This window comes from Pseudopodoces humilis, chromosome 17 (genome assembly GCF_049639895.1).
Source record: "Pseudopodoces humilis isolate 2021_Gansu_Grassland_sample_001 chromosome 17, ASM4963989v1, whole genome shotgun sequence".
NCBI lineage: Eukaryota > Metazoa > Chordata > Aves > Passeriformes > Paridae > Pseudopodoces > Pseudopodoces humilis.
In genome coordinates, this window is record NC_142216.1 from 17,777,638 (window position 1) to 17,917,940 (window position 140,303).

General features: G+C 57.7%; 1 protein-coding gene across 7 annotated transcripts; it reads right to left on the reverse strand.

The window, feature by feature from the left end:
• Positions 1-20,823: 20,823 nt before the first annotated feature.
• PCDH1 (protocadherin 1) lies at positions 20,824-75,219 on the reverse strand. 7 transcript variants are annotated; one of them, XM_088063654.1, is made up of 6 exons: positions 69,602-70,051; positions 68,245-69,059; positions 64,524-66,716; positions 48,539-48,758; positions 25,410-25,452; positions 23,545-23,673 (listed from the first exon to the last, which is right to left on the reverse strand). In XM_088063654.1, exons 1-5 carry the CDS (start codon positions 69,816-69,818, stop codon positions 25,427-25,429), a joined length of 3,471 nt encoding a protein of 1,156 aa, XP_087919780.1. In that variant the 5' UTR covers positions 69,819-70,051; the 3' UTR covers positions 23,545-23,673; positions 25,410-25,426. The 7 variants fall into 7 exon arrangements, with proteins under 7 accessions (XP_005532718.1, XP_087919778.1, XP_087919777.1 ...); XM_005532661.3 differs by lacking the exons at positions 25,410-25,452; positions 69,602-70,051 and adding an exon at positions 74,880-75,219 and having other exon boundaries at positions 20,824-23,673; XM_088063652.1 differs by lacking the exons at positions 25,410-25,452; positions 69,602-70,051 and adding an exon at positions 74,077-74,168 and having other exon boundaries at positions 20,824-23,673.
• Positions 75,220-140,303: the final 65,084 nt, after the last annotated feature.

Here is a 140,303-nt window from a genome sequence, read left to right on the forward strand (position 1 = left end):
GAAAGAGGGTCAGGGAAAAGCGTCCCTGCTTTGGTCACATTCCCATCGGAAGCATCTGCTGCTAAACATATGGTGCGGAATAAAACCCATCCCAGAAACACAAACACAGCCTTTTCCTTGGTTTCTGCCTCTCAGAAAATTCAGGAAGGGGTTCTGGGAAGAGGGGAGATGGCCTGTGGGATGTTGGTGGCACAGCAAGCTCAGAGTGGAGCTGCTGAGAGTGGGATCAGTGGAACTCTCCATGGATCCATCAGCTGAAGGTCAGGAGGGAGCTCTGAGCTATCCCAGCTGTGCCAGCTTCCCAGGAAAACAGAGCATGAGGAGATGGAAATGCTGGAATGAAGTTCCTTTGTACCTTTTGGGCAGGGGGTTGTGGTTGCCGCTCAGACTTTGGTGTCCTTATCCATCACTAAGAGGTGGGAACATGTTTTCCATGGAAGCCTGGCCTGGAGTGTCCAGGGAAACTACTCTGCAGCCTCAGTGGCTCTGGCCTTATGCTGCAGGTCCCTGGATTGGGAGCAGAGCCAGAGCTGCCCTCTCCTCCCTGTCCTTGGCCAGACACTGCCATGCTGCGAGAGCCTGGACTGACAAAGGGAATGCCACACCTGGAACATCATATCCAGGGTATAAACTGCGGGAGTTCCTGGGAAAGGGCTGATCTGGGGTCTGGAAGGGGGGCCTGGCATCAGTCAGGGCATGGTGAGCTATTGTTTTGTGCATCACTGGGTTTTTGACAACATTATTATCACAATTACTATTACTGTTACTATTACTATTACTATTACTATTACTATTACTATTACTATTACTTACCGTTATTATTTGCCATCACTATTTACCATTATTACTGCATTTTATTTATTATCAATTATTAAACAGTTCTTATCCCAACACACAACTTTTATTTTGATTCTGCCCATTCCACCAGGGTGGGTCACATCTGGGAGGCTTCTCCAAGCTGTTCAACCTTGCCAGGCTGGATTCCCAATAATTCCCTTCTCCTACACCGCGTGTCCACAGGAATTTTTCCCTGGGATGAAGAACTGACTGACCAGAAGCAAGGAAAAAACAAGATCTGGAGAATAGACAACTTGAGACCTGACCTGAGCAAGGGGCCGGGCTTTAGGACAGACTTTAAAGGAAACTGTAATTAAAAGCACTGAAATAAATGGAAAAAGGGATTAAATCCCACATGGATTTACCAAAGGCACTCCATGGCAGGTTGGCTTTTTTTAGGAAAGTAGCTGCTTTCCCAGACAAAAGAATTCCAGGAGATCTCATCTTCCTGAACCTCAGCCAAGCATTTGATGTAAGGCACAGGAGAAATTATTAATTAAACTGGTGAGGATGGGGATTAATGGAGAAAAGGACCTGGGAAAGCTGGGAAATGCCTGGAGGGAAGGTGGCAATGGATGGAGCTAAACCAGCAAGCTCGGAGCTGCAGGCAGGCTGCTAATGGAGTTCCTCAAAGATCCATTTGGGCTCTGATTTTCCTTAATATTCCCACTAATGATCTTTGCTCAGAAGGTAGGAGGTTGCTGATAAAACCTGCTGGGGATTCAGAGGAGAAGCGGGTGATGGCAGCAGTGGAATATCAAACAGAAGAGCTCGGGTGACCTCAAAGGCTGCAGGAAGAGACCTGGAAGGGAATTCAAGAGTACAAATATGGAGTCAGGGGCTCAGGAACTGATCCAGGAACTCCAGAGCTGCTCCAGTAAATAAAAGACACGAGGAGCTGCTGGGGAGTCAGCTGGAGAAGGACCATCAACTCTGTTTGGAGCAGAAGGGGAAAAGGGTGGTCAGCTGAGCTCCAGGAGCTCCTGGGGACAGAAATCCCTCAGCTCCAGGACCAGTCTCACCACTCCTGCTCCCTCCAAGCCTCTCCCCCTTCCCACACTTGGAAGGATTTGGCCTCCCTGCCCACCAGCATTGCTCTGCCACCCCAGAGTGCTCCAGGCAGGGGATGGGGGAGAATCTTCTGAGCTGAGAGGTGACGTGGCACCAAGGAAAACAGGGATGGACAAGTCATGAGTCCTGAAATAACAGAGGGAAGAGGACAAGTTGCAGCAGTGCCTACTGAATATTTGTGTGGCTCTGGGTGGGCTCTGGGACCCCCAAGATCTCCAGCCCCGTGGCCACACAGGGATGTGAACGCCGTCCTCCAGGTTTGCATGAATTCAGGAGGAATTTCTCCATGGAAAAGTTGGTCAGGCCTTGGAAGGGGCTGCCCAGGGAGGTCTGGAGTGCCCAACCCTGGATGTGTCCAAGGAAGGCCCGGATGTGGCACTGGGGACAAGGTGGGGATTGGGCACAGCTTGGCCTCAATGATCCTGGAGGCCTTTTCCAACCTCAGTGGCTCTGGGATTCTGGGAACGAGCCAGCTGGACCAATGCTATATCACTGCTCTCTTCCCTGCCTGCTGCCAGAGGCTTGGCACCGAGCTGGGCGCAAGGGACATCTATCACAACGTGTCACCTCCTCTGTGTCACTTGGCTCTGCTCCAAACCTCACATGATGAGGTGTCCCGTGAGCAGTGGCCAAATGCCCTCCCTGGCCTTCCACCTTCTGCTGAAGCCCCTGAAGGCCACACATCCCTGACACCCCCTGCCCTGGGCTGGACCCTCGGAGATGTCCCTTCTCAGGCTGCGCTGCCATGGGGGGTGAGGTGACAAGGCTGACGTGTCACCGCTCCATGGAGCTGACAGCTCCAGAGATCCATCGGGGCTGGCAGGACACACACGGCCCGTGTCGAGCGCGGCTCATCCCAGTGCCAGCTGCTCCTGATTCCACTCCATCGCTCCTTGGAGCAGCTCCCTGGCGCTGGCAGCAGCTCCGTGGTCGGGAGCATGGGATGGCAGCTCCTGGAGGAGGCCTGGGAGCGTGGCAGGGCGGTGACAGTGACAGGACATGGCCCCATGGCTGGGGCAGGGCAGAAGCTGGATGTGGGATGGAGGGAGAGGGAAATGTCAGGAGAGGGTTCCAGGTGCTCACGGGGTTATCTGGAGGGGATGGGTTAGAGGAAGGTGGGAAGAAGGTGTTCCTGGTTCCAGGAGATTTCCTGAAGAGAAGCCCAAGGCCTTCACCTCCTCCCTCCTTCCCTGGAGGACATTCACTCCATGTTTTCAGCTGGGAACAGCTCCACTGCCACTCCAGTGATCTCAAATCGCCTTCAGCCTCATTCCAGCAAACCCACCTGGGCTGCCTGGGCCCTGCTCACAGGAGAGACGAGTTCTCCAAACATCCTGAGGGAACAGTTTGATCCTGAGGGATGCACATCAGCTGGAAAAGGGGTTCCAGGGATCTCACCCTAAGTAGTCCTTAGGATCTTCCAGCCGCCAGCTCAGCAGAGCTGTCCCTGTTTACCCCAGGGAGAGCTGGGGAATGGGTGTGGACTGCAGGATGTATCCCTGCTGCCGAGGACAAACCACATCCCTGTCCCCTCCTGCAGCTTCCCTGGCACCCACGACTTCCATTCCCTGAGGGATTACCCAGCTGCTGCTGCACTTCAGCCCGTCCTCCACATCCCTGCTGATATCCCAGCACCCAGAAACGGGAGTTGAGATCCTTGAAGCCTGGCTGGGGAGTCAATCCAACGCAACCCCAGCTCTGTCACTTGCTGTGCATCCCAAGCAAGTGAGAAAAAGCGGGCAATAAAGAATTCCCAGTGACCTTGCTGTGCCTGGAGGAGCAGCTCTGCAGCTGGAGGGGAGGGATGTGCCCTGAGAATGGGGAAATGTGGAGGCCCAGGGACCTATGACTAAAATCCCCATGCCCCAGTCTTGGAAAGGAGGCAACAAAGAGCCCCTCCCAAGGCTGGGGTGAGAGAAGGCCTCTCTCCCGCAGATCTGCATGGTTATATGTTAATGCATTGTTATGTTCGTTCCCCTATTGCTTTGCCAAGTTCATGTCACCCTGTTCAGCCCCCGTTCACCCTCTTTGTCAGTTCTCTAGAATGTTCTCCCTTCCCTCATTCCCCATTGGCCCCAGTTTGCTGCAGTGCTCCACCCCCATCATCCTATTGGTTCCCCTGATTCCCAGCCACGCCCCTGCATGATTTCCCCTATCCCTATTGGCCCTTGACCCTCAGGTCCGCCCCATCTGTCCCAAATTTAACCCTGTGCCCTCAGCCCAGTTCTCTGTTCTGGTCCCTGAACCCACTGGAAGCTGTTCCCATCCCTGGACCCCTTTGTTGTTCCCTGTTCATGAGGAAATAACCTTTGGATCCCCGAAGGAGAACCCATCCTTGGTTGTTTTAGCGGTGTGCTCCAGGCCCCAGAAGCACAGGTCACACTCAAGGCCTGAGTTCTCTCAACAGGGAGGAGCTGGGAATGAGCCCTTCCAAGCCTTTCCAGCCCGTCCTGCCGAGCTGACTGTGTTCCCACAGCGTTAAATATTGATCCGTGGGCTGGGAGGGGCTGGGATGATGTCTGTGCTGGAGCAGGGAAGGGACTGCCTGGAATGAGGCACGGCTTGGAGTGACACCAGCCTGTCACCACCCTGTGCTCACCCCTGGGCACGGGGACGTTGTTCCTCGGGGTCAAGCGAGCCGTGAGTCAGCCCTGAGCGGCGTTTTCCTGCTGCTTCCCTTGGGCTGCCCATGGAAATCCAGCCCTTTCCCTGCCTCTCCGGTCCAGGATTCACTCTCCTCGTTGTTGGCTCATGCTTGGCTGCTGCTCTCAGGGCATCCCAGTCCAAGGGCTGCTGATTCCTGCTTTTTTCCTGCTGGAAAAAAAAAATCAATGGATACCCTGACACGCCAGTCTGGCCCCGCTGCGGGCTGCAGCCACGCTCCTGCCTGGTTCCAGGGATGGGATGATGCCTCTGGAATCCACCTCTGCTCCTGTGGGAATGCTGCGTGTGCCCCACAGCGCTGTGCTCATCCCATTCCCAGAGGATGCGCTGGAAGCGGGAATGGTGTCTCCTCAGCTTCACCAGCACGGCAGATTTACGAGTGCATTGATGGCCAGGAATGGAATTCCAGGATTTCCCATGGGATTTGGGCTCCTGGCTGGCTGCTGCCCAGGATCCTGGCCAGATCCATCGCTGGGGGGATGCAGGGAGCAGGGGACAGGATGCTCCTGGGCTGGGACACAGCCCTGGCTCCCTCCTAGGCAGGGGCTGCGTTTTCCAGCTGCCAGCAATTTCCATGAAAAAAACTCATCAGTGCAGTCAAAACACGTTGGCTGAAACTGTGCAATTTTGAGGGGGAAGAAGAAAAAAAGATATTTTAAGCGATGTCTTGGTCAACAGACAGAAAACCTGGGGAGCCTGGAGGAAGAGATGTGGGAAATGGGGAATTTTAAAGGGAATTTTTGAGGGGCAGGAGAGGTTGTGAGAGCGGCTGAGCCCACAGAGGATTGAAGACAAGGCATGGCAGTGACAATGTGGCCCAAACCTTGGTGTGGGGACAGGCTCTGCAGTTGTGAGGAGCTGTCACACGTGGAAATTCCCAGCTTGGGAAAAGAAGGAGAGATCTGACATGATCCTGAGCAAATCCCAGGAAAAAGGAGCCCCAGCTGCTGCCAGCCAGGCTCTGTTTTGCTCATTCCTGGCAATCTGCAAATACAATTTTGCTGTGACAGGTCCAGTTCCTGGTAATATTTTTCTCTCCTAACTTGATTGTGCTCTGGAATGAAGTGGCCCAGGAGTTCATCAGTCCCACGACGCTGGAGCCGTCCTTGGGAGGCAGCTTTGGAGCCAGACTCAGAGCTTCCAGGGTGCCCAGCTTGGAAACGAAGGAGCTGCAGCACTGGTGAGATCCAAGGTGCTGCGAGCACATTTCTTGTTCAAGAGATCAGCATTTCATGGCCTGTCCCAAAAAATAAAAAAAAAAAAGGAAATTTTTACGGGTAGATTATTCCAGAGATTCCTCAGCATGTGGTCAACCATGGATGATGCTGTGGGTGCACCCAGAACAGCAGGGCTGAGCTGGATCCTGCAGGATGAGGGAGTGGAGCTCCAGAGCTCCTTCCCCTCTCCTGACCAGCTGAGAGATGAAATAAGATGCCCAGAGCAGCTGTGGCTGCCCCTGGATCCCTGGAAGTGCCCAAGGCCAGGCTGGATGGGATTTGGAGCAGCCTGGGATGGTGGAAGATGTCCCTGCTCATGGATCTGATCCTTAAAGTCCCTTCCAGCCTAAGCCAGTCTGGGATTCCATGATCCAGTCATTGGCACAGCCCCGAATGCCTCCAGCACAGAGCATTCCTTGGAGCACACATCCTCCCTCAAACAATTTAGGATTTTATCTTTTATGGCGATTTTGCCCAAATCAAAGGGAAAAAAAACCACCCACTAAAATATGTCTATTCCCATCTTATTTTATTTTAATAGGATTAAGTATCCTTGTGCTATCAAAATGTCTGTTTCAACATTTGCAGGCCGAGGAATTTCTCTCTCTGTTCCAAATGACATTTAGGAACAAAATTGAATCTAAGTGTTCCTTCTACTTGTGTTTGAAACAGTCCAAATTGCAGTGACGTATTTGGGCTTTGTTGACACGGAACATTTGGATTAATCCAAAAGAAACACTTCCCAAACTTCATCTCCAGAAAACACTCAGACTTTGATGGGCCTGTTTCATTTGCAAATGAAGGGAGAAAAAAAAAAAAAAAAGGGAGAAAAAGTCACATCCTCAGCATTTCCTGGGAAACTGCAGCTCCATTCCTTCCCCGTGGTCTCTGAGGATGTGGGATGCGCTCCAGGGAGGAACCAGCTGGATCCCAGCCATGGGATCATGGGCAGCTGGGGCTGCTGGTGCTGGGCAGGGCGGGGGGAAGGAGTGCAGGTGGCACTGGGCAGACTGGGACTGTGGGGCCTGGCGCTGGTGGCCCTGTCCCCAGCAGTGGGACCTCCCAGCCTGATCCAAGTCTGTGTTCAGCAGAAGCCCAGAGAAGTGTCCAAGGCCAGGTTGGACAGGGTTTGGAGCAGCCTGGGATAGTGGAAGGTGTCCCTGCCATGGCAGGGGCTGGTATGAGTTTGAACATCCCATTCCATGATTCCATGATAAGCTGTCCCACCCACCCTTCTCCCAGCCCTCAGACCCAGTTCCCACAAGCTTGGCCACCAGTGGTCCAGCCACTACCACATTCCAAGTGAGGGGAAGCTTTGGATACGACTTCCAGCCAGCCCTGGAGCATGCCAGGAGCGTTTTCAGCAGCTGGAATCTTGTGGCCTGCAGGGAACATCAGCCAGTGATGGATTCGGTGGCTATCTCTGCTGCTGAGGGTCAGTCTCGGGGCTCCTCTCCCACTCCGTGGGTGTTGTTTGCTTCTTTGTGTTCTCCATTCATCAGCTGTGAGCTCTGTGTGCCAGGGCACAGCTCCTTAGGAGAGATTTCACAGAATCCCAGGATCACTGAGGTTGGAAAAGCTCTCCCAGGATCATGGAGTCCCAGCTGTGCCCCATCCCCACCCTGTCCCCAGCCCAGAGCACTCAGTGCCACCTCCAGCCCTTCCTGGGACACCTCCAGGGATGGGGATCCAAACCTCCCTGGGCAGTTCCAATCCCTGAGCTCCCTTTCCATGGGGAAATTCCTGCTGCTGTCCACCCTGAGCCTCCCCTGGCCCAGCCTGAGGCCGTTCCCTCTCCTCCTGTCCCTGTTCCCTGGCAGCAGAGCCCGACCCCCCGGCTGTCCCCTCCTGCCAGGGACTTGTGCAGAGCCACAAGGGCCCCCTGAGCCTCCTTTTCTCCAGGCTGAGCCCCTTTCCAGCTCCCTCAGCCCCTCCTGGGGCTCGAGGCCCTTCCCAGCTCCGTTCCCTGCCCTGGACACGCTCCAGCCCCTCCAGGGCTCTCCTGAGGTGCCCAGAACTGGGCACAGCCCTCGAGGTGCCCCAGCAGGGCCAGCACAGGGGACAGGCACTGTCCTGGCCCTGCTGTCACACTGGTTCTGATCCAGGCCAGGTGCCCACCTGGGCTCGCTTCTTCTCAAGTCTGATGCTGCTTTACCCGCTCAGGCAGGGCTGGAATTTTGCTGGAATTAATAAACCATCAAGGCACAGACCCTGCACTGCGTCCCCTGCCTGTCCCCCCATCCCTGGGCTGCAGGTGGGAGATGTCACCAGGAGAGAGTAGCATTTTTGGGGTGGGATGAGGAGAGCCTGGCATATTCCCTCAACAACAGAGCAGCTTCCAGCAAGTCACCTAACATGGAGCAGGCAAAGAGCAGCCAGCAGAGCTGCTGGGAGCTGGGATGGGCTGGGACGTGATGTCCTGGAGACAGGGGGACCGTGACTCACTGCAACCTGCTGGAGAGGGGGAGGGAAGGCAGATGAACTCATGCTGCCAAAGAGGGGAAGGGGAATCAGATGGGTTTTACAAATATACCAGGGGAGTCTCAAATACTGGCGAGAAAGTAGAAGCCATTAATAAATTAGGAAGAAGATTAAATTAATGATGACTCTCAAATGGCTGAAGCACTGCAGAGCCTTCTAAAATCTGTCTTTAACCAAGAAAAAAAATAAAAATGAAAGGGAAGAGAAGAGAAGCTAAAGAGCTTCTGTGGACAATAAGAAAACAAAGGAAATCTTGTCAAATTGTCACATTTGAATCTCCAGGAAAGGCAGGTGAAGCTGAGCAGCTGAGCATGGCGGGGGGCAGGCAGAGGGCCTGGGGTGGGACCAGGCTCCTGGAATAAAGCAGAGCCCCCCAATAGAGCTGTTTAAGTTACAGAGGAGCAGGAAATTACCCGAGGGGCTGGGAAAAGGAAGTACAGCCGCCTGCATGAAAGGACAGCGATCCCAGCAGCGATAACAGCACGGCTCCATCTTCAACCCAACAATGGAGAGCCAGGGAGACTTCTGGAAAAGAAATGGATTGGGGCAGCATTCCAGGGGACTGTGGGGCCAGAGGGGACCAGCCCAGCACCCGCAGCCCCTGCAGGTGGGTTTGCTCCAGGACTTACCCACAGAATTCCTGCCCTCTTTCCACGCTGCCCAGGGAATTGGGGAGAAGGCTCTTCCTTCCCTTTTCCCCTGGAGCTGCCAGCTCGGTCCTGCTGCTTCCAGTAGAGCCATTCTGGGATTGGGAATACATTGGGGCATCCAGACCATCAGAGGAGATGGTGGAAAGTCCTCGCTGGGTGCAGAGATGGGAATACACTTGTCACTGTCCCCAGGAGCTGCTGGGTAGTTCTGGGATGGGAATGTTGGATGGGATTTTCCAGCTTGGAAGAAGCTGCAGCCTGGGGAGCTCTGACCTCAGGCTCCTCTGGGAATGAGCCAAGATCTCCCAAATCCCTGATCCAGATCCCACTTTCTGACCTTCTGGGTCTCTGCAGGGAAACCTGGCTGGATCAGCCCCACATCCTCATCTCCAGCAGGCTTCACATCATTCTGCATCATTTCCCCCACAATTACAAGAACCATCGCTGGGTTCAGCCCAGAGCAGCGATTTGGGCCAAGATTTGGCAGAGAGCAAGCCCTGCAGGAGAGAACCCCAGGCAGAGCCCTGGCACTGGCCAGGAGGGCCCTGCAGTGCCTGGAGCTCAGCTGGGCACAGTGGGATGCTGTGGCCCCAGCACGGAGAGAGGGGTGATTCCAGGGTGTCCCACGGCTCCTCTTCCCACCCAGCTGCTCTGGCAGCTGTTTCCTTCACCACCCATCGCAGCACAGGAGATAAAGGCGTCTCAGGAGGTCCCCGTTGCACCCGAGGGTCTCGGTGCTGGCAGAGACGCTCCTGCAAGCAGAGGGGACACCACAGGATGTCCCCAAGTGTCCTTAGGGACCCAAGCACCCTGCAGGGTCAGGCCACACACTCCGGGGCTCCCAGGATCGTGCTGGCAGCAGCATTCCCACCCGGATCCTGCAAATAAATGTGAATGAGAATGAATTTGAATTTGTGCCTGGGCACAGCTGGAGGCACCGCTGTCCCCATGAGAGAAAGGCACGAGGGAGATGCTGAAGGGGCTGGAGGGTGGGATTTAGAGGCAGATTAAATGAACTCAATCTGTCCAGCTCTGCTGATCAATCACGCAGGCAGGAGCCAGATCACTGTCTCTGAGTGCCCAAGGGGTGGAAACAGAGGGGGGTGGAAATTGCTCACTGGAGTTGGGGGGCCAGGGGGGATGGGGAAGACCAGGGCTGCTGACTCAGCTCTTCCTGCCCTCCATGGTGGTTCTTCAGGGACAGGGATGGGGCTGAGCCCCAACCAAACCAACCTGGGCAGCAGGGAAAGCTCCTGGCGCATGGCTGCAGGTCAAGGAGCTCTGAGGAAACCATCTGGGATGAGGGGATGGAGCAGGGAAAACGTGGTGGGAAAACAGGGCTGTGCAAGGAGAGCAGAGGGGTGAGGGAAGTGGGATGGGACAGGTAAAATCTGCAAAGGTCAGACAGGTAAGAAGCTGCCAAGATTGGCAATTTCTTAAAAATTGGAATTTCTGTGCTGGTGCAGACCCCGATTTGGCACCGTGGTCCTCCTGTGGGATGTTCCATCAGCCCTGCAGGGAGCTGCTCCTGGGGATGTCTGGGCAGGAACTGTGCTGGAAGAGCCCAGGACAAGGGAATGGGTTCCCTCCATGCAGAAATCCACACACAGGGATGGAGTTATTCCAATACCACAGGGATGGAGGTCACCCCAGTCCTGTCATCACCGGGACGTTATCCCAGGCGGGGCTGGGATTGGGACCCATCTCTCCAGGCATCACTCCCAGTCCAGGCACATCTCCAGCGCCACAGAGCTGCTCTGTGTGTCCCCTTCCCTGTCTGGAGCAGGAGTGGTGGCTTTAAGGTGTCCCCCCTCAGTGTCCCCCCCTCAGCCCTGCTGTTTCCTGGGGCCTCTGGCTGAGCTGTGCCTCATTCAGGCTCTTTATCTGTTTTCATTTTCTATGCACACCTCTGGGGCACTGCTCAGATATAAAATAATCAAAATGACAGTCCCCAGATAAAGGCCACTTCTGTTAGGAACACACCAAGTTCTCATGGAAAAGCCCACAAATGGCAGTTTATTTTCTACCTCAGCACCTTTTGGGTCTTGCAAGTGTTGGATCCAAAGGAAAATCTCCCGGTCAGCTCTTTCCCACCTGTGAAACGCGGTGCAGCGCATAAAGTTCAGAGGCAGGAGTGAATAACAGCGACTTTCATTAAGTGTCAAGTGAAAGCAGAGCCAGGCTGGAGCCTAATTCCAGTTGGGACCCGTTCAATAGCAAATTAACCTGCCAGTGATCTCCCAGGAGGCTACTGAGCAGAGCAGGAGGAATAATTTGAAACCAGGTTTGGAGAGCTAGGTAATATCTTTTTTATTAGATCAGCAGATAATTTGTAGCCAGATATTTATTCCGCGAGCCTCCATGTGCATGAGGAGCCCTCTACCTCCACCTCTCCCTCCCAGAAACATGAAAACCTCTCTGGATATTCCCATCACGGAGGCAAAACCCAAGCAGGGGGTCAGGGATGCCCTGGGAAGGGCACAGGGGCACTTTTGGGTGCTGGTTTCTGGGCTCTCACCCTGGCCGTGTCCAGGCGAGGGGAGGCAGAGCGAGGATGGCCACAGGCATGGCTGAAAAGGCTTTTTCCCTTTTTCCCCCCCTTTTTCCCTGGATGCTGGCAGGGAGAGGCCGGGCAGGCGGGCAGTGCTGGAGCAGCATTACCTCACCAGCGCCGAGCCGCGTTGGCTGCAGCACCCGAGAAGGAGGAGGAGGAGGAGGAGGAGGAGGAGGAGGAGGAGGAGGAGGAGGAGGAGGAGGAGGAGGAGGATGTTATCTCCTGGCAACCCCCGCGCCTGTCACATCCATCACGGCAGCGGATGCAGCGCAGGACCCGCAGCTCTGGTGCCACGGGGGTCCTGCTGAGGAGGACTCCCATCCCTTGGAATAAAAGTCCTTGGAATGGGATTTTCTGTGGCTGTGGGTGACAAGGGTGGCAGCTCTGGGCTGGGATGAGGGCAACAGGAGTGAGGGCAGCGTCGGGAAGTCAGGCTGGAGGGGATGGGTCCTGCCCAAAACTGAGCTCTGGGGGACCCAGTGTCAGAAATCCTGAGCTTGTCCCAGCTGATGGGTGAGGAGCACCCCCCTCACCCCCAAGGAGAGGCTGCTGTGGCACTGAGGGCCCTTCCTGTAATTCCAGCTGTGATTTTGTTCATGCTGGACATGGAGAGCTGCCAGCACTGGATCCTCCAGGATCCCAGCAGATCCCATCTTCATGTGGAGCTGCCATCCCTCTCCTGCCACAGCCAGGCCACTCTGCTTTCCCGAGTCTTCCAGCGTGGCAGATTTTCACCTCTGGCCCCCAAAAGGAGCAGGATGAGGTGAAATATTTGTGCCCTCTCTGCTGGGGGATGCATCCATCCTCTGCCTTTAGCCAAAGATTCCTTCCTGAGCATCCATCCCTGGCTCTGAGCCCCCTCACGGGTGGTTGGGGACAGTGGGGCCGTGCAGGCAGGGACATCCCAGCAGGAGCAGCACGGATGTGTGGATGAGAGGCATGAAAAGCTGGGAACCAGCCTGGGGCTGCCAGCCACCGCTTCTCCTGGCTACAGGCAAGTTGCCTTCAGCCTCACCCAGTCCTCCAACACCAACGTGTCCAGGGATTTCCACTGGAATGGGAATGGGAATGAGGCACCAGGCAGTGCTGGGGTGGACTGGAGGAGGAGCAGAGGGATGGGGGAGCAAGAGCAGAGAAGATCCAAGGGGATCCAAGGAGATGTTGGCTCCTCCAGAGCTGCTCTGAGCCATGGGCTCCATTTGCAGCAGATTCAGCACCATCCTCGCCAGGGCGGGAGCTGGAGGTGCCCAGCATCCCCGGGATGCTCCTGGCAGCTCCCAGGGCAAGAATGGAGATGGAGCTGGAGAAGAGCCACGATGGCCCCGCACTCCCTGAGCATTCCACGCTCCCGGGCTCCCGCGGCAGTGTGGGAGAGGGGCTGGGAGGGAGGGGAGCGGGGAGGAGCGGGGGAGGGAGCGCCTGATGAGGAATCCGGGAATGGGAGGCAGACAGAAAAACTAATCGGGGATGATTGAGGGAGAGCAGGAGGATGAGTGAAAGATTGAGACAGAGTGATAAAGAATATGTCAGACGGACAGGAAAACTAATAAAGAATAATAACGGCCCCTGGCCCTGCGCTGCACCCGTGCCTGCCTGGGGCTGTGAGGGGGGAGCCCAGGCTGGGTGTGACAGCCACCCCCTGCCCAGGGGACACATGGGAACATCCTCTGTGCCCCCCCCCCCCGACACCTGGTCCTGCACAGAGCAGCTCTGGTAGCTCAGCCATGCACTCACAGCCCTGTCGGTGTCCCCAGGGGTGTGCGTGGGTGTGCAAACCTGGGTGGCACTGCCCCCACACTTGTCACTGTCCCCAGGCTGCTGTGGACACCCCCAATGCAGCCCAGAGGGAGGGTGAGGTGCTGAGGGAGGTTTGTCCTTGCCATGTGCGTCCTGCTGGGTTAGGGGCACACACAGCTGGCCAGCCCAGCATGCAGGACCCCAGAGAGCCCTTCCCTTCCCTTCCCTTCCCTTCCCTTCCCTTCCCTTCCCTTCCCTTCCCTTCCCTTCCCTTCCTTCCCTTCCCTTCCCTTCCCTTCCCTTCCCTTCCCTTCCCTTCCCTTCCCTTCCCTTCCCTTCCCTTCCCTTCCCTTCCCTTCCCTTCCCTTCCCTTCCCTTCCCTTCCCTTCCCTTCCCTTCCCTTCCCTTCCCTTCCCTTCCCTTCCCTTCCCTTCCCTTCCCTTCCCTTCCCTTCCCTTCCCTTCCCTTCCCTTCCCTTCCCTTCCCTTCCCTTCCCGCACCTTCCCTTCCCGCACCTTCCCTTCCCTTCCCTTCCCTTCCCTTCCCTTCCCGCACCTTCCCTTCCCTTCCCGCACCTTCCCTTCCCGTTTGATCCCATCCCATCTCCAGCATGACAGCACTGTGGGATTTGGTGTGGGATTTGGTGTGGGATTTGTTGTTTCCTGGTGTTTCCCAGGCAGGGTGAGGATCTCAAGGAGCTCATTTTTGCCTGGATAGGGGAGAACCAGCGCCCCAAAGGCTCAGGAGGGTCTGATTTCCCATTCCATTTGTGACCTGTTTGGGATCCCAGCGTGTCCCCGAGGCTGCTGAAGGCTGGCAAGGTCCCATCTTCGGTCCTGCTGCCCTCAGCCCTGGCCGGTGGCTGTGCTGGAGCAGATTCCAGCATCCATCGGCCGCAGGCGGAGCCCTGGAACAGTGAGTGGGATTTGATCATCTCATCTCCTGCTCATTTCAGCGGTGAACATAATTCAGCAGCCGGGGAAAACAGCTCCTCCTCAGCTTTTCCTTGGAAATTGTCCTTCCCCACCCGCCTCACCCCAAGCAAAGACTTTTGGGGTGCATAGGATTCCGTCACATTTGGGATGAGCTGGTCCGCACAGCCAGGGAGCTGTGCCATGGCAGACCCACCCTGGCAGCCAGAGAGGCCCTGGGAAAGGTGCCATCCTTTCCAGCAAGCTTGGAACGGGCTGGGATGTGCAGAGCTTTTCCCGGGAAAGGAATGCCATGTCCCGGGTATAAATTTGTGCTGATATGAATCCTGGAAGGATCCACACGTGAGGGAGTCATGGATCTGCCCTGAGGGAGCTGGGGGAGCTGGGATCTGTGTGTGGATGGAGGACCCAGACCTGGTGTGGCAGATCAGGAGAACCAGAACCAGGAGCAGAGCAGTGGTCAGGAGGGGATGGGAAGCATGGGGAAGCATGGGGAGGGATTTGGGGTAGGGATAAGGGGGGTAAGAAGGCTCCATCCCTCCTGGCACTTTCCCAGTGCTTCCCCACATCCCTGCCCTGCACATCAACCCTTCCCAGCTCTCTGCAGATCCATCCCCGCTGTCCTGTCTCTGTTACAGCCAAGTCCCTCTGGCACAGAGCCCTCTGCTTCCTTCCAGGCTTTCCTTGAAGGCCTGGTGTTCCCAGGATGTGCCCTCAGGGTGAGTGCTCAGCAAGAGGGCAGGTGGCCTCTGTCCCTAAGGGTCCCTTTGGAACACCCCTGCTGTGTTTGGGTAGAAAGAACTCAGTTTTGGGGCTCTTCCTGGATTTTGATGGAGTTTTCCTGGGCGAAGGAGGTGCCACTGGGATGGGGTGGCAGCATGCAGGCAACGAGTTGGGAGTGGGCACAGCAGCCTTCCCTGATGGTTCTTCCAGATCAGATCCATGCAGGGAGACTGAGGAATGATTCAAGCCAGTTGATTCCAGAGACAAAGTTCTGGGACCACTTTCAGCTCTGCCTCATTCTGTAGGATCATAGAACATGGAATGGTTTGGAAGCAACCTTAAAAATCACTTTGTTCCACCCCTGCCATGGGCAGGGACACCTCCCACCATCCCAGGCTGGACCAAGCCCCATCCAGCCCGGCCTTGGACACTTCCAGGGATCCAGGGGCAGCCCCAGCTGCTCTGGGCACCCTGAGGTCCTGCCCATCCTCCCAGGGAACAATTTCTTCCCAATATCCCACATGTGGCAGTGCCAGAGGAACGGAAATCTCTGCCCTGTGCTTGCAGTATAACACCCCAGTGGGTTATGGGGGATTCCTCGATGTTATTACAACACTAATTAATCACTGGGCCTGATGGTTTTCCTATAGGATCCTTCCCAGAAAGCCAAGCTGAGCCTCGCGGGTCTGCAGTGTCCCTGCAGCGCTGGAGCTGTGACAAGGCTGCTGCAAAGAGGGAACTGAGGGGGGGTTGGATATCCAACCCCTTTTAAAACCTCCTTTTTTAAAGGCTTTGGGAAAGAATCTTCTTTCTCTGGAGTCAAACATTGCAATTTGGGGCTGTTTCAGGAATGCAGGTGGGACTCAGTTGTGTCCACAAAGAGATTGAAGTGCCGAGATGGGCGCAGGGAGCCCAGAGATCGGATCCACTGCCAGTGTTAATTTGGAATTTTCCAAAGCTGCCTTTCCCCAGGAATGTGGGTGCTGGGATGTGATTGGCACCTGCTGGGCTGATGGACAGGCAGGAGGGAGCCGGGGAGGGAGGGCAGGCACAGTTCCCTCTCCGTGGAGCAGAGCGTGGCTCCCATTCCTGCTAATCCCATTAGGGCTGCTGGCATTAAACCCCCTGAGCCCTGCCTGCTCCAGGGGCGGCTGGGCCCTGCTGGGCCAGGCTCAGCTCGGGTGGATGGGCAGGAGAGCCCGGCCCAGGCAGCTGGGCCTCCTTGTGGGATTAAATCATGGTGCCAGGCCAGCCTGGGGGGTCATACCGGGGTAAAGGGGGTCCTGGCACTGGGAGGGGATGGGAGCAGGGCAGGGATGGGGACAGGGTGGGGTGAGAGCTCTGGGGATAAGAGGATGGGGACAGCAGTGTGGGGGACGATCACCTGGCCCTGGAGACTGTCCCTGTGCTGGAGGATGACAGTTCCCTGCTGGCAGAGGAGCAGAGCTCCTGCCCGTGATGAGCTGCTGGTGGCAACACCCAGCCTCGTCCCCATCAATGTGGGAATAAACGGAGCCGTGCGTTCTGCTGGGGCTCCGGCTCCAGAGCCCCCCAGAGAGGGGGCTGGGCTGGCTCTAAATCTCCTAATCCCCTTCATCAGAGTGCCAGACAAGCAGAGACACCGAGCAAACTGCCTGGGGCTGGGCCCCCCTGCGTCCTCTGAGCTGCTGCAAATCCCAATCATCCTGCGGGCGATTACAGGGGCTTCTCCTGGAGCACAATATCCAATCTCCCCCAGAGGCCACCGCAACATATGCAGGGCCAGGCTCCAGGGCCACCGCGGGCTTGTCTCCCGCTCATCCTATTACCGGAGTGCCTGGCAGGGATGTGCGGGGCCGGGCAGCTCCCGGAGCCTGCGGGGGAAGGAGGGAGCGGCTCCCCCGAGCCTTGGTCCAGCTCCTCCGGCACTCCGGGCTCTCTTCCCAACCCCGATTCGGCCGCTGCAGCCCCTCTCCATGGTCCTGCGCTGGAGGTTTCGCAGCTGCCTGTGGGAATCGAGGAAATAACACACATCTCGGGATAAAAAAAAAGAAAAAGAAAAAAAGTGGTGTCAGCTCTTCAGTTTGTTTGGAAAGCTCTACACTGAGCACTAGGCTGGGTCAGCAGTGATCCAGAGCCCTGCTGCCATGCCAGGAGGGATTTGTGGTCATCATCACGGCAAGAAGAGCTGTCCCGTTGCTCATCCAAGGAAAAATCCACCCTGCTGGGCACTCACTGCTCAGCCAGCTCAGGGCAGGGCTCTGCTGCTCACTCTGGAGATGCTTGGCCCAGGAAGCACCACAGCATCTTTGAAATTCTTCAAGGATTCAGTGAGGACAGATCAGGCTGTTCTGAGGTTCCCAGCTGGCTCCCTGTTTCCCAGAAATTCCGGTTCCTCTGGGAGCGAGGAACTTGGAGAAGGGAACCCACAAGCAGAGATGGTGATGGGGGTGAGGCCCTGAGGGTGCCCAGAGCAGCTGTGGCTGCCCCTGGATCCCTGGCAGTGCCCAAGGCCAGGCTGGATGGGGCTTGGAGCAGCCTGGGATGGTGGGAGGTGTCCCTGCCATGGCAGGGGTGGAACTGGATGATCTCCAAGGTCCCTTCCTGAACCCTCCTGTGCTCCTGTGGTTACTGAAAACACAGCTTTAAACCTCCCAGTGCTTAGGGTTGAGCAAAGTCCTGCTGGGAAAACCCTTGGGAAAGGCAGGCTGGGAGGAAATGGTGCTACTGCACTGCTGGAGCCAGCAAGAAATCCCAAACCTCATCCCCATTACCATGCAAGCCCTGGAAACGACCCTGCCAGGTCTGTGCAGGCAGCTGGACAGCTGGGGCTGTGGGGTCAGGCCCTCAGGAGGCATAGGAATTAAATTTCCCGTCAAAATGGATGTCCCTGGCCTGGCACATTCCCAGCTCCTGCTGTAAGCCAGGACCCAATTAAACCAGATGTACCTGGAAAAGCCAGGTCACACCAGAGCTTTGGCACCAGCCCAGCCCCTGTCACATGCTGTCCCCACCAGCCACCCCTCACCCCTCTCTGCAGGAGCTCCAAAGCCAGGGAAGCCACCAAGGCCAGGAGCTTCCATCTCCTCCACCTCCAGCCAGGAATGAATCCCCACAGATGGAGCAGGGACGCCGAGGCCACATCGCCCCACTCCATGGAGCCCAGGCAGGTGGGACGATCCTGGCATGGAAGATTCCTGTTTCCCATCCCTCTGTGGGGCTCCCTGGGCACCAGATCCCATCCCAAAGGTGCTGCTGATGGGATCTCTGTGCCCATTCCTGTTTCCCTTTCCCCTGCAGGGCTCTCTGGGCACCAGATCCCATCCTGAGGCTGGTGCTGCTGCTGGGATCCCTGTGCCCAAGCCCCCGGCCGTGCTGGGCAGCTGCAGCATCCGCAGCCTCCGCAGGCCCCTTCCCAGCCGGTAATTGATGTGTGCTGCCATGGAAACCAGAGGGTTCCAGCCCGGCTGGATGCGAGCTCAGGGCTGTGCCGGAGGAGCGGGAAGGCTTCGTGTGCCAATGTGGGGTGAGGGGAGAGCAGAGGAGCGGGGATGGGAGGCAAGGAGGGAATGAGGAGGGGAGGGAGTGGGTGGGATGGGTGGGAAAGGGCCAGAAGGGAGGGGAAGGAGGCACAGATGAGGTCAGGGAGGGATCTGGATATCCTGGGGTGGCTGAGGAGGAGGAGGGAGTGTGAAGCGCAACTGCAGGTCAGGATGGACAGGGAGGGTCTGGGACTGTCTCTGCTTAGGAAAACACCCTTTGGTCACCTGTCCTGGGGGCAGGAGGGTGCTGGCAGCTCTGCCCTCTGTGCCAGCCTGGCACCACCCTCAGCATCCAGATCCTCTTTCCTTGGGATGGCAGCAAAGGGCACTGGGCTCCCGGGATCCCTGGAGACACGTCCCTGCTCCCAGCTGGCCTGGGCTGCCCTGAGGGCCAGCTGAGAGCCCCCAGCCCTCACCACGAGGGGCAACCCCTCAGGAATGGGGGTATGGGATCCCCTCTCATGGCCCTGCAGAGCCCTGGGGAGGGGATGGCCCCAAAGGAGTCTCTGCAAAGGGCAAGGGAGGCTGAGCTTCATCTTCATGTGGGAGCTCTTCCTCCCTGGAGTCCTCCAAGCTGGGAAGGAGTCTTTGCCTGGTGGTCCAACCACAGAGCTGAGCAGGGAGAGGTGCAAGGCTGTGTGTGAGCCCAGCACAGCCCAGATGTGCCACACCTGTATGGAACACACCAGGGAGGGGAGAACTCTGAGCCAGGAAAGCTCCTGGTGCAGCTCGGGATCGTCGGGATCCTGTGCAAAGGTGGGCAGGAAAACCCCACAGCCATGGCTGGGGGAGCTCCCTGCAGCTGGGGTGGGAAGAGCCACGGATGTGCCCTGGTTTGGAGTGGCCCAGGTGTTTCCAAAGGGTCTGAAGTACCAAAAAAACACCCAGCCATGCGTGGGAAAGGAGGTGGTGAAAGGGTGGGAAATGGAGCAAGTCTCCAAGGAGCGGTGGTGGAGGTGGGAGGGGGTCTGGAGAGCTTTGATGGGATTTTCCCTGATTCCCACCTTGGCTTGTGACAGGTGCAGGCGGCCTTGGGGCTGGAGGTGTTGTTCCATTTTCCATTGAAATGTTTGAGTTCCAATCATAGGATCAATCACAGAATCATGGAATGGCTTGGTTTGGAAGTGGCCTGAGAACTCATCCATGTCCCAGCCATGGACAGGGACAGATTCCACTGGAGCAGGATGATCCAAACCCCATCCAACCTGGCCTTGAAGGAGCCTGGTCTGTGGGAAAGTGCTCAGGGGGCTTCTCCTCCTTGTCCTTGTGCAGGAACATCCTCAAGCTGGAAAACAGGGAGCCAAGAGCAGGGCAGGAAGGCAGGTAGATCCCAAAGGATGCTCGGGGGTGGGGGGGGGGACGCGTGGGAAGAAGCAGCCAGGCCCAGGCAGCCAGGTTTTCACACTTTTATTGTAAAGCTTTAGGAAGGGCTAATTACAATGGAGTTGGTCATCTTGACAGCTCAGCAAACGAACGGAACAGGGGAGAACGGAAAGGGGGATCACGACGGTGTCATGCTCACGGCTCCGAACAGAAAGAAGTTACAAGGGAATCAATTTTGTGCTCACAGCGCCCGGGGAAAACCAAGCCCAAGGCCCAAAGGCTTCCCCGCACAGGGAAATGCATCACACATTGAGCAGTACAACCTTAGCAAGAGGCGTCGCCTTAGACATAGGGCACCATCTGAAAAATAGTGGGGGAACTTTACTCTGCCATGGGATTTCTCCTTTAGAAAAGCTACACCTGCATGTACATAAAACTGTACAAAAAACAAGGCATCACAAGCAAGGAAATGAAATCTCGTATAAATAGAACCAACACTGAAGAGCTACAAAGGGGTCGCTTAGATCCTTCCCACGCAGCCCGCCTGCTCCCTGGCTCCCACCTTTGGTTTTCCCCCTGGCTTGTCCTAGTGCAGTGTGAGATCCAGTGAACCCTCCTCCTCCTCTTCCTCCTCCTCCTCCTCCTCCTCCTCCTCCTTCTCCTCCTCCCTGTGCTTGTCTAGACTGGAGCCCGTGGGGAGCTGTCCTCCCCCCACGCGCACAGAGGCTTTATCCTTCTGGCTTATAATTGTGCAAATGAGCTTCTTCCCACAGCACCTCTTCCTCGCCCTCCCCCAGGACCGATCCTCAGTGACAAATCCCCTCAAACCCCTCTCCCAGGACTGATTCCCGGCACCTTCTCCTCCCCTGGTACCCATCCCCCCGCACCCCTGGCACCCCACTCCCGCCCCATTTCCCCCTCTGGCCTTCCCCGCACACCCACCAGTGCCCCGAGACCCCCAAGCCTTCTGCACCCCCAGACCCCCGACCCTGACCCCACTGTGCTCCCCTTCAAACCCCCACCAGCCCTCTGTGCACCCCCACAGGACTCGCCCTCCCCCAAATCGATCCCTCTGGGACCCCTCTGCACCCCCCCTCCCCCCCCCACCGTGCTCGCACTGAGGACATCGCCAGCTGCTCCAGGAGACAACACAGCAATCCCAACCACAGGAATTCCAGCCTCGGGATCCCTCTGGAGACCCCAGCACAAGGCAGGGAGCCCACCCGCCGGGATGAGGTGGTCTCGGACAAGCGCCTCTCGGGCGTGGCTCTCCCGGGGGTCCCCAAGAGGGACACTGGACACTGCCACTGCCTGAGCCCAGGGGAGGCGTGAGCAGCCGAGTCGGCAGTGGAGTCAAAGATCGTGGCCAACGCGGCCAAATTGCACATTCTGCCCAGTTTGGCCCTGAAACTACAGAGCTACAATAAAAACAACTTCAGGAGCGACACCTGCTCAGGCAGCCGGACCGGGTCAACGCGGCCCCGCAGGGCAGAGCAGGAATCCCGGCCGGGCGGGCAGCTGGGCATCCACCGGGAGCATCCCGCCCGCCTCCGGGGACGCGCGGCCGGGCGGCGGCAGCGGCGGGAGGCCGGGAGGAGGGTCCTGCCCCCTCCGGGTGGCACCGCCAGGTGCCGGGGCCGCGGGCGACGCGGGGTGGCAGCGGTGCCACCCGGGGAAGGCAGGGCTGGGGCACCAGGGACACGAGGGACACGAGGGACACGAGGGACACGAGGGGGCGGGTGCGAGCGGGCCGCTCTTCCTTTGTGGCCCGGGCCGGGCCGGCACCGCGTACCCCTCGGGCAGCCGCCGCGTCCTGCCACCGCCCCGGCACAGGGAGAGGAGCTGCTCAGAGCGGGGTGCTGGAGGGGGCCGGGCAGGGGGTCCCCACAGGCACTACAGCTATGGCCTGGCGCTGCGGGGTCCCTGTGCCCCCGGAACCCGGCAGAGCCCCGCGGGGACCGACGGCGCGGTGCGAGGACGGGACCGTGGCCAGCGGAGAGCCGTCCTGGCGGCCTCGCTCCCTCGGGAAGATGCCAGAGCTGGAGACGGGAAGCACAAGGGTGCAGCACGGCCCCTCCCGCGGCCCGGCGGGCGAGGACTGGGAAAAGCTCCCCAGGCATGAGGCGGGCCCCTCCTGCCCAAAGCCAGGACTGCGCCCCAGCTGCCGAGGGAGCAGCGACAGAGCCAGGGGTCCCCCTCGGGGGAGCCCTGTGAGGGGCAGGGGCTCCTCTCCCCCCTGCACGGGAGCTGAGGACGCCGGGGCAGCGGGGACCTGCCGGGGACACCGGCGGACCTTTGACAATGGAAGAGAAAGCTGGACCCCGTGAGAGTGGCCCTGTGGCCTAAGGGCAGCGGGAGTCCAGCGGGCAGGGGCTCGGCGGCCCCCGCTGTGACCCTGAGACAAAGCTCCTCCTCACAAAGGCAATGGTGGCTTTACAGGCGGATGGGACGGAGGTCGAGGGCGCGGCACAGCCTGGCCTCGTGGGCATCCCCTGCCCCGGAGGAGGCCCGAGGCGATGGGCCGAGAGCCGGAGCCGCTGGCGACCTCCCTGCCAGCAGAGGCGGACTGAGGGCTTCTCCGGACCCAGCCGGTCCCTTCCTGGGGACATCCCCTCCCCGGACCCAGCCGGTCCCTTAACTGGGGGCTTCCCCGCCTTTCCTCCACCCGCCAGGCACAGGGCCACCCCCGGGGACCCCCTCACACACCCCCAAAGCAGCCCCCACCTATGGCACCGGGCAGTCCCTAGGGACCCTGCAGCTTGTGGGCACAGTGACAACGTTCAGAAAGAGATCCAGGCTGAAAAATAGCGAAGTCCCTACAGTCCGGCCAGGATGCTGCCCCTCTCCTCCAGCTCCCCAGCTGCTGTTTCAGGGACTGATCACATCTCTATTTACAATATAGAACACGAGTGCGGGCCGGACGCTGCGCTCCCAGGGGCTCTTCCACGCAGGAAACCATTCAAAGCTGGAACTTGCTCCCTGTGGTTTGTTATATTTTTCTCTCTCTTTTTTTTTTTGTTTGTTTTTTTTTTGTTTTCCTCTTTTTTTTCTGCTTTTTTTTTTCCTTTTTGTTTTCTCTTTAAACGTCTTTTTTGTTGTTGTTGTTGTTGTTGTTGTTGTTTCAAGGACAATAAAAAGTTGCGATCAGGCAGGACTTGAATGTCATTCCTATAAGATTCGTATTTACAGGAGTCTACAGCAAAGAGACAGGCAGCTGGCTCCCCGTGCTCGGGGACACTCCTCATCCTATGCCCCAGGAACTCCACCGGCTCTGCGTGGACCTTTGGTACGTAAGCCCTTCTCTCCCTTCTCCGTGCCCTCCGCACCAGGAGCCTGCCTAGCCCTCCCCGGCAGCAGTTCGGGATGCTCGGCAATCGGGGTTGGGATGCTTTTCATCCTCCCCACCCACCCCCAGCCCCTGGCAACAAGGGGTTAAAAAGGCGCTCCTCTCACCCCTGCCTCGCCCTGCCCTGCTCCCCGCAGAGCGCCCTGCCTGGAGAAGCGGCCGGAGCCATAAAGCATCATCGAAGTGGAAAATGTTCCTCTGGCCTCTGCTCCCTGCCCCCCACGCCCAGCCTCACAGGTAGATCTCCCTCTTGGTGGTCTGGGCCGACGGGGTGGTGGCTGGCTGGAAGTCCGAGGTCTGGGTGAGAGGAATTTCCTCCATGGGAGAGTCCTTGCAGGGCTCATGGCTACTATTGGAGAAGGCACTGTACGTGGGGAGCAGGCGGAGGTTGGCCATTTTGGTGCTGCGCTCTTCCGACAGTCTGGGGCTGCCGTTCCCGACTTGCTCTTGACTCCCTCTGTCTTGGTAAGGCACAAAAGTGGAGAGTTTGAGGGCGTTCTTGGGCCTGCGGCTGGGGGAGGACTGTCCGGGCATCCAGCAGGTGTCGGAGTGGCCGAACTCTGTGCACTCCCGGGTGCAGGTCCCAGTCATGGCTACGTCGGGCAGAGGCCGGAGATCTGCGGGGAACAAGGGACAGCGGTGTCACCCCCGGGAACGCTGCCTGGGGATGCAGGCATGGAGCGCAGGGGTGAGCGGCAGGCACTGGACCTGGACAGTCTGTCCTACCCACGCTGGCAGGGACAGCTGGACCCACGGACATCTGGGGAGCCGGACCCACAGACATCCCAGGAGCCGGACCCACGGACACACCGTGAGCTGGACCCATGGACACCCTGTGAGCTGGACTCATGGATGCTCTGGGAGCTGGACCCACAGACACCCTGGGAGCTGGACTCATGGACACCCCAGGAGCCGGACCCACAGAGAGCCAGGGAGCAAAGCAGAGCTGGGAGGGAAACCAGAGGCACAGAGAAACAGGAGGCAGAGCACAGAGCAGAGGTCCCCAAGCCCCTTTGGAGACCAGGATCGCACAGGGAAGCTCCACAGCTTGGGTCTGCACAGCAAGACACAGGCTGCCACACCAGGCTTGTGATCCCAGAAGTTTAGGTAGCACCTGGAATTCCCACTGGGCACCACCCATGGCTTCACTGTGCAGAGCCAGAACTGCCCTGGGCTCCGCCCTGAGGCACAGCCATGTGTCCTGGGCAGCATCCTTGGGCATCCCTGCCCTGCTCCCACCAGGCATTCCAGGCCACATCCCAGCCTCCCCTGGCCCCCTCAGTGGGAGCCACAAACCCAGCCAGAAGTCCTGGTCTCTTGTGGAGCCTGAAATCCCCAAGCACACAGAGGCAAAGCCATGCCCACCCCCAGAGAGGCTGGAGATGCCGTGGGGTGGCCTGTGGAGATGCCGGGGTGCCCTGTGCACCAAACCCCTGGCCCTGAGGGAGCCCAGCACCCGAGGGCACCACAGCTCAGCCAGGACTCTGAGCACCAGTTACACCAGTCCAGACTGGTGTCCTCACACACCAGCCACCCCCTGCCCCAGGTGTCCCTGAGCCTTGGCCAGGTGTCTTTGGCACAGGCAGCACCTGCCACAAGGCTTCTGAGGCCGGAATTTGGCACTTCCATGCAGAGCTGAGTGTCCCTCCAAGAGCCATCCCAGTCACGAGCCATTCCTTGATTCCTGTCCCAGTTTGGACACCACACGGTGTCCTGGGACACGTCACTGCCTGCTGCCACAAGCAGACCCAGCCTGGTGCTGATGCTGGGGTGGAAGCAGGGGATGTTCATGACCTTGGGGCTGCTCGGACTTCCAGATATCCCTGTGGTTCCCAAAAATCCTCTCTGTGTCTCAACCACTGTGGAGCTCTCTCCACTGATGCAGGGAGATGCTCAGGAGCTTTGGGGACCTGAGACATGTGGGGCACCCCCTTCCCACTGGACACACACTGGTCCGCACGATTCCCTCATCCCAAAATCAGGGCAGACCCACAGGCACTCCCTGAGCCCTGGGAAGAAGCAAACCAGAGCACCACGGTGGGGTTTCTGCCCTGGCCAACACTCCCCGTTCGGGACTGCTACACACCCGGGTCACCCTGGCACAGCTTTCACACACAGGATGCAGGAGGAGGCTCCAGGCAATGCTGGGAATGCTTGACACCGGCATGGATGAAGGGGCAAGGTCAGCAGCCAAGCATTGTGTGAGCGCGTCTTGCCCTAAAACAGCCCCCAGTGACTGTCCCCGAAGGCAGGCCAGTTTCCCCCTGGGGCCTGCTCCCACATTCCATCCCTGGTGCCCACAGGAGCTCCCCTTGGAAACTGGGATATGCTGGTGGGAGCCACATGGACATACCTGATGGCAGCCCCCCTTCACAGCCTGCTCCGCTCGGGGGACTCTGATGAGGGGCAGAAAAAGGACGACAGCGTCACATCAGTGCACAGCCCCGGCCTCCACACCCCCTTCAGCCTCTGACACCCCCTGTCCCCCTGGTCCCCTCCTCAGCCCCTCCTGGCCCTGCTCCAGCCTCCCGGAGGCAGCTCGGCCACCACTGCTCCTCCCTCACTCCTCGCTCCAGCTTTATCCTGATCCCAATCCTCCCTGGAGTCGCGGGACTCACATGGGGACGCTGGAAACCGCCAGGGTGGTGCCACCAGAAGCTGAGGGTTGTGGCTGTGCACACACAGAGGGACACAGACATGGATACACGCATGGATACACGCATGGATACACACACGACACATCACAGCGGGATGCTCCTCACGGTGCGGGGGACAGCCATGCTCGCGTTGCGGGGACAAAAAACAGCAGCACAAAAGCAGCACAGGACACGGGCAGCATGAGGCCACAGCTTGGCAGGACACGGCCGTGGGGCTGGCCCTGCTTCCCAGGGAATCGCCTCCGTCCTCTCTCCCGTGTCACATACAAAAGCAGAGGCACAACAGCTCTGTTTTCATCCCCTCTCCAGGCAAGTGGAAGCAGAAAATGCAATCTGAATCCAGGAGGATCTGTCAGGTTTTCCTCTCAGGACCACAGGATGCTCCAGTGGCCACACAATGGCTCTGCCACTTTGTGGTCTTTCCCTTCTGTCCAACAGGAATTATTGCCATCCTTTCCTCACCAACTTTCCTCCTGGACATCCTTTCCTCTTCCAGGAGGGCCCTGGCACTCTGTGCTCCCAGGGGAGTGGATGGGAGCCATCCCCTCTTCCTGGGGCAGAAGGAGCTTTGCCGAGCCCACAGAGGGGACTGGCAGGGCTGAAATAAAATCCACCTCTGCAGGGAACAAAGCTACGGAGATTTCCTCATGCCAGCAGCAGCTTGGGAATGGCAGGATCAAGCAGGAACGCTGTGTTCAGGGTTTTTTATTCTGCTTTTCCCATTGTCTGCTCCTGGCACTGAAGCCTTTTTCTAGCATTGTCCCCTCACTTGGAGGAGCGGATTCTGTGCCATGAGCCCGGAACAGGGCAGGGTGGAATTCCTGAATAGCTGGGACTGAGGGAAAACACGACCCCATGGCCTAATTCCCAGCACATGCTGGTGGCTCAGGGACTCTGATGTGCCACCAAGCACAAATCCCTCTTTGATGGGAATTTTCCCCAATTTTGTGGGGTGGCGAGGACGCAGGCCCACGCCTCGGGGTGCACAAAGGGTACTCTGGATCTCGGATCCCTCCTCCACCAAAAATGCACTTTTGTGCCTCTGAAGCCCTGGAATGTGACAACATTCCCAGGGGTTGAAGAGGACGGCCACGCCCTCTCCGGTATCAAGGTGTCCTGGCCACGCCAAGTAAAGCTTTGTGCAGCTGCCGTGTTTTCCCGAGCTTTGGCCCCATCCTGGTTATTCCAGGCCACCAGACTGTGCTTCCCAGGCAGGGAAGTGCTTGCTTGGGCATTCACAACCCTCACATCCTCCTGGCTCCCCCCTTCCTGCAGCTTTGCCTCTCTCTGGCATCCCCTTGTCAGCTGCCTCGGGGCACTCTTCTCCTTAGGGATGAATCCAGAGCTGTAAAAGCTGGATCCCTTTGGTTTCTTGGGGTCACGGCTGGGGTTTTACACCAGGACTCCCTCAGAGATGCCAGGTTGGCTCCTCTGGGAAGAGGCACAAATTGGTGCTGCTGCTAATTATTCCTGTCTCACTCTCTCCCCACCCAGAGCAGGAGCTGTGCTCCTCCAAAACCTTTCTGGGGGATCCCAGCAAAGCCCTGGGGCACTTTGGGAGCAAGACAAAAGCTGCAGCCTCAGCCAGCAGCACTTCCATCTCCTGCAGGAGACGGGCAGAGGTTCCTTCACCCTCTGCACGCCTGGGAGCTCCAAGCAGAGGCTGAGAGCCAGCCCCAAGCATGTTCTTTATTGCCACCTTCTGCAACATCCCCAGCCTGATCCCATGTCTCACATCAGTGCAGGGAGAGCAGGGATGGATGATGCAGTCTTGGAAGGGAAGGGAAGTGCTGGAGCAGCTCTGGGAGGGGAGGCAGTGGGGCTGTGACACAGCAGAGTACAGCAAAGGATGCAGAGAAGTCCAGGAAAGGGGAGGAGGGAAGCACAGCATGCCAGCAGGGACTGGAGAGGATCAGCAGCGTGAGGAAATGGGGAATGGGAATGTGGGGAGAGCAGCTGGGAGGAAAACCAGATGCTTTCCCAGAGCTGGGATCAGAAAGAGCCTTCTTCCCTCCCTGTGGAGAGCTCATTGCAGCCAGCTGCCCTGAAAGCAGAGCCCCAAAACCCTGACCTGTGCTGGCCCTGGGGACAGAGGGACGGAGCCCACACTGCACCCTGGGGTGCCAGGGACTCCAAAGGTGTGTCCTCAGCCAGGGAAAGGGGCAGTGTTCCCAGGAGAGGCAGCTTGGCCACTGTGCTGTGGACACCTGGAAATGTTCTCCCATTCCATTCCAAGCCCTCATGGCTCTGCAGACCCCTTGGGATGTCCCTGACGGAGGTGGCCTCCCATGACGTCACCTCCCAGCAGCACTGTCCCCGCTCCCTGTGCAACAAGAGCTCCCTTCTTGCTCCACAGCTCCTGGCAGTCGGCACCATTCCCTATTCCACCATTCCTGGTGCCATTCTCCTCCAGGAGCCATTCCCAGGAATTCCCGCTGCCCATGGCAGAGCTGCTGGCAGGCCCCATCCTGCCGTGCCAATGTTCTCCACAGGTGCCACTCTCCCACAGCGCCACTCCCCACAGGTGTGTCCCCAGAGGTGTGTCCCCACAGGTGTGTCCCCCACGGGAGTGTCCCCACAGGAGTGTCCCCCACGGTGTGCCTCCAAAGGCACAACTCTCCCGTGGCGCTGTTCCCTCCAGGTGCCATTTCCCGCAGCGCCATTCCCGGGAAGCGCCATCCCCCACGGCGCTGCTGCCTCCAGGTACGGGTCCCCCGGGGTGCCACGTCCTGCAGGTGCCATGTTCTGCGCTGCTGCCGCCTCCAGGTGCTGCCTCCCCCTGCTGCTGCCTTCCCTGCAGGCAATGCTGCTGCAGTGCAGCCATTTCCTCCAGGTTCCATGTTTTACAGCGCTGCTCCCCTCAGATACCACTTCCCTGCGGAGCTGCTCCCTCCAGGCACTGGTGCTGCTGCTCCCCTCCCTAAGGAACAGCTGGGATTGTGCTGCCCAACATCCCATGTTCCTGTGCTGGCTGGCCCCATTGCTATCCCATTGCTATCCCATTCCCATCCTATCCCATCGTATCGTATCGTATCGTATCGTATCGTATCGTATCGTATCGTATCGTATCCTGTCCTGTCCTGTCCTGTCCTGTCCTCTCCTCTCCTGTCCTGTCCTCTCCTCCCTCCTCCCCTCCCCTCCCCTCCCCTCCCCTCCCCTCCCCTCCCTCCCTCCCCTCCCCTCCCCTCCCCTCCCCTCCCCTCCCCTCCCCTCCCCTCCCCTCCCCTCTCCCATCCCGTCCCGTCCCACCCCATCTCATCCCATCCCATCCCATGGATCCCATCCCATGGATCCCATCCCATGCCCTGGCCATCTCAGCAGGATCTTCCTGCAGGGAACAGGAGCTCCATGGCTCATTCCCAACACGTTTTCCCCTCACCAGGGCTGGTGGCAGAGGGGACCTGTGCTGCAGGTGGCTCCAGAGCCAGATCTCCTTCCCAAAGCTCAGAGACAAGGTCCCCAAATGAGGGGGGCACAGCCAGTGCATTATCCCAGCAGGGAATCATGGAATATCCTGAGCTGAAGGGACCCACCAGGATCACCCCGTCCAGCTCCTGGCCCTGCCCAGACCCCCCAGCAATCCCCCTGTGCATCCCTGTCCAAACGCTCCTGGAGCTCCGGCAGCCCCGGGGCCGTGCCCATTCCCTGGGGAGCCTCTGGGGGAAGAACCTTTCCCTGCTCTCCATCCCAAACCTCCCCCTGCAGCCGCTCCCTCCTTCCCTGAGCTCTGCCCTCAGCTCCTCTGCTGCAGCTGAACCAGCCCAGTGCCCTCAGCCGCTCCTCGGGTGGTCCCTGCAGACCCTTCCCCAGCCCCGGCTCCCTCCTCTGGGCTCTGCAGCAGCTGCGGATCTCTCTGATCTTGTGGCACCCAAAACTGTCTCAGAGCTCAAGGTGAGGCTGCCCCAGCCCAGGACAGAGCAGGACAATCCCTCCCTGATGCCCTGGGACACCCTTTGGATGCAGCATCCCTCCCACAGCTCCTCACCCTTTTCTGGCCCAAATTCCCATGTGGACAAACCCAGAGCTCAGCAATGTCCCTGTGCAGGCCCTGTGGGAGCTGCTGGAGCTCTGCCCATCCCCACAGTGCTGCTGCAGGGATCCATGGGCATGGAAAGCTCGGGAGCTGGGAGCACAGCATGCACCCAGAGTCCCAAAGAGAACTGGGGACCACAGAGCACTGGGAAATGTCCAGGAGGGAGGCCACCAAGCAAGTTGGATGGATGTAAATCGAGGAATAGGATGGATGTCCACGAAGCAATGGCAGCAAACCCTTGCAGGTCTCCTAAAGAGAACACGGATCACAGGATCATGGAATCACAGGAGCTCCCTGCAGTCCACGTCAGCCCCAGCTTTTCCCAGCTCGCTCACCCCCTCCCGGTGCAGACGCTTTGCAGGACCATTCCTAGCACCACAACACCCAGCCAGACGGCTGTGGGACCAATCCTAGCACTACAACACCCAGACAGATGGCTTCCCAAACTTCCCACCCTCACTCCAGATGGTTTCCGGTATCGGAGCCCGACCCAGCGCTGCCCACCGAGGTGGTGACTGTGGCTCCGAGCCACACCTCCAGCTCTGGGGGCAAGAACGAGCAACACCCGCTCTTCCAGCACATCCCCAGAGCTCCGCAGGCTGCTGCCAGAGCACAGACAGGCTTCTCCTGGGCTCCGGAGTCAGGAGATGGAACACACACTCAGCATCACTCCCGGCCCCTCCTGCCCCGCTGGCTGTGCTGAGCATCAGCTCAGAGCAGCACAGACAAGTTCTTGTTGTGCTGTGGGGTGTGGGATGTGTTTTCCCTTTTCCCTGAAGGGCACAGGCTGACAGCCCCCAGCTCCTGGAGGATATCCCAGTACTCCAGAGCTGCAAACGGCTTCGCAGCCCCTGCCGAGGGCATCCAGCAATGGATGTGGACAGATGCACCCAGCAGGCTCCGCATGGCCGGCACAGCTGGGGCTGGGGTGCTTTGTCTGGCTCCCAGGGGATCTGTTCTTCCCTTGCCCAGCTCCCAGGGGACCTGTTGTTCCTTTTCCTGGCTCCTAGGGAATGTGCTTTCCCTTGCTCTGCTTGAAGGGGATCTGTTCTTTTTCCCAGCTCCCAAGGGATGTGTTCTTCCCTTGCCGAGCTCCCAGGGGATCTGTTTCCCCTTTCCCTGGCTCCTAGGGGATGTTTTTCACCTTTTCCAGGCTCCCAGGGGATCTGTTTTCCTTTTCCAGCTCCCAAGGGACCTGTTTTCCCTTTTCCAGGCTCCCAGGGGACCTGTTTTCCCCCTTTTTTGGCTTCCAGGGGATCTGTTTCCCCTTTTCCCAGCCCCTGGGGAATCTGTTTCCCTTTTCCTGACTCCCAGGGGATCTGTTTTCTCCCTTTCCCGGCTCCCACGGGATGTGTTTTCCCTTTTCCCGGCTCCCAGGGGATCTGTTTCCCCTTTTCCTGGCTCCCAGGGGATCTGTTTCCCCTTTTCCTGGCTCCCAGGGGATCTGTTTCCCCTTTTCCTGGCTCCCAGGGGATGTGTTCTTCCGGCTGTGCCGGAGCAACCGTGTCCCTGCTGCGGTCACACTGCGGGCACTGCGTGACAGCGGCCACAGCAGCGACAGGCAGAGCCCCCAGAGGGATGTTCCCGGACACTGAGCGTGTCCCTGCAGGGCTCAGCCACACACCGAGGGCTCCCAAAATCCCCATCCCTCCACAGCTTCCCTGCGATTCCCAGAGAAACAAATTCAACCCCTCTGTAACAGATTTTGGGCTCGCGGTGCCACCCCCGTGATCTCCTAGCCTGGCACAGAGGGGCTTCAACCTCTGCTGGACTAGAAAAAGCAGAATTATTACATTAAACTGCTGAATAATTATGTTAAGAAGCACCTTAATAGGATTACAGAGTTCAAAGGTTAGGAAATGCCAAAATTAGGATTGTCCAGGCAGCCCTGATTCTCCTCCTTTGAAAGTGCTTTGTGATGCAGACCAGAATCACACTCTGGTGGGAAATATTTCCCCTGGGGTTCCTTTGTGGATTCCAGGGAGAGGACAGAACCACCTGGGAGATTCAAGGGGGAAGAAGCTGCTTTGCCAGTGAGACTCTGCCCCAGAGGCTGCAGAAACTGGGGAAGGTACAAGGAAAAGCTCAAGAGATCACAGAAAATTCCTCCTCTAAAAAGGGGCTGGAGGATGGGGGGGTGTTACTCACCTAGTGAGAAATAAAAGCAATTTTCTCTCTGCTTTCCAGAAATAAAATATCTGGGCACATTTCACTGTCACTTCTCAAAATATTTGGGTACCTGGCACATACCCTCTATGAAAAATTGGGTCCTTGCAGCTAAAACTCGCAGCAGCCAAAAGCAAAGGCAAGGAACGAGCATTGATGGGCAATCCTCACTCACATTGCATAAAACAACCCAATCCAGCTCCAGAATGAAATCCTGGATTTCAACATCCCAACATTATCCTCTGGCCGTCCTACAGAGGAGAGACATTCCACAGATATCCACCAGAAAGGCTGGGGAGCCCAAATGCATCCATGGACTAACCAAACTCTCTTCCCTGCATTCGCTCCCGCAGCACCCAGGTGAGCAACAACGCCTGAGGTTCCTTTAGGAGCACACAAAGCTCCTAAAAACATGGAATTTCGGGTAGTGGAGCTGCTCTCCTTCCTTCCCTGCCCCAGGAGCTGGGACAGGTGGGAGCACGGGCTAATGATGGTTATGTAAATCCCACGGGAGCAGGCACCACCTGCCATCCCCGGGGGCTGCCGGCTCATGCATGCCTTGGATGCGCATTCCTGCTGCCCAAATTCCTCCACGATCACTCCTGCCTGCATTCCCACCGGTTCTGCTGATGGATGCACGGGATTCCACCCCGGGGGTCTGTGGGGATGATCTGTCCCCACCTCCAGGCAGGGGCCCCCTGGGGACACGGGAATGGCTCTCCCAAAATTCCTTGTGGACACGGGAATGGCTCTCCCAGAGCTCCCTGGGGACACGGGAGTGCCCATCCGAGAGCTCCCTGGCACACTCCGGGTGTCCTGTGCTGCCAGCCAGTGTCACCACAAGGGGCCAGGCCACCAGAGGCAGAGTCACCAGTGTCACTCTGACACCCACTGACCTTCCCGGCCCCCAGGTGCCCTTCCCTCCCTGGCTGAGGGACAGGTGGTGGCCCTGGTGGCACCAGGCCCTGGGGAGCTGCCAGTCCATATTATCACGGCTTGGTGACACACAGTGGTGCTCTTACCCCGTGTCCCCAAGGCCCCAGCTCTCAGTGCATCCCTGGTCGTGGTTGCAGAGGGGTGGAGAACTGAGCCATGGCAGGACTGTGCCCTGTGGGGCTGGGGACAGTCCTCCCACCCAGCAGGGGGATGTCACAGCAGCAAATGCTTCTTCCAGGAGGAAACTGAGCACATAATCCTTGAGCTTTGCCCGTGAAAGGCCAGCCCTGGGCTGGGGGGAGCACAAAGGGTCCCCTCCAGCCCCATCCCACCCAAACCATGGCACTGCACCATGGCATCCCTGGCGCTGGCCTGGGCACCCTCCTCCTGCTGCATCCCAGCGCTCACCCAGCACTTGCAAGGGTTAATCTGCCTCTCCAGAGTTTCTCAAAGCTAATTAGAAAGAGCCTGGGCAAGTGTGGTGGCAGACACCACTGCACTTATCTCCCCACTTCCGGGGCTCTGCCCTTATCATTTAATTAAAGCTGCATCCGTGCTTCCCTGGCTGGCAGCAGCTCATCACCGAGGGCACTGGAGCTTGAGGCAGCCTCTGCCAGCTTGCCAGGAGGAGCAGGAGAAGGGAGGGAACAGGCCCCGGGAAGGACAATCAGAGGGAGAGGAGGATAAATCAGAGCCCCTTTGTGCTGGCTGGGGACTGGGAAGGCAGTGAGGGACCCCTGTGTGCCACCCCTGTGCTGTGCGTGGGGACAGCTCTGCTCCAGGTGGAGCTGGGCGATGGCACAGCATGGGAATGAGCCAAGGAAATGCTGTGGTGGAGGCACTTCAGGCTGGCTCTGTCTCCCAGAACCCCCGAAGCAACTCTCCCACAGAATCCCAGGATCACTGAGGTTGGAAAAGCCTCTCAGCCCATGGAGTCCCAGCTGTGCCCCATCCCCACCTTGTCCCCAGCCCAGAGCACTCAGTGCCACCTCCAGCCCTTCCTGGGACACCTCCAGGGATGGGGATCCAAACCTCCCTGGGCAGTTCCAATCCCTGAGCTCCCTTTCCATGGGCAAATTCCTGCTGCTGTCCACCCTGAGCCTCCCCTGGCCCAGCCTGAGGCCGTTCCCTCTCCTCCTGTCCCTGTTCCCTGGCAGCAGAGCCCGACCCCCCGGCTGTCCCCTCCTGCCAGGGACTTGTGCGGAGCCAGAAAGGCCCCCTGAGCCTCCTTTTCTCCAGGCTGAGCCCCTTTCCCAGCTCCCTCAGCCCCTCCTGGGGCTCCAGCCCCTTCCCAGCTCCGTTCCCTGCCCTGGACACGCTCCAGCCCCTCCAGGGCTCTCTCACAGTTTGATGCCCAGAACTGGGCACAGCCCTCGAGGTGCCCCAGCAGAGCCAGCACAGGGGACAGGCACTGTCCTGGCCCTGCTGTCACACTGGTTCTGATCCAGGCCAGGTGCCCACAGCCTCCTTGCCCACCTGGGCACACCTGGGCTCCCAGCAAGGCACCCTCAGGTGCACCCTGACCCCCAAGTCCCAGAGCAGAACCAGCCATGCTCAGCCCTCCCAGAGGAAAAGGACAATCCCTGCCATCCCAAAGAGAACTGGGGACCACAGAGTACTGGGAAATGTCCAGGAGGGAGGCCACCAAAATGGATGTAAACCAAGGGACAGGATGGATGTCCACAAAGAAATGGAAGGTGTGGTGGTTTCAGTTCGAAACCGGTTGTGCTGTGGGATGAGAGCAATCCACTTGCTCCATGTGGTGACATGATGGATAGAGGGAAGAAAGAAAAAAAAATCATTAACCTCCCCCCCAAGACATTTCACCATAATTACAATATAAACTTTCCACTATCATTCTACTTTAACCTATGACCCTATATGTGCTTTGCCCTCTGTTTCTCCTAAATGATCTTTATCTCACAGCTTTCATCAATTGCCTGCATTCTCCACCGGAAGATGCTCTCCAAAAGAGAACATGCATCACAGGATCATGGAACCACAGATGAGTTTGGGTTGGAAGGAACCTCAAAGCTCATCTTGCTCCCTGCCAAGGGCAGGGACACCTTTCCCTATCCCAGGCTGCTCCAAGCCTTGTCCAGCCTGGCCTTGGATACTTCCAGGGATCCAGGGGCAGCCACAGCTGCTCTGGGGCAACCTCAGGCAAAGATTTTTTTCCTGATATCCAATCTGAACCTCCTCCCTGTCAGTTATAATCCATTCCCCCGATGGATGCCTTGTCTGAAGGCCCCACACAGCAGTGTGGGCGCGGCTCCCCAGGGATGTGTTCTGCAGCACATTCAGTGCACATTTTGGGACAAGCAGCCCCCAAACGCTGCTGGCAGCTCCCATGCCAAATTCCACACCTCCCTCCCAAAGCGTGGTTAAGCTAATGGATCTTGAAAGGAAGATTTTCACAATCACTTTGTTAGCAGGGCTGAGGCGGCACGGCTTGTTCTCCAGAACCAGCTGGAACAGCTCCGCTAAAACTTGGGAAAAAACAGAAAAAGAAATCAACCTGAGGGAAACCCAGCATGGAAAATTGAAGCTGCGGTGTTGGAAAGCAGCTGAGGCGATAAGCGATCGGAAAGGAGCCTGCACAACACAAAATGTCAGAGCCTGAGGCTGCGCAGTGCAGGGAATGATCCTCACTGCAGGCTCCCGGAGCTGCTCCAAAGGCACAGCCTGGCTGGAGCTGGGGGTTGTGTGTGCCTGGCACGCCCTGGGCATGAGGAACGGAGCCACGGGAGCAGCCTGGTGCCAGCCCTGCACTGGGAATGGGAGCACCAGCCTCGGAGGAGCTGGGAAAGGAGCTCAGCCAGAGAAAAGGAGGTTCAGGGGCACTTGGTGGCTCTGCCCAACTCCCTGACAGGACAGGGCAGAAAGGGGAAATCAGGAGCTGCTCCCAGGGGACAAGGACAGGGTGAGCGGTCTCAAGTTGCACCAAAAGAGGTTCAAGTTGGACATCAGGGAAAATTTCTTCCCAGAAGGATGGTCAAACCCTGGCAGAGCTGTCCAGGGCAGTGGTGAAGTCACCCTGGCAGGATTTCAAAGCTGCGTGGATGTGGCACTTGGGGACAGGGGCTAGTGGTGGTCTTGGCAGTGCTGGGGGAATGGTTGGGCTTGACCATCTCAGAGGCTTTTTCCAACCTTAATTCCACGATTCTGTGCAAAGGGTGGTGCCCTCCCCCACCTAATCACACAAGCCAGTATTAAGGGGCAATATTTGGATTATTTTTAATTAATTTTCAGCACGGCCAGTCCTCTCACCTCACCTACAGGCACGGGGGCACTCCAAAGAGCACCAGTCCATGTGCTCGGGGATTTGGGAACACCGGCCTGGCTTTGTGAGTCCTCTCCAGTGTTTGTTCCTTGGTGGCTGCCTCTCATTGTTCCCGGGTATTATAAAGCTCTTGTGTCAAGGAGAAAAGAAGTGGCGTTCGCATGTCTGCCTTTGAACAAAACCATTGTTCAGCTCCATCAACAATTTAATAATCCTTCCCCGGCAGGACAATGGATGGGGGGAAATTGTTGGTGCAGGGGGGCCGGGAGCCACAGAGCCAAGTGATGTTCCTGGCCTTTGAAGTCAGGGAGGTGTTTAGGTGACAAAAGAAATCGCAAGTTTATGAAAAGGGCTCATCTCAAGGAGGGGATCTGCAAACAAAGGCAAGCGAGACCACTCGGAGGGAAGCAGAGCAGGGAGAAGGAAGAGCCCTTGGAAGAGAGTCAAGCCAAACCCCAAGGAAGCCGGCGAGAAGAAATGACAGTGTGGATTTGCATGTGGACGCTTTGTTTCCTTGCCACAGATCTTTCCTGGGCTGCTTCCGAGGAAAGGGAGCACCCCCACGTCATTCCAGCTCTTCTACAGCCTGCCCTGCCCCTGCCTGAGCTGTCCTGCAGACACCGAGGGGGAAGAGGCAGATCCCTGCCAGAATTTTTGGCGGCTGTGAGAAGAACCAGGGGACAGGCACTGAAGGCAGGGTGAGGCTCGTGGGCTGCGCTGAGGGGGAAATGTCTGTCCCTGATGGAGGCACACAGATCCCTGGATCCCAAAGCCAGCCCTCGGGAGCCAAACCCACCTGAAATCCAAGATACAGCAGTCCTGGGAGCGTTAGAGCAGGGATACAGTCAGGGAACTTCTCAGGAATGATCCCACATCAAACGGGGCCATTTCCCTGCTGATGGCTCCGAGATCCAGAGCCCGAACCCCTGGCCTGCCCAGCCCCTTTCTCTGCAGTGCAGCCGTGCCACAAAGCAGCTGAAAACGCTCCTTATTGACGCCTCCAACGCCCACAGACTGCGAGGCTGAAAATCTGCAGTGGGGAGAGGTTTTGTGGCTGGCACGTGGCAGGAGCAGCACCGGTCACATCCTCCTGTGGTGCAGGCAAAATTCACCCCAAGGAATCAACCCTGCTGCTTGAATTGGACCATCTTCCCTCCTGCTGTGATTGCCCACCAAGCACTGAAAGGATCTGCCACCCTAATGGCCAGGACTGGGGAGAAATCCCCTTCTCCTGGAAAAGCGGGAAGCGTCCAGCTGCAGGAGCAAACACGGGATATGGGAAAGTTCAGGAATGGGGCAGCCTGGTGATGGATCATTTAGGGGAAAAAAACCACAAAACCCCGATCCTGATGAATTTTGCTGTGCCCTGTGTTTGTTTTTGGGATGGCAGCAAGAAGCCCTTATGGGAAAGTGGGGAAAATACGGATAATCACTTCCGAAAGGGAATATCAACCTCCAGCTACCCCTGGGTGCTGCAGTTTACAGGCTGCTGGAGGAGAGATGCAATAAAGTTTGCACCACTCGAGGGAGGCCTGCCAGAGGCAGTCCTAAAGGCTGCCATGAATAAAACACGCTTGAAAGAGCCAGCAAGGATGACAAAATCCTAAAATCCAGGCGGGACAAGCGGGATACATCATCCCCCTGCACCACGTCAGAGACAGGTTGGCAAAGGGGATTTGCCCAGAGCACAGCACCAGGGAGCAGCAGGATGATCACGAGAGGATTTGGATTTCACGGTCCGACAGAGATGGATGAAAATTTCCAGAATCGGCCCAAGGGCATCGTTTTGAGTGGTTATTTTTCCAAAGGGAGGAGACGGCAAGAGCAGGTCTGCTCCTCATGCGAAGGAAAATCCGTGTGCCCAGGTAGAGAGCTCCGAGGGATCCGCGATTGGAGAGGTCCAGGCCAGCAATTGACCCTTTGAAGGAAGCCGTACATCATCATTAAAGAGCTTCGCGTCCCGGGGGACCCGCGGGCAAAACAACCCCGGCGCTGCTGTCCCGGTGTGGGAGAAAACAGGGCTCAGGGAATGACAAATGGAATGCGCGTGGGCGGCGGGGTTTACCTGCAAGCCGAGCACGGGAAGGGCTCGGGATCTGCTCCTCAGGGAAGCTGATAGGGGAACAATAGCCTGCAAGTGGCATTGTTTGCAGGAAAGGCGAGATATTTTCCTTTCCTCACTGATGTTGCTGCATCTCTGTGGGGGCCCCTTCCTGCGTGGCTAATAAGCAGCAAGACGCCAGACGTGGAATACAAAAATTCCTTTGGCTTTGATTCGTTTTCTTTCTGGATAGAGTCAGCCTTACTTTTGTCAAGATCCCCGTTGTCTGGGTAATTTCATCTAGAGATCCTCAAGGAGCAGAGATCTCCACATCACTCCGAGTTTAATATCTCGGTTTGAGCTGGCATATATTCCAGCAATAATTTATACAGCTGAAGAAGGGGAGGGAAAAAAAATAAAAATTACTTCTGTCTAATTGGCATTACACTAATTACCAGCAAAATACATCAGGCAAATATCACATCTCCTCACTCTCTGTCATTTTGCATTCCCTGCTCCATTTTCTCTTTCCTCAGCAGCAATAAAACAACACGACAGCCATTCCGACATCCCTGAGCAGGGATCACATCCTGACCCCCTCCTCCTTTTCCTGCTGCCTCCCCGTTTCCTCACGCCCAGGCAGGTTGTTCTAAGCCAGACACACACAGCTGATGGAGAACTGCTGTTCCCAGGAACCTGTGCATTCCAGCACCCTGCTCTTCCCTGCTGGATCCCTTCCTCAGCCTCTCCCATGTTCCCTGTCCAGAGGGTTCACCTCTGGAAGAAAGAACATTTTTATACCTGAGCAATAGAGAACACAGACTACAGCAGAGTCACAGGTTTCACCCATGGGCCACCTGAGCTGATTTATTCCTGATTCACAGCATCCCTGCCAGTTCACCCCAAATTATTGAGAAAATGATGTTATTTTAGCCCAACAGCACCAGTCTTATGCTGGAGTAAGGTGTAAATCCAAGCATGTCCCAGAGTCCTCATCCTCCAGCTCATTCTGACATGAGCTCCCTGCCAGACAAGAGCCCTGGAGCAGAGCACTTCAGAGGGATCCTTCCCTCTTCTTGTCCCCCAAGCCCAGGAATGATGTCTGGATGTTTGTTTTTTATGGATACAGCCCTGGACGGAGCATCCAGGCAGGACTCGGTGTTCGTGACACCCTGGGAAGTTCCATGCTCGCACCAGTGAGGTTCAGCCCTTCTTTTCCATGAGGATTGAGGCTGAAATGCCTCACAGGGATCATTTGGGAACCTTGTACCCTGTTCAGAGGCACAGCCCCCTCTCCATCCCACTGGGGACACCACACACACACGTCCCTGTGTGTCTCTCCTGGGAAAACGGAGCCTTCTGGCCACCAACACGTAAACTTCTCCCATTCCTGCTCTTTGGAAGCTTCTTGTCCTGCCCAGAGCTGCTGGAAAGGGAGCCAAGCTCCAGCCTCACTGGCCAGGGAACAAGGACTGAGCACCACGTGGCCACTGTTGTGTCCCTGAGCAAAGCGTGGCCGCCTCAGCTCCCAGGAAATGAGCCCTGGATGCTGGCAGGGAGCTGAGCTCTCAGAAAGGAGAGGCAAACGCAGGGGTTGCCACGGTTTGATAACCTCTGAGGCACGGCAGCCTATCCCTGGGATGGCTCGCCACATCCATGACTAATGGGAGATTTATGGAGTGTCCTCTCTGCCGGGGAAGCGGAGCACTGGCGTTCCAGCCACTTAACGGAGGGGACTTCAAATCAGGATGGATGAGAGCCCGTGGGAAGGAGACAGGAAGAGAGATTCTTTAATGGTGAGAGCACAAAGGATCAAATCCCGGGGAAGAGCCAACAACTGAGACTGACACCTGACCTGTCTCAACAGCAAAGCTCCCATTGATTTCACCGGGGACAGGGATGAATCCCTTATCCTCTATCTCCTGCCAGCGAGAGGGATTTTCCATGTGAGGGATCCACACCTGACCGATCCTTCAAACTCAGCCACCTGCTATTTTTATGAGAAAGGAACCGCGGTGTGGAGTCCACGAGAAGCTCAAATGGGAGACTTTGTAAGATCCTCCGGCATTAAGTTTAAATCCCACGCTAATGCAGGTCCCTTGCACGGGCAGAGGCTCTGCCAGGCAGGTTTATGGAGACATTCCGGAGCATTGGGAGGCAGATAAAGGGGGAATAACTGCGGTAGATCACACAGGAGCTGGAAATGGCACGTCAAATTACTTCAAAAGGAGCTTTCTAAGGAAGCAGGTCTTTGAAAACAACAAATAGTCTGGGGCTGCTGAGGGATCCTGCCTGTCTGTTGCTTTTACACTTGGTGGCTTTTTCTGGTTTAGACGTGTTCTAAAGCTGAGTGCCAAGCTCAGAATCCCTGCCTCCCGCAAAATCCCGGCTTCCTGCAAGTTCAGCTCTTTGTGGAGCCATGGAAAAGGCAGGGTGGGAAAACTGCTCTGTCTGGAGAGCAAAAATGGCCAAAAAAACGTGACCCAGCAAAACCTCAGCCTGGTCACTCCCCTGTCCAGCTGCCCATGGAGCTGTGCTGGGATAGCAGCACGGCACAGGGACCAAGAGGGACAGGAGGGACCTGCCTCTTCTGCTCCCAAAACACACAGTGGCTCAAGAGAAGTCATCACTCCCATTCCTGGCTGCCCTCACCTGTCCAAAGGAACGGCAGGTCCCAAGTTCAAGCGTGTGTTTTGAAATGGATTGGGAAACACAAAAGAAGAGCCCAAAGCAGCTTCACCCAACCCTTCACTGCGAGGAAATGTCCTCCTGGAGAGGAACGTGGGACAAAGCAAAGGGCCCCACCCTCTCGTTCCCATTGCGGATCTAAATTGGAAAACTCTTCCTGGAACGGGGTTTAACGAACTCGAGCTGAAGCCACAAATAGTTGGAGGCTGATGTAAACTATTTTTGGAAAATCGACTTTCTACCAAAGAAGGGATGTTGAGATTTGGCCCAGAGATAAGAATAGCTGTGCATGACCATTTGCATGGGCATTTGCATCGGAATTTGCAACCATTGCCAGGGAAAAGGAAAATGCCAAGTCCTGTGTGGGTTGGGATCTCTGGATTTTTTAATGTCACTGGGGTCATGTTCTGCCAGGTGAGAACCCTTTCCCAGGCCTGCTGAGGTGGAATATGATGAAAAATGTTCCTGCCTTGGGCTGGAGGAGTTCCATGACACAGTTTGGCCTCCCTTGTTGGGGAGATGGGAAATCCTCCCTTCCCTGGGGCAGCAGAAGTCGCCTTCCCTCAACGAGCTCATTTATAATTCCTAGCTAAAAACTTCCATATTCCCATCTGTTTGTAGCTGATTCCCTTAAGGAAAGTCTCAAAGTTTGCCATGGAGCTGGCTGAGCCCAAGAGTGGTTCCAAGGAGCGGGGTGAGTTTGGGGTCAGCAGCTCCCAGCGTGTTCCCCAGGCCCGGGGTCTCTGCAGGATCGCCCGGAAAATCGGCACAGTGAGGGCAGGGTCACCTCCCCGAGCTGTGCCCTCACCCTGCACAGGGACAGCAGCAGCCTGGGGAGCGCTTCCAGATGGAGAGAGGAATAAAGATTAGGAAAAATGATAGAATTCTCTCCAGCCAGTAAATTCAGAGCAGGATGAATGTGAAGGACATAACACAAGTGAGAGGGCATTCGCAGATTTCCACCGGCTTGCCACAGGCAGGAAGAGAGAATGGAAGAGATCAAAAGGGAATGGAAGAGATCCCAACCCAGCCTAGGACCACAAGAACCAGCAGAAAACTCCCAAAATCCATCCTGAATGTAGCAGGAATGCACAGAGCTGTGGGGACCTAGATATCCTCCAAGAGAAGGCAGCTTCCTACTGAAATACAGAGTTTTTGTCTCTTGGGCGTTGGCTCTGAGTGACTGCACTGCCCAGACCTTTCACAACCACACCACGTGGGCCCAGGGACAGAATGTGGGGGGAAAAAAAAGCAACCAGAATCCAACAGGGCAATCTGGCTTTTTCAAATAAGTCCTCTAAAGATGTCCAGGATCCGCCAAGGATCTTTGGAGAACTCGAGGACAACCTTATGTGTGTGCTACCACATAATCTTGTGAGGCAAGAGAGACAGATAAATTATTACAGCTATTTTGGACAGTGTCTGAAGCGAGGAACAGCCTTCTTAGAAGGTCTTGAGAGGATTAAAGGCACTCTCTGGAGCTGGGAAGCAATGTGCTTGCTCCTGGGGCAGGGGAACAGCCATCCCCCGTTTACCCTGGGCTCCTGGGGGCAATTAAGGAAGGTGACCTGGCTGGCGTGGCAGGACAACTGCCCTGCCCTGAGCAGCTCTGGCGTAAGAGGTTGCCCAGACACAGCCACTGGAAAACATGGAAAAACAAGGAAATAGGACTGGAATCACAGCTCAAGCAGAAATGTTGAAACCGGGATGGGGTAATCCAGGGCCATTTGCAATCTGCTGGATGTCATCTGTCCTGATAAAAATCTTTTCCCAGCGGTGGTTAAGCAAACCAGGAGCCGGTTTTGGGGAGGAACCAACATTAAGTGTGGAAAAGAGAGAAGCTCCTGATTTCTTCTGCAGAAATGCAGGTGCTGAGGATCACTGAGGGACCCAGAGAGAATTTCCAGATGCAGATGAGGAGCAGGACATGTCACAAGGAATGTGGACACCCTAAACCCAGGCAGCTGCTGCTCAGGACAAGAAGAATTCCAGGCCTGAAGTGCTAAAAATCAGTTACAAAAACCTCAAACCCACAATGTCTCAGCTAGGGAGGAGCCTAAGCAGCAGCCAGACCCAATCTGCTCAGCTGGGCAGATGTGTGACCTGCTGGATCCCAGGCAGCAATGACCGGGAGCAGCACGGATCCCACGGATCCCACATCCCAGACAAAGACCGCTGCAAAGCATTCCTCACAGCCTCTGCAACAAAGCAGGAGTGCTGCATGGCACATTTGGAAAAAAAACCCCAAAAACCCAACTCCACAGACTGTAAATGTGCCTGGAACTCTTTCTGCAAGACAAAAGGGACATTTAAAGATAATGCAGGAAAAAGAGAATAGGTTTTAAGATCTAGAGGAGTCTCTGTGCCAGGGAAGGAGACAGAATGCAATTTTTTTGTCCCATCTGTTGGCTGCGAGGAAATGAACAACAGTCGCAGTGAGAACCTTAAAAAGCAGCTCATGACTGGCACTAAAGCAGAGGCAGGAGGCAGTGACTGCCCAGGGCTGCAAATCCATCCTCATGGTGAGCAGGAAAAGAGGATGGTTGGCTCGAGAATACTCTGAGCCATCCACGTTCTCAAGGAGCTCAGAGCTGGGGGTGCTCAGCATCCAGGGAGAGCTCAGAGCCCCTTCCAGTGCCCAAAGGGGCTCCAGGAGAGCTGGAGAGGGACTGGGGACAAGGGATGGAGGGACAGGACCCAGGGAATGGCAGAGTTGGATGGGATCTTGGGCAGGAATTGTTCCCTGGCAGGGTGGGCAGGCCCTGGCACAGGGTGCCCAGAGCAGCTGGGGCTGCCCCTGGATCCCTGGCAGTGCCCAAGGCCAGGCTGGAGCACCCTGGGATAGGGAAAGGTGTCCTTGCCCATGGCAGGGGGTGGGACTAGATGGTTTGTAAGGTCATTTCCAAGCCAAACCATTCCATGATCCCGTGGCACTGCAGGGTGCTCACACAGCCAGGTGCAGCCATGTTTCCATGCCATGGTCACACTGTGAACACAAACACTCCCAGACACATCCTCCCTGCACCTGCAGCTGCTGTGGATGTCACCAAGTGCTGCTGGGGGGCTGTGGGACATCACCTGGGCACATCCACCCCACCAAAAGCCTGTGGGCAAATTGGAGACCACGCAGAGAGGAAAATGAGCTGAAGGAATGGAAGGCATGAACTATAATCAGAAATTAGCAAAGTGGAGGAAGGAAACTTCTCCCCAGACTGCCTCTGCACGGGTTGCCAAAAAGCACCACACACATCCAAGATGTGCCAGATGTTGCTGCTGCCCAGGAATGAGGCTGCAGGTCTGTGGTGGTGGCAGGAGCAGATGGCAATGGCTGGGAGGAGCGCAAGGAAGGGTAGGAGGAGAGGAAGAGAGACCCAGCTGCCAAAATCTCTTGCCTTGGCTCTGCTCACAGGGAGGGACTTGACTCAGTTTTCTTTCAAAGAGATCTTTAAATGTTGAGTTGCCTGAATGGGATCTCCGAGTACGCACCAGGAGAGGGAATTCTAGTGTTGTGAGACTCAGAGTGGGAAGAAAAGGGAGGAGCTGAAGCAGACTGGTGTAGACTGGTGGAACTGGGGGCAGAGAGCACCTTCCACTGGGAGGGCTCACCTGGGCTCTCACACACAGAGTGGGAAATTCCCAAAGGGATGCTCATGGCAGAAATCATGGGCTGGGATTTCATGGCCGTGTAACACATGGGTAAGACAAGCTGCTCCTTCTGCCTTTGCAATGCATCCCTCTAAACCTTCCCTGAAACAAAGGAAAACCTGTCCTGGTGGGGTTTTATTGAGCCAAGCAGCCAGACCTGGGAAGCAACGGCTCCATCCATCCTCTCCAGCTGTGCCAAAGTGTTGGGAGAGTCTTGGATGGCACCGGGAAAAGGCTGGGCTTGGCAAAGCCCCAGTGATGAACCAGGCAGGAGGGTCTGAAACCAGCTCTGCCACAAAGTCCCAAAATCAAGCTCTATTCCCACCTCGGACGTCAGCAGCAGCCTGGGCTCTGCCATCTGGGAGCAGCCGGATTCCTGCCTCGTGCCTCTGGAACAGCAGGATCCCGACACGGCAGCGGGAGGAGCTGCCAGCTCATTCAGGGTCACCCAGAGCAAGCAGCCACCTCCGAAAAATGTAAATTGCAATTTCCTATTTCATTCCCCACCTATGGTGGAGTTTCTTCCCTGGAACTGTGAGGATAAACTCATCAACATCTTGGAAGTGCAGATCCTATGGCACGGAGAGTGTTGGGAAAGCTCATGAGGTGGTTGTTTATTCCATACCCCGAGCAGGGCTGTAACTGCATGCATTAAAAATGGCACGGGATCCCCACTCTAAATAACAGCCATAAAACAGATTTTTGGGGGTGGAAAAACATGAATTAGAAATGCTTCATCAAATAAATCACAATCTCAGATACGTTTGCACCACACAGGGACAGAGGGAAAACAGGCTCCATGTAACAATTCCTAAACCGTACATATTTGGTCCCGAAATCCTGTTAAACTCCCTCAATGGCTGATGGAGAGTGACTGGCACTGTCCCCATCCAAGCCCTGCATGCATTATGGCAGGGCAGAGCCTCCATGGAGCACCAGCATTCCCAGGCTCCTTCCAACCAAAGCAAATCTGGGATCCGTGGAGGGAGCAGATGTCTTTGGGAAAAGCACCGGGTGGCCAAGTGGGAGACTGAGCTTCGTTCCCAGCTCAGCAAGCCCCACCAAGGTGGGGAACAGCGCAGGGAAATGTTGGGAAGGAAACAGTGGGCAGTGAGGGAAGAGAGCAGGGATGAAAAACGCCTGGGATGACTGAGGAGCTGCCACGTCAGTGCCAAGCTCCTGGAGAAGTCTTCACCAGAACCAGTGTGATTCCTCCTGCAAAGGGCCTGGCTCAGCCCCTGCAATACAGCATTTTACTGCAGTCTGCACAGCAGAAAGGGTCCAAAAAAGGAGGACACTGAGATGTGTGTTAATCAAGTGAAGAACCATCTACAAAGAAAAGGCATGGATCTGTCTTCCAGTTGAAAAGCTATAAATAGCCTTGCATACTTGCTTATCAGATTGGTTCGGCTGCAGGGATAATCTCCTGGAGAAAGCAATGGAAGCCCTGTTATGTTGGATATTTATAACCAGATGAAAGCTGAGAAAACGCACAGTCGTGTCAGCCTCGCGCTTGTGCCGCGGGATGGGGGTGTGGGATCCAGCACGTCTCCGCAGTTTACCAGAAGGTCAAGAACAGCTTAGTCTGCCCAGCTCCCCAAAAACCCAAGATCTGATCTCTCTGAGGGGCTGATGCTGCTGATGAAGCCAAGGCAAGGACACGGTGGGACAGTCCCCAAAAGATCATGATGGTCCCACATCACTGGAGAGTCCTTGCAGGAAACAAGTCACCATCCTTCTCTGGACAAACAAGGTCTGGTTGGAAGCACAGATGTGGATGTGCCACACCTCGGGCAGGGGACGGAGCAAACACAGCTCTGGTGAGCTGGTCAAACAGCCCCAGTGCCTCCTAATCCCCAGATCACCCGTCCTAGCGCCAGGGTCCCCTCACAGTCTGCTCAGAGGATCACGACCCTGGCCCCAGCTCCTGAGGTCCCCTCTGAACTGCTGTGCCAGATTATCTGCAGAGCAGCAGGACCAGCTCAGGATAACGCTGGTGGATTCCCGAGAGCCTTGACCTGCCACGGCCCCTGCACCCAATACAGGTCAGGACAGATGCTGGAGCGGCTGGAGCTCAATTCCCAACCACTGTCATGGGAAGGGAGCCAAGACAGGACATTCTGGGGGATGGAGAGCGGAGCAGGGTTGTGGTCATTCCCTGGGAGCCTCTGCAGTGTCTGTACCACACATGGATCTGGTGGTGGATGGGCGTGGGGTGATTCTTGCTCTGCTGGGAGGTGAACACACACAGGGCACCTTGTGCCAAGACAGGAGCTGGTTTATAGGGCAGGTTTGTGATGCTCTGGGCAGGGAGCCATTTCTGGGGGCTCCAGGCAATGTCCCTTGGCCTTCCTCAGCTCTGCTCATCCCTGTCAGGCACACAGTGAACATTCCAAGGAATATCCCAAGACAATCCTCCGTGCCCTGCACCTTCCAGGTGCTCCTCTCTCTCCCCTCTTTCTACTTTTAGCCCTGCTTCTCCCTCATCATCTCTGAGTTTCCTGTCACATTCCAAGGCTCAACCTTTCGTCTTCCAGGTCCATCAGCCCCACTAGCTCGCGGTATCCATCAGCTCATCCACTGCTTCCCACCTTTCCAGCCTCTCTTCCACGAACTCAGGGAAGCCCAGTACTGTTACCCTGTGCCCAGGGCTCAGGAACTGCTCCAAACTGCTCGTCCTGGGTGACTGACTGGCACTTTGGGGAGAAAGTGATCTGCACAACACTCGTGGACAGGAGGTGCAACAGGTGGATTTGGGAAGCCCACCATGCCTTGCTCCAATGGCTGTAACACAGAGAACTCCAGTACTACTCCAGGAATAACCTGGGAATTGAGAGGAGATGTTCCACTAGACCTGTCCATTTCCACAACAGACAAACCCAGCAGATTTACAGCTCCCTAAAAACCGTCTGAACACCGCTCAGCCATCTTCTCACTACACACACACCTGTCCCAAAGTCAAGGCTGCTCCCAGAAACAGGAGGAGACTTCAGGAGAACCCTCTGCCACCTCCTCCTCTTCCCTCCCAGGAGATTCTTTGACCCTGCCACCTCCACAGCCACCTCCCCAGGGGACACGAGCACAGAAGGTAGCAGGTACAGGAGAGAAGATGTTATGCACACAGCCAGAGCCAAATCCAAGGAAGCAACGGGAGCTGGCTGGAGAAGACAGCTGGGGGGGTGGGCTGCAGCCAGGCGGGGCAGCACAGAGGCAGCACGAGCAGCATGACCGTGGGTGAAGCTGCATTGGGGTAGGGGGAAGCAGCTCTCCGGTGATGACACCACAGACACCTCCAGGGGTTCTCAGGGAAAGTTGGACCCTGCCGGGAGGTGACCTGAGGGGCACGGTGAAGGGACACGTCGCTCTGGGGTTTGCCACCACCACCACCACACTCGATGAGCCTCCACTCCGTGGATCTCCTCAGCCCAGACTGTGCCACTAAACCTGCTCTGCCCTCTGCGCCCTGGAACCTCCCAAAGCTCCGACCCCAAACACATGTGAGGAGCTCCAGCGCACCCCAACCCCCATGAGGGTCCCCCCACGGGACCCCTGACTGCAGCATACAAGCTCCCCATGGGCTGGGATACAGCCCCTCTAGCCCCTGTGCTTCCATCTTGGACCTCCCTCTCTGGCCCTCGCTCTGCGTCGTTCCAAACCCACCTGTCCTCTGCCACACCCACCTGCTTCCTGCCACACCCACCTGCTTCCTGCCACACCCATCGGCACACCCACCTGCTTCCTGCTACACCCATCTCCTGCCATACCCATCTTCTGCCACACCCACCTGTCTCCTTGACTCCTCACATCCCACAGCTCGCCCAGACACCCCTCCCTCACCCACCTCTCCCCCTCACCACTCCTTGCTGTCTCTTGCACTGAGCTTCACCTCTTCTCCATCCTCCCATCCCCAGCGAGCCCAGCGGGTCCCAGCCGAGCTCCACATCACCCACACCGGGGACATGGGTCATGGAGGACCAGGAGCCTTGGGGACAGGTCCCAGGGGAGGGGACAGGCGCAAGGGGCGGGCACGTACCGTTCTCAGGGTGCTCCATCTCCCCGATGCTGCCATCAGGCGTGGTGCGCTCGTAGTGGTCCTCGGGCAGGGCCAGGGGCCCGATGCGGGGCCCCGACGAAGATTTGCTGCTGGGGGTCTCAGATTCCTCCAGCCCGCTGTCGTAGTAGCTGTGCTGGGAGGGGTCCTGCAGGTCCTGAGCCTGGCTGGCTGCAGAGAACGTCACTCGGCGATGAGGTAACTGCAGACAAGAGAGAAGCTGTTGCATCACCCATCCTGCAGGTGAAGGTGAAGGCAAAGGGTGGGGCCATCCATCCTGACCCCATCCTCAGCCCCCAGAGCCATCCTGAGAGACTCAACGCCAGGCTCCATCCCAGCCAAGAGCTCCCCAGCACATGTAGGGAGCACACTTTGCACAGTCCCTGTGCTCCCCCAGCCCATCGCTCCCTCATGGCTCTGTCCCAGCCTCTTCTGTCACCCAGATGTCCTCCCATGGCAGGACAGCTCTGGAAAGCTCCCCCCATCATCACAGCCTCCTGAATCATTGTCTCCACCCTTGAATGGGGGGTCCCCGCTCGGCAGGTTCCCGACACAACCCCAGAGCCTCGTGTGGCTCCAAAAATTCCGAAGCCCCTCTGATGGCATTGCTGGCCAGCACAGAGCCACAGAGACATCCTCCCTCTCCTGCCAGCCCCTGGCCTGACCCCAGCTCCCATCCTCAGGATTCTCCACCCAGGGTCACCACCAGCGCCGCTTTTGTGTGCTCGTTAAGCGTTTCAAAGACCCCCACCTCACACTTTCCCTCCCCAGCTCTGCCTCATGCTCGGGAGCAGCTCCCTGCCAGCAGCCATTAAGCCACAATCATTATCCCACTCCAAATCCTTCCACCAAATCCTTCTTTGGCGTGATTACCAAGGAGTGGAGAGGGTAGCACGAGTTCAAGGGGCAAGAGCGGGGAATGAAACAAAACCACCGAGAGCAAGAAAAAGCCACCACAATATTTCTCCACCAGAAACGCGGGCAGAAGGCCAAGACGGGAATTATTTGATGGGGATCTGAAGGTGATGAGGCGAGAGAGGAGCCAACACATCGCTTAGGCTGAATACCTTTTTTTGTGCTGGTGTCTTTACTACAAATCAGTGGCAATCAGGCGTCCCACACACAGCGAGCACCGGCCAGGAAGGGGAAGGAATTGAGACGAACAGAGGGAAGGAACACAGAGGGAGCATTTAGATGAGCTGCTTTAAGGTTGGTTGGACCTGATTAAATTCACCACAGATGCTTAGAGACCTGATTTAAGTAACTTCAGAGCTGTTAGGTCTGCTTTTTTTTTTGCTTTTTTTTTCTTCCCCACGACTCTTTTTTTTCTTTTTTCCTGATGAATTTGTAGAGAATCAGGGAGCTTCCAGAAGACTGGAAGCGAGCTAAAATAGCACCTGTCTTTAATGATGAGAAAAAAGAAGAGCTGGAGAATTATAAAACAGTTAGCTTAATTTCAGTTCCTGGAAAAATACTGAAGCAGATAAAAGAACTCTTTGTAAGTACCTACAAGATAACAAGGAAATGAGTAACAGCCACTGTAGGTTTGTCACAAACAAACATGTCAAGCCATTGAACTCCTTCCTTTGAAAAGACAGCAGGCCTCGTGGAGGAAGGAGGAGCAGTAAATGTTCTAGCTCGACTTGAAGAAGTTTTTTTTTTGACACTGTTTTAGCTGATTTTCTCATAAGTAATGCAAGCAAACAGCGGAGATGCAGCACGGTACATCCCTGCCTGGGTAATGTGGGTGCAAATCATTTAGAAAGTGTTATTCCCAAAGGAATTACTGCAGGTGGCCTTTTCAGCTGGGATCATGGATCAAACTAAAGCTCCAAGTTGTGTCCCAAGTCCATTGCTGGGCTGTGTTTTCATTAACTGCTGGCATGACAGATGTGGGATGGATCTGTCACATCTGCACCCTGGGGAGGAGTAATCACAGCTGGCTGAGGATCACTGCACATCACAGGCTGGGGATCCGCCCATGGTGCCAACCTCCCACCCAAAAATGCATCTATATTGGGATGTGTGGACAGGCTGGGATGTGCCAGCTCTGTGCCATGAGGCTGAGCTGGACACCAGTTTTGAGGAGAGGTGTCCCACTTCAGCAGAGAAGAACAGACAAGCAGTTGTTGGAAACCATGACAAAATATTAAAAAAAAAAGAGAGAGATAAATTGGTTAAGGGAAGAGAAGGTTAAGCGTGGCAAAGGCTGGAAAGAAAAAGCCTCTGCTTGGGAGCACTGGCAGATAAGAAGGAGTGAACCTCTACCTGCAGCAGGGAAGAGCGGGTTAATTTCTATGGCAAAAAACCCACAGTGGCAGCTCTGGCCAAGTGCAATCACAGCATCATGGCAGGGTTTGATCTGGAAGGGCCCTAAAGCTCATCTCAACCATGGGCAGGCACCTTCCACTACCCCAGGTGGCACCAAGCCCTGTCCAGCCTGGCCTTGGCCATTTCCAGGATGGGGCACAGGCACCCTGTGCCAGTGGGTTGCCAGAGCAGAGGGTGCAAGCCCTGTCATTAAGGCACAGGTGAGCCCCTCTCGGGAGGGCTCTGGAGGAGCTGAGCACAAGGCAGCGCTGCCCAGGTGCCAACGACCCTCTGGAGCCTCCTGCCAGCCCGCAGGGACTGTGTAGAGCCTGGCACTCCCCCTGCACCCTGCCCACCCAGCCGAATCCAGTTTCCTGCCTTGCCACAGCCCATCCCGAGCTCCGGGCTCCTGCTTTCCCTCCGTGCTCGCACCAGCCCAGCCAGACGAGCCAGGCTCCTCGGGGTGCTGTGATAACACGAATAAACAACCTCCCAAAGCCAGCTTGTGACAGCCACCATCCCCCCCACCCCCGAACAGCAGCGATTTTACCTGAAAAACACCTCCTTTAAATGTCACCTCCTGCCAGGCAGCCCTCGAAAGGGCTCCTCACACTGCAGGGCTCCCAAGCCCTGTCCCTTGCAGCCCCACAGGGCATGGGGAGTGCCCCCCTCCCTCTGTGCCCAGCCCCACCAGCGGCTGCCCTGGGAAGCTCTCCACCCGCACAGCCCCGCTCTGGAATCATGGAAAGGCATGGAATCAATTTGTCTGGCCCTGACTGGCAGAAATTGGGTTTGGTGTGACCTTTCTGCAGGAGGTTAAAGAGCCTTTGAGCAGGCAGTGGCCTCTGCACAAGGAGCTGCTTGTGCAGGGCAATGGAGGCACGCTGGAGCCTTCTGTTTGAGGAGTCAGACACAGCAGGTCCGAGTCACAACCTGCAAAGAGCAAATCTGTTTGGGGGCCTCATCTTTTCTTGCCCCAGTTTTTCCCTGTTCCTCATCAGAGGAGACCTTTGCAGGTGCCATCTCACAGGGCTTCTTCCAGTGCCTTCCTGCCCCTCCAACCTCATGAGTTTTTCCACCTGAGGTCCGTGCCAGCTTCTTAACCCCGTGCTACTCATGCAGCGTGACCCTTGAATCCATTTTCGGGTCGGCGCTTCCCAGGATATTGGCCAGCATTCCCCATTCCTCCACACAGCTTCGCGCCGGGCTGCATTAAAATGCACTTTGTTTAAATGGGCCCAGTTTACCAAGCAATCGGGATTGCTCTGCATGACTGCTCCATCCTCAGCACCATCTCCCGCTCCACCAATCTCCGTGGCAGCCACGGGTTTATCAGCAGTGATTTTAGATTGCCTTCCAGACCATTGATTACGGCGGTGAACGGCAGCGGGCACAGCGCCGCTGCCGAGGAGCAGCTCCAGGAGAACCTCACTCCACGAGGAATTCCAGCCAAGCTTCCTTTCTCTAAGCCCTGGATAGACCAGATCTGCCTCACAATGCCATGCTGAGAATCCCAGAATGCCAGGTTGGAAAAGCCCTCCAAGGTCATCAAGCCCCAGCTGTGCCCGATCCCCAGCCTGGAGCACTCAGTGCCACCTCCAGGTGTTCCTTGAACGCCTCCAGGGATGGGCACTCCAAACCTCCCTGGGCAGCTCCTCCCAATGCCTGATCACCTTTTCCATGGAGAAATTCCTGCTGCTGTCCAGCCTCAGAGCAGTGCATGCAAAATAAGAAAGATAATAACAAGGATAATGACAAAATCCTCATTTATCAGCTGGGTGCATCCATCAGTCTCCAGCTGCTGTGTACCCAACACAAACCAGATCTGCCTCTCCAGCCCCACAGGAACGCCTGGAGCAGCCCTTGTTCCTCACAGAGGCCAGGACCATGCCTAAGGAAAGGTTTAAAAGCTGGACCTGTCACGTAATGCCAGTGCCCAGTGTCCCCTGCCATCAACCACAGTGACTGACGTCAGTGCTATTTCCATCAGCCATTCCCTGCTTTAGCCATTAATCCAGTTGTTCCCTGGGGCTGCCGAGGACAGTGAGCATTGCACAGCCCCAGCTCTTCCAGCTGCTCATGGCATCACTGCCCTCCCAGACCTGCCCATCCTGGGCTCCCCAGCTCCACGGACACCTCTGGAGCAGAGAGATCCCACTCTTTGGGACAAATTATTCCATTCAATTATGTCAAATATCTCTATTTTGAATGCCTTTGCAGGTTCCCAACACATGGGCAGGTCCCACATCCTACGTTGTTATGTCTCAGCCCAAATTACTCCAACTATTTAGTCAATACTTTGGCATTTTTCTCCATAATTAACAATTTTGCAATCTCCACTTGGAGTTGACAGTTCCTGAATTCCACTTCTTCCCAGCGCATTTTTTAAAGTACTTATTGTGTTGACTTTGTAATAATTGATTTTCCCCCAATGTCTTTGGCTTTGCTTGTTAATTTTCTATACTCCAGAACGACTAATTTCTCCTAATTGCTGTAACTCCCTCCTTTTACCCCCAGTATTTATTGATTTCCTACTTCCAACTGCTGCCACTGTGCTGGAATGGGTTTTGGGGCAGAGCTGTCTATTTTCTCAGCTGAGAAATTGTGGCTTTGTACTAAAAAAAATGCATTTTTAGGGCTCTCCAGTGCTCGCTGTGATATTCCTGGTGGGGGATACCTGTGCCAGCTCCACATCTGCGGGACAAACAGAGCCCCTGCCCCCCTCTTCCCACAGGGATGTTCATCCCTGGGAAAATCCTGCAGGTTCCAGGCAGCCACAGCTCAGGGATTCTTCCCAAGGAGGAACCATTGGCAGCTCTCCCTCCGATGACCCTCATCCTCTGGGAAGTGCTCTCCTGCTTTTTTGAGTCCGTGCCTGCTCCTGCCTCCACGGATTCCGGCAGCAATGAACTCCCGGCCCATGTGCTCACTGGAAAAGCTCTTCCCTTTGCTCCTGCCTCTGCTGCCTGCTCGTTTTGCCTTGAACTTCTCCTGCCTGCAGGGTTGTGAGGGAACAGCAGTAATTGCTCCTCACTCTGCCCCTTTCCAATTCCACAAATCCAGGCTGCATCCTGCTCTGTGTCTGCTCCTGCAGATGGCAGGCAGGTCTGGCCAGCCCTGCTGCCCTTCCCTGTGCTCCTCCCAGCCCTGCTGCCCTTCCCTGTGCTCCTCCCAGCCCTGCTGCCCTTCCCTGTGCCCCTTCCAGCCCTGCTGCCCTTCCCTGTGCCCCTTCCAGCTCTTCCCCAGTTTTCCAGCCACAGGGAAGCCATGCCCAAACCCACGGCTCCAGTTTTGGGGCTCGTCTGGCAGTAGCAGGAACTTGTTTTGGTGAGGAATTTTTGTGGGCTGTCCCCGACCTGCCCAGTCCTGGCTGCACATCCCAAACTTCCCAACGCCAATCCCTGACTGTGCTGATTCCTTCTGCCATGAGGGCATGTTAGGAAAAAATATACTGGGAAAAATTTCTTCATGGAAAGGGTGGTAGGGCATTGGAAAGAGGGTGGTGGAATCGTCCCTGGAGGTGTTCAAGGAACACTGGGCTGGCTGACATCAAATCTTGATGACCTTGGAGGTCTTTTCCAGCCTTAATGATCCTGTGAGGATTCCCACTCATGGATGCTGGATGGGACTAAAGGGACCCCACACTCCTCAGCCCCTCTGCTCCCTCCTGCCTCTTCCTTCCCTCATTCAAACATCTCCAGCTCCCACCAGGGCCTGCACTGAGCTGGTTCTCCTTGCTAAACCCAGGGAAAACAAACTCAGCCCAAGTGACAGCAGTGCCAGGAGGGAACAGGAATTTGGGATGTCACCATGTCCCCACACCAGTGCCTGTGCAGAGGACAGGGACTGAGCAGCAGGAGAAATTTCATTGTTCACAAAGGAAACCATAAAATCCTCCCCAGGCACCCTTTTCCTGCTGGCAGGGAGGGAGGGAGGGGAGCCACCAGTGGGGAAAATCCAACCCTTGTTAACTGGCTCGCTGCTGATCCCAAGGCGGGATCCTTGGCTCCCGGGCTCCTCTGGCAGCTCCTGTGCCTCCCCACACGCCAGAAGCCTCCTTTCAGGCAGCTGCCAAAGGAGCTGCTTCCCCAACAGCTGCCACAATGCAGCAACTCACAGGGCCGGGAGTGAAAGGCAATGTCAGAGCCAGCGCCCGGAATATCAAAATAAGTGACAAGGGAGCCATTGTGAGCTGGGAGTTACTCAACTTCAGATGGATTCGTGAACCCCTCTCCTTTACAAACCAACCTGGACCAATGCAACATCCCGGGATTTGGAGAGGAAGAGAGAAAGATAAACCCAGGGACCGGGCTTGGAATGACCCAGAGCCATCTTTCCATGGATGGAGACTTGGGAATTATTTGCTTTGCCTGGTGAGGAGCGGGGCTCCAGTACAGTGCAGCACAGCATTCGGAGCAGGAGGCTGAGGGGAATATTATGTCCATGGAAACCAGGGCAGGCCTTGAGGAAAGCTGGAGCTGAATTGCCAAAACCATTCAGGGCAACACTCAAGCTGCAGGAAACTGGGGACAGGCTCAGCTCCTCACTGAGCCGACCATTTTACAGCTCCTCTGAGCCACCAGAGCTTCTCCTGCCATGCTGGGGTGAGGATGGAGCTGAGACAGCTCTTCCCATCCTTTTCCATGACCCTCCAGCAGCACATTGTGTTGCCACTGTACTGATTTTTTTGGGTTCTTTGATTTTGTTTATTCAAAACACTCATTCAGGCCCTCCCAAGATTTTGTCTCTGAAGGTGGTGTCTCCCAAGGAACACTGACAGTTCTGGAGCATAGTTAAAGGCCCAAATTTGTGATCTACCTGTCTGACTTCACTGGGGTCACCTCCACCACAGCCACTGGGGTCCCACAGGGCACATCAGCCATGGGGTGACAGCTCTGCTCCGTGATGCTCACGGGGGTCTCGTGTGGTGGCTGAGCCTGCCCACAAATCCCTGTGTCCATCCCCAGCTCCCAAAAACCCTTCAGCTCTTTCACTGCTGAGTAATCCACAACCAGAGGAAAAACATGCAGGAATCCATGGAATCCCACCTCCCAAACCCAGGTATTATCCCAAAAAAGGCACCTGCTCCCCCTCCCAAGTGGCTGCTCAGCTGACAATTAGCCAGTGCTGACCTTGCAGTCAGCAGAGCCAGTCTCCAAGTCCTGCCGAAATAATGATAGCAAAGCAGCCAGCCTCAAATGGACATCAGCTCCCGAGGCACTATTTAATGAATAAATCCAGGGAAAATGCGGGCTGACTCCACATAGGTGCCCCGAAGCCTCCTGAAATTTGCATGATGCTCAAAGAAGCCGCCAAAGCCCGGTGCCAACCTGCCTGGTCAGATCGAATTTATCTAACTCAGAGCAAGATCTAACGCAATTAGAAACCCATTTAGGCAGCCTGGGGACAGAGCCTGCCTAACCCTCAGCCTATCCCAGCTCTGAGCTCATCCAGGAGGTGCCATCTGGCTTTTCCTTGGGTGAAATGAAGATGGGCAAGGAAAATATGGAAATAAATCATCGGAAGGGCGAATGGTAAAATCAAAAGGGGGTCATAATCTTTATGGAATGATGTCTAAATTGGCCTGGCCTTGCTGTCCTGGAATGTCTGTCACCATCCAGCTGATAATGGAGCTATTCTGGAGATGGCTGGTGTGGAGTGGAAATTGCCCTGGACGCAGCAGGAGGCCTCATAATCACGTTAAAACCATCTGAAGATCCCAGGGAGGAAAAAGCTTACGGGACTGGGAGCAACACTTGAATAAAACCCTCGAGGACCCCAACAGCTGCAGAGTGGGAAAATAATGCTGGGGAAATAATGAGCTAATCTGGCTCCCAGTTGCACCCAGTGGAGCTGACAGGAAGTGTTGAAGGCTCTGGGGAGTTCAGGGGGTGCAAAGCTGTAAACTCAGGAGTCTATTAAAAAACATGGAGATAACAGGAATGCTTCCACTGAAGCCTTTCTGTGGAAAACCTGTCAATTTGCTGAAATCAGATCATTATTCAAGTGAGCTCCTTGTTCCAGGAGCATGAGGGGCGTGGGGGGAGATCTTTGCTGACACGTGAAAATGAAAAAATGATGCTCTTGCAAAGGTACCTTTCACTTCAGGATTCCAGCCAAGTATTAATTATGGAGCTCAACTCAAAAAGGTCAGGCAGGATCACTCCTTTAGAAATTACTAGAAAAAAATAATATTCATATATAATATGTATTCTGATTGACTTGGGAAATAGTGGAAAAACTGTCAATTCTTCCTGATTTGCTTTCAAATTGGAAATTTTCCTCTGAGGGTAAACCTGTTTTGCAACCAGCTCCATTTCCACAGGTGAAGGGCAGCAGTTCTCCCTGTTTGCCCAAGGAATTGTGCCTGTTCCAGAGGTCTGGGCACCCACACACTGCCGAGACGGGCAGAGCCCTCACTTTAGTGGTCTGCACCTCCTGATGAACGGAGATACCGGCGAGACAAACCCTCCTTTGGAGACATCAAACAGGTAGGACAAGTCATAGGGAGGCTTCTTAGGGCCACTTATCTTGCCTGCACTGCTCCCATTCCCATTCCCACTGGTGCAGGACCCCTGGGGTGGATGAGCTCCTCAAATCCCAGGATTGCTGTCACATCCTCGGCCAAACCAGATCCTGGCTCCAGAAAAATTTCCAGCAAAGGTTTCTGAGCTCTCTGGGCAAGAGATGGTCCCTAAGAAACTGTGATCTACTTGAAATCCATGGAGAAAAAAACCCACCCAAGCTCCTCCAGGCACTTGCAGAGCCTGGAATCACAACACCCCTAAAGGTCTCACCCAGCCTGAATGAGAACAAAGGGCTCTTCAAGCATCTGAAACACGGGTTTTGCTTTCCACGGGGCTCAAGTGCTTTTGATGAGCAGGAAGATGAATGGATGAGTGTGAGAGGAATATCACACATCGCTCCAGCAGGACACTTCCAGCAGGATCTGAGCCACGAGGTGCCCCCCCAGCAGGGCCAGATCTCTGCCGGAGCCTCCCCGGCAGCTGCTCCTGAGCACCGGGGAGTGGGGAGGATGTGAGAACCAGGCCACGTGGGAGCAAAATAGCTGCAGGCTTTCAGGTTGCTCAGGCCTTTCAAGATGTCTCTGAGGAGCTGAATCAGGGCACGCTGCTCCGAGAGCTCCGGAGCAGGATCAGTTCTCAGGGAGAGAGGTGGGGATTCGCTGCCCTCCCCAAAGGATGGCTCCGAACTTTGATGGAACGTGCCAGGATCCCTGTGCCACGTGCAGATAGGAGATCAGAGAGGGTGTTTTGCAAGCCAGGAGCAGCTCAGAAGGATGTTTACATCCTGGGAAAGGGGCATCATCAGGGATCTCTGGGCAGGAGCCACAGAAGGATGGAAGGGATGAGGTGGTGGAGCTTTCTCCTGCTCTCCAGGCAGGTCACAACCCACGCTCCCACCACAAACCCACCCACGCTTCCCTGCAACCAGCCAAAGGGCTGAGACAGTAAACAGCCTCCACCACACAAGGCATTGATGCAAAACAACCAGGAATGTTTTTTAAGGGATCTGGGGGAGTTGTTTTCTTTCTGGTCCTCTGCCTGACCTCCTCTTCCTCTCAAGAAGGTTGGGTTGGGAGTCACACTGGGAAAAGAAGCCTTTACTACAGGTAGGATATGGAAACCAGGTCCTCAAGGGTGCAGAGACCTCCAGAAAAGTTCAGAAAGTCAGAGAATAGAATCGTGGAATGGTTTGAGTTGGAAGGAATCTTAAAGCCCATCCCATTCCACCCTCTGCCATGGCACCTCCCACCATCCCAGGCTGCTCCAAACCCCATCCAGCCTGGCCTTGGGCACTGCCAGGGATCCAGGGGCAGCCCCAGCTGCTCTGGGCACCCTGTGCCAGGGCCTGCCCACCCTGCCAGGGAACAATTCCTGCCCAATATCCCATCTAAATCTCTCCTCTTTTAGTTTAACAGAGTTCCTCTTGTCCTATCACTCTCTGCCTGTGTAAAATCTCTCTCCATCTTTTTTTGGGGCTCTCCTTGAAGTACAGAAAGGGTCAGGACAAAAGACAAGGTCAAGAAAGAACCTGTTGGGGGGAAGCTGTGTGAGGCTGAGTGGCAGGTCTGACTGCAGAGGTGAAGCCAAGGCTGAGTTTCACCCAAGTTGAACTGCTGGATGCTGCAGCCACAATCAAAGGTGACAAGAAAAGGGACACCAAGATGCCAGGGGTGACCTCCTCACCACTGTTCAGTCCTCCTGTGCCTCAGCCAAGCTGTCTGTGCTTTCTGGGGTGCTGAAGGATCAGGGCACTGCAGGAAGAGCCTCTCTGGAATAACCTCCCCTGACCATCTTGGTTTCTCCCAGGAGCAGGGCTGGGTTGTGCAATGGCAGCACAGCCGTGCCCTGGGGATGGGCCGTGCCCGGGGCTCCTGGCAGGTGCTCTCACAGGACAGGGGTGTGGGGGTGAGGGCGGAGGGGCAGGAAGGTAATTTGGGCCTGGCACAGGGCTCAGCATTCCAAAGGATGTGCCAACCAGTGGGAGATTTACCAGGGCACCACAGGGGCTGTGTCCAACACCCCACAAGCCATGAAGGAGCTCTTTGTGACCTGCCCTGGCACAAGGGGATTCAGTCTGGGGGTCCTGGCTGAGCACCAGAGCACAGCAGCCACCCCCTTGCTGTTGTCCCACAACTCCCAGGGAAGTCTGACACAATTCCAGCCACTCCGTGCCCTTTGCTCCAGGCATTCCTTAGCCCTTCCTCCCTCCACATCAGCCTGTCCTACATCCTGCACCCTCTTATTACCCCAACCTCCTTCCATCCCATCCCAGAACATCCCAGAACATCCCAGCTCTGTCCTCACCCCACCCTCCACCCCCTCCAGCTGCATCCCACCCTCTGTGCTTCACCCCACCCACAGCCTCTGGGTGCTCTGTGGGCTGAGGGGCCTCCGAGTGCCTGGGGACACGCAGGGACCTCGGGGACACGCAGGGACCTCGGGGACACTCCCTGCCACAGCCCCAGGTTCTTCCCCGGGATTTGGGTGCCGGGTGAAGCAGCCTGCAGGGCTGGGCCCCGCTCCAGGGAACAGCACTGCAGCTGAGAGCCCGGCCGAGCGGGCAGAGCAGTGCTGGGAATATCAATCAGGGAGCCTTGGAGCGGGCGGCTTCACACACAGCCAGGGCTTTCATCCCCCAGGATCCACAGCTCGGCCGGCAGAGCCAGCCAGGGGCTCAGCCCTGCGCTGGGAGGGCTCAGCATCCCTCTGTACTGGGGCCAGCACAGTCAGGAGGGACTGGGGAAAGCCAGGGAGAAGGGAGAGATCAGGAGAGAGGGTGGAGAGGAGCAGACACAGTTGTGAAAGAAGTGGGAAGATTTGTGCGGGGGGGGGAAAGGAGGGGTTCCCCAGATCCAGGCCAGGAAAGGCCAATGCTGGCTCCAAGGGCATCAGGCAGGGGAGAGGCTGAGGCTGGGAGAAGGGAGAGGAAGAGGAGGGCAGGGAGGAATGGCAATATGGGAGCTGGGCAGTGCTGGAACTGGACAGCCCCAGGCATGGAGCACAGGCTGGGTGAGCCTTCAAGGGAGAAAGGACGAGGTCCCCAGCGCTGGTGGGGCCCGGGACTGGCAGGCAGGAGAGACCCAGTGACCTCCTCGATGGTTTAGGGACAGTAAGTGCCATTATCTCCTTGCAGACACTGCCTACAAAGCTGTCACCTGGCCAAGGCTGCCCACCCTGCTGTCACCTGCTGTCACTGTGTCTGTCCCACTGCCACCCTCCCCACAGCACAGCCTGTGCACAGCCCTGAACCCCTCTCCCTGAGGCTGTGCACCCCCTGTGCCACCTCCTGCCACAGTCCAGGCTGCACAGTCCCCACTGCCTCCTCCTTGGGGATGGGGGCTGTACCCTGCCCCGTGCCACCTTCCCCCCGGGGGAGATTCCAGCTGCAACCCTACATCCCCTACCCCTGACACGCAGCCTGTACACGTGTTCCTGCCACCCCATGTCACAGGGTGACACCTCCGTGCCACCTGCACAGGGTGCTGGCGCTGTCACCTCCCCCTGCAGCACAGCCTGCGCACACCCACGCTTCCTCTGGCTGCACAGCCAGCCTGTACCAGGGGGTTGCTCTTCTTCCGCAGCTGAAGCTCCTCATTTTGAGGTCCCAGGTACCCCTCGGCGCTCTCACTCCCTGCCATCAACCCCAGTCCCCAGCCAGGAGCCACCGCACCTTCCTGCCTTGCCCGTGGTGCCCTCAGCATCCTCAGCAATGCCCCAGCACAGTGCACGACCCACTCCCCACCCTGTCCTGTGCTCTCCCGGCGCCCCCAGGCACCCCAGTGATGCTCACAAGCTGCTGTGCTTTGACACAGCCGCTCTTCCCAGCAGACCCAGGGATCTGCAGCCCCTCAACACCTCTCTCGCTCAATCTCAGCCTGGCGGAGCCAAATCGGACCCAAGCTCAGTCGATCGCAGGAGCAGGGGCTGATTCGCAGTGCGGGGGAACAGCTCCCAGCACAGCGTGTCTCTGAAACTGGGGAAAAGCAGGGCAGGTCCCCCATGAACCCTCAGCTCCATCTGCAGCTCCTTGCTGGATCCATTTATCAGCTCATTCCACGTGAACGACCTTGAGAAAACCCACTGACCCAGGACAGTGGGAGACTTTCCCAGACATCTGCCAGCACCTAAACCTGCAATTTATGGAGACTCTGAGCTAAATTCTCAAACAAGACGATTTCATTTCTGTCCATTACAGCTACAATATTCCTCTCCTCCCCTCCCGCAGAGAGTAATTAATGCTGCACCGCGCTCCAAGCCCGCGGGCAGGTGCAGGAACCTCTGCTGAGCTCGCTCACGTTCACACTGCTCCAGCCGCCTTCCCGGGTGGTGGGGGGCTGTAAGGACCCGGGGCACTTCTTGGGAAAGGATGTGGACTATCCCCTCCCGGTAAAAAAGGATGGAGCCTGGGAGCCAGGCAGAAGAAAGAGCCGCTCCCCACGCCAGAGCTGAGTTCTCACCCCAGGTTCATCAAAGAGCTGACGAGGACAAGGAAGGAAGGGAAACTTCTCTCAGAAAGTTCCCAAAGGGAAGCAGATAGCAGGGCTGAGCCAAGCCCCCAGACTGACCTGCCCAGCCCTGCGGGGAGCAGTTATTGAGGTGGTTGCTGGTGTCTCCTTTCCTCCTCTGCAGCCATCACATCTCCCCGCGGGTCCCAGCCCTGCCTGCCCAGGAGGCCCAGACACTTCCTGGATGGTTCAAGATAAAACCTTATGCTGTTAGCAAAACAAACGAGGAGGCTGTGAGAGCCAAGGCTGGCACAGGGCTCAAACCACCGAAGCCAGAACCACTGGTTTCCCTGGCTGATCTAATCTCCCAGCGTCAGAGCTCCTTGGCCCCGGCAGCCTGGTGAGGCCACAGGAGGCCCTGGGGAAGAGGTGAACTGGTGTGACAGGAGCAGGGATGGGTGCCCTAGTTTGGAAGAAAAACCAGGAGAAACAGGAACGGGTGGCCAGGGAGGGGGCCCCTGAGACAGGATAGTGGGATGGTGGGAGAGGGCTGTTGGACTGTTCCTGCCTACCAGGATCCATCTTTTCTCCAAACAGCTGGAGACAAGACCCTGAGCGAGCCCCATGGCATTGGCATCACCCCCATCCATCCTGCCAGGAGATCCCATACAGGGCAGAGCCATCTGCGTGGGGAGCAGGACCACCCGACTCCAGCAAGCCTTCCTGAGAGGATCTCTCCTTCCCATCACCTCCCAGGGTGGGGGAGCACCGGGATCCGGGCGCTGCTGACATGCCAAGGCTCCATCTGCAACCGCGTGTGCCCTCATTGCAGCACTGCGGCGGGCGGGAGCCGGCGGCTGCCAGCCTGCGCCAGCGGGATTTGGGTCAGGCTAGCCAGGCACAGGGATCTGCTCGGCCACACTCTGGCTGTGGGACGTGGGTGTGGCTCAAGAGGATGTGGGCATCAACCAGAAACTTTGAGTGAGGATGTTGGTGTGAAATGAAACGAAAGCTGGGCGGGCTGGGCCGTGGCTCAGATTGTGTCCACATCCACACCTCTGTGTGTGTCTCTGTGTGTGTGTGTGTGTGTGTGTGTGTGTGCGCGCAGGTGTTGGGAACCCTGTCCTGCAGGAACGTCTTCAGAGGGCCAGGAAGTGACTGGGCATGGGACGTGTCAGCCTGGGGATGAAGGGTCAGCACCATGAGGCCTCTGGACTGACCACATTGGGGTGTGGGGGAAGGTTTGTGGAGATGGCCGGCCCATGTGAGCATCACTTCTGGCCTCCACAGGGCCTGAGTGCTCCAGTGGCCAAGGGCATGGAAAATAGGCCTGGGGAATTGCTGGGAGTGAGAGCCTCCTCAGGGCCAGCAGGGAAAATAAGGCACAACCGGTCAAAAATAGAAAACTTTATTGAAGTCAAATCCAACAGGGCAGTTGAGCTCAGCCCCACGGCAGGAGCCCAGCCTGCCGCTAACTGGGGTACAAAGAAGGAGGCAGGGGTCTCATGGGGCACAGGGGCTACAGCATGGGTGGGAGTGGATGGTCCTCACCCACGGGGCCCCAGGAAGAAGACAAAGCCACAGGCACGCACTCCCCCTCTCCCTCCCTGGCTGGTTAAGGATAGAAGTGCCAAAGCAGAAATGTGGTGCAAGCTCCTAAGTGGCCAGACAGCCCAAGATAGAGGGTCCTGCAAGCTCCGCACTCAGCCCACGGCCTCACGGCTCAGCTCCAAGCTCCAGTGCACACCAGCGAGCAGCCAAGACCTACCTCCGCCCTGCCCCACACGCAGAGACCCCCCCCGGTGACACCAAGAGCAGTGACCCAACCGCAGCAGACACCCCAGTGCCCCTCTCCTCCAGCCCCCAGCACAGCCCCAGCCCTGCCACATGGACAGGCCATTCTGTGCCACCAGGATCTGCGGAGCCTCTCCCGCAGAGCCACAGCTGCAGGCCCAGTGCTCATGCTAAGGGAAGCCCGGATTTCACCGCATCGGCTGTGGCAGAGGGCCCGAGCCTGGGGGAAGCCAAAGCCTGAGCCTGGGAAAAAGACAGAGCTCTGCTCCTCCACCCAGCTCCACCTGCCCGGGCAGCCGCAGCGGGCGCACAGCTCCCTCTGAGGCGCCCTGGTGCAGGGATGGTGGCAGGTTCAGCCGCACCAGCAGAGCCGGGCTCGCAACAGTGAGGCCAGAGCCTTCCCAACTGCGCCCTGGAGCAGGGCAGGGCTGGAACCCAGCTGTGGCAGGAGCAGGACCAGTCCCTCCTCCCCATGAGCCAGCCCAAGCAGAGGGAGGGATGGGAAGGTGGGCATGGCCCCCCTCAGTGCTCTTAGAGTGGTCCCCAAAGGGGATGCAGGCGGGTGGCGTTCCCTGCCTGGAGCCCCACATGCAGAGCCACACACATGCAGCGCCCTTCGCGTCACCGTCACCCAGGCAGCGCCACCAGGACCCAGCCCCGGGCGCTCTGACAAGGGCTCGGACAGTTTTTGGCCTCCCCCCACACCGTCCCCATCCCCTCCCTGCACCACGCCCAGGCTCTGTGGCTCGGCTCCGGGGTAGTCCAACGCCAGCCCCCTGGGCCACACATGCAGGGCTGGGGGCCAGTCCATGCTCACTCCCACACCTCTGTCCAGATGGCTCCCCGGTGCAGTGGGGGGGCCGCTGCCGGCCTCAGGATGAGCTCTCCTACCTGCTTGTTGGTGTATTTCTGGGGATTGGTGCGGTAGCTGTAGTCCGAGTATTGCTCGGAGCCCGTCGAGTTGTTGTCCCCGGTGCCAACAAAGGTGTTGGTGGCCGGCAGGTCCTGCACCACTTGGTGCTTCTTGGAGGCGGAGGGTGACTGAGGCTGCAGCTGGATGGAGGGCAGCGGCGAGTTGGAGCGGTAGTGGCGGCCCAGGTCTGGGCTGCCCGGAGGGTAGTTCAGGGGCAGGTGGATCCGGGGGCTGTCGCTGACGGAGTCATTCATGAGGTTGAACTTGAGCGATTTCTGCAGCCCTGTCTCCTCCTCATCCTCTGTGGGCTTGGGCGGTTTGGGAGACTTGCTCTTCTTCACCTTGCTCTTGCTCTTCCCGCTCTTGCTGGCCTGCTTGGGTGCATACAGGTCCTTGGTCTCCTTCTTGCCTGCCTGGTAGCCACTCTTGGCCTCACGCTGCCGGCAGTAGCGCACCAGGACCACCAGCACGATGACCAGGGTGACGGCCACGATGCCGGCGATGACTCCGAAGAGGATGTTGCTCCGCTGTTTGCTGCGCTCGTACTCAGGGTCACCGGCGATGTCGATGTCCAGCGGGGTGTCCAGGCTGTGCCCCACCAGCGTGTCCAGCAGCGTGCGGTTGGCCAGCGTCTCGTTGACGTAGAAGTGCACCAGAGCCGTGCCGTGCCGCGAGGGCTTGCCCTTGTCGTTGACACGCACAACCAGGCGGTGCAGGCCATGGTGCTTGCGCAGGATCTCCTTCTCCAGGGTGATGTCTCCGCTCTGCGGGGAGATCTGGAAGAGCTCAAAGGGGTTTCCTCCTGTGATGCTGTAGATCAGCTCGGCATTGATGCCTGAGTCGATGTCCTCTGCCTTGACCTTGCTCACCTGCTGGCCGGGACTGGTGTGGGGCAGGATGTGCTTGTAGGTGGCATTGGAGGGGGAAGTGATGAAGGGGGCATTGTCATTCTCATCCAAGACGTTGATGGTCACCCCCACATAGGCAGACCTGGGTGGATCCCCACCATCCACCGCCTTCAGTCGGAAGGTGTAGGTGCTCTGCTGCTCCCGGTCGAAAGAGATGCTGGAGAGGATGGTGCCAGTGCCATTTTGGATGACAAAATCCCCATTGTCTTGCTCCACTGACAGCTGGATCCGGGCATTTTCTCCTTTGTCAGCATCGATGACCGTCACCATGCCCACGGGGCTGAGGGGCGGCATGTTCTCCATCACTGAGAAGTTGTAGCCGCTCAGCATGAACTTCGGGTCGTTGTCATTCCTGTCCATGACGTTGATGGCCACGGACGCTGTGCCCTGCTTGCTGGGGCTGCCCTTATCTTCTGCCACCACCAAGAACTCGTAGCGTTCTCGCTGCTCTCGGTCCAGCACCGCCTTCACCCGGATCTCCCCGGAGTCAGGGTCAATGGTGAAAGAGCCCTTGGAGGAGGGGTCTGTCACCAGGGAATAAACCAGCTTGGCGTTGGAGCCACTGTCAGCATCAGTGGCGCTCACCTCCATGACCAGCTCATCGGGCTCGTTGTTCTCAGGGAAGGCCACCTCAGTGAAGCTCTGGCTGAAGACAGGGGCATTATCATTCACGTCCATCACCTGCACCTTCAAGGAGTTGGTGCTGGAGAGGGGCGGGTTCCCTGAGTCCACGGCCACAATCTCAATCGTGTACTCCTTCACCGACTCATAGTCCAGCGGCGTGGTGGTCTGCAGGAAGTATTTCTTCTTGCTGTCACTCCCTGTCTCACTGGCCTGGCGCAGCTGGAATGGGACGTCACCGGCCACCACGCAGGTCACCACTGCATTTTCACCCTCATCTCGGTCGGACACCTGCACCAGAGCCACTGCTGTCTCTACTGGCACGTCCTCCGAGATGTTGGCCATGCCATCCTGGTGGGTGACCAATCCTATGCCCCGAATCTCTATGGAGGGTGCGTTGTCATTCATGTCCTTGATGGTGACCACCACCTGCGTGCGGGCGCTCTTGGGGTTGGCGCCCTTGTCCTTGGCCATGACAGAGAACTTGAGGGTGCCAATGTCCTCACGGTCGATGGGGCCCTGCACGGTGATGAGCCCTGTGGCGCGGTCCAGGCGCAGCAGCCGCCGCACCATGTCCGAGGCCTGGTGGAAGGAGTAGTCGATCTCGGCATTGGAACCCTGGTCCGAATCGTTGGCTTTCACCTGGGGGACAGAGGGACAATTGGTGAGCAGGATAAAGGCACAGTGGAGCCAGCCCCTCCGTGGCCTTCCCTAGGGACAGCTGTGGGGGGAAAACCAGGATTTCCTCTTCTGGGGCCAAGGACTGTGGGGCAAAGAGCCTGGGACCGGCAGAGCAGCTGGGAGCCGCCCTCAGGCGCGGAGGCTTTGCCTCGCTCTTCCGGAGAAACCGGCTGGGCCGGTTGGTTGCGCTCCCCTCCCGCCAGCTCCAGCACGAAGGCACTCCAGAACCATGGAACCGTGCTGCTGAGACCCAGCCAGCAGCAGGGAGGGACAGCTCCAGCTGTGCCCCCGAGGAGGAGCTGGAGCAGCTGCCTGGCTCAGGTGAGGGTGAGGAGGGAGGCAACACTGCTGCAGGAACGGAGATGCAGCAGCTCCATCGCGGCATCTGGGGATGCAGCCAAGCAGGGATTGGGGCTGTCTGAGCCCTGCACAGCACCGTCCATCCCTGCCCGCCCGCCAGGAGCCCTGCATCCCCATAAACCTGCCTCTACGCCTATTATTTGCTTTCTAAAGAAGATGAGGTTTGTCTAACATTTGCCTCCCTAATCGGCTCTCTGAGCAGCCTCTTCTCTGCACCATTTGCTGCTCCGCCGTTATCTTGCTCAGCAGATTTGGATGGCGAACGAAAGTTGTTAAATGTAAATTCCACCTTTTACCTCCACTCACAAAACAGGCGGAAGTCATTTTCCCCCTGAAAGATAAAAGCTGAGCAATGGCAGCAGCAGCGTCTCAGCCCATTCTCCTCCCGGCCATGCAGCTCCCTTATCTGCTTCCAACTCCCATTCTCTTAAACAGTGAAAAATGAATTCTTAAAAAATTCACATCAGAATTAGCAGGCAGATGAGAGCTGGCCGCGCTCCGCTTATTAAGATGGCAGCTGCAGATAAACAGATGTCGACTACTATCATCTCAATGCCCCCTCCAAGCCAAATCCACCAAGATCCAGCCCCCTGGGCTCTCCGGGCCAGTTTGCAGCGCTGCCCGAGACGAGGCAGAGCCCTCGCTCGCTGTAGACAGCAGGGCACCTCCGGAGCCAGCCCCGCGCACGGGCAGCAGGGATGCTCCCTGTCTCCACCTCCTGAGTTTCCACGGAGCGGCCAAGGGAATGCAACTTATGAAAGGGTCTGTGTCTTGTGTGCGGACAGCACTGGGACCGCGCTGGCCCCAAGCCAGGCTCCCGGTGGCCCTCAGGTCCCAGCCCTCCCAGTAACCCAGAACCCTGTTCCCTGCAGCGCTGCTGCTGCCACCCCTCATCTCTGTCCTGCAGCCCCACTCCGGCTGCACCTTCCGGCACATCCTTTCCAGCCTCGCTCAAGCAGATGTGACATGCCAGGGACCTGCCTGCCCGCTGGCCCCAGGTGACACTGTGGGCTCCTCCATCCAACCCTCCCTCCTCCCTGGAAGAACCACGACTATGCCGATGCTCCTGGGTTGTCCCTGCAGCCAGGCGGGAGGGGAAAGGGTGAGGAGAAGAGTTCCCTGCACTCACCTGGAGGACAGAGTGCCCCACTGGGCTGTTTTCAGAGAGCTCTGCCTCGTACAGGGCCTTCTCGAACTTGGGCGCGTTGTCGTTCATGTCCAGGATGGTGATGCGGAGCAGGGCACTGCTTGCCCGCGGGGGGTTTCCCCCATCCTGCACCTTGATGGTCAGATCGTAGGAGTCCCACTGCTCCCGGTCCAGGTTCCCCATGACGATCAGCTGAGGCTGCTTCTCATCCTGGTCCTCGGCCACCTGCAGCCCAAAGAGCTCCTGCGCCTCCGGACCAGCCATCAGCTCGTAGGAGGCAACGCCATTGGGGCCTGAGTCCCGGTCCATGGCCAGGGGGATGGAGAAGAGCGTCCCGATGTTGGTGTTTTCGGGGATGGAGAGGGTGAGGACGGGCGAGGCGAAGTTGGGGGTGTTGTCATTGATATCGAGCACCTCGATCTGCCCCTCGAGCAGGCGCGGGCTGCTGTTGGCGTTCAGGTTAGTGATGGACACCTCGAACTCCAGGAAGCAGGGCTCTCCAGGGAGGAGGTGCTGGCACTCCCGCAGGTTCTCCCGGTCGATGGAGGTCTCTGTGGTGTAGATGTCCCCTGTCTTGCCATCCACACGGAGGTACGGGGCCCCCACTTCCAGCTTGTAGAGGTGCCCCATGTCCGGTAAGCCGTAGTCAGAGGCCAGGCTCCCTATGAGGCTGTTGGGGGGTTGTTCCTCCTGCACTTTGTAGATGGCACGTGTCCCCGAGGCCAGGGCTGGGAGCTGGCAGAGGAGCCACAGGCCGAGGCAGGACGCCAGCGGGTTCATCCTGCGCTGCAGGGGAGCTGGAGGAGACACAGACACCAGAGGTTAGGGACCGGCCCACTTCCCTGGCTTATCCCACTGCGCCATGTGGGACTGCACATGGTCCTGGCACGGCTCCCGAAGGGAAGGGGCTGCTGGGGCTGGCTCCTGGCAGCCTCCAGTGCCCTGAAGGACCCGTCCCAGCTTGCAAGGTTCCTGCAACGCCCTGCTGGAGTGAGTAACCCTGTCATTGAAACCTCAGCCCTGTCACTTGCAGGAAGCCACTCCTGCCACTGTCCACCCTCTTCGTCACCACACCAACTGTAATTAGACCCAACGAGGCACAGTAACAGGGTGGACTGCAGGCAGCCTGCTGCCAACAACCCGATGGGAGCCGGCCAGACTCTGAGACAGCTTCTCACCACCCAAACACTGGAGCATTGTGTGCCACCAGTGCAGGGGCACTGCCTGCCATGCACAGCAGGGACACAAGGGCACTGCACACAGCTGCCAGCACTGCAGGAACGGGAGCACCAAACGGGGACCTCTGCCTGCTCTGTGGGGATGTGGGGCTGACACCCACCTGGCACTGCAGGGATGTGGGGCTGACACCCATCCAGCACTGCAGGGATGTGGGACACTGCACAGATGCAGGGATGAGGGACACAGGGCACTGCAGGAATGCAGGGCTGCCACCCATGCAGGGATGGAGAGCCATGGATCGCTGCAGGGATGCTGGTCTGCCATGCACCCAGCACTGCAGGGACACAGGGCACTGCCAGCCCACATCTCCCTGCCATCCGTCACTGCCTGCACTGCAGGAACAGCAGCAGCCATCACTTGGGGAACACAGGACACTGCAGGAATGCAGGACTGCCGCCCATCCAGCACTGCAGGAACACGATCCAGGGATGCCGCCCGTCCAGCACTGCGGGGCTGCAGGGCGCTGCAGGGCCATGGGGTGCTGAGGAGATGTAGGGCTGCCACCCCTCCAGCACTGCAGGGCTGCGGGGCAGGGCCGTGGCAGGGACAGAGCAGCACTGCCCTCACTTCACTGCCAGCACTGTGGCACTGCCAGCCTCGCACTGCGAGGAACTGAGGCACCGCCCACCCGGCACTGCAGGGATGCCCTGAGCACCGTCCCTCCCGCACTGCCTGTGGAGCACTGCCAGCCCCGGTGCCCCAAGCAGGCGGAGGGACACCGGGTCCCTGCCCGGGCTGCGCTGCAGTGCAGGAACCCCCCGGGCAGCCCCCGGCAGTGCCCAGCCCCGGCACACTGCAACGGCAGCACAGCATCCCCCTCGCTGCACAGTCACTAGGCAACCCCACACCCTGCACCAGCAGCTCCTGTTCCCTTCCTCACTGCAGACACACTGTTCCTTCCTGTTCCCTCCCACTCCAGTCTGGGACATGGCACGCACTGGGTGCCCACCCCGCGCCAGTGCCCACCCCGCTGCTGCAGCGGCGGTGCCGGGAGCGCTGCCCCCCTGCATTGCAGAGACACCCCTGCACCACTGCCCCCGCCACTGGCTCCTCTTCCCTGTGCCCACACACTGCCCAGGCCGTGCCAGGCACACTGCCAGCACCACAGACTGTCCCCTCCTGTATCAAGCCTGCCACCAAGCCCCTGTCAGGTGCTGTGCTCGGCCACCAGCTTTCCGGTTCCCTGATTTCCATTCTAAGAACACATTTTCCTCCTCCAGGGTCCAGGAGCACCCACATGGCTTCTGCTGAGCTGTGAGCATAAAGGGGTTCAACACAGATCACTGACATCCAAAAACCCAGGGATTGGATGCCCTAAAATGAACAGCCACAAACATCTGCCAAGGCCCCACAGCATCACCCTGCTCTTGCCGTTCCCATCTCTCCATACTCTGCACTCAAGGATAAGCAAATGCTCCATGGGCAAGTGCCCCATCACCATCCCCCTTCGTGGTGCCACACAGCAATCGCCCAGTTCCTGGTTAGCCTGGCATTGTACAGATCATCAGCAAGTGGAACACCCTGCTCTGTCCTCCTTGGCACTTCCCACAAGCCAACAGCTCCCAGTCCCTCCACCCCTCTGAATGTGGGGACATGGAAGAGATGAGTTCTGCCTCCGCAGGGAAAATACATCTCGGTGCCTGGAGAGGGGACTGTGGCCCTGAAGCCAAGCTTGCCTCTGCTCCCTTGTCCTGCCACTTCCTTTGTGCAGAGCAGAGCCATTCCCAGCTGCTGAGGCCGTGCAGAACAGCCCACATTGGTTCTGGGATGTGTGACTCCAGGAGGAAGGGATGAGGAGAGCAAGACCTCTTCCATCCCTGGCCCAGGCTGAGGATGGAGGAGGTCAGGAGCCGAGCAGAACCATAACAGATCTCTGCATCAGCGTGGGCAGTGTGTGCACAGGTGTGTGTGTGTGTGTGTCTGTCTGTCTGTACTGGGTGTGCACTGTGAGCATTCCAGGGCTGTGCACCCGCCCAGAGCACGGCTCCCGCAGGAAAAGGCACACACATCACACCCATGCCCTAGCAGGGCTCGCAGGTGTGTCACACGGGGTGAGCAGCACATCTCTGCCCGCTCTGGGCCCGTGCCCCAGGTGCGAGCTCGCGCTCCTGCACGTGCGTGTGCCCCGCACAACGCGTGTGCCCGCGTGTGCGCATGCCCCCGGCGCCGCCGCCTGCGGATGTGTGTGATGTCACCCGTGCGGGGGCACCGGCACCTGGGTCACACTCGTGTCTGCCACACCCCCGGGGTGCGCTCACACCAGACCCCCCACATCCAGCTGCCTCCAGGGGAAGCTGAACCTACCCTGAGCTCCATCAGCCCTGCGCTCCCACTGAGGATGGCTGTGGGTGAGGACAGGGAAGATGGGCAGCTCCAGCTGTTGGGAAAGGGCTCCTGGAGGATGCCCGGGCTGGGAGAGGTGCCGTGCCTGCTACTGGGCTGTTTGCACTGGGCTGTTTGCACTGGGCTGTTTGCACTGGGCTGGGCCCTGGCTGCTGGTGACGTAGCCACATCCTGGCTAAGCCTTGGTGTGAGGTGAAAGATCGCAGGGAGAGGGGAAAGTCTCGAGGCAGCACTGATGCCTTGCACAGCTGAGGGAGGGCCCAGCAGCTGGAAATGCCAGGAGCCCTGTGCCAGCCTGGAGGAGGAAGGGTGTCACCCTAAGGTGCCCAGCACCCAGGATTTCTGCTCCAAAACCAAGGCTGGAGTGTGAAGCCAAGCCCCATTCCTGCAGGTGAAGGAAGGAAGCCTGCAGAGCAGGGAGGTGGGAGGAGGAGAGGGGCTGAGAGCCTGAGGGGCAGTGCTGCAAGGCACAAGGGGCCCTGGGCTCGGCAGGATAAGGAATCAGCAGGGTCGGGAATCCTGCTCGGGCACCCAGGGGTGCAAATGACACAGCGCAGACGTGAGAGCTCAGAGCTGGGCGTGAGGAGGAGGAGGAAGATGAGGAAGAGGAAGCCTCCACAAGCACGTCTGTGCAGGAGACACAGGCTTCCCAGGGGCCAGTCCAAGGCACCAGACTATTTTCCCATGGGATCTAAGGACCATCCCACACTTTCTTCTTTGGTGCCAGGCACCTTTTTCCAACCTGCTGGCAAAGCACAGAGCACTTAAAAATAAAAACCCCTCCCAAAACAACTATTCTTCCGCACACACAATTCTCCCTACGGGGAGAGTGTGAGAGACACTGAACCACATGAGAGAGGCGTTAGTCACGCTGCTTAATGCATGACTGGGAAGCTCTCGGAGGACAGTGGCATGCAAAATCCGACAGAATTCAGCCATCCCCACCAAAAAAAACAACAAAAAAACCAACAGAAAACAAGCCTTAATGAGAGAGAGGTTATAAAGCGCCGCGAATTTAAGCAACTGCTTGAACAAGCCTGTGCTCCCTGTGATTCCCACAGCCTCCTGGCCCCGTTCCACGGGAGGCAGCACCGCTTCGGGAATGGGCACCAAAGTCCAGCCTCTCCTTGCTCCCAACGGCTGATTGCGTGGCTCGGAGCCACGGCTTACAAGTGTGTCCAAACCCTGCACTGAGCACACAAGTGCTAATCCTCCCCCCCGCGCTCCCCCCAGCCCTGCTCCGACACCGGGAGCTGGAGCAACATCCCAGCAAGCAGCAAACAGCTCATCCCAGCTCCACGCCGAGATCAGGGATCGTGTCAGCCGAGAAAACGGCCACCGATGGTCAGTCCTGCGCCGAAGCACGGATGGGCTGAATCCTGGGTATTCCGTAGCACGTCCCAGGATTTGCTCCAGCTCCGGCTGCCACTGCGGCTGCTCGGCGTTTCTGCAGGCTGGGCCCGAGCGCCCAGAGCCAGAGCACCCCGTGAGGGGGAACCCCACTGGCCTGGCAACAGCATCACCCCAAAATCATTCCTGAGGAGCTGGGCTGTGATGAAAAGCCGGCAGAGCCCAGGGCCCTCCCTTCTCTTGCTGCCTTCTCCACATCCCTTCCAACTCTGGCAGCCAGCGAGGCAGAGACCTGTCAGAGCCTCCCTGGAGTGGCACCCCCAGCCTCCCACCCGTGGGTCCCCCACAGCCACTCCGGGCTCCTGTCCCCCCCTCTCCCGCCACCATCCCACCCTCCACCCCGGCTGGAGAGGGGCCCTGGGGGAAGACAAAAATGCCGCGGGCCTGAAACACCCCGGTAGGGCCGCTGGGAGCTGGGCACAGCGGGAGCGGCTCCGCTCCGGGGATGCAGCCGGGAGGACCTTGGGGAAGGGGGACAGGGTCCCCTCCGGCCTCGCAGAGCGCCGGGAGAGCGGCTGCTGCGGCTGGGAGGGAGGATGGAGGCCGGGCTCCTCTGCCGGCCGCCGCGGCCGAGGCTCCCCGGTCCCCGCGGCGCTGCCCGGGCTGAGGCTCCGGCTGCCGCCGGCTCCGGCTGCGGGCACGGAGGGGAGAGGAGCCCCCGCACCCCCAGGCGGCTCCGCCAGCCCCGCGCACACGCTCAGAGACACGCACACACACACACGGACACACACGGACACACACGGACACACGCACGCAGACACCAGTGAAAAAAAACACGGGAGCCGCTCCGCCGACACCGACTTTGCGCTCAGCCGCGCGTACCGGGGAACGGGGATCCTCCGCGGCGCAGGCACGCACAGCCCGCTGACACACTCAGAGCCGGCTGACACACTCAGAGCCCGGCGGCACACTCAGAGCCCGCTGACACACTCAGAGCCCGGCGGCACACTCAGAGCCCGCCGACACACTCAGAGCCAGCCCGCTGACACACTCACCCACACCCGCACACCCCGCCACACGCACACAGCTCCGCACACGGACACGCGCACCCCACTCGCGTCCCCGCACGCCGGGGTGACACGCACCCCACGCGGACACCCCGCCACGGCCCCCGCCAGCCCCCCGCTCCCCGCCGCTCTGCCTCACGCACAGCCCCGCTCCCAGCCGCCTCACCCGCAACTTCTCCCACGCACCCCGCGGGCGCACACACCCAGGGCTGGACGAGGGACACACACCCAGGGCCACCCCCACGCGGAAAAATAAACACCCCGAAACATGCGCGCACCCCCCCGGCCACAGCCGCCCTCCCGCAAACACCGCCCGCCCTGCCCTGCGATGTGCGGGGCTGGCCGCGCTCCGCTCCGCACAACAAGTGGCAGCGCCGGGCGGGACCGGGGACAAACGGGAGCCGCCCCGCTGGCTGCGGAGCCCCGCGCAGCCCGGCGCGGAGGGGAGCAGAGGGATGCGGGATGCTCGGGAGCGGGATGCTCGCCAGCGCCGCTCCCGCCGCCGCCCGGCCCCGCGCTCCCGCGCAGCGCCGAGCTCCGGTGCGGGGCATCCCGCACCCCCCCCCCGCGCCTCTGCCTGGCTGCGGGCGAGGGTCCCGGCCCCGCTGCAGCTCTTACTTGGATGGTGCCGGCTCCGCGCTGCGTGCCGAGCCCCTGCGCGCTGGTCCCGCGGCGTTTCCATCGCCTCCTTCCCGCCGGGACCGGGCTCCCCCCACCCCCCCAGCTCCTCTCGAGCGTTATCCACGGATGAAAACCAAACGGAAAAGAAAAGAAAATTAAAAAAAAAAAAAAAAAAAAAAAGAAAGAAGGAAAAAAAAAATTTAAAAAAAGGGGGGAGGGGGGGAAAATATATATAAATGTCCCGTGGGAACCGCCCCCCTCCCCTGGCCGGGGCTGCGGCTCCTCCGGCGGAGCGGCGGCTCAGGCTGGAGGCAGCCCGGGGGGGCAGCGCGGCCCGTGCCCGCCCCCGCCCCTCGGTGTGTGTGAGGAGGTGCAGGGGAAGCGCAGCGCAGGCACGGCCCCTTCCCCCCCCCCCCCGCCCGCCGCTGCCTCCGCCTCTCGCCGCCACCACCACGGGGAGGTGGAGCTCCGGCTCCTTATCAGATCCCGAGCCTGGCCGGGCTGCCGGGACGAGCGGGCAGCGGCTGCCGGGCAGAGCCGCCCGGCTCCGGGCTGCCGGCACCGCGCCCAGCGCCGGGCCCGTGGCGAGCGGGGGTCCCCGGGGTGAGGGGGTCCGGGGACCCTCCGCTCCCCGCCCGCACACGTGCGGCTCGGCTCTCCCTTTTCGCTCGTCTCTCGGTGCTTTTAATAATTGAATCTCTCGTTTATTCTCCCAGCTGGGGCTTCACAGCCCCACAACCTCATCGCACAGGGCCAGGGACCCGGGCCAGCGCAGCCGGGAGGGTCCCTCCGTGGGACCGAGCTCACTGGGGACTGTGCCCAGCCCTCCTCGGCCCCGCAGGCCAGAAGGGCTGCGGGCAGGCTGCAAAGCTCCTCTGCTGGCTGCGCTGATGGGGCTGGAGTGGCCGCCGTGCCCTGCCGTCACACCTGGGTGAATCACGGGTTTATTTATTGCGGGGTGTTCAGGGCGCAGCAGGCGCGGAGAACCCGCGGCTCCCAAAAGCATCCGCGAGCTCCCAGCGCACCTGGTGACGCCTTCACAAGCTGCTCCCCCTCAGCTGGCTCCTCACCCCGGCACCTCGGCTGGCCGAGCAAAGTCCCCCGGGGGCCTGCGGACAGCGTGTTCCGGCGCTGCCGCTTCCCTCGCTGCCTCCGCCGCCTCCGCGCTCCCTGCCAGGGGCTGGAGCTGCAGCCCGACCCTGCCAAAAACCTTCAGCACCCTCCGAGGGTCGCGCAGCCCGTGGCGCTGCCCCTCACCCGCCTTCCGGGCCGGCTGCGGCGCGGATTTCTCGCCAGGATGCTGGAAAGTCCTTCCCGCTCCGCCGCAGCGAGGATGGGAGCGCGTCTCCCCGCTGAGCTACGCCAACCTGTTGCGCAGCGCCCTTCGCTGCACACATGCTCAGCTCGGCTGCATGACTGCACCATCTAGAGGCTGCGCCTGCCTGCTCGGAGCAGCCCGGCTCCATCTCACCCCCTAAATCACTTCGTTTTCCCCCCAAAATTGCAGTGTTTTTCTCCCAAATCTCCCCGCTTTCCCCCGGCGACCAGCGGGCTCAGCCCGTGGCAGGGCTGCATCCCACCAGGCAGGAAAATGGGGATGGAGAGTCATCCCTGAGGGTGGAAAGCCCAGCTCTCCACCCAGACTTTCAGCTCCTCCGTGTCCGTGTGTGGGTTTTTGGGGTTTTTTTTCAAGTGTCAATTCACATGAAGCCAATTTAGCAGAAGATGTGAAGTGAGAAGCCAGGGAAGGTCACAGCCCACCTTTGGGGCAGGGAGAGGAGCTGTGGGGTTTGTCAGGCTGTGCCCTGCTGATCCAGCGTGAGCAGGGCAGGGAGAGGGAACGAAATTCTCTGGAGACAAGGGGAGATTTGATGAGATTTGATGATGAGTAACTGGCAGCCTTCCTTGGAGGGACGGAGAGCTGGAGCAAAGGGAGAAACCGAGGGAGTGACCCCGTGGATCCGAGGCTGCCCGTGGAGCAGGGACAGCAAACTTTAGAAATTGCTGGGGACCAAAGGTTTGCATTTCACAAGAGTCACGGGGCGGTCGATCGGCAGCGGCGCGGGGAGTGCCGGGGACCTGGGCATGTACGTGGATCACTGGATGCCGCTGATTTTTGGGACACTGGTGACTGTCACCTCAGCCTCTGCTGGGACACATTTCTGAGGGACAGGTCCAGGTTCTAGGAATGCAGGGGGAAAGTGTCCTGGCATCAGGAGCCACCTCTGCGCAGCCCAGAGGAGCAGCCTGGCAGAGCCCTCCACAGTGCCAGCATCACCTGTGGCCTGGGGGGCTGGGGGGACACCATGTCCAGGCCACTGCTGGCCTGGCATCCCAGGGCTGCCTCATCCATCTCTGCCTTCCTCCTCCCCACTGCCTTTGAAAGCCCCTCCCAGAGCGCTCCTTGCCCTCTGGCAACGCAGGAAGCTTTGCCATTCCCTGCACTTCCTTCTCTGGGGTGTCATTGTAGAATCCAAGAATGGTTTGGTTTGGAAAGGATCTCAACAACTGTCTCATTCCACCCTCATCTAGCTGGGACACTTTGCACTATCCCAGAGTGCTCCAAGCCCCGTCCAGCCTTGTCCTAAACACTTCCAGGGATGGAGCACCCACAGCTTCTCCGGGCAACCTGTGTCTCACCACCCTCACAGGGAAGAATTCCATCCTAATATGTACCAGTTCCAGATGAGTCACCCACCCTCACCTTGTCTTCACCATTCGCAGAAAGCAGAGCCAGTCTGAGCAACAAGAAACCCTCAGGCTGCAGCTCTGTCTGCAGAGTTATTCCGTGAGACCCTGCAGGGCTGGCAGTGCCACCGCCCCCGGAGCTGCTGCTGGAGGCTCTGGCTTGCCCCAAGCTCTGGGTCCCCCGTGCTGGGATGCTCCAGGTGCCCCGTGCTGGGCTGCTCTGGCATCACACGGAGGCAGCTGCTTCGTGGTGCCGGTGGGGCCTTGTCAGAAGAACAAAGCCTGCGAGGGAAGAGCATCCAGCTAAATCTCCGGGAAAGCGAGAAGAAAGGGAAACACGGAGAGCAAATGAACCTTACAAGAGAATAAATACCCCCTCCCCAACACACGCGCACACGCAGCAACCTGGCTGCCGTCTGCTGCAAGGAGTTCAAAGGCTCCTCTGTTCTCTCTCTCATCAGCTCTGGGCTCCGCAGGAGAAGCAGCAGCTCGGATTTGGGCAGCAAATGCTAATAACACAGATGTTCTGACAATCCGCTTGTTTCTACAATTAAAAACAAAAAGATCCTCAAAACCCAAATGCGAGGAAATGAGCACATTAAAGAACTTCTCCTCCGCTCGCCTCCTGCGTCACCGAGGGCTGCAGGTTTGCGGGGGAAGGAGCTGGGTGGGTGCAGCCCCATCCGGAGCGTCGGTGGGATGATGTGGGAGCAGCGCATCCCTCAGACCACGCCGAAGCTCCGGCCACGGGATGCGGGCAGCCAACCCCAGCTGGGATCCACGGAGGAGCCGGAGGGCTCGGATGTTCACCGCCTGTCTTGCCTGTGGGATGCTCACTGCCAAATTATTGGGAGATTGTTTTTATTACTGTTTTAACTCTTTTTTTAACCTTGTTTTTCTCTTGGCTGCTCTTTCACTCACTCATTAATTTTGGTATTTTTCTCACGGTATATAACCCCTGTCACGGCTGCCATGGCAACAGGAGGGAATGTGCTCAGCGCTAAAATATCCTCTCAAAAATAACAAAAATAAGACAACAGAGGCAGCTTCTGTGGGCTGCTGCAAATGCAGATCTGGCCTGGCTTTGTGGTGACGGAGGATGAAAGATCCTGCAAGCCAGGGAAGCCCCTGAGCCCTGGTCCTCCCACAGCACTCAGCCCACCCCACATCCCAGGGCACGCGGGCTGCCCGGCTGGGAGCTCCTTCTGGGATGGACACTGGGGCTGAGCATCTCCAGTCTCCTCATCCAGCCTTGAAAGCTCCTCCCCTTCCTCAGGGACCTTTCCTCAGGGATTACTGTCTTCTGTCCCTCAGCTCCACATGGTTTACATCATTGCCACACTGGAAACTCCTCCTGGGATGGACATTGGTGCATCTCCAGTCTCCTCATCCAGCCCTGAAAGCTCCTCCCCATCCTCAGGACCACTGTCCCTTGTCCCTCAAGGCTACATGAGTTCCACCATTGCCACACTGAAGGCTCCTCCTGGGATGGACATTGGAGCTGGATTGGAGCATCTCCAATCTCCTCATCCAGCCCTGAAAGCTCTCCCATTCCTCTGGGACCATTGTCCCTTGTCCCTCCTCCCATTTCCTCAGGGACCATTCCTCAAGGATCACTGTCTCCTGTCCCTCAGTTCTATATGGTTTCCACCACTGTCATGCTGGAAGCTCCTCCTGGGATGGTCCTTGGGACTGAGCGTGACAGAAAGCTTCCTCCCGTCCTCAGGGACCTTTCCTGAGGAAAAGACATTGGGGCTGAGCATCTCCAGTCTTCTCATTCAGCCCTCAAAGCTCTCCTGTTCCTCAGGGACCATTGTCCCTCAGCTCCACATGGTTTCCACCATTGCCTCACTGGAAGTTCCTCCTGGGATGGACCTTGGGGCTGAGCATCACAGAAAGCTCCTCCCCTTCCTGAGGGAATGCCGTTCCCTAGAGGATGAGGGGGAAAAGTGGGTCTAGGCTTGGAGAAGGTGGTGAGGGCATTGCTCAGGGGGCCTTGCTGGTGTCCCATGGGTTCCCATCCACACGTGGTATCCCTGGGACAAGTCCCACCTGGTGCTGTGATGTCTCCAGAGGGGAGCTGCAGCCAGCGTTGGTGGCAGGGCCAGCAGGGTTGTCACCCATCCCTGCTGTCTCTGTGTGACAGGATCACCGGGCTGGGACAGAGAGGCACTTGTGTTGATAGAGCACACTCGGATCTCTCCGAGGCATTTGACTTCCTTCCACCTGACATTTTGATTAAAACTTGCATTAGAAGGAATTAACAGGGCACAGATGAGATGGATTCAAACTGCTTCCCTGGCAGATCTCCGAGGGGGCTGTTAATGGGGAGAGAGCAGAAAGGAGCATTATTCCCACCTCCCTCCCCCGGGGCCCCGCGCTTCGTCCGCTGCTGTGAAACATTTTTATCATTGATGGAGATGAAGAGATGAAATCTTTGCTGGGAAAGCTGGAAAATGACACCCAGAGTGATGAGACAGAAAGGGAAGAGCATGTTTTCACCGGGTTAAGTGGTCAGGGGGTGTTTGACTGCAGATATCTGGAATATATCTGGGACTGAAGTTTGGATTTGAAGCCCTCAGGCTGGATCTTGGAAAGCAGTGACTCTGGACATGCCCGTACAGGCTGGGAGAGAAACCCTGGCTTTTAACCAGCAGCCAAAGAATCTCGTTTAAGCCCTCCCAGGAATATCTGCCTCATCCAGCGTCCAGCGATGCAGATTTGTCTGCAAAAGAGTAATTAGGGATCATTGTGTACTGGTGTGTGGGGGCTGAAAACCAGTGACTAGCGCCCTGCTGGAGCTCTTTGTCTGGCACCCACACTCGGGGATGTCAGGGGAACACCGGGAGAGCTGGAAGGAGCACCACAGATCCAACCACAGGCTGGAAAAGCCAGGCCTAGGGGTGTGATGCTGTTAAAACTCTGTTATCGGGTGATCTGAGCACCTGGCCTGCTTCCTCCCACATGGAAAACAGAGCAGGGAACCCTTAAATCCCACAGCAAGGAGTAACAAGAGCAGGGCTGGAGCTGAAGAGAGGCAGATTCAGCCTTGGATTGAAATCCAGCATCCAAGTGGTGAAAGCATTTGAAGGCTGGAGGAGCTTTTCTCGGGGAGATGATGGGCTCACAGCACTGCTGCAGCTTTTGTCACCAGATTAGATCTCCCTTTAAAAAAAGAAACCATTTAATCCTGGGAGCAGCTCTGAGGCCGAGGCGAGGACGGGCTGGGGTGAGTGACCTCCCTGGCCCGATCCTCCACCTCATCCCTTCTCTCCACAGGCCGTCAGGAGCGGAATGTCTGCAGTGCCCTGCAATTATTCAAGCACTGATTAATCAATCCCCTGCTCCAGGGCTCAGGAAGGTTTCTCCAGTCCCCACCCATCCTCTGTGGCACCAGAGATCTCCTCAAGAAGAAGCAGCAGCTCCCCAAAATGAAACCCTGGTGGCTGATTGAGCTTTGGTGCTCAGTGCCCGAGCTGATCCTGGGATTCAGACTGGAAAGGAGCTTCCCAGGAAACCTGTGGGATGTTCCAAAAGCTTCTCCAGGTTGGGAGCCACCCCCAAGGGGCGGCTCCTGCTGTTCCCAGCACCCTTCCCATGCCAGTGGTCTGGGCTGTGGTGGCCTCCCTCCCATTCCCTGCCTCTGGCACCCTCCTTATTTCCAAAATACTCGAATTCCTGCTCCTGGGTGTAAGGAAGGAGTGAGTGGGGCTGTACATGAGGCGTGGGGTCACAGAGTCATGGAATCACAGCACGGTTTGGGTTGGAAGTGGCCTTAAAACTCACCTTAATCCAAACCTGGGATGTCACCCACTAAATCACATTGTTCAGGCCCCCTCGGCTGTCCCCTGCTGACCTGGCAGGAGCAGCTTTGGGAACACCCTGGCCAGGACTCTGGGGGTTCCTGTACTGCTGCTGCCAGAGCTGCTGAGTGTCCAGCAGAGCTGGGGAGAGGCTGGAGAGCAGCAGGAAGGGGGAAACTCTCAGGAAGCACAGCCTTGCAAGGAATGAGCCGAGTTTCTCACGCCGCTGCCACTCTCTGAGCCGGCCTCGCCTCCTCCGGGGATCTGCTGCTCATTCCTCCTTCAAAGGAGAATTACACCCATTTCCTGCTTTTGTTAGGGCCCGGTGGTCTCCTGCCTGAAATCCCAGCTCCAGCTGCTGCTGGGAGATGGTTCAGCCGTGGAGATAAGCAAGCAGGCACCGGGGAAGGGAACTTTCCACATCCTCCCGACAGGAGCTGTTGGGGAGCCGTGACCTCCCTCCACGGGATCCTGCGGTCCAAGGGAGCAGAAGGAGACTCAGGGAGAGGAGACCAGACCTGCCCTGCCCTGCCCGTGACTGGCACGGGGATGGGACACACAGAAACCTCTGCTCAGGCTGGGGCTTGCCTGTGGAAATCTGGGCTGGGCAGGAGAGGAGCTGCTCCGGGCATGGAGAAAGGGAGAGGCTCATCCCTGGCGAGGAGGGACTTGGGACCCACGGACAGCCGGGTTCTGTAGGACTCAGGGACAGATGGGGAGCAGGGGGAGGGTCCTGGGTGGCAAGAGCAGGTCAGGGAGTGTGGTGGGGACAGCCAGGCCGTGCTGGGACAGGGACAGGGACAGGGACAGGGACAGGGACAGGGACAGGGACAGGGACAGGGACAGACTGAGGGCAGGGTTGGTGTGTGGGGACAGCAGAGGAGAGGGAGCCAAGGTGCCATGGGCACCAGCAGGGCAGGAACAGATCCCTGTGGGCATGGAGGGCAGAAACAGGCAGCCCTGGCACTGGGATGGGGCAGAGCAGGGAATGGGAATGCACTGAGGGCAGGCTCAGGGGGGAGGTCACTGTCCCTCTGGAGCTGGCTCGGGGCCAGTGAGGGGCTGCAGTGGGCAGTGGTGGCAGCAGTGATGGACCCGAGTGACCTCTGCGGGGCTGTGTTTGCTCTGAGGGGGTAATCCTGCCCCTTTATCTCTGCTCCTTGTTTGCTCTGCAATATCCTGGAGCCAGCACTTCTCAGGGCAAAATCCAGAGGCGCTGGAGTGAGGATTGAAGGGGAGTGCAGGGCTAAACGAGCAGCAGACGAGCTGGGGTCCACGGGAAGGGCCAGCCAAGATCAGATACAGCACAGCCTGAGGGAGAGGATGAGCCTCAGTGGGATGACTGGAGGTCTGGAGCGGGGGATCCCGCTGGGGATCTTCCCTTGGGGTTGGGGCACAGTGCCGGTGCTGACCCTGCCATGCAGTGGGTGGAATACTGGGGATGGGATCACTCCCAGCTGTGCCCAGGTGCCAGGGCGACAGCACAGAGCTCACAGCACCTCCTGCTTCCCCCTGAGCCCGAGCATGGCCTCCCCAGGCTGACATCCAGTGTGCACCTTCACTCCTGCCGAGGGACAAAGTCTGTCCCCAGGGACAGCAGCTTCACTGTGCTGTGTCATGCAGGCCAGTGCACCCTGCCCGGAGCAGGAAGCAGGGAAAGGTGGCAGGGCGGAGTGGGAAGGGTTGAGGCAGCTTTGGGGAAGGATCCTGAGGAACTGGGAGCAAGCAGGGAGAGCAGACTTTGCCCATCCTGGTAAACAAACATCATGGATCACTCCAAAGCCATCCCTGACTCCACCATCCCTAACAGACGCAACCTGCAGGGCCCTGAACTTTCGTGTATTTATTTTAGGACAAAAGCATTAAAGGGAAAATATCAAACAACAAATAATCTCCACACACGCCAGCTCACCGGGCGTTCTCTGCTCCCCAGGGCAGGCTGGCAGCTACAGCCTGTGCTGCTGAGGGCCACATCACATGCCCACATCTGCCTGTCCCCAAGGCCACTGGCCCTTCCACACCCACCTCTTATCCAGCACCTCAAATCTCACCAGCCTGGGTGGGTTCCTCCAGAGGGGCAGTTTTTCTTCAGTCTCATTTGCTGCACTGGCCCTTGAATTCCTTTTTCCCTTGTAAAAGAGTCCTGTGAGTCCTGGAGGATTTGAGCAGCCCCTTGCAGTGCGGGGTGTGAACATCTCCACATCTCCACAGAACCCTCTCTCCCATCCCTTTTGCCTTTCATGGCAAACAATGAAAGGAGCCGGGTGGGAACGAGCCAGAACAGCTCGGTGCTGGTGGGCTCTGCATGAGGGGCAGCTTCCAGCCTGGAGGGTGGCTCCTGTGGCCAAAGTGTCCAGCCCAGGGCGCTCCCAGGCCACTGCCCACTGCTCACCAGCAGCCTGGCATCCCCAGGAGCTGCAGCTCAGCAGCGATCGCTGGCGCTCGCAAACAGCCTTGTTTCATCTCCAGAGGAAACTCTTCAAAGCCACCCAAGCACTTTGATTTCGGAAAGGTTCTCATTCCTGTGAAGATAAGAAAAGCTCCCTTGGCACGGTGCAAGGGCCCCCAGGAGGGACTGCAGTCCACATGCCTGGGAGCCTGGCAGCTGAGAGAGCTGAGGAGGCAAACGAGTGCGTGGCCACCAGCAGCATCACTGGTGGCCCGGCACAGCACAGGAGCTGGCCCTGCTGCCATGGGACTGGGCCCTGCCCCCTGCCAGGGGATGTGGTGGGGTGACCTGGAGAGAGGCTGGCTGAGGTCTGGGGAATAGGGTGGGCACCTCCAGGTGCTCAGGACGGGGAGGTGGCTCCTTCCAGCATTCCTGACATGGCCTCTTGTGGGGACGATGGGTTGGTGGCCTGGATGCTGCTCCCAGCTCTGCCCAGGGGCTTGGTTGGGAATCAGGTGGGATGTGTCTGGATGTGGGAGCAGTGAAGTGAGGAAGCTCCAGAGGAATGGACTGGGAGCAGGGAGTTTTGGGTCCAAGAGCCATGCAGGGGCTGGAGAGGGTATGGAGCGGGCTCTTGGGACAGTCTGGGAATCATGGGGACACTCTCACTGTGGGGATGGATGTTCTTCCTGTCACCCCTCCCGTGGCCAGGGCCTGGCTCAGAGTCATCTCCAAAGAGACTTTGAGCTGCAGGATGTGGAGGCCAAGAAGCAGAAGCCCTTTTGGTGTCTGGGTCTTCTCCCCAGCAAGGAATAAAACCAATGAGACAATTTGGAGAGGAGATTTGGATGATGAGATCCCATCATTATGGGATAATGAGATCCCTCAGCTACCTCAGCTTGGGGTCCCTGGCAAAACCCCCATGAGCTGCCCCAAAAGCCTTCAGGAAATCACGACTGAGTGTGGAGATGGCACAGGGGTGGTCCCAGGGGGCTGCACCCTTTGGGAGGAGCTGCAGGAAAGTGCACCCATGGTCTCCTCCTCCAGCAAACCCCACTGAGCTGTGCCTGGCGTGGAGCCGAGGCGGGAGGTGCCACCAGGGTCAGGGGGGGCTGTGCCAGGCACACCAAGTGACGGGGCGGAGGAGCAGGGGAAGGAAAATTTATTTTATGGATTATATTATGAGTGGAAATTATAGTGTTTTGAGTTGTTTTGTATTGGTGGCGGTGTATTTTTGAAGTGGTAATTGGTGTTTGGGTTTGTTTTGTTTTTTTAGAAGTTTTATTATAGGTGGGTTTTTTGATAGTTTTGGGAAGGTGTTGAATTGTTTGATGGTTTTTGTTTTTATAGTTGTTATTTTAAATTCAAGTATTTGATATTTGATATTTAAAATTTTAAATATTTGAGGGTTTTTGTGTTTTTGAAACATTTATTTTGGAGGAAGTTTGCATTTAAAATGTATGGGGTTTTGGGGTTAGTTATAATAGGGTGTTTTAAATTTCTTTTTGGTTAGGTTTATATTAGCTTTTATTAAAGCAAAATTTAATTTTGTGATGTGTAACTTAATTTTAAAATGTGATTTTTTTTTTGTTATGTCAGTAATAGAAATAGATTTTGCTTTTATATGTTTTGATGGGATTAGTGCATATCGTGTATTAGTGTTGATTAAGGTTTTATATTTTTGTGGTTCTGATGGGTTTTTTTTTTGGCTGCTCCCACACCAGCTCTGTCAGCCCTGCAGGGACACCAGCAGCACATCCACTGGTGATGCTCAGGGTTTCCATCCCCTCCCAGGGCGGGTGCAGGTGCCTCAAGAGGCTCCTGGGTGGTTTTTAAGCAGGTGAAAGGTGCAGTCCCCAAGCTGGGAACTTTCCCTTCCCCTTCCCTGCCCTACTTTTGCTCTGTGTGACCCCACACCTGCCCTGGGCCCAGCTCAGAGCGGGGGCGGTGGAACTGGGAGCTCTGTTGGGTTTGAGGATTCCATTGGAGGAGAAGGAATGAGCTGGAGACACGCTGGGACTGATGGAAGGAGCACGGGAGAGCCTGGGAGACCTGTCCTACTTTTCCAAAAGCGAAGAGCCAGGGCAGGGGTCCCTCCTGATTTCCCTTCTCAGGCCCCTGGGCAGATGCTGAGGGAGCTGCCGTGGCTCCAAAGCTCCAGAGGAAGGTGCACCAACGCCCCGGGGCACCAGGCAGGCAGAGGAAGCCCCGGAGGGAAGCGCTTGCTCTCCTTCCTGAACAGCCTGGGGCAGAAACGCTCCCCTGTGCCCTCTCCAAACAACGGGGAGCTCCAAAGCACTGGGGCACATAAAGAGAGGCACCAGCCATTCCAAGGGTGCCTTTCAGGGAGCTTTGTCACCAAAAATATCACAGAAAAATCTTTCTCAGCTGTTTTTTGGGGGTTTTTTTTGAGTCAGGTATTTAAAATACCCTGTGGACCTTTCTGTGCCATTCCACCTCTTTAGGGAAGTGCGAGGGGAGGAAGCAAATCCCATAATTGAGTTTTGATTTGCAATCCTGTTGGTAGCAGGGTGAAAATAAACCCCGTGCAGGCAGCACCCCCAGCCCTGCAGGGACACCCTGGTGCCTCAGGGGACTGCCAGGAACCTGGGCACCGCAGGGATGGCTTTAATTTCCTTCTGTCTCAGCCAGGTTTTCTAAGGCAATGAGGCAATTTTAGCTCCTGGCTGGTGCCACTGATGTGAGGGAGCTCTGCAGGATTTAGATCCTGGAATCAGAGAATGGTTTAGGTCGGAAAAACCTCCAAAGGCCATCGAGTCCGGCAGTTAACCCAGCACCAGGGTGTTCGCCATGAAATCATGTCCCCAACTGCCACATCTGCACCTTTTGTAGAACCATGGAGTCACGGAATTATTTGGGTTGGAAGAGACCTTAAACAGCACCTCAAGCTCCCCTGAGCTCTCAGGGTGGGTTCTGGGAGCTTGGCAGGGCCTAAACCCATCTAAAACTGGGTCCTGCTGGTCCTGAGCTCTGCTCACAGCTCTCTGTGCTGCTAACCCCTCCATCCCAGCCCCAAACCGTGCCTGCTGCTGCACGGGCACGACTCGTGTGTCCATGGGGGGAAGCAGCCCCAGGAATAACCCAGCCTGGAAACCGGGAGCTCGTTTGAAGTGCTGGATACGGCAGCTCAGGAGCCCCTGCTCGCCAAGATTCCTAATTACGCTTCTGCATAATTGTTCCAAGCGTTTGCTCATGCTGAAGCAAAGCTTATTGGTTTGTGAGCCCGAGCACACCCCGGGGCCTGCTTTCAAATGTAGGCCCAGCCTTTAGTGCCCCCGGTGCCACAGTTGGAGGATGTGAATCCGTGTGTTATTGCTGAGAGCTCCGCCACCGCCTTTGGAGCTCTTGGAGGACTCCAGATGTGTCATCTGGGCCGGGGGATTTGCTGTCTTTTGTGCATTCCGGCCTGGTGGCTGTGAATCCTCCATCTCTGCCTTTGCTTCCCTGCCTGAGGAGGAGGAGGATGAGTTCCTGCATGAGGTTGTCCCAGTGTTTGGCCATCTATTCCCAAATCTCCATTCCCTGTGCTCCGTGTGCTCCCAGCCAGCTCTGCTTCCTGGTTTCCATCCCGTGTTTTACCCCTGGCATTCTCTGCCCCTCTCTGTTGGCTCTCTGTGGCTTCATCCCTATTTTCTCCACAGCATTTGGCTCCCTGTCATGAATCTGCCATCAGAGCAATATCAACCTTCCCTGTTTCTCTTCCTAATATTCCCAAAGCTCCACTAAGCAGTCTCCAGCCCTGGTCCCATCACATCCCAATCCCTGACCTGGGATTCAGCTATCCCCATGTCCCAGGAAACGTGGCACAGGGAGAGTTGCTCTTCCTTTGACCCCATGGCATGGTGTCCTGGCTCCGTGTCTCCGGGACTGCCTTGTGGGAGTCACAGCACGCCTGGGAGGCAGGATCAGAGCCAAATTTAGGGCAGGGACTGAGATTAAATCCAGCTCTGGCTCCTGCCAGGCTTTATAGGGCAGTTGGATGGGGCTTGGAGTATCCTGGTCTCTGCCCATAGCAGAGAATGAGAAGAGCTTTCATTTCCAGCCCAAACCAGTCCATGATTCCATGATTCCGGGAGAACCTTCCACATTTCCTTAAACCTTTGTGGAGGGGTGGGAAGTGCTGGGCTCCAGTTTGCTCTGCCAGCAGGCAGGAGCCCCTGCAGGGTGCACAAGCTTCCCCTGCCCTCTCAGGTTGTTGGGATTCAGGAGCCATCCCTGGCAGTGACTGCGTGGGAGACACAGAAAACTGGGAATGTGTCTCCACCAAAGCCCCAGTGAGCTTTGGGAATGTGGTGCCAAAGCCACCCATGACTGGTCCCAGTTGAACTACTGGGAAAAGGGACAAGCGACACCCAAACAGCTCCTTCCACAAGCCCAAATCGTGGGGCTGCTGTCTCCGTGGGGATGAGGGAAGGATTCCTTCTGTCAGAGCCGTGGAGGTTCCCGAGCAAACAGGAAGAAGAAGTTTGGGGCTCCAAGCAGCAGAACCTCCAATGGAGCAGCAGCACCAAGGGAGAAATGTGCCCACAGCAACCACTTCCTCCTGCTCCAGGGATGCTTCCCGCTGCTTGACTGGTGATCCACTTATCCAGGCTGGAGCTCCCAGTGCTCCCCTCCATGGACAAAGCCCCTGGAGTGACTCCAAAGCTGCTGATTTCCCGAGAGGAGCCCTGAGCACCTCGGCCAGGACACAGCCACCCTTCAGCTGGGCATCTGCAGGCAGGATCTGTCCCAGGACAAGGCGAGGTCCCTGGGGAGCTCCCAGGTGTGGCTGTGCCGTGGTGTTGCCCAGGAAGGGGAGCAGGGAAGAACAGCAGCAGCAGCCCTGCGCAGTTATGCAGTAATATCCAAATCTGCTTACTGTCTGCCGCTGTGATTGAAGGAGTTTCTGTAATAATGTATTAGCTAAAGCTTCCAGATTATCCCAAAAACATCAGCTTTAACAAAGGGGTAATGCCTCTTTAATCCCCGCATGATCCCGGTTCCCAGTCTCTGCAGGACATTAATTCACGGCTAATACACAGACTCCAGGCAGGCTGCTAATGTGGGCTGCAGCCCAGCGGGGCCAGCCGGCCACTGCTTTGTTCCTCCTGCTCCTGGGAATGCTGGAATCTCCAGCCTGGCCCTTCTTCCTGAGCAGAGCTCCCGGATTTGGCCGCTGCGGTTGGTCTGGGAGCGATACGGGATGTTGCTGACTTCCCCGCTCTGTGGGACAGCCCGGCACTGGATGCTGGGTGTGGAATGTGTTCCTCACCCCCACATCCCTGGGGGAGGTGTAAAGGACAGCCTGGAGCAGGTAGCCCAAAGAAGCTGTGGCTGTTTCACCCGTGGAAGTGCCCAAGGCCAGATTGGACGGGGCTCGGAGCAGCCTGGGAGAGTAGAACCCCATGGCAGGGGCTGGAATGAGATCATCCTTAAGGTTTTTTCCAACCCAACCCATTTTGTGAGTCTGGGATTCTGTGAAAATCAGCTGTGGTTCTGTTGCACCTGGCAAACACCTTCCTGGTGGGAAATGCCATGGTCAGGGGTGATGAGACCACCAGGATCTCAGCAGGGCTTCACCCTGGGCCAGAGCAGCTGGTCTGGGGGCAACACGATGGAGCTGGGCCAGGGTAGGCTCAGGCTGGATTTTGGGAGAAGTTCCTTTCCCCAGAGGTGCTGGCACTGCCCAGGCCCCCCAGGGAATGGGCACAGCCCTGAGGCTGCCAGAGCTCCAGGAGTGCTTGGACAGCGCTGCCAGGGGTGCTCAGGAGGGATTGCTGGGGGGTCTGTGCAGGGCCAGGGGCTGGACTTTAGGGATCTTGGGGTCACTTCCAGCTCAGGACTCTGTGGAATTTGGAAAAGGACACTTCAGGCTCCTGAGAGCCCAGCAAAGGGCAGCCCTGCAGAACCAAAACCCAGGGGTGTGTGTGGACAGACTTGGAAACAGGAGCTGGATGGACAAACAGCAGATGAGGAGCAGGCCATGCCTGTCCCCTTCAGCAGGACCTCAAGAGCCACTTTGTCCCACTGACAGGTGCAAATTGCTGCTGTCACCCTGGTTTGCTGCAGCTGAGCCTCCCCTCCCACTGTCCCCAGCTCAGACGTGCACAGGGTGAGGATGGATCAAGGAGAGGTCCCCTGTGGAGCTGCTTCTCTGCTTTCTCCTTCTGCACCCCATTCCCATCTCCCCCATGTCCCATTCCACAAGGAGCTGGAACTGAAACTGATGAGCACGGTCTGAAATCTGCTGTGTCCAAGAGATTTCGGCCTTCAAAACTCTGGTGGCAACCTCTGCTTTGTTTCAGCCAGCTCTGCAGAAAGCTCCTTGTCTCTCTGGCTCGGAAGGGATTCCCTCCATCCTGCTTGGGGTGGGCACATGGAAATGTGTGATGGTGGGAGGGAACCCTGGAGTTTCGAGTTCTGGGACAAGGCCAAGGGGTACAAAGCACAAAACAAAGATCTGAGAGCAAGCCCAGCACGGCAGAGAAGGCCTCAGAGCTTGTGGCTGTCCCACACCGGTGGGATCCCTGGCCAGGAGAGCTTTCATCCTGCTGGCTGTTCCCTCACAAAGCCAAGACATCCACAGGTCTGGAGTCTTATCTCAGAGCTACCTGAGGACGTCACAAATTGTCATCCGGAGGTGTCTGTCCTCCCCACCGCCTATAAAGGGCCGAGAGAGCGTGGGCTCCGCGGGGAGGCAGTTTGAGCTGCAAGGAACTCGTCCCACCCCATCTGCTGAGGCCGGTCGCCATCTGGGCGAGGACCTGAGCGCAGTTCAGCCCCAACCTTTGGGCTGCCTTTTCTCAGCTTCCTCTTTTGATGTGGAAATGCGGCAGCTACCTCAAAGAGCTGCTCCGTGGCAGAATTCAGCAGCAGGTGCCTCTCGCAGAGTGCTCCTCTCTCCCCAATTACCTTTCTGGTCTCCACGGTTACGGTACCAGCCGGCTCGGGGAGGTTTCTCTGCCTGCTCATTCCTCACCTGCGGGGCATCGCTGCAGCCCCAGTGCCAGTCCTGCCCTTGGGTCACAACAACACCACGGACTCTTCAGGGTGAGGCAGAGTGATGGAATTGTCCAGTGGGAAAGGCCTGGGGGTGCTGGTGGCAGCAGCTGGACACGAGCCCAGGTGCGCCCAGGTGGGCAAGGAGGCTGTGGGCACCTGGCCTGGATCAGAACCAGTGTGACAGCAGGGCCAGGACAGTGCCTGTCCCCTGTGCTGGCTCTGCTGGGGCACCTCGAGGGCTGTGCCCAGTTCTGGTCCCTCATGGCCAGAGAGCCCTGGAGGGGCTGGAGCGTGTCCAGGGCAGGGAACGGAGCTGGGAAGGGGCTGGAGCCCCAGGAGGGGCTGAGGGAGCTGGGAAGGCGCTCAGCCTGGAGAAAAGGAGGCTCAGGGGGCCCTTCTGGCTCTGCACAAGTCCCTGGCAGGAGGGGACAGCCGGGGGGTCGGGCTCTGCTGCCAGGGAACAGGGACAGGAGGAGAGGGAACGGCCTCAGGCTGGGCCAGGGGAGGCTCAGGGTGGATATCAGGAAAAATTTCTTCACTGGAAGAGTGGTCAGGCACTGGAACAGGTGCCCAGGGAGCTGGTGGAGTGCCCATCCCTGCAGAGCTCAAAACCATGCAGGTGTGGCACTTGGGGACGTGGGGCAGTGGTGTCCTGGGCAGTGCAGGGGGAATGGTTGGATTGGAGGATCTTGGAGAGCTTTTCCAACCTCGATGATTCCGTGATTCTGTGACCTTCCCTGACTGCCCTGGGGACATCAGGCACCTGTGCTGGCCATTCCCCCATTTGTGCCACCCCGCTGTGTGCCAAGGGCCACTGGGGCAGGGACCGAGCTCCTGAGGGGACACGCAGACGGATCCACGTGCGGGTGTCAGCTCCCACCCTTGTCCCTTGGACACACACAGGCCGGAGCTTGGTGATTTAACCCTCAGCTCTCCCTGGGCACGGTGAGGGCTCTGGGGTGGAGCCTCTGCTGCAGCCGCCAGTGAGGCACCAGCCAGGAGCCCTTACTGGTTATACTGGGAGCCTGGTGGAGCCGAAACCAGCCCTCCCACAGTGTCTGGGCTGCAGTGAGTCAGTCACCCCTGGCTGCTCTCTGCCATGTGGGACTGCACAGGCGGCTGCTGCAGGTCCCTTCCCAGGGGCTTTTCCATGGCTGGGCATTCCCAGAGCCGTGTCACTGCAGGGAAGAGGTGCACGGACACAGCGAGACACACCTGTGACACAGAGGTGTGCAAGGGATGGGCTTGGAGCCACCTGGGATGGTGGGAAGTGTTCCCTGCCCGTGGCATGGGTGGAATGGGATGGGCTTTAAGGTCCCTCCCAAGCCAGACCATTCCATGATTCCATGATGTTATCACATCATGGATGAGCCACAGAGGGTCTGGGGCAGCAATCCAGCAGGAGCAGCCTCCTGTGCAGCCCTGGGAAAAGTCACCAAGGCTCATTCTGGCAGCTGCTTCTCCAGGCTCTGTTCTGTCCCATTCCCACTGAGCAGTTCCCACAGGAGGGAATAACGCCGGGAATTCTCCCCCTGCCTCTGCTCCAGGTTCCCAACACCAGCACGAGGAGCTGGCCCGGTGCCAGCTGCTGGAATTCTGGCCCTGCCGTGCCACACCTCGGAACACTGGTGGGAAATCAGCCCCTGCAGGGACGTGGGAGCAGCACCTGTGGATCCAAAGTGTGACATCCACGGAGCGGATGAGGCTGGAATCACCACCCCCCTCCCCCAGCTTGTCCCCCGCACCGTGCGGGCACAACATTCCTGCTCCGTCCCAGCACCCAGCAGGGCTCTCCCCCGCGCCAGGGAATGCGTGATCCTTGCACGGAGGATCCCATGTGCCAGGGAGGCTCGGGCAGGCAGCCTCAGGAGCTTTGGAAAAGGCACCTGACAGGTTGGGTAGCATTTTCCTGCAGGGCATCATTTCACAGCTACAAGGTGTTTGCTCCACGGAGATTCGTGTGCAGGCACGGAGGAGCAGGACAGGCCGGGAGCCTGGGAATACCAGGGGCTGAGTCAAGGCACTGGCATGAGAAAAAATGAGTCCAATTTGGGCATGGGCACATGGAGGGGAGAAGGAGGAAGGAGACAGCTCCCACGGGCAGGACACGCAAATGCTTCCACACAGAGCCCAAGCACGGCTTCCATGGATTTACCTGTGCTGGCCAGGCTGGGTGAGGCCGTGGGCAACCTGGGCTAGCGGGTGGCATCCCTGCCATGGCACTGAGGTGGTTTTCAAGGTCCTTTCCAACCCAAATCATTCCAGGATTCTGTGATTTGTGACCCTGGAAGTTCACCTGGGCTTTACCTACAGCTTATGAGCAGCTCGTTGGGTCTCCTGTATTTCAGCCATGCAGCTTCCCTCTGACCTGGGCAGAGCCCTGGGCTCAGGATGAGGGGGGAAAACCCATGGGGCCACCCCAACAGCCAGGGATTTTGGGGTCGGGATGGTGCCCTGAGCCCGTGTGAGCTCCATGCCTCCGCTCGTGCCGCCTGCCGCCCCAACTCCCAGTACTGCCACGACAAATAAATGCCACACACCGCCCACAGCCAGAGGGAGGGGAGAGCTAAAAATACCCTCCCCTCATGGCTGCCAGCAAAGCCCAGCGAGGCCACCTGCCAGCGGGGAGCCAGAGCCACCCCGAGCAGAGCCGGGCACCCTCCTCACGCTCAGGAATAGGAACAATTCCTGCAGCGTGACCCAGAGCTGCTGGAATGGGCTCCTCGGAGCCGGGATGGGTGCCCAGGCAGCTCAGCCCAGCTGGCAGCTCCCCACGCTGCCTCCAGACACAGTGGGAGACACAGATCCTGGGGAGACAGGCGAGGAAAACCCCAGAGGGGGGTGACATCCTTCTCTGCCTCCTCCCCCGGGGGCAGCGGAATTGCCAGACCCAAGGGAAAGGCATCCTGGAGCTGCTGGCAGAGGGGTGGGGGACAGTGCTGGGGACAGGGGACGTGTCTGGTGGGACAGGGGCATTGAGGAGTTGCTGTGGGGTTGGGACAAGGACATGGGTGCAGCCTGCTCTGCTCTGGAGAGAGGGATGAGGAGGGTGGGAGATGCTCCTGAGCCTCCATCACCCTGCACGAGGCATCCCCCATTCTGGGGGGTGGTGGCACCTTCCCATCAGTGTCCTGTCCCAGCAGGAGGGCTCGGGCAGCTGGCCCAGGTGTCCTACAGGCTCAGCCCCCACCCTGAGCAGCACTCATGGAAGTGCCCGTGACGAGCAAGGTTTGCTCCCCCTTTGGAGGGATGGTCCACATGGACGGAAATTCCCCAATCTCTGGCCTCAGGAGCTGTGGGAAGCTGCTCCCTGCAGCTCCCCTGGCTCAGGACAGTCCCTGGGAGCTCAGGGACAGGATGTGACAGGGAGCAATGGGCCTCGTGCTGCCTCTCATCCCCCAAAACGAAAACGGGAGATCCTGGAGGACACATTACAGTGTAAAGAGTGTGAAACTAGAAAACATCTCGCAGCTCCCTGCCTGCCTGGCTCTGCAGAGATCTTCCCACTCAGCCCCAATCCAGAGCCATGGAAAAGGAGCAAACCAGAAGAGCTTCGTCTCTGTTCCAACCCTTCAGAGATTTGAAACTTGACAACAGCTCAGGAGATTTTCACCCTGTTTTTACAGATTATCAGTGCGTGAAAACGCTGCCACACACCATGCCAGACCCATGGAGCAAACCTGCTCCCTGTGCCCAGGGGAAAAACTCCTCCCATTCCCACAGCCAGCAGCCCCCAGGCTGAGTGTGTGTCCTGTCAGTGCCAGAGCACCCACAGCCCCCTCAGCACACCCTGCAGCACCCATAGCCCCCTGCAGCAGCACCCCATGAGCAGGACCCACCCCCCTGCAGAGCTGCCTCCAGCTCTGGGGTCTCCAGAAGGACCTGGAGCTTCTGGATGAGTGCAGAGGAGGCCACAGAGCTGCTCCCAGGGCTGGAGGCCCTCTGACATGGAGCCAGGCTGGGAGAGCTGGGAATGCTCACCTGGAGAGGAGAAGGATCCAGGGAGAGCTCAGAGCCCCTTGCAGAGCCCAAAGCGGCTCCAGGAGAGATGGAGAGGGACTGGGGACAAGGGCTGGAGGGACAGGACCCAGGGAATGGCACAGCTGGATGGGATCTTGGGCAGGAATTGTTCCCTGGCAGGGTGGGCAGGCCCTGGCACAGGGTGCCCAGAGCAGCTGGGGCTGCCCCTGGATCCCTGGCAGTGCCCAAGGCCAGGCTGGACAGGGCATGGAGCAGCCTGGGATGGTGGGAGCTGTCCCTGCCATGGCAGGGGGTGACATGAGATGAGATTTAAGGACTTTTCCATCCAAATCATTCCATGGTTCCATGACCCAGAGTCTCCTGAGAGCTGCAGAGTCTCTTGCTCTGGATGGCTTTGCTTGGGCTGCTCTGCACCCCAAATGTGACCCCTCCTCCGTGGATTCAGCCTTTCCTGCCCTGATCCCGTGTTTTCAAATCTGGGGGTCCCCACGAGCTCACCCCACCCCCAGCAGGACGGGCAGATTTCCCAGGGGAATCCAAGCCGGGAGGATCCCACATTTCCCACTGAGAAGGAATTTATCCAAAGGGAGAAAATCCAGGTAAGACCCTGAGTCCGTGGCAATCCTCAAGGCACCCGAAGCCGCTGCAGAGGAGCTGCATTGCACAGGACTGAGTCATCCACTCCTCTTGCTGCCTCATGTCGGATATAATGGACACGAGGGGAAAAAAACCAGGATTGCGTTTTCTCTTCTTCTGCCAGCCACGATCCTGAAGTGTGGCACGGTGGGGACCTGGCTGGCTCCTTCTGGGGCACAGCTGGACCCTGAAAACCTGGAAAGGTCTCCCCTGGCCGTGTGGAGGTTTTCCCACGGGCAGGAAGCAGGCCAGATGCTTCCCACCGGGATCTTCCCTGGGATTGGGGTGCCTGCAATCAGTGGGCGCCCCACGGCAGGATCTGAGCTGTTCCTTTGGCATGTTTGTTCCTGGGGTTGAATAGCCGGGGTTAGGAAAGGCTCTGATTCACCAGGTGGGCTCATTCGAGGGCAGTTTCCTGTCCCGGCTCCCTGCTCCACCCTCTGCCGGCGCTGCCGGACCGGTTGTGCCGCTGCTGGAGCGGGACGAACACCCCTCAGGGCTCCTCCGGTGCCAGGGGACATTTCCAGCCCCACAAGCTCACCCCACAGTGCCCAGCTCGTGGCAGGTCCCCTCCACCCCTGGACCCACCCCGGAACGCTGTGGGAATGCATCCCTGTGGATGTGGAGCCCGGCAGAGCTGCTGCTCCCGGCTGGGCCACCTTTCTCATCAGCGGGCTGGAAATAAATCCCCAATCTCGCTGCTGATATTCGCAGCTGACACGCGAGCCTGGCAGGGCAGTAAATAGCGATGAGGAGCCAGCAGCCTTCAGCCCAGGCTGATCCAAGCATCCCTATTTCATCCCCCAGCTGAGAGTTCGAACTGGGAACAAGCAGTGCCGGCTGTTCCTGCCAAACTGAACCTGGGCTTTGGAGAAGAAATATGCAGGAGCAGTAGGAAGTGAGGTTCAGCATCCCTGCAAACCTGAGGGAAGGGGAGAGCTGCTGCTGGGGGCTGAGAAAGCCCAAGGTGGGCTGAAACTCCCGAGAAAGGCACATAAATGTGTCTGGGAGGAACAGGAACAGTGAGGGGGGTGTTGATGCTGGTAGAACCCTGGGAAAATAAATGCTCCCATTTGCAGGGAATTCCCATTTCCCCCAGGAATAAACAGTCCAACTGTTCTGGGAGCTGTTCCCCTGGCCGTGGGGAGGCTGTGGAGCAGAGAGCTCAGGGAGAGATCCAGGAGGAAGGGATACTGCAAAGGGAAAGGGAGAAGGGAAAAGGGAAAAGGGAAAAGGGAAAAGGGGTGGTTTTTTTCTCCCAACTGACTCATGTCTGCATTGCCGTGAGTCAGCATGGCAGGATCACCTGCCCAGGGCAGCCTCTGGATAGAAATGATCTTTAAGGCTCCCTCCCGAACCACCCTGGGATTCCATGGCCGTGCAGGGATGGATGGGGCGGCTCTGCCCCTCCAGGTGCTCCGGCTGCCTGGGGCAGGGTGCAAACCCCGCTGGGGGATGGCCCCGTGTCCTGCTGTGTGTCCTGCCAGCTCAGGGGGACAGTCCCACACCCCCTTAGTGCCACCGCCCGGGGCTCAGATCCCCACCCAGGAACCAATCCTGCCCAAAAATAACCCTTTCTCTATTGTGTATTTGAACTGGCTCAGCTCTGCCAGGAAATTGCTCCAGTCCAGCGCTGTCCCAGCCACTGCCCAGTTGTCCCAGTATAACCAGGGCAGCAGTGGGGACAGTCCCCCCCCAGCACAGGGGACACACAGAATGCCAGGAGCTCCCGGCACTGGTGTCCCCTGCGCTGGGGGTGAGCAGCACGTCCCCGCTCGCTGTCGCAGGGTGCGGACGGTGACAAACCTCCCCTCCGCCCTCCCGGGAGCGACAGGAGCGCCCGGATCCACGCAGGAGAGCGCAGGGAGCGGGATTTGCATCTGCCGAGGCGCCCGAGCTGGGCACAGCCCCAAACCCGACTGCGGCTCCCACCTCACCCTCCCTCCCTCTGGAATTCTGCCTCGCTTTCCCACCCTGCTGTCCGCCCTCACTGGCTTCCCACGCCCTCCCACGCCAGCCGGCTCCCGGGGCTGCATCCCGGCAGGAGCATCCTCCTCCTCCTCCTCCTCCTCCTTTTTCCTCCTCCTCCTCCTCCTCCTCCTCCCCAGGCAGTGGCAGCTCCCACCCCGCTACCAGGAAAGCGCAGAGTGCTGGGATCCCTGCCAGAGCCCGGCTCCTGCGCTTCAGCTTCCAGCGAAATGCCAGGAACGTGATCTCCGGAGCCTGCCAGGTGACGGGAGGGACCCGCAGCGCTGGCACTGGGGTGGCTCAGGTGGGCCACGCCGGGCCCCTTCGCTTTTGGGGCTCTCACATCGTCCGCTGAGTGCTCCCCCTCCGCCCCTGACTGATCCAAAACCCTCTGGAGCCTCCCGAGCGTCGGAGATGCTCACAAAAATCAAACCCGCGGTGGGCACAGGTCGGGGATGCCGAGGAAAGCTCTGGGGGGAGTGGGAAGGACCCTACGGAGCCTGGAGGGAGCTGAGATCTCACCCAAGCCAGGAGAGTTTCCCGCTCCTTCCCTGGGCAAACCGAGGTGGGAAATCACCGGGATCGTGGGCACACCCAGACCCCAATCCCACATTCCCACTGCCCCGTTCTCCCTGCTGTGAGCCCAGGGAAGCCATCGGGAAGGGGATGCTATGCCTGAGGCTGCCATGGGGACACCTGTGGATCCATGGAGGAGGCAGCAGCAGGAAGGAAGCAGAGAAGAACTTTCTTCCATTTTTTTTTCCTTTTTCCTCAACATTCCTTGTGTTTTTCCCCCATCCCAGCGGTGCCCACTGCCCCTGCAGGGACTGCAGGCTCCCTGTGAGCTGCACAAAGCACTGCCCCTGTGCTCCTGCTGTGTGGCAGTGCCATGCCAGCCGCCGGGGACATTTGGATGATGTCCCCTCCCAACCCTGGCACCAGCATCCCCATCGGGCAGCTCTGTGAGCCCACGGGACACCCAGCACCATCAGGGATGGTCCCTGGGAAGAGCAGGGATGGGCTTGGATCATCCCTGGGTGTCCCTGGCAGTGTGTGCCCTCTCCAGCAGGGTATCCTTGTGTCCAGAAAACATCTAAAAAGCAGGAAAAATACTGCAAAATGTCCCATTTTCCAAAATGGCACTGCAAAAGGCAAGGGAAGTGAAGTCTCTGCTTTTCAACCTCCTTCCTCCTGCTGGGAGTTGGGGAAATCTGATGACCCTTGCACGTGGAGAGGCATTAAAAGCCGGGCACACCTTGCTGGCAGTGCCCAAAAAGGCTCTGCCATCCCTCCAGAGGCCAGAGGAGACCAAATCCTGCCCTGTGGCCATTCCTTGGGTACAACCTGAGTACCCAAGGCCTTGAGTGGCCACACTGCTGCTGCCATGAGCTGGTGACTCTGGCTTGGGGCCAGAGTTTATTGCCAGGGCTGTGTCACCCTCTGCCTGCTGAGGGACACAGAGGCCACCTGATCCCCACGGCATGTGTCCCCTGATCTTTGCCACTCCTGGTAAGAGCAGCACTGGCAGCACCCGCTGTTCCCTGAGGATTTGTCCTGGCTGTGCTGTGGGAGAAGGGATGGCACCTGCAGCATTCCCGGCCACCCCACATGGGTGGGACACATGGGCCTGAGTATTTTTATCCTCCCCAAGTGTGTGTGAGTCACTCATTTGCCTCTCCTCCACATCAATCCGTTCCAGCACAGCGCCAGCTCAGAGGGAGCGAGCAGGGGAAAAGGATTTCAAACCCAGTTCTCCTCATGGGCTGGAGGAGGGGAAGGGATGGGAACCATCCCTGCTCATCCCCCAACCCAGCCCTCCCTCTGCTGCAATCCCCAGCTCGACCCCAGAGCTGCAAATCCCCTCTCCCCCAGCATGGTCAGTCCCAGAACTGCCTGCTCCTCTCCCAAAGAGTTGGTTGGGAATGGGCTGGCACTCAGCAGGAGCCGGGAACCGACACATGGCCAGGCAAGACCTGATGTCCCAGTTTCCTGAAGGTCTGAGTGTGGCCATGCCCAAAGCAGTATTGACACATTTCCTTTGTAAAGAAAATTTCCTTGGGTTCAGATTCTCCTTCTGCAAATGCCTGTGGCTGGCACATGTGAGCTGGGGGTGCACTGCCCTCGGCTCCATCCAGGGAATGGCTGACAGGACAAGGGGAATGGCTTCAAAGTGACAGAGAGTAGGGTTAGGTGGGATATTGGGATAAAATTCCTCCCTGGGATGGTGGGCAGGCCCTGGCACAGGGTGCCCAGAGCAGCTGGGGCTGCCCCTGGATCCCTGGCAGTGCCCAAGGCCAGGCTGGACAGGGCTTGGAGCAGCCTGGGATGGTGGGAGGTGTCCCTGCCATGGCAGTGAGATGGGATGAGCTTTAAGGTCCCTTCAACCCAAACCATTCCATGATTCCATGACTGCCACCACCAGGCAAGGTCAGCTCTGGGTGTGAGGGGGGAAAAGCTGGACCTGAGTGAAGGTCTGTGTGTCCATCCAAGCTGACAAGGACAGGTGTGACTTTGGGATCTCGGAGCAGAGCCCTGGGGGCTGCTCCCCTCCCTGTAGCCCCCTGAGCTCTGCAGCTTTGGGCAGGGAGCCTCAGCCATGAGGAGCTGCAAGATGAGGGACCCCCTGCACCCCCCCGGCTCCATTCTCGGCTGGGGCTTTGCCAGGAGCGGATCCGAGTCCTCGTGGCCGGATCGGGTCGGGGAGCTGGGCTGCAGCACAGTGGGGAAAGTAGAGAAATGGGATGAGCACTGGGATGTGGGACTGGCAAGTGTCCCTGGCACTGCCACCACGGTGCAGGGCTGCTGCCAGTGCCCCCAGCTCTGGAGCAACCAGAGACTCAGGGCTGACGGCTCCAGCCGCTGGTCCTTGGCAATTCCAGCCTCTGATCCTTGGCAATTCCAGCTCCTGGTCCTTGGCAATTCCAGCCTCTGATCCTTGGCAATTCCAGCTCCTGGTCCTTGGTGATTCCAGCCCCTGGTTCTTGGCAATTCCAGCTCCTGGTCCTTGGTGATTCCAGCCTCTAACCTTGGTGGGATTTGCAATTTTATCTTCACTCCTGCACTGCAGAGGTGAGGGCTGTTCTCTGCTCCTGCTCCCAGCCTGAGGGGGCTGAATCCAAGGGGCCTGAATCCTCCAGGGGGGCTGGATCCCACCAGGGGTTGGGTGAAGTTGTTTTTTGCAGCTCTGTGTGTGGCCCTGATGACCTGGGCATGGACCCATGAGGGACCAGCAGCCCTCAGAGATGGGAGCACAATTTTGGGGCATCTCTGGAGCCCTCCAAGCCCTCCAGCCCCACTTTTGGCTGTGTTTGCTGCACGGCACCAGCGAAACAACCCTGCATCCCGCAGCACCCCCCTCTTTCCTAATCGCCCTAATCCCTTGAAACAAAGCCTTAATCCCGGGGAGCTCAGCGAGGCAGAGCGGGGTTCCTGCGCCGTGCCACGGCTAAACAGTGCTCTAATCCCAGAGCAAACTGCTCTAATCCTGGAGCACGGCTCCCTGCCCCCCTCCTGCCCGCGGATCTGTAACCGATCGGCACCGATGGACCGGGGCCACCCTCGCTGTCACCAGGGAGGGGGCAGGAGCTTGTGGGGGGCAGCAGGGCTGGGCAGGCTGTGGCTGAGCCCTCTCTGTGCCGGACTTGGCAAGGGCCACGTTGGGCTCCTGCCCACGCCATCGATTGGCTTCAGCAATATTTAAAGCTCCCGTTTAATTTCCAAATGCAGAGGAGCGGTTTCCACTCATCTGGCTGTGAGCGGTTCCAGCTCTGCTGGGCTCTGGGAAGAAGGGCAGGGAGGGGGGACAGAAGGTCTGCAGGGGTCATGGCGGGGTCAGGAGCCCAAAGAGGATCCCTGCTGCTGTGGCCGGGCTGGCTGTGCCCGCCTGGGCTGGGACGCGAGCGGTGCCGGGAGCTGCAGAGCCCGAGCCGGCCAAGCCAGCCCTGCCTGGCAGGATGCCCGTGGGGCCATTTCGGAGCACCAGAGGATGGGGAGGGCTCTGCAAGCGGGAATCGCCTCCCTCTCCCCGGCAGATGGGAGGAGGAGGATTCCCCCGGGGCTTTGAACCCTCCTCTGCCGCTGCTCAGCTCATCCTGCAGCACCAGGGAGCACCGAGCAGCGCTGGATCCTGGATCCGCAGCACCCAGGGCTCCTCATCCTCATCCTCATCCTCATCCTCATCCTCATCCTCATCCTCATCCTCATCCTCGTCCTCGTCCTCGTCCCCGTCCCCGTCCCCATCCCCATCCCCATCCCCATCCCCATCCCCCTCCCCCTCCCCATCCCCATCCCCATCCCCATCCCCATCCTCATCCCCATCCCCATCCCATCCCCATCCCCATCCCCATCCCCATCCCCATCCTCATCCCCATCCTCATCCCCATCCCCATCCCATCCCCATCCTCATCCCCATCCCCATCCCCATCCTCATCCCCATCCCCATCCCCATCCCCATCCTCCCAAACCCCCCTGCAGGGAGCTCACTCCCGTGAGGTTTCCCCCGAGCTGCGCATTCCCAGCTCAGCATCCTCCCCAGTGCCTGTGGATGCAGATCCCAGCTCCCAGCCCTTCCAGGGAAAGTGGTTTTATCCCACTGGAACACTCCCCTGGGAGCAGTGTCATAGCTGGGGCCTGGCTGGCTGAAGCTTCTCCCCTCAGAGCCTTTGAAGCCCGCACACGCCGTTAAAACACTGCCTGAAATATTTATTGAGTCAATTTTCAACTCACATCAGCTCTGTGCTTACTAAGGGAAAAAAAAAAGAAATTAAATGAAATAAAATAATAAAAACTGAAATAAAAATAATAAAAATAATAAAAATAATAAAAAATAAAATTATATTTTAAAATAAAATAAAATAAAATACTAAAAATTAAGTAAATAAATTGAATTAAAATAAAATAATAATAATAAAAATAATATAATAATAAAAATAATAAAAAATAAATAATAAAAATAATAAAATAAATAGAATTCAAATAAAATAAATTAAATAAAAATAAATAAAATAAATGTAATTAAAATAAAATACTAAAAATAATAAAAACTATTAAAAATAAAATAAAATAAAGTAAAATAAAATAAAATAAAATAAAATAAAATAAAATAAAATAAATAAAATAAAATAAAATAAAATAAAATAAAATAAAATAAAATAAAATAAAATATTCCCTCTCATTTTCCCTGAATCCCTGAAATGCAAATCGAGACAGGTGGACGGGGTGCCACTCCTTCCCTCTGGATGCAGGACACTCCCACGTTGCCAGCTCCCCGTGGCCTCGTTGAGCTGTGTCCTGTCCCTGTCCCCGCTTTCTCGCTGGGTCCCTCCGCAGGAGCGCAGCCTTTGTGTGGCTGCCGGAGCAGCGGGGAAGGGGAGGGGGAGATTGGCAGTGCAAATGGAGCTGTGGCTGTTTGAACATCCCCAGCAGAAGAGCCATTAGCGCTAATAACAGAGCACAGGGCACTTCCCATCCGCAGCCTCGGAGCACTTTGCACCGAGCCATTTCCCCCCAGCTCCTCACCCCGCGGCTGCGGGATGCCAGGGATGCTCCTTCACTGCTCTTCCACCACCGGAACGGGAAGGAAAAGGGCTGGGATCCATCTCTGTGCCCCACAGCCTCCGCTAGAGAGGGTTCTTGGCTCGCCCTCTCCTTGGAGGACTTTCTGTCACCTCCAAAGGGTCTCTCGGGGACTCTGGGGTTGGGGATGGGTCGCGCGGTTCATCCTACGAAGTCTTGCCTCATCTCCTAGGCCTGTGGAGCACAGGGAGTGCAGGGACACCTGCCCAGCGATGCCATCAGAGCCTGGCAGTGACCAGAATCTCATCCCAGCCAGAGCCAGGAGACCCGGGCAGAGGGGGAGGGACGGGCAGGGAGCTGCTGTGCTGGGAGCTTTCCTCTCAGTGCCAGGGGGATGTGGGAAGGCTTTCCAGGCAAACCCCAGCGCTCTGAAGCTGAGCTCTTGCTGTAAGAGCACCGCAGCGGGGCTGGGAGAGCAGCTCCGACAGGCTCTGGCGATAAGCAGGAATTAGAAATGCATTAGGAGCCGCTTCAAAGCCCTCCCCGATCGGAGCTGCGGTGTCTGATGTCACAGATGCTCGGTGCTGAGGCAGGAGGAGCAGGCTGGCACGGGGCTCTGCCCACCCGGTGTCCCCAGGGCCATCCCAGGAGCCGTCCTGGTTGGGAAAAGGGGCTGGATGTGGGAAGGGCGGGTGGAAATCCCATCCCAGGAGCCAGCCCGGCTGTGTGAGAGGGGCTGGGTGGCAGCAGCATTTGGCATTTTCCCATCTCTCCCCTCCTCCGTGCCTCAGGAAAAGGGACCTGCTCTCTGCTGCAGCCTCGGGGCACAACCCTTGTGTGATCCCAGCAGATCCCGCCTGTCCAGGGAGCACTTGCACATTCCTGCTCCCAGGAATCGCCACGCTCTCCCAACCAGGATGGCTCCTGGGATGGAATTTCCACCTGCCCTTCCCGCATCCAGCCCCTCTCTCCCAGCCAGATCCCAGTGGGCACTGGGAGAGGATCCTTGTGCTGCAGCCCCTGGAAGAGGAGGTGTTCAGCTGGCTCCAGTACCTCTTTGGAACATCCCAGATCCATTTGGGGATGTTCCCCCACCCTCCTCCGAGCAGGACATTCACCCCAGCTCTGTTTCCTAAACCAGGGCAGCCAATCTGAGTCCCGGGGGGGGCAGGGAGCAGCTCTGGCATCCCAGCCAAGGATATTTCCACCGGAAAATCCTGTAAGGGAGAGATGTCAGCCCCCAGGCCCCATCCTGCCGATCTCTCCTGCGTGAAGGAGGCAGAGGAAGGGTGCAGCGTTGGGGTGCAGGGGTTAACTCTGGGGTGCAGCTCCTCCTGCCAGCCCCAGGGCCCCTTTCCACGCTGTTTATTTTTATCCTGCTCTTGATGGATCGGCGTGCGGCGTCGATGCTGCCAGAAGATTTCCCCCGCCCAGTTCCATCACACAGCAATTTAAGGTTAGCCCTGCCTGCCAGAATGAGTCAAAAGCTTTTAAAAAGCCTATAAAGCAGGCATCTATCTTGCCCTGGTTTGATTCCACTCCTTTGTTTATGGCTGAGGTCACCGGCTCGTGTCTCAGGGAGGAATCCAGGTCACCGGTGGCGGTGACGTGGGGCGAGGGAGGCACTCCCTGCCTGCCTCAGACACCTCTGCTCCTGCGTGGAGCCCACGTGGTGGGCTCGCCTCTGGATGCTCACACACCGCCCGGCTGCTGGGAGCAGCAGGGAGCCCCAAGAACTCCTCCCCAGGGGGGACAATTCCCCTGGAGGAGCTCGGTGAGACAGGAAGCCAAGGAAGGATTCCAGGGAGCGGGAGGCTCATCCCCATCAGGCTCACCTGGCGATGCCGGGGGTGCCCGCCTGGCGGGTTTTGGGTGGCACAGGGAGGTTTTTGTCCCCAAACCAGCGCTGTCTCTGCTGCCAGGGCAGATGTTGGCTGCAGCTGGATGCTCCTCCAGCCGGCTGGTGGAAGGCACAGGGACACCCACGGTGCTCCCAGCCCCTCAGGCAGTGGCTTAGGATCAGCACAGCCAAAGCGTATCCCTTAATCCTCCTCCCAGCCCGGCAGTTGCCATGGAGAGCGCTACGGAGCACTTCTTGTCACCCCCTGCCCTGCCTGAGACCCTCCTCCCAGCCCTCCCTCTCGCAATTTCCCCGCTCCAGGTGCAAATCCTGATGGTTTCCCCAGTGCAGCATCTCTGGGAAAGCTTTCCAGCCTGGCTTTCCCCGTCCTCCCGGCTGGGACAGCCCACACCCGTCTGTGCTTCTGCCAAACCTGCCAAAGGCATCCCCAGCTCCCTGATCCCAGCTCCCACCTCCCGATCCCACCTCCTGCCAGCCCGCCTCGTGTCCCCTCGCTGCTCCCAGGGATGGGGACCGTGGCCCCTTGGAGAGGGGTGACAGCTGTGGCAGCTCCCAGCCCGCGGTGCTGCAGAATTCCCAGGTTTTCCATAAATCCCCGGTAACACGGCCTGGGCACACCCATCTGGGCAGCCAGGAGGGCACGGGGCATCCCAGGCTGCTGCTCCCGGCTCCTTCTGCTCACCGCCAGCCCCTGCCAAGCCACGCTGGGGTGGTTTCTCTTTTTTGGAGAGTTATTTTTAGGGCAGCTGCTTTGGGGCTGGGGCTGGCACCGAGGATCCGCGGTCGGAGCGGGGAAGGAGCAGGAGGACGGGCGAGATCCCTTCATCCGGCATCCCTGCTGATTCCAGGACAGCCCAGCTCGCCCGGCAGCCCGGGGAGGGCAGCAGGGGAGGGGAGGGCACCGGGAGGAGAGGACACATGGCCACGCGTCACCTCCGTGTCACCTCCGGTGACCCCCGGGCTGCGGAGCAGCTCCGCCTGCGCCTGGCCGGCTGCTCCCGGGGGACGATGCAGCAAAGCGGGGCCAGCAGCGCTCAGCCCGGCCCGGGAGGAGGTGCGGGGGGATGAGGAGCAGGAGGAGCAGCAGGGAGTGTTCTCTGAGGTCCGGGTGCTGCTGCCACCCTCACAGATGGGGCGATGTGGGGCTTTGGGCTGGGACACGGGGGAGTTTCTGTGACTCCCACCCAGCCTGGCAGCTCAGGGGTGGGTGGCCTGTGCTGTCCTAGGGGTGTGGACCCCAAAATCCAGCCCAGCCCCATGAATTTGGTCTCTCTGGTCCCACCAAGGGAACAGGGGAAGCCACAGCTGCCCCCCAGACCACGGAGATGTGACCGAGCCAGCTCTTCCCTCCCCCAGCCTGTTCCTGCACCCTGGAAGTGCCAAAAACTCCCTGGGAATGAGCTGGTTCTTCCCTGAAACCCCACACAGGTCCCAGCTGGCCGGGATGCAGCAGGATGTGAAGCTGGTGCTGGAGTGAGCGGAGCATCCTCCCAGCTCCTGGGAAGCTGCTGCTTCCCACCTCAGGAGGGACATTTCCCTGCTTCAGGGAACCCCAACAAACGGCCTTTTACTCAAGGTTTCACAGGATGAGACATCCTGGGAGGATAAATCCCAATTTTCAGGGGGTTGGGGGCAATTTGGAGAGTTTGGAGGTACTTTTGGGGCAATTTGGGGGGTACTAAAGCCAATTTTGAGGGGTTTGGGGCTGCTTTTGAGGGCTTTTGGGGATGCTGTTGCTGATTTTGGTGGGGTTTGGGACTGATTTTGAGGGTTTTGGGGATGCTGAAGCTGATTTTGGTGGGTTTTGGGGTGATTTTGGTAGGATTTTGGAGGTTTTGGGGGATGCCAAAGACAATTTTGGGGTGATTTTGAGGGTTTTCGATTCTCGATTCGGGGCGACTCTCGATTCCCCAGGGAAAGCAAGTGGGGAATCATTGGCCCCATGAGCTGCTTTTGAAAGAAAATCTGCCCAGAATCAGCTCCCAGAAGTGTCTGTCCAGAGCAGGCAGTGCTGGGGATGGAGCTCAGAAGGGAACTCTGCTGCTCCTGCCCCAGCCCAGTGTCAGGAACCGGGTCTGGAGCTCCGGTGGTTCCCTTGTGCCATGGGTAGTGCTGGGCACCTCTGCCCATGCCCTGGGCCAGGCTCTGCTCCAACACTGGGATCAGAGGGGGTCCTGATCCAGCTGGGCGCTGCAGGGTGCCATCCCCCCGCTCCCTGGGTATTCCTGCCTCTCATATCAGGCTGGGTCAGCCCAGGGCTGCCGTTCCTGTTGTGTGGGGATGTGGATTTTCTACCCCTGCTCCTCCCTGCAAGGAGCCAGCAGGGCCTGGGTGTTCATCCCAGCACAGATGGGCAGCTCCAGGCTCTGGAGGGGCTTTGGGCTGCTGCGGGGTCCGGTTTGGGCCAGAACCTGTGATTTTGGACAACGATGGATAAGCAATGCTAGCACGAGGGCCTGAAGGGCTCAGCTGCCTGTCTGTTGGCACCTGGGAACAGCAGGGTCCACCCTGGGATCCTTCCTTTGGCTCCAGCAAAGGGCTGGGTTTTACCTTGTCCTTTTGTCACGATGAGCCACAGCACCCTGAGGAGTCACAGAGGGGGTCAGCGGTGCCTGGGGTCTTGGCAGGGTGACCCAAACCCTTGTGACACGTGAGGTGACATGGATGTCACCTTCCCCTGCAGCCTCCTGCTTCTGGGTGCCTTCCCTAAGCGCTCACTGCCCTCCCTGACACCCCACAGCCTGACATCCTTCAAAAACCCCAAAAATTGCAGTGGGGCTCCTCCACTTGGCTCAGTGCTCCAGTGATGGTGGCACTGCTGGGAGGTCCCTGCCACCACCACCCGCAGGGTCCCCGCTGCCCTGGGACCCCCCAGCAGCCCCATCCCAGCCAGGGGCTCCTCTGGAGAGGGCACAGAGCAGGGCTGGCAGGAAGAGCGGGGGCTGGCAGTGCCCACGTGCCCACCCATTTGTCTGTAATTAAAAGTTGTGTGTAGAGATTTCCTGTGACACGTCCCGCGAGTCCAGCTGCAGACACGGTGCCGTTGGAAGCAGGAGATGCTAATGAGTGCTTGTGCATATTAAATACCTTGTTTACACTGAGACAACAGCCGGTGGAGCTGGGGGAAGGAGGGGAGCTGGCTGGGATCTTCACCGAGCCTTTCTGCCCCTCAGGAGCTGCTGGGCCTGGCTTAGGCCGGGCTCTGGCTGCAGGGGTAGCGCAGGGCTCTCAGCAGCGATGTCACCACGCTGTCCCAAGTGCCCTGAGTGTCACTCAAGTCTGCCCAGGGTGTGGTGCTGAGGCTCAGGGGGAGTTTGGAGGAACAAGCTGCCCACCCTGCCTGAGGCCTGCAAAAGGGCTGGTCTCACCTAAAACTCTGGGGGCCTGGGGGAACTGGGAGGGAAGAGAAGGCAGCAGGGTCAGGGGTACAGCAGGAGCCACCCTGCCCAGACACTGCCCAGGTCCTCAGTGCCTGATGGCTCTGTTTGTTCGAGGGGCAGGAAAAGTCCCCCAACCCTCTGCTGTGGCAGGGCAGGATCCCACCCTGCCCAGAGGGACAGCTCTGGCTCTGGGATGTGGCTGGAGTGGGGTTTGCTGGCACAACCTGCCCTTCCCCAGCAGTGTGGGGCTGAGGTGAGAGCTGGGGGCTGTCCTGCCTGATGATGGCCTTGGGCTGCTGCAGGGACACAGTCCCTGTCCCCTTCCCTCACTGCCCTGCTGAGCCAGCAGGAACTCCCAGCCCAGGGCCCTTCAAGGCTCCAGGAGAGCCCTCATGTCCCTGAAAATCCAGACTCGGGAGGGGGGGCACAAGGGCGGCAGCTCCAGCACTGGTGCTCCCCAGGCTTGCCAGGCTGGGGCACAGCTCCCAGCAGGGCAGGAATCAGGCAGCTCCCTCCACCTGCATTCAAAGAGCTGCACAATCTCCAGGAAAGAGCTCCAAGGACATCAAACATCCCCCAGCGTGACCCCAAGGTCGCTGCCAGGGCTGTGGGTCACCCTTCCCTGGCCCTCTCCATCCACCCCCAGCCAGCTCCCCCACCCCAGGGCACCCAGCAGCCAGGACACCGTAGGCAGGAGCTCTGCCAGCTCCTCCCTCTCTGGGGCATCCTCAGGGGGGAGCTGGGTCCTTGCTGCCCTGGAACCACAGCTTCAGCTCGGCTGCTCATCGCTGCTGCCTCGGGAAGGGGCTCCTGGGCTGGCAGGAGGCCTCACATGTGCCACCCCACATCGCAGCCCGGCGTTATCCCACAGCCTCCTGCGGAGCACATCCCACGAGGCCAGAGGCTGAATGGCTGATGTGATCTCTGACATTTTTCCTGAGCTGGGCACCCTGGAGCTGTTCCTTCCCCCAGGGACAGGCGGGCAGCAGTGCCGGGATCTGCTGGAGGAGGCTGGAAGAGCTCCGGCACCGAGAACCGAGCAGGGATCCTCGGGGACCCACCCCGCGCCTCCCGCCGGCAGCAGCGGGACCTCGGCATCCTCGCTGGTGTGTTTTCCCCGTGTTCCCTGTAGCGCCTGCAGCGAGCTCCCAGAGTGCGGTCCCCAGCCGCACACGCCTGAGCGAGCCAGGCCCGGAGCCACGCACGCTTCCAGCACAGGAAAACCGAGCCCTGGGAATGTGGAGCTGCCTCAGCTTGTGCCAGGCTGAGGGGCAGGCAGGAGGATGCCAGGGATCCCAGCGTGTGCCAGCACCCCCACAGCCCCCGACACCGCTGCGGACATCCAGGGCCCATCCCTGTATCCCTGTGCCCCGGGGTCAGGGATGGTGCGGGGAGCTCGGTGTGTGCCTACACAATGATCTCACACACACTGGGGCTGCTCACCGGACCCCCACGCTGTGAATCCCCCAATTCCCATTTCCGGGGCACCGTCACCTCCTGCACCTCAGCCTCACAGCTCATGGCAGAGGGGATCCTGTTCGCACCCCTCAGGGCGTTCCCCACCTTCAGGGCTCCTCTGGACGCTGGAGCACAGGGATGGGTGGGGCTGGCAGGACTGGCACCAGGGGCACACAGTGGGACCGAGACAGGCTGACCCCAGCGCTGATGGTTGCTGTGGGGAGTCTGTAGCAAAGCTTTTTTTTTGGGGGGGTGGGGGGAGGAAATGCCTTTTGGGGTTCAGGAAAGCCTCGGGGCAGCAGGCTGAGCCTCTGGGACACGATCCCTTCTCCTGGAGCCCTGTGTGCCCGGTGTGGGGCAGGTAGGTGTCCCCTCCCCTGCCTGCACTGTCCCCAGAGGCTACAGCTCCCAGCGAGCAGCCGAGGTGCCACCAAAGTGCCACCAAGCGCCAGGTGCTGGTCCCTGCCCACACCCCCTGAAAAGCCGGGGAGGGTCCCATTCCCTCCCACCCCGTGGTGGGCTGGGGGCTGGCAGGAACCAGCTCAGCGCCACCCTCAGCGCGTGGTTCTGTGGCCCTGACCCCGTCAGCAGCATCCCCATCCCACCTGCACCCTGGAGCCCTGCCCACCCCTCCCACAGCTCCCACCCAGCCCCAGCGTTCCACGGAGCTGCCAATCGCCAGCGTTTTAAATGTTAATGACGACGTTTCAGATTTGTAGTGGAAACTAATTAAAATTGTTATTGTTAGCGGGTTTGAATTGCCCAGGTGTGAATCATTATCCTCATTAAAATAATCAGGGAGACGGGGATGTGACAGGAGAGCAGATGGATGAGGAGCAGCCTGAGCCAGAGACCCGGCCGGCCGGGGAGCCTCGGTGCCCGGGGGAGAGGGGGCAGCGCTGCCAGGCGGGCACAGACCCGGTGTCCAGCCCAGAGCAGCATCTCCTGCCCCATGGAATGGTCCCACGCACGGCCGCAGGCGGGATACCGGCAATGCTCAGGGCGGGGAGAGGCTGCCAGGCTGGATTTGTCATCACCCACCATTCCCCCAGCTCTCCCACCTGAGCCATCCCGCTGCCTCCCGGACTTGCTGCCCCGTGTGTCCCTTTGCCCCTCCCGGATTCCCTGGAGCAGCGGGCTGTGTGGAAGGGGGTGACGCTCCCCAGGCTCGGAGCTGGAGGCTGTGGGGCTCCTGCTGCAGCTGCCAGGCTTGGGGACACGCCGGAGCCAGCGGGCCGCTCATGCCCCGGGGCTGCTGGTGGCCCGGGTGGCCTCGCGTCGCCGCAGCTGCTCGGGGCCCTGGGCTTGTGTCTGCAGGGAACAAGGGCCCCTTTCTGCCCCGTGAATGCGCTCAGTGTGCGCAGCCCCCCGGCCGCACCCCGCAGCCCCCGGCCGGCGGGGCGGGGGTCAGCGGGACCCCGCGGGCACGGAGCTATTCAGGGAAAGGGCACGGAGCTCCCCGCGCTCAAGGTCGCCTTTGTGCCTTGAATCCCAGAGCCGGGGCTCCCCTGGGGACAGGCGGTGACACCAAAGGGAGGAATGATGGCACACGGCCAGCGCTGTGGCTCTTTACAGCCAGTCTTCCCCCAAAACCGTGTCTCATCCCTTGTCCCCAGCTGTGTGGAGTGGCTCTGGGGATGCTCTTGCTGGCCCTGGAGATGCTCTTGCTGGTCCCCAGGATCACAGCCGGGAAAGGTGGCACCGGGAGCTCTTTTCCAGGCGCTGGCCACGGGTGACTGCAGGGATGTGCTGGCCAGGTGGCACTCAAGACTAGTTTATCTGCTGATGTTTTCATCTATTGACAAATCTATTATTGATGATACACTTTCCTGGGCTTGGCAGAGCTCTGTCCATGCTCCAATCATATCCATCCAATAAATCTCAGCCGGGGCTTTGCCATTGCTGCTGAATTAATTATCCCCGGATTGTTTTTTCATAAATATTTGACAAGCACTAACAATGCAAGGCGTGAAGCCCCCTGGTAATTCTGTGGCTCCAAATTCCCCTTCAAAGGGAGCTGTCACCTCCAGCACTGCGGGACCAAGGTGGCTTCGGGAGACAAGGAAAGGCTGGGGCAGGACCTCGGATGAGGAGCAGCTGCTCCCTCCTGGGCTGGGGGCGGTTCACACAGGGAGGTGTAAATGGGACACAGCACCCAGACCCATTTAATTCACACATCAAAGGAGCACCAAACCAGCCCCGGTTGGATGGATGAGGACAAGGACAAGGTGTGGAGCTCCTGGGATGCACAGCTGGGATGCTCAACCCCCTCTGGGACAGCACAGCCAGGCTGATGGTTCATGGAATAGCCCAGGGTGGAAGGGAACCACAAGGATCATCCAGTCCAGCTCCTGCTGCTGCCCAGGACAATCCCAGCAACCCCACCCTGTGCCTGAGGGCATTGTCCAAATGCTCCTGGAGCTCTGGCTGTGATCACCACCTTGGATGTCTTGGGTTGTTGGGAATTTTGGGCATTATCCAGCAGAAAGTCTTGGCATGGTGTCACTGAGCTGTGGTAGGGTGGAGTGGAGCCCCTGGAAGAGGTCACCCGGCACGGGGTGGTCTGTGGGGCACCAGAGCCCAAACCTCTCTGCACACTGATGTCCTCAAACTGCTCCTCCTGGAGACACAACCTCCATGCTGTGCCCCTCGAATGGGATGAGGGGCAAAGAATGGAAAAGCTGGGAGTGGGATCAAAAAAAGGGGGATCAAAAAAAGTGGGATCAGCCTTGGGGTTGGGTTCCAGTGTCCACCCTGTCCCAGGGCCGAGCTTGCTGCAGCACTGGGAACAGGATGAGACCCTGTGCCAGGAGGCCGATCTGGGGCTGCAGGGCTTGGGGATCCTATGGAATCTCTGTCATGGGGAGGGAGCAGGGATCCAAATGCAGCTGGGAGGCTGCGAGAAGCACCACAGACCCAGAGCAAGCACTGGAGGTGGTACAAGGCCGGATCCAACCCAGTCAGGGAGGAAAACTGGAAGCTTCCCAGCAAAGCCCACGGTCGGTAGGGAAATCTTTGTTGGAGCAGGAGCCACCACAGGCGGTGTGCAGCTCTCCCTGCCAGGCCTGAGGGGATGGATGCAGAAGCCAGGATGGAGCCCAGCACAGGCCAGCAGGTCCCCAGGCCTTCAGCAGCTGAGGTGGGAAATGGTCTCATTCCGTGGCACTCGGAGCACAGCCCGGAGCAATCTTTGGGAAGGGCTGTGCTGTCCTAACCCCCCAGAATCCGTCCTCTCCTGCTCTCCTGCTCAGCCCAAAGTCAGGCAGGGAGGGGGTGACAGGGACTAAAACCCACCTGAGGAGGCTCTTCCCACCTGTCCCAAGTCCTGGCATCTTCCCTGGGATGTGCCTGAGCCAAGGCCACAGCTCTGAGCGGTGACACTGCAGCAGGAATAGCTCTGGGCAGCCCCTCACACACTGCAAGGATTCCCAGGATAAACTGGCAATGGACCAAAGCACGGATGCTGAACTCGGCTGGGCAAATTAAAGTGAGAGAAAGGAGGCCAAAAGCACCCGGGAGAGGCTGGGAATGGCTCTGAGGCTGGAATCTTCCTCGCAGAGATGTGTCCAAGAAGTGCTGGAGGTGGGAGTGTGGAGCCCTCCCTCGGGCAAGGGGCTGGCACAGGGCAGGGTGACTCTCAGCTGCTTCCTGGAGTTATCAAACAATTAAAGAAGTGATAAATTTAGCCCGTGGAAGAGGAAATTGGCAATAATGCCGAAATGAAAGGAAGCAGTTGAGCTAACTGCTGGACACTCTACAAAATTGGCTATAAAAAAGAAGGACTGCCATAAATACGAGGGCAGCCAGGAAAGGACATTGCTGGTAATGAAACCCCTGCTCCCCATGCGGGAAATGGGAAGACACAGAGCTGGAGATGGGAAAAATATCAACTGTGGCAGAAGGAGTGGGAATGGATGGACAGCAGCCGAGACTGTGCTGGGTTCTCCCATCCCTGAATTGATGGTGTTGCACTGAGAGGCTCCAAAAACGACAAAATCCTCAGAGTGTTGTGCTGAGCTCCCTGAGGAGAGGTGGGAATGGGCTGGGAAGGCACCGGGATAACGGGAGAGCTGATTCCTGGCATTGCTCTGCACCATCCAGCACATTATAAATGCCAGGAGCGGGGTCAGGCGAGTGCAGCCCATGGAAATTGCCTTTGAAGGCCTCTCCCCAGTGAGCAGCAGCCTTTGGGAAGCTCCGGGCTCTGCGGAGCTGCCGGAGCCGTTCCCCTCCCGCGCGAGGCAGCAGCAACAACAGCTCCCCGACAAAACCCAGCTAATGAATTGTTAACAGTGACTGGAGCTATTTTCAGCTGATCCAGGACAAAACATTCAGCAAAATTCCAGCTACGGGAGGAAAAAAAACCTGTCAGCACAGCTGCCTTCCGTCCCAGAGGCAGGAAACCGGGATCTCATGGGATGCAGGCGCCGCCAGGGCCCCTTGGGCTGGTGGCCACGACCCCTCCGTTCCCTCTGCCTCCGTGTGGAGAGGGTTTGGGGGGGTTTCACTGCTCTGCTGCCAAGAACTGGGAGGGTTTGCCTGGTCCAGGCATCGCTGGGTTGGTGGCATCCCTGGTGGGACATGGAACTCAGGCATGGCCAAGGTCTGTCCCGTGGGGTTGGTCACCAGGTGTGGAGGAGCTGATGGAATTCTGAGGCCACAGCTGGAGCACAGGGGTGCTCTGGGCAATGTCCATCCCAGAGAGGGATGGGGCTTCTCTCAGTGCTAGGTTGCCCCAGAGCTCCTCCAGGAGGGATGGGACCTCCCATCCCTGCCCTCCTGGCCCTAAAGGGGCACGAGGAGGGTTCTGGGGGGGGTCTCTGAGGAAGCTGAGGAGCACAGGGGTCCCCACACCCCCCAAATCTGTGTGGCTGCTGTAGCCACCAGAGCTTTGCCCGTGCTGAGATACACCAGCTCTAATCAGGCTGCAGTTCAGGTGATGTTTGTGAACATGGAAAAGAAGGAGAGGGCATCAGTTTGCGTAGGGCAGATCAGATGCACATCACTGTGATCCCCTCCAGTTTCTGTTGGGTCTCTTCCATTTTCTTCATGCCACAAATGACAAAAAGAAGTTGTGTAGGAAATCATTGACAGTGTAGAAAGATTCTGGTAGTGGCCATGGAAGATTTGACAGTACTGACATTCAGGGTTCATTCTGGACCCTCAAAGAAATGTCCAGGTGATAAAAAAAAGAGAACACATTAGGAGGTCTTTTACTGGCCCAGTAAAATAGAATTATAAAGACCACTCTTGTGGTAAGTTCTTCTTAAATTTTGGAAAACTTGGATTTTAAAATGAATGAAGAAAGACAAATTACATTTGCTACAACTTCCCTAAACAAATACAGGGTTTCCACTGTATTTCTAAATATTTTTATTATTATTTATTGTGTATTTACTTTCCTCAAGGCAAGGCCTGACATGGCCCCCCTTCCAGGACACTGTCCTTTGATCCCATTCCCAGCTCATCCCTGGGCATGGATTCCAAGCTGGCTCCCACAGCCCTGCAGCCATCCCTCAGCCCTTCCCAGCCTGCAGCAGGTGCAAGAGAGCACCTGAACATCCATCCCAGGCTTCATTTCCATGGAGCTGAGGTTGGCTTCAGGCCTCAGGGAAAGGCAGGGCAGGGGAAATGCTGTTTTATAACAGCATCTGTTGTGATCCTCAACCTCAAGCCCTAAAAAACATCACTTGCCCTGCTCTAATTTGTCTCTCCTCAGCTCTCTGCTGGCTCCCAGCCCCTCTGTGCCTCCCAGGCTGGGGGGCCCTGCCCCATCCCTTCCCTGCATCCAGCCTGTCCCCACAGTGTGGGCGCTCCGTGGGGACCATGGCACGGGTGATTGCAGGGGACTGAGGTGACCCTGGCAGTGCCCAGACCTCCCCCAGCATTCCTGAACCTGCATGGAGCACCAAGGGGTACAGATGGAGGGAAAACCCCACCTGAGGTGGCTCCTGACTTGGAATGGGGGTGGATTTGGGCACTTCCACAGTCCAAACTCCACTGACACAGCCAAAGGAGAGTTCCAGCCATGGGAGGGGAATCAAGACCCAGCACAGGCTGCTGCCTCCAAGATGAAAAGCTCCCGTCACCTGTTATGGCAGGCTCAGCAGGAAAACCAGCTCCTCCCGGGCATGGAATTTCCATTGGGCACCGCAGGATCCACAGGCCAGCGCCGGGCACGTGGAGCTGCCCCGAGCTGGGGACGGCTGAGGCCAGAGGAGCCACACGAGAGCCACCGCACGAGTGCCGAGGAGGGGACGGCTGAGTCACCTCGGAGAGTGCAGCCCACGCTCACCCACCTCCCACCAGCAATTAATGGCAGCACTAAATACAAACACGGCCCCGTTAGTCACCAGCGCGACGTGGCCGGGCGGCAGCGCGGAGCCTTCCCCAGCAGCAGCTTTAAAAATGAAACAAACTCCCACGTGGAAACCTCCAGCTCCTCTTGGATCTGCTAATTTATTCCCCTTGCTGCTGCTGCTGCTCAGCCTGCAGACGGGCCCCGTGTGTGGGATGAGTCCAGAGCTGCCCGTGCCCACCTTTCCCGGGAAAAGAGCAGCCAGAAAGGGGCAGGGCAAAGGGGAGAGCAGGGGACAGGATTTCATGAGGCACAGGGGGGCTGATGGAGCAGGTGGGGAACTGAAGCACGCAGGGCTGGAGCTGCACCGCTGTGGCCCCAATCTTCCCCGGATCATGAGTCCTGTGGGTTTTTATGGATCGCAGCTCCCTGCTCTCTCAGCAGGCAGTGTCTGGACGCATTTTGACAGCTCCCAGTGCTTAACGCAGCTGGTGGCCGTGACCCCACATTCCACAGGAGCTGGAAATCGATATTTTCTCACCAGGTGCTGTGAGATCCGTGGGGTGGCATGAAAGGTCACCCTGCTCTGCCAGGGTTATCCCGGGATGGGGCAGCACAGCTTCCCGCTGCTCCCAGCATTGCCTGGTGCCACACAGTCCTTTTGGAGAGCACTGAATTTAATTTAATAACTGAAGTTAAAATTTAATAATTAAATTAATTATTTAAATAATTAGAGTTATTTAAAACAAAATGAAAGATACTTTTTCTATTCATTGTATTTTATTATATACATATATATTATATACTATATACTATATATTATATATTATATATTATATATTATATGTTATATGTTATATGTTATGTGTTATATATCATATCTATGATATATGGTATATTATCTATATTATATGTAATATATAAAATATATAATATGATATAATTTATAAAATATATTTTACATATATTAGTATATGTTTTCTATATATATCATAAAATTAAATTAAATAAAAAGATATTATTTTAAACTAAATTTAAGATTAAATTTTAGATTAAATTAAAACTAAAAATTATTTAAATAATAGATCAATTTAATAATTAAATTTTTAAAAAATAATACAAATACTGAGGCAGAACCCAAGCAGGCTCTGTGTCACCCCTAGAGCACATTCTGGGCTCAGTGGAGGTGGCTGGTCACTGTCCCTGAGTGCCACCCTGCCCTGCTGCTCCCTCCTCCTGCCATCTCCAGGCCACCTTGTCCAGCAGCAGAGCAGCAAAATCCACCCTGGAGCAGGGACCCAGGGGTCCCACACAGCCATGGGACAACAGAGCCCACAGATCCCCCCGAGCGGGACTCCCAGGGGTGGGATCCCCTCTGCTTGTCCCACACCTCCAGAGAGACACTGGGACCAGTACGGGGCAGGCCCAGGGTGTCCCAGCCCCCCCGGATCCCTGGGGTCCGGCAGAGCCCCCGAGGGACCCCGGGAGCTGTGTCTGGCAGCCCCCACGTGCCCCTCTGGGCTGCCTGGGCACCTCTGGATAATCCATCTGCTGAACATGCTACAGGCCATTAGCTTTTACTAGAGGGAGTTGCGGGGAGAATCATTAAAGGAAAAGTTCACAATGCAATTAATAAAGCACCTCATTAGGTCTCCTTCCTCTCTGAGTGTGCAGCTCCCGCTGCTGGCTTTGGTGCTCCAGCTACCCTGCTCTCAGGAGATCCTTTTCCTTTCCTTTTCCCCTCAGGAGAGCCTTTTCCTTTCCCCTCAGGAGATCTTCTTCCTTTCCCTTTCCCCCCAGGAGGCAGCACAAGGCTGGAGAAGGCACCAACCTCTCTGGGAATGCGATGGGGCCTGGATGGTTTTACCCCAGCAGGGTCCTGCCCAGGTGTCCCCCAGCTCTGGGATCCTTCAGGGCAGCTCTCCCTGCCCAGGGCACAGAGAGGGACAAGCAGGATGCAAATCCATCCCCGGAGTGGGGATGCAGGCTCCAGGCCCCATCCCCTGCCCCGCTCTGTCCCTCTGGCCCCGTTTTGCTGTGAGGGATCCAACGGCATCTCCAGGGCTGCTGACACTTCAATCCTGTGCTCCTGGGGCTTCATTCCAAACAAAATCTGGATTCTTTTCCCCCTGGGGCTCTCTACACTCCTCCACAAGCCCATGAGAGCCAGGCAGTGCAGTGCACTGGGCCAAGGCGGCCCAAAAGGGCCCTTGGGGATTTGTGACCCAGAGCCTCCTCCAGAGGCACATGGGGGGCTCCTGGCTTGGATCCAGAGGGTGTGGAAGGGAACTCCAGCCTCCAGGCTGGCTCCTGGCTTCACTTGGCCAGCAATGGTGGCCATGGGCAGGGTTTGGTTGTCGCTTTGGCCACCACCAGAAACCAGGGCCACTTTCAGGGATCAGTTTCACATCTCTTCTCTCAGCTGCTGAAGGTCCCTTTCAGTTCCCTCTGCCAGCAGCCGGGGGAAGCTCCTGGGACCCTCTCCCAGACGTGTCTGCACAGCAGCCGGGGGGGACACGGCTTGGAAGGACCACGGAAGGGAAGGGCCAGCAGGGGCTGTCATTCCTGACTGCTCTTTTTGCTTCCAGCCCCTGCCTCCCGTCTCTGTTTCATTTTCCTTCATATCATCCTCACCCTTGAAAAAGCTTCAAGGTCCTGGCTCCCATTGGGATGGAGGATGTTCCCAGAGCCATCCGTGCCAAATTCCAAGGGGAGCAGCATCCTGATCCCAGCAGGGATCCCACGGCAAGGAAAGACCAGCGTGGTGGGACAACCAGGAGAGAGGAGAGCAGAGATCCTGGGAAACTGTGGCAGTCCTGGGCAGTGGAGCATCTCCATGGGATTCAGGGCTGGATTCAGCTGCCCTTCCTGCCAGGTGGAATTTCAAGGCAGTAAGGGAATTGTACCCCTTGGAGCAGGGAAAGAGGCAGGCACACCTGGAGGAGTCCCTTGGACAGGGCTGGAGCTGTGGAGGCTGTGGCAGTACTGGAGATGGATCCCTGGGGGAAAGGGAAGCAGGAAATGCCAATTCCTTCCATCCCTTCCCATCTGCAGGCCCAGCAAGGGGTTTGTCCAGAGGGGAGCAAGGCAGAATCCAGGGGAAAGACATCAAAACTGATGCTGACAATGAGGAAGGAATTACAGGCACTTCCAAGCATGCACAGGAGCCCCAGAGAGGGAAAAGGAGCTCTCCAGGCCCCATTCCTGCCCTCTGAGCTGGGTTGGTTCAGCTGTCAGGAACTGCTGGAATGTGTGGCCAGGGCGCCGAGGGGGTCCAGCAGATTTCCCATCTAAATCAGACTCCTTCTGCCTTAATCTCAGCCAGTACAAGTGGCTTAACCCATCGGGCCATCTCCAAATCCTCCTCTCCTCCTCCCGATCCCACTTAAGCCCCAAGTTTTCCCCCTTGATAATCTCTGATTCGTTGGGATCACGGGATTGCTCTGCCAGCTGCACAAATCCAGATGCTTTGCTGCTGGGCGGACACCCAGATGAGGATGGATGCAGCTGGGAAATCTTAGGGACTCCACCCAAGGATTGCCCCAAAAAGCCCATCAAAACTTACCCAAAAAAATCAACCCAAAATCGGCTTTGGTGCCCCTGAAACCCCCTAAAATTACCCCAAAATTGCCTAAGAATCACCCCAAGAAACCCCCAAAATCAACTGAAATGACCAGAAAAATTGCCTTTGTCACCCCCCAAACTGCCCCAAAGTCTCCCCTAAAATCACCCCAAATTGCTGAAGAATCGTCCCCCAAGAAACCCCAAAATCACCCAAACCCACTCCAAAATACAATTAGGCACTCCTAAAATCTAAAACCACCCTAAAATTGGCTTTGGCCACCACAAAAACTCCAAAAATTTCCTCCAAAATGGCCCCGAAAATCACCCAAAACCACAAAAATCACCCAAATTCAACTCCCAGAGCCCTGAAACGAGGAGAATGGATGAGAGAGGAACATCCTCTCCAGGTGCCCTGCTCTGGCAGGGTTCTTTTTGGTTTGGGGGATTGTGCAGCAGGAAAGGCTCATTCCAGCCTTCGTGTGACTGAGAGGGAGATGTTAAAGTTTGATACAGCAGCATGGGAGAGGCTCGGTGATGGAGAGAGGAGCTTTGCAGGAGCTGGGGAGGCTTTGGGATCTTGGGGAGCTGTTTGTTACGTGTTTCCTTGCCCTGCACATGAGCAGGGTGCTGAGGTGGGAGCCAGTGTTGCTGCTGTGACCTTGGCCGATGGTTTTGTCCCAACTCCTCATGAGCTGCAGGTGGTGACCCTGGAGCAGCCCCCACCATCCCGTTCCTCGCGCCTCCAGGAGAGTTATGGCTCGGATTTGGAGCCCAGCAGAGGTGGGTGGGAAGGCTCCTTGGGGATTCCTGCATCCAGCTCTGTGGATGTGCCCTGACAGCTCCAAGGACAGAGGTAGCTCCAGATCTGCTGGTAGCAACCGTGCCATGGGGCACAGGCAGCAGGATTTGGGTTTGGAATGGGTTTGCAGCAGAACTCCCGGCCCACTGGGCCCCTCTCCCCTTCCCCAGGGATGAGAGGGCTGGCGCGGTGCTTGGCCAGGGGCAGGAGCCCGCTGTCACACACCCCACAGGGAACTCGGCGAGCCCGTGATGCCAAAGCCACTCCAGGCTCCCTGAACTACGGATCCTGGACAGCAGTGACCCAGCCTGAGAGGCCTCTTCAGGCAAAGCCCGGGGCTCAGAGCCTGCTGGGCAGTGTGGCCATGCCAGAGCAGCCTGCTGGCAGCCCCAAAGCACCCCAGGGTGTGTTTGGAGTTGTGTGTTTGCACTTGCCAAGCCTCCTCCAGCTCCTGCCCAGGGCAGGGCACAGGGAACAGGTGTCCCTGCGAGTGCAGATCCTTCTGCTGCTGTGCCCACACCCACAGGGAAGGCTTCCCAACACCAAGCACTGCAGCAGCTCCATCCCAAGGATGCTCCAAGGACTCCAAGCTCCAGCCCCAAAGCTGTGCTGGCTGCAGGAAGCAATCAGTCCCCAGGACAGCTCGGCTCTGACACATTTCCCAGGACTGAGTCTTCCATTCTTGCTTTAACCTTTCCTGGTGACTCGTGGTGGCTGTGTTAAACCATGATATGCCTTCAACATGACAGTGATTTGTTTAAAGAGCCCACACTCGTCCTTGTTAGCGCTCACTCGGGGCTCTGACAGTCCTGTCAAAGCCCCGGCACATTTTTCTGTTCTCTCCCTCATTTGCTGCTGTCACCGCAGGGAAAGATCTGGATAACAACAGCCCTGGTGGCATTTGAGCAGCTCAGGGGCCTTGGCTTGGCTCCTGGTCCCTGCCCAGCACCCTGAGCCTGGCCCTGAGCAGCAGCAGCACCGAGGAGCCTGTGGGTACCTGAAGGTTTCCCAGCTCCCAGACTGGAGCAGGATGCTGATCCCAAGCCTCCTCACAGCCTGGATTTGGCATGGCTGGGTCCTGGGGATGGGCTGGGCAAGGAGCAGGTGCTGGTTCCTGCCCAGGGGAAGGCGGTGGAGTTTGGGAACTGAGCAGCTATCCCAAAGCCAGTGTTTTCCAGCTAAAAGAGATCCTTGCTGCCCTCTCCCCAGTGGATGAACAAGCAGAAAGGGGCTGGTGCTGCCAAGGCCTCGGATTGAACACCACCAGGGCAGGCAGAGCATCGGGGATGCAGAAGCTGGTCCTCCCCAGGGAGCTGCTGGGGAGTGAGGTGCCTTTCTGAGCATTTAAGAGATAATGCTTCAGTGTCCAGGAGAACTCCCACGTGGATGAGCTTCAGGGCTGAGCATGGCAGCAGGGAGAGGAGATTTATGCTGAGGTTTGGGTAAATCAGAGGTGGTGTGGGAGGGCTGGCTGCAGGTTTGGTGTGTAAACAGCAGTCTGCTCCAAGCTGAGAGTTTCCAGCCTGGACCGTGCTGGAAACATTGGGAAATCCAAGTGGTGCCTTGGCTGTAACACCTGCAGATAGCTGGAGAAGGAGACGGGGGGAAGGCAGTGGAGATTGAAGTGGAAGGGGGGTACCCAGAACTGACTGCAGCCCTGCAGCAGGCAGAGCAGCCCTTCCCAACCCATGCAATCTCGCCCTGGCTGGTGTGAGCACCACAAGGAATCTCCATGGGAGCCTCCTGGCACCCAGCCAGCCCCTGCACCCTTCCCGGGGATCCTGGCCTGTTCCCTGTGCTCCAACGAGGGCGCAGGGGTGTCACCTGCCACTCTGCTGCCTCACCTGGCACCTGGGACCCTTCATCCCATCCTGGCACATCCCAGACCCTCCTGGATCCACAGAGCTGCCCGGAGATGCCGAGCCCAGAGCAACCCATTTCCCAGAGATAACGTTGTATTTCCAGAGTGTGTGTAGACAAATCCGGCCAAATGTTCCCCTCCCTGAAGCCGTCAAAGCCCCAATGACTCTGTAATATTTAATGGCTTGTTTTGCTCCCTAAATGATACAATGAAAAGGATTATTAATGTTAATAGCGTTCTTATCATATTTTAATAGCATCATGCATAACCCAAATGTCATCTCAGCACATATTTCTCCTGTTCTCACCCAGGGCACGAAGCAATCACACTCCAGGGATGTGGAGAGGGAAGAGGCACCGGGCAACAGGGTGGAAAGGGGGGCTGGAGCCTGAGGAGGAGCTGGGCTCGGCTGGGTGGAGAGAGGGGATGCAAAGATGTGTTGGGAATTGCTTCCCTGGCAGCAGGGGAAGGAGGGAATCAAAGAGCTGTGGGGGAAGATGGGCAGGGAAAGGGACACAGGGTGGGCAGGGGATGTCTGGGATGGCAGGGGAATGGTGGATGGGATGGGCAGGGGAAGGAGGCACAGGGAAAGTTTTTATGGGATGGGCAGGGGAAAGTTATTAAATGGGCAAGGGAAGGATGTCTGGGATGGCAGGGGAAGGAGGCACAGGATAGGCAAGGAATTGGTGGATGGGATAGGAAAGGATGCATTAAATGGGCAGGGGAAGGATGGATGGGATGGGCAGAGAAGAATGTATGGGATGGGCAGGGGAAGGATGGATGGGATGGGCAGGGCAAGGATGGATGGGATGGGCAGGGCAAGGATGGATGGGATGGGCAGGGGAAGGATGGATGGGATGGGCAGGGGAAGGATGGATGGGATGGGCAGGGGAAGGATGGATGGGATGGGCAGGGGAAGGATGGATGGGATGGGCAGGGGAAGGATGGATGGGATGGGCAGGGGAAGGATGGATGGGATGGGCAGGGGAAGGATGGATGGGATGGGCAGGGGAAGGATGCCCAAGGCAGCTCCAGGTGGGCCCCAGGGATGTGCAGGAAGCCTGGGCATTGAAGGAACCACTCCTCGCCAGGGGATGAAAAAGGCTCCCACCCCTACAGCCACCAGATCCCGCTAATCCATCAGGCCTGGAGAGGGCTGGATCCCCCAGACAAGAAAAGGGCGGGGCAGGATTCCCCAGGACCTGCCAAAGCTGCTGCTGCTCCCAGTTCTCTTCCCAACACCCGGGACTCAACCAGGAACAGCTGTCAGCAACACACTCCAATTTCCAGCAAATCATTTCACAGTCCAGAGAGCATTTCCCTATTTTTTCCCCATCCAATCCATTTTCTAGATTAGTTTAACTAGGCTGAAACCCCCATTTTTCACGTGGGGTTTGGTTTCCTTTGCATCTAGCCCTCACCTCCTTGCCAGGCAGGGATGGGCTGGAGTGCACAGGGACCTCAAGGACATCATTTCATTTTCCCAATCCTCAAACAAATCCATGACATTTCCACAAGGGAGTTGCAGAGAGAAGAGCCAGAAAGACTCAAGGAGAAGCCTGCACCTGTGAGAGCTTTGGCCATGCCGAAGTTTTTGCTCTGGTGTGGATGGAAATGGGTTTTCCTCCTCGTTCCATGCCAAGGGCTGTGCACAGGTGCAGCACCAACCCCTGCACACCCACACTGACCCCAATTCTCTCCCAGACACTTGAGCACTGCTTGTACCATCCCAAACCCAGCTATCCCAGGTGCTGGGAGCATCCCCCATGAATGTAGGATCATCCCCCATGAATGTAGGATCATTCCCTGTGGATGTGGGATCATCCCCCATGGACGTGGGAGCACACACACTCACCACTGCCGGCTCCCTCCCATCCAGCTGCTTTGTGCTGGGAGATGAAAGGGGGCAGCTCGGCTCTGACCTGCTCATATTTCACTAAAATGTTATTTTAACACTTAAAAGGGTAGAAAATACCATCGGCAGCTCCTCGTTTATCAGATCGATGCACGGGGAGCGGGGCACGCACGCGCTCCACATTAATGAGCCCAGGGGAGCTGGCAGCTTCCCGGCACTGCCCTGGCACACGGGGGGCAGGGATGGGGTGGAGGCTCCTGTCCCCTCTAGGGAAGGCCAAAGGTGCTCAGTGACTCCCGTGGGGCAGGAGCAGGGAAGGGAGGGCAGGGATAGATGGGATATTGGGATGGGATATTGGGGGGGCTGCCCCATCCCTGGAGGTGTTCCAGGACAGGATGGATGGAGCTTGGAGCAGCCTGGGATGGTGGAAGGTGTCCCTACCCATGGCAGGGGTGGGATGGGATTTAAGGTTCCTCCCAACCCAACCCAAACCATTCCATGTGGAGGAAGGGCAGATGCTGAGCTCATCTTCCCACCAAACACATTCTCACAGCAACGTGGTGGCTCCAGGACCCTGAAAGGGGCCACACAGACGCTGTCCCATGGACAACAGCAGTGCCAGGCATTGCTCACCTCCAGACTGCCCCAAGGATGGTCACTGCCCCAGGGATGGTCATCCGGTCCGGATGCAGGAATGGTCACTGGCACAGGAATGGTCACTGGCACAGGGATGGTCACTGGCACAGGAATGGTCACTGGCACAGGGATGGTCACTGGCACAGGAATGGTCACTGGCACAGGAATGGTCATCCTGTCTGGATGCAGGAATGGTCACTGCCCCAGGGATGGTCACCCCGCCTGGACACAGCCCCAGGCACTGCAGGAACTTTGCCCACACCTCCATCTCCGCACAGACTTCTTTGCCCACGCATTGCCCACCCTCAAAGCTGAGGACAAAGGATAGTCAGGAAGAGCAGGCAGTGCCAGGATAACTCCAGGGAGCAGGGCTGGCTCTGCTTGCTCAACACCTCAGTTAATAATCCTGGCACAGAGAGTAAACAGAAGCAGCAGCTGTGAGGGACTTGCAGGGACTTTCCAGTTTCAAAGCAATATTTGGAATTTTTCACAGCCCTCAGGGCACTTGCGAAAACAGCTTAGAGTCCTTAAAGGTCTCACAGCTTTAGGACAACGATTTTACTCATCATTTTTTCTTCTCTGACTCAGAAGGCATCACCAGAAGGCTTCCCAAAGGGCCCCAGAGGCCACGGACACAGGGAACTGAGAGATTCCAACTCTCCACAGACACTGAGGTGGGAACATCCTGACTGAGCACACCCAGACCTGCTCCAGGAGCAGAGTTACCTGTGCCTGATACTGCCTGTGAAAATATCAGAGATGCCATCTCCCGTCTGTCTTCACACAGGACATGAAGTGAGCCATAAAACCTTTTGCCATGGGATTTCCCACAATCTTTTCAGCAGGTTTTGGAACTTGGGAGCATCCCATGGTGGGTCTTGAAGCATCCCCTGGGTGAGGCAAAGCAGCCAGAATGAAGCAGGGAGCCCCCAGGGACCACCCCCTGTTCACAGAACTTGCACTAGAACTGGTGTCACACAAAATGTTTTCGCCCAATGGAGTGAAAAAACAATCAGAGTAAAATCAGGAGTTTTGCAGACATGTAGAGGAATTTTTTTAAGGCAGAAACAAAAAAAAGTGATATTCCCAAGCGGTGTTGGCTGGAAGGAGTGAGACATCGCTCTCCTAAATCACATATCCCTGAGATTTGCAGAGGAAAACAAATTGGGGAAGAGCTCAAAATCCCACGGAGGAGAGAGGAGCCCACTGAGCCGGCAGGCGGGATGTGATCCCCTTGGAGAAACACAGCCAGGCCATCGAGGAGAGAATGATCCGAATCCCGGGAGTCCCGCGGTGCAGCGAGGCTGAGCAGGGCTGAGCACGGCTGCTGAGGGGGTCTCACCGCTCTGCTGCCTTCCTTCCTCACCACCCATCCCAGTTTCCAGAGGACTGGAGATTGTTGAAAACCCTTCTGCTGCTGGCAGGGTTTTGAGCCAGGCTGGCTCCAATGAGCCCCGGGGACTCTGCCCTGGGAGGGTGGCGATGCCTGCAGGGAGATGAGCTGGATCAATGCCTAACCAGAGGCTTTTTTAGGGTTGTACAGCCCCAAATGCAGCCTCTGTCTCAGTTCCCTGGGATTCCAGGAGCCCTGGGTGCACTGCCCATCCTGGAGCAGCTTCACCCATCCTTGCCGGGACAATTCCAGACCCTGCCCCCACTGCTGGACCCTCCTCCCACAGGTCTTGGATCCCCTGGAGAGTGTCTGGGTGGTTTTTCTGCCCGCTGGGGCAGGGATTCCCTGCAGGAAGGCACCCCAGGGGCAGAGCCCCGGCACGGCGACAGGAGCTGTGCTCAGCAGCAGCTGCGCCCGGATCCGAGCGAGGGCTGTGGGCATATGGCAACCCATTCACCGAAGGAAAAAATGAAATTACCCAGGACTATAAACCAGTCAATTTAGAGCCATATCCTGACTGTAATCAGGCAATAGTGTTTCATTTATTGCCACTCCAGCAGAGCTCTGGGGGACGCCCTGATTGCAGCCAGGTTAAGAAGAGGTGCCACAACTTGGGGTGTCCCAGCAGCCCCCACCCTGCTATGGCAGTCCCTGCTCGTGTCCCACGGCTCCCCAGGAGCCCTCCAGTCTCCAGCATTAATGTCACATCAGCCTAAATGGGCAGCTGCCTCATTTCCAGGTTGCACAGCCTCGTTTTCCAGGCGCAGATGAGATGTTTGTGCCACGGCTGGCGCTGCCTGTCAGGGGGAAACGCTGCTGCTCTTCCCTCTCCCTGCTGGAACGTGGAAAATGGAAGAAGGCTTTGTAATCTGGTTATGTGGACCCTGAACATCTTCCACCTCCTGGTTTTTCTGTTTTGTTTGGGTTTCTTTTTGTTTGATTGTTTTTTTGTTTGTTTGGGGGTTTTGTGGGGTTTTTTGTTTGTGCTTTTTTGTTTGTTTGGTGGGTTTTATTTTTTTGTTTGTTTGTTTTTGGGGTTTTTTTGTGGGGGGTTTTTTGTGGTTTTGGTTTGGGTTGGATTTTTTGGTTGGTTGGTTGGTTTTGGTTTATTTTTGTTTCTACTTATGGCAATGGGATGAAGCCTGGCCTGGATGGGAGGAATGGCAGGTTTGTCCAGAGCAGCTGTGGCTGCCTCTGGATTCCTGGAAGTGTCCCAGGCCAGGCTGGACAGAGCTTGGAGCAGCCTGGGACGGTGGAAGGTGCCCCTGCCTGTGGTTGGAATGAGATGAGATTTAAGTTTCCTTCCAACCCAAACCAGGTCGGGATTCTTTGACGAGGATTCCTGTTTCTCCACTGGTGTCCCTCCTCAGGGACCCCATCCTCCCACCCCTGAGGGCTGCACCTTTCCAGAGCTGCAAACTCCAGACTGAGCATTTCCCACAAACTCCCAGGAGCGAGGGACCGAAAGCTCTTTAAAAGGAGCTGTGGAGGAGGGGGCTGTGCTCATCCCCGAGGCTCCAAAACGAGCTGGGCAGGATAGAGGGAGCAGAGAGGAGCTTAGGCCACCCTTTGATGCTGCAAAGCACTCACCAGCCTTAACTGGCTCTCTCCAGCCCTTCTCCCTTCAAAGCAGCCCCAGGCGGAGTTCAGCTCCCATCCCCACGGATTGGGGGGATCTGCACGGGTTCCAGGAGTTATTTGGGGAAGCTGTGATAAGAGCAGGCAGGGAACAGCCCCACAGTTTCCCTGTGCTGCTCTCCCTGCCCTTCCCAGGCTTCCTGCTCCTCATCCAGCCCTTCCCCTGCCCTTTGGCTGCTGTCTGCCCGTGCGGACGTGAGCCTCGCCGGGTGCACGGCTCCCCTCCCAGCTGCTGGCATTGCAGGGTGCAGGCAGGAGGCAGGGGCAGAGCAAGGGCAGCGGCTGCAGCCGCTCGTTTTTAGGTCAGAGCACAGATCCAGGTGTCCGGGAGCACCTGTGGGCACAGGTGGAACCCAGGCTGGCTGCAGGGGATCATCCCCAGCCATGTGCTGTGTTCCTGGGGACCACCAGTGCTGGCTTTGAGTGCTCTGTGCCCTGCAGGTGGCTCGGGGAGGGGACAGAAGGGATCTGCCGTGCTCCTGGCAGTAAATCGCCCTAGAGAAGTGCTTTGGAAACCGGCTGGCCTGGCCACGTGGAATTCCTCTGCAGGAAGGAGAATTTAAAAACACACGACCTGCAGATGCTGCTTGACACCCCACCTCCTCAAACGATTTCCCAGAGGGATGGAACAATGTGGACATGATTTTCTGAACCTGAGAGAATTTCAAGCTCTCAGGGCTGATTGTTCCCAAGGGAAAGTCTTTTGAGGACTTTTTCCTCTCCCAAGGACTGTTTGTAAAAATAAGGTTTTACTTGCCCAAAACAAGGCACAGATGTTCTGAGAGTGTTTCTCTCTTGTCCCACCAATGGGATGAGGGAGGTGTTGTTCCTTCTACCAGTCAGGAGGACCTGTATGGGAACACCATATAAAAGTGTTAAAAAAACCCAAAATAAAGGCTTTTTTTGCCTCATGGAAACCTCTGGCTGCTTGTTGTGATATCGGAACCCTCGCTCTACACCTCCAGCGACAGGACAAAGTCAGGGGAAAGGTCACCTCTGCCATCCTCCCTCTCCCTCTGCACAAAGCTCCTGGGTACAACCAGCAGGGCTCTCCAGGATCCCTGTAGGGACTCTCCTGTTGGCTGGGGGCTCCAACAACACCATGTACAGGTCATAGGCTCATGGAATCCTGGAATGGTGTGGGTTGGAAGGACCTTAACACTCATCTCGTCCGACCCCTGCCATGGCAGGGACACCTTTCACTGTCCCAGGCTGCTCCCAGCCCTGTCCAGCCTGGCCTTGGGCACTGCCAGGCATGGGGAAGCCACAGCTTTTCCTGACCAGGTCTTTCCCAGGCTGATCTCTTTCCACTTCCACTGTCCCTTCACTGTGATTTTAACATTCATCAAGTTTTACAGCTTTCTAGCTTCCTTTTCCCACCCTGCTCCTCTCTCCACCCAAACACCACCAGCATTTCACTGCTGATCAGGACAGCTCCCTCTGGCCCTTCCCAGGCTTGTGCTGGGCTCAAGCCCTCCATGGAAGAGCTCCAGGAATTGCTGCCGACAGCACTCCTTGGAACAGGGCTGGACTCCCCACACAAGGATTTTCTTGCTGGCTGACAGCAAGAGCTGCTAACGGAGACATCTCCCCTAGGAAAGGACTGGATAACATTCCCTCTGCTCCCAGCCCCTGCCAGGGACTCAGATCAGCTCCCCACACCTGTGCATGATCCCGTTAATCCAACTGAGTTCCCATTAACACCTGCACCTGGAAGGGAGCTGCTTGTGCTCTTCAGAACCAAGACATCCCTGTTCCCGCCTCGTCTCAGGGTGGGTCCTCACTGGCACTGCCATGTGCTGAATGTCCTGGCAGACACTCCCCTCCCCAAACCTGCTCCCTCATTCGGCCAGACACGCCCAGAGCTCACCTGAGGCACTGCTGCGGCATGACAAGGACCAGGAGGGTCCTGCCCACCTTCCCCTCGACTCCGAGGAAGGGATGAAGGGGGCTGGAGGGCTGTGCCCCACACAGAGCCCTCATCCTCTAGCTCTGCTCTGCGGGTTTATGCTCCAGGGACCCTGAGCTGGGACACAAGGACGTGTCTGCCCTCAGGAATGTGCCCAGACAGCCTCGTGCCTCTGCTGGTGCGTGTGTTCCCCCAGGAATGTCTGCAGCAGCGTTCCCAGTTCAAACTCTCCCAGTTTGGGGCCATTCTGGGGCGGTCAAGCCCCAAGATGAAAGCCTTTGGATCCTGACTCATCTCACCACTCACTGTACACTCTGGATTTTGAGTTCCCCATCCTCTGGAGGAAGCTTTGGGTCAATCTGGGAGGAACTCCAGGGCTTTGCATGCTCCTTTGCATGGCAGATGAATGGCTGGGGCTCCCTGCAGGGCCAGGTGGATCCTTCTCCTCCTGGGGACACGCAGCCACCCCGTGCTGCTGCAGCACCGGTGCCACCTGCGGCCGTTTCACCCACCAAAAATCCCCTGGAACTTCAGGTTTAATCTGCTGTGAGCTCCTCCAAACGATCTGGCCCTCCAAAATAATGCCATGTTTTGATGGGCTGGTGACAAGGACGTTTAATCCTGCGAGTTGATCCTTCCGTTCATTTGACTGGTGGCCCTTTCATGTCAAAACTCTTGGAGCCACTGAGTGAGAGCTCAAAGGCTGCTGGTAAATTGTCAGCCCGGCGCCCTCGGAACAGGTCCAACGTGTTGTGCTGCTGTTTTTTCCCCAGGGAATAATCACATCCCTTCTCCCTGCCCTGCGCATGCACGGGAGGTCGGGATTGTTATTTCTGATGAACTTCAAGGCGCCTCTCGCCGGTGAAATAACATTTCTGTGGGTTTATTTATTTATTGATCTGCTCCCTTCCAAAGCGAAGGGAGAAAAAGAGGCAAGGCGAAAAAGGCAGGGGAGAGGGAGATGAAGAAGTAGGAGGGGGTGGGAGGCCAGGGAGATGAGCACCAGCTCAATCCTGGCTGCCACGGTTTAATCAAAGGTTTCTACAAAGGGAGACAAAATCTTTTCAAATTTGTCCTCAGCCCTTTGTTGTGAAGCCTCAGCCCCTGTTTGCCGGCAGCCCAGCCGAGCCAGGGCTGGGAGCCGCTGTCCCCAGAGGCCACAGCTCCCTCGCTGAGGTGACAGAAGACTTTTAGCTCCGAGCTACAAGCAGGGACAGAGCTGGCAGCTGTGTCTGATCCTGGGGTGAGGGCTGGGTGCTGCTCCAGGAGAATCCGCCGGGAATGGCAGTGATTGCTCCTGGGTTTCTGCCGGCTGCCTGACCCTGGGGAGGCACAGCAGCACTGCCAGGCCGTAATTGCAGATGGGTTTCAACGCAGCCCCTGCAAAGGGGCTGATTTCTTCTGGCAGCCTTTGGGAGGAGTCATATGCTGTTCCAGTAATGCCTTGTGCTTTCCACAGCACAGGTCCCTCCGAGCTCCCAGCACCTCCCTCAGCACCTCCTCCGGGCTCCTGGATTCCCTCCAGCTCCTTCATTTCCTACCAGAGGCCTTGATGGCAAACAGGGTCACCCCTTCGACCCCAGCCCAGAGCTCACAATGCTCTGCCTGGCCCCTCTCACCCCCCTGGGTGGTGCCACTGTTGATTCCAGGATGCTGAAGCTCTGCCAGTCGTGTCTGTGCCAGGGGAAACTGAACAGAGAGAGAGAACAGAGAGCCCCAGAGTCACTGAGGTTGGAAAATCCCTCCCAGCCCATGGAGTCCCAGCTGTGCCCCATCCCCACTTTGTCCCCATCCCAGAGCACTCAGTGCCACCTCCAGCCCTTCCTGGGACACCTCCAGGGATGGGGATCCAAACCTCCCTGGGCAGTTCCAGTCCCTGAGCTCCCTTTCCATGGGGAAATTCCTGCTGCTGTCCACCCTGAGCCTCCCCTGGCCCAGCCTGAGCCCATTTTGTCCTGCCATAGCATCCCACCACTCTCAGCCCTGTCACCATGTGGGCCATGGTGGCCACACAACTCTGCCACATCCAGGGCTGTTCCCCACACGTTCCCCCAAGGTTTGGGGCCTTCCCATGGAGCAGACCCCTCCCTGTGGAGTGAGAAGGGCCACCAGCCCCACTTTTGGGGCACAGGAAGGCTGGTGGGATCTCAGCCAGGCTGCTGCCCTTTATCTCCACTGAGCACCCACTGCTGCACTCCAGAGCCCAAAGAGCCTTTGAGTGGAAGAACTTCGATGTTTCTTCATCCAGGGCAGGCCCCAGATAGGAAGGGGCTGATAAGAGCCACCACAAGGGCTGCTGGAAGCAGCAGATAAGATCTCAGTTCTGCCATCAGCCCTGTGTAATGCAGCGCCTTCATGAATATGCAGCTCCATTGTGCTGCCTCAGTTTGAGAGCTGAACTCAACCCTTGTCTGGGAAAAACCCAGCCTGGGGGAATTGCAGAGAGATACACATCTGGGGCACAGAGCTGACCCTGAGATCCACATCTGGGCACAGAACTGACCCTGAGATCCACATCTGGGCACAGAACTGACCCTGACATCAACATCTGGGGCACAGAGCTGACCCTGAGATCCACATCTGGGCACAGAACTGACCCTGAGATCCACATCTGGGCACAGAACTGACCCTGAGATCCACATCTGGGGCACAGAACTGACCCTGAGATCCACATCTGGGGCACAGAACTGACCCTGAGATCCACATCTGGGGCACAGAACTGACCCTGAGATCCAATCCAGGGCACAGAACTGACCCTGAGATCCGCATGCCCGTCACTGCAGAATGTGGGATACAGAAAGATGCTGAGGGTTCCTGGAGCTAGTGAAGACATGGTGGTGGCCACTGTGCCAGGATCCTGCAGGAAAAGAATTGGACAAGCTATCAGCAAACCAGGGTTTCACCAGGCTTCACTTTAGGAAGAAATTCCACATTTAGGAAGAAATTCTTCCCTGTGAGGGTGGTGAGGCCCTGGCACAGGATGCCCAGGGAGGTTGTGTCTGTCCCATCCCTGGCCAGGCTGGAGAAGGCTTTTAACAACCCCATCTAGTGGAAGATGTCTCTGCCCATGGCAGGGATGAGGTGATGTTCAAGGTCCCTTCCAGCCCTTAAAATTCCAAGATTTATGGGCTGGATTTCTCCCTGCCCGGGTGTTGACTCAGGAGGGCTTCACGGGGTGAAAATTAGGATCTGGCAGGAGCTGGAAGTGGAGAGGAGCAGATTAAACCCTGCACCCAGGGGTCCCTGCAGCCCACCCAGGGGCTTGGTGGCACTGGGGACGTGTCAGGGGGGCCCTGCCTGCTGTGGAACCCCACTGGCAGCACGGTCAGCCCTGCCCCAGAGGCAGCCGCACGGCCCCGCTGCCGCTGCCGGTGCTTTGCACCGCCGAGCCTGGGAGCTGGCTGGGAGCTGGGAAGGAAGCATTTATGAAATTAATTAAGACAACAGAGGCCCGAAGAAAGGGAAAGTTAATTAGTCACGGCAATCAGTTAGATTTGATCCGAGAGAACAAACAAAGAGTTAGAAGCGTGTCACTGGCGGGGCTGCTTCTCTGGAAAAGGGATTACGCGGAGATTTCCACCAAAGGGAATGGCTTTGTGCTGCTGCTCCTTATGTAATTGGGGATTTAGAAGTGGCACAAAGAGTCATTACCACAAAATTTCTTTGTCAGAGGAAAAAAGTTGACATTTATGAAGCACAGGAGGGAGCGGCAAAACAAGGTGGATCAATTGGCGCGGACGTGGGAAGGGGCTTCCCTGGGCCACGGGGGCAGCCAGGACGAGGAGGAGGAGGAAGAGGAGGAGGAAGAAGGCTGATGGTGGTGGCTGCCCTGGAAGGTCCCCAGGGGGTTATGGATGGATGGGCCAAGATGCAGCAGCACCAGCACGGTGTGAAAACCAGCGGCCGAGGCGTGAAAAGGGGCGGGAGATGGCAGATCCACGGCTGGGGAGGGGGGGACACGCTGGGGACAGCAGGGACAGCCCCCAGGGCGGCAGTGCCAGGGAGAGCTGACTGCAGCGAATCCCAGGTTTTCTGCTTGAGCTGCCTCCGTTATCTCGGCTTTCTCCTCCGCAGCTCCAGCTTTAATTATTTACTCTGACTCCAGCAGCTCCATTTCCCTCTGAATGGGCACGAAGTCACTCCCTTGTTGCTAAGGGCCTCCCCGGAGTTGCTGTGGTGGCACTGGGAGGTGTCCTCGGGGTTCCCAGGGCTCTGAGCACAGCATCCCACTCTGCACCCCAAACAAAAAAAGGGGCAGGAGAAGACTCCAGGCTCCTGGGGCTCTCAGGATGTCCCTCAGTTGGCACGGGTGCTCACAGGAGCCTCCCCAGCTTGTGCAAGGAGCAGTGGGGCACCCGTGATGCTCCCTGCTCTGCCTGCTGCCACCCATGGGACTCACCCACAGCTGCTGGTCCCCAAAACCGCTCCAAGCTCCCAGGAAAGCTCCTCCACAATCTGTCAGCGTGGGGAGCAAAGCGCTGCTGCACTGGGGACTGTCCATTCAGAGGGATTGTGGCGAGGAGGTGACAGCAGAGCAGCCCCAAATGTGGCCACATCGCAGCCTTTTAGGGAGGGCTGGCTCGTGGGGCACACACTTCCCACCCACCCACCTCAGTGCTGCCCCTGGGATGAAGGGAAGGCACCCAGGGCTGGGGCACCCACGGGGAATGTGCTGCCAGCTGGGAACACACCCAGGGCTGGGAATGTGTCCCAGGGCTTGGGACATTCCCACTGCAGGCATGGAGCCATCCCCCGGCACCCAGCATGGGTTTTACATCAGGGACCCCAAATCCCAGCTTTGCCATGTTCCTCCCAGTGCTCCAAAAGGATCAGGTGCTGCTGGGAGAGCTGGCATGGCCCCAGCTGCAGTGGGATTATCCTGTCTCCACACAGGTCGGGATGCACCTGGATATGGCTGGGAGAAGATCCCTCATGCTGGCTCCCAGGTCTTCCTGATGGGAGGATTTATGGAGCAGGCCTCTCTGGATTTATGGAGCAGGCTTTTCTTCCAGGATGGTGCTGGGCACACGCCAGGAGAGGAGGGTTGGGGACCCTTCAGTCCGTGCTGGCTCTGGTTCCCATTTATCATTAAAATATGGATTCATTTTGAATAAGGGGGAGGAGTGAGGAGGGTGAAGTCACCCCACACCCTCCAATGTCCCCTCTGGACACGCGCCAGAGTCACACCACAGCCACATCCCTATCAAACACCACCAGCCCCACAACACATCCCACCACAAACTCCATTCCCATCTCCATCATATCCATGGAGACCTAGGCCAAAATCCCCTCTTTCTGCAGGAAAAAATAAGCTGCCAGGTCCCTTCCCAGGCTCCCAGCCCTTCACCCGGGGCTCTGGCAGCGATTCCAGCAGTCGTTAGGGAAGCTGCTCATTAGTCTGTGAGTCAGAAGGCTTTGGAGGCAGCTCTGAGGAGCAGGGGCTGTGCTGAGCGCTCTCTCCAGGTGCCTCTCAAGTGCTCTCCCTCAGCTCCTGGGCTTTGATGGGGCTCCCGTCTAGACAGCTCCAAAATCAAAGGTTTGAGCCTGGTGAATGTGGTGGTTGCTGGTCTGGCTGTGCCTCAGCTGCCGCCACATCCCAGAGGGACAATCCCGACTGCTCAGCAGGGCTGGCAAATCACAGAATTAGAGAATCACAGAACACCCTGAGCTCGTGGAGATCATCAATCCAGATCCAGACCCTGCACAGACACCCCAACAATCCCACCCTGTGCCTGAGAGCGTTGTCCAAATGCTTCTGGAGCTTTGAGGCTGTGGCCATTCCCTGTTCAGTTCCCGACCACCCTCTGTGGGAAGAACCTTTTCCTAATATCCAGATTAAACCACAATTTCATGCTCTGGCTGGAGATTTCAGCAAAGCCCTGCTGCCCCTGGGAGCTCTGGGACCTGGCTCCATCCTTCCCCAGGGCTGGGGGGACGCTGGCAGGGTCCCTTTGTGCCCTAGCTGGTGACACCACCCCGGAGCTGTGCCTGTGCCCCCCTGAGCCGCTCCGGCTTTCTGCTTTTCCACAACTTCTTTTGGGACACCATCACTGGCTTTCAATTAATTGTGTTCAAAATCAGCAAAAAAAAATTAAAAAAGGAAACAAGCCAGCAACAAGTCCTGCAGCTCTTCCTCCGGGAGGAGCTGCTGGTGCTGGAGCTGGTCTGGGGGGAGCGAGGCGAGAGGAATGCAAGGAACAGGGAAGCAGAGGGATGTGCGAGCAGAGCGTGCCGGTGTCGCTGTCCCCACCCCTCCCCGGGGAGCCCGGCGTGGCCACCGCTGCCGCTGCTGGTGTGAAAAGCTGGCTGGAGGCTGGGAAGAGAGGCCAGATCCCGCTCGTGGATCCCGGGAACACGATGGGCTGTCACAGCCGCTCCTCGCTCATCTGCTTAGTGACCATGAGCGGCTCTTCCCGCTTGGAAAAGCCTTGTTTTGTTTGCTCATCTGGCTCATGAAAAATGCAGCCACCCCTTGCCGTGTACATGGAATTGGTTTTAGCTCGGAATTCTCAGGTTTGGTGCCAGGAGAGGGATGGATCCATCCTCAGCCAGCTCTGTGTGAAGGAGCGGGGGGAGTTGGGTGCCCACAGCCGGGCGCCCTGCCCCACATCCCATCCCATCCTCATCCTCATCCTCATCCTCATCCTCATCCTCATCCTCATCCTCATCCTCATCCTCATCCCGCAGCCCTGCCAGGGCTGTTGCACTCACACAGGGGATGAGCACAACGCCTCATCCCATTCCCACCCTTCTCCCGGGCCATGCTGCTGGAGGAGCCTCATAAATTCCACAAAAAGCACAGGAAGCACTTCCTGAGCCCCAGGGACACTCGGACACACGTGGTGCCACCCCACACTGCTGTCAGCCTGTGTGGATGAGCCATCTGCAATTTGGGGAGTCTCTGGAGTGAAGGCTGGGGAAACAGGGCTCAGGATCCATTGGGATGTTGGCACCTGTGCCCACTGACAGCACATCGAAGACTCCTGGGCATCAACAAAACATCAGGAGAAGCAGCCCCTGCCAGCTGCAGCATGAACTGGGTGAGCCCAGAGGAGGCCACGGAGATGCTCCAAGGGCTGGAGCCCCTCTGCTCTGGGAGAGCTGGGAATGCTCACCTGGAGAGGAGAAGGATCCAGGGAGAGCTCAGAGCCCCTGCCAGTGCCCAAAAGGGCTCAAGGAGAGCTGGAGAGGGACTGGGGACAAGGGATGGAGGGACAGGACACAGGGAATTGCACAGTTGGATGGGATCTTGGGCAGGAATTGTTCCCTGGGAGGGTGGTGAAGTGCCAGAGCAGCTGTGGCTGCCCCTGGATCCCTGGCAGTGCCCAAGGCCAGGCTGGACACTGGGGTTTGGAGCAGCCTGGGACGGTGGGATGTGTCCCAGGTAACGGAGTTGGGTCCGCTGGGAGCCAGAGCAGCGCTCCTGAAATGCCGCTGGCCCGGCAGGGGAGGGACGGCGTGAGCGCTCTGCTAATGCCGTGTCCTGCCGGTGTCTCACACCCACCGCTGCCCAAAGGGGCCGAATCGATATCCTCAATAAAAAACAGTTCCAGGCAGCACGGGGAAGCTGAGAGTAGCCCTGCTCCTGGCAGATAAAGAGGAATTGATCTCCGAGCTGGAAAGCAGTGGCTGCTCAGGTACGAGCCGAGCCCCCCCTGACGCCGAACATGCTCCGGCATCGAGCCGGCCGGTTCCGCCACGCTGGAAACAGTCAGCAGCTGAATCAGCTGGAAGAACACATTGAAACAGAGAAATTTGAATCATAATTCCAAGCTGTGAAGAATACTCTCCCAGCCACCCAAGGAGACAATCCCTCAATCAGGAGAGCAGAGGCCTGTTAAGAAAAGCGGGCTGCGTCAGACAAAAGTGAGAGCGGCTGTAGAGAATGAAAGCGGCGATAACGCGGCGATGGGGACGGGAAGAAGATCATTTCCAGCCTTGCAAAGGGACAAAACCATCGGGAGAGACAATGGGAAGCGGCGCTCGGACACCTGCGGCATCCGGGGGGGTTGGGATGGGTGGCTCAGGATGTGCTGTGTCCTCCCACAGGGATCTGGCGGGGAGAGAGGAGATGAGGGGGTGATTTCTGCGGGTGGAGATGCCACAGGTGAGGATGGGGAGCGGGAAGAGTGGGATGTGGAGCTGCCAGGCCAGGGATGAGCAGCAGGGAACAGAGCAGGCTGGTGTGATGCTGCTGTTTGAAAAGGTTGACCTGACATCCATCCTGGGCAGTGCCACGGAGAGCCTTGTTCAGGGCTGGATGTCAGAGGAGCAGGGGGAAGGTGGTGCCAGTCAGCGCAGGTGTGTGGGAAATGTGTGGTGTCAGCTTGACAGGATCCTTCAGGGCCAGGAGACAGGTCTGGTGGCCAGAGGCAGCAGTGCAGACCTTCAAAATTGCTTGTGAGCCATCACCCATTCTTACTCCCCCTCTCTGTGCCCTCCATGCTGAGGCACAAGCCCAGCTCCTCACTCACCAGAAGGGACACAGGGGCTTTGGGGAGAGCCCCCAAGCCATTGTCACCACCCCAGGGGGTGGCAAAACCCCTGAGGTGCAGGGCTGATCCTGCCAGGATCCACAGGGATGGCCACTGCAGCTCCAGCCAACTCAGGACACGGATCAAACCCCTGTGCTGAGGGCTGAAAGGGTGAGAACAGCAATGGATTTGGGGGCAGGATGCCTGGGAAGAGAGGTCAGCTGATGGGATGGAGTGGAAAGGCTGGAATTCTGGGCTCAGCCCTGTTGTCTGCAGGACCAGCGGGCAGGGAGCCCCCAGCACAGCCAGGCCATTCCCAGCTCAAAGCAGATCAGGAGCTGCCCAGTTAATTCTGATTTATCCCTGCCTGGAGCAATGGCACATCCCACCCACGCAGCTCCAGCTCATCCCGATCCCTGCCTGCCAGCGGTGTCCATCCCTGGATGCTCCCAGGCTGCCCCACCACTGTCTGTCCATCCTTCCTTCCTGCCTGCCGCCTCCTCCTCCCTCTTGTCCTCACAAAAGGGATTCATAAATGCATGGAGGGGGCTCTGGAACTGGCAGCAGCTGGACTGGGGCCCGAGGTCTGCTCTGCTCTCGCAGGGAAGGGGCTCCTCACAGACCTGCTGGATGGAGCCATTCCAACCTCATTACCCAGAGAGACGGAGCCAGGAAGGGGAGGAGGAGGCTGGAGCAAGGAGGGAATCAGAGCTCTGAAGACTCGAAGAAACCTTGTTTTATTCTGCTAGAGGCCAGAGCTGCAGGGCTGTGGCCTTGGCTGGATATTGAGGATGCAGGCAGGGAGCCGGAGAGAGGAGGGCGGATGCAAATGGGGCTGGTGCTGGCAAGCGAAAGGCAGCTCCTCGGGGAATGCATTTTGGGATCCTGCACCACGCCAGGGTGAGGTGGCATGGAGTCCCCAGGGCATGGCACAGCTCCAGGCGGGGTGACACAGGGTCACTGAGGCATGGCACAGCCCTGTGAGGGGTGGCACAGGGTCACTGAGGTATGGCACAGCCCTGTGAGGGGTGGCACAGGGTCACTGAGGCATGGCACAGCCCTGTGAGGGGTGGCACAGGGTCACTGAGGTATGGCTCTGCGGTGGAGTCACCTGCACATGTGACAAAAAGGACAACGAAACACTGCAGGCCTTGGTAGGGACTGAAAAATTGCTGAGCTCCTCTAATCCATCAACCCCTGTGGCAGGGGAGGGACGGTGGCACATGTGGCACAGGGAGGAGTGTGTGGCACAGGGAACTGAGCGCGTGGCACAGGGGACACAGAGTGGCACAGGGGACACAGAGTGGCACAGGGGACACAGAGTGGCACAGGGAACTGAGCGTGGCACACAGAACTGGGAGTGGCACACAGAACTGGGAGTGGCACACAGAACAGAGCGTGTGGCCCATGGAACCATCCCAGCCACCACACCCATGGCAAGGAGCGCGCCCGCGGCTCCATGACAGGCACCTGTGGCCGGAGAGGCGCCGGGAAAGCAGCCGGGAAGGAAGCTCCATGTGCAAAGGCAGCGGGAAGGAAGCTCCATGTGCAAAGGCAGCGGGAAGGAAGCTCCATGTGCAAAGGCAGCGGGAAGGAAGCTCCATGTGCAAATCCAGAGGCAAACTGGCACTCCTGGCCCAGCCCCGCGTCTCCCCAGCACGTCGGCACGCAGGGAGGAGGCAGAGCCCAGCGCTCCCAGCCCTGGTGTGTTTTTCCTCTCTTCCCCTCATTTCTGCTCATAAAGGTCTGCGCTTAAGTAATGAGGCTTTTTTGCCTGCCTTCTGCAGGAAGATACACAAGTGTGCCAATGTAAATTGCTCCATTTGGAGGGCTAATTGCACTAAAAGGCAGCCTGATCTGTGGTTTTTCTCTATTTTACATTAGCAGCTGAGCTGTCAGATCTGAAATGGAAACTCATTTTTAAGGCTTTGCATTTACAGTGGCTTCAACAATGAAAAATGTTCCCTGACAGTAATAGAAGGCAAACCTCATTAGAGAAACTTAAACCAAAGCGGCACAGTGCTAAAGCCCTCAGGCTGCTTCCAAGCATCTTAAGAGGGAACAAGAGCATTTTTCACATGACTCTCTCTGCCCGTGGAGTGCTCTGGCTCTTCCTGACTGGAGCTGTGCCCGCAGGAGCCGTATTTCTGACATGCACAGGGTTGCAGCAGCGATGGCAAATGGCTTTTTCTCGGGGCCACAGGGCACTGAGGCATTTTGGGGGTGGAGAACCCAGCTGGCTCCAAGCAGCTGCTCAGCCCAGTCTCGGGATGGTGTTTTCGGAGCGGTCAAAGCTCCCTGGGAACCATGG

What these genes read in the sequence shown, in the direction of transcription:
- PCDH1 (XM_088063651.1), bottom strand. Translation starts at nt 69,818, where the DNA reads ATGGCAGGGAGATGTGGGCTGGCAGTGCCCTGTGTCCCTGCAGTGCTG. An exon ending in CCACATCCCTGCAGTGCCAG is followed by an intron (nt 69,060 to 69,601) that starts GTGGGTGTCAGC and finishes TGTCTCCTCCAG; the next exon opens with CTCCCCTGCAGCGCAGGATG. An exon ending in AGAAATACACCAACAAGCAG is followed by an intron (nt 48,759 to 64,523) that starts GTAGGAGAGCTC and finishes TCTTGTCTGCAG; the next exon opens with TTACCTCATCGCCGAGTGAC.